Genomic DNA, 144,179 nt, shown 5'->3' with positions numbered 1-144,179 from the left:
CCTCCTTTGCTTCTGCTGAAGCATCATCTTTCTGGACTTTCTTGATAACTATTGAAAACTTTTCTCCCAAAATTTCCTAATCTGTTCCTCAAGTCCCCTTAGTTCCCGTCATCAAAACTACCGTGTCTATTATATATCCCTACGGTTCTTATAAGCACTCAATAAAAATCAGTTGCTTGAATGAAAGTCCAAAAGTTAGAGGCCTTTTGTTTATTTAAATACAACTCTAGATGGAATCATTCTAGAGTATTATTGCTCACGGTAGGGAAATGTGTGTTTTGTCAAGTATTTGCTCATTCTGGTCCTCATTTAACAAATCAACAAGTTTGGATCTTTATTACATGCTTGACGCTGCATGATAGGTACTGGGCACATACACATGAAGGGAAGAAACATGGTCCCAGCCCTCCTGAAGCTCATGCTATGAAGACAAGTTAATTGGAGACAGCTCACTTGGCACATTGCTTCTTGAACATGGATTTACTTAAGACTGGGCAAAGCCTGACTCCTGAAAATTCACTTTTAACATATTCTACAGATGAATTAGTCTCAAACACACAATTAAAGAAGACAGCAACATCATATGCAATGAATTTCAAGCTCAGCATGAAAGAGAAAAGTTTAAAAAAAAGTAGGTGTCTCTTTAAGTTTCTTCTCAGTCTCATGTTCTATTAAGAACTATAACTCTTGAAATTTGGTGACATCTGTATTCATAGAGAAGTGGGGAATCCAAAAGAACTGATATGCTAGGCTCTGCAGTAGCTTTCAAAGTCTTAAGATTTAGGCTCTTTTAGACTTAAATGTTCAGACAACACGCACCTCAATTCCCTAGCTCAGGCTGCCACAGATTTTCCAACAGCCTTTCTCACCCTGCTCTCAGATGGCCGTGATATTTTTTGAGTATGTGCATCCTGGCTGTTTTAATACATAGTATTTCACAAGTTTTAATCATTCCCACTAGAGTGTGGGCAAAGGTGGGGGTGGTGTGAGGGAGGAGATTCTCACCATGCAGAAGTTTGAGAGTTGTTCAAACCAAAATTGTCTACATTTCCTCAGCATTCCCTCACACACAACTCAGAGGAAAAACACATCCCAGGGTGCAGCACATTGTGGGTTCTCAAAAACTTATCGCTGAATGTGATAGTCCAACTTCTGTTACTAATAACACACCACCACAGACTGGGTCGTTATAAGGAAAAAAGGTTTATTTGGGCTCATGGCTATGTGGATGCAAGTGAGAGCAGGAGCCAGAAATATGATAAACAGATAGGATAGGGACCTTGATAGCCACAGTTCTGTGTTTCTTATCCTGGCATACCCAACTTCACGTACAAGGTATCTGAAGAGCCAGATAGCATGTGATCAAGCACATGATCAGTGCATGATGGACATCCTGATTGGACAGAGGACACATGATCACCCAGTGTCTCACTCTGCATTTAGAAACTCTGCATCCTTGAAATCTTCTTTAGCCAATAGCTTTAAAGGTCACCTCCAGCCACACCATATAAGTCCCTAGATAGTAGCACCTCAGTGACAACCCTCTCTCAGGACCCCTCCCTGTGCGAGCTCTGCTTTCTTTCTGTTTCAAAAATAAATTCTGTTACTTTGCTCTCACCCTCCAACTGGCCATGGATCTCATTCTTCTGATTCACCAAGACAAAGAACCAACACTTCACTGAATCTCATAAGGATAAGAGGCTGTGTCTGGTGATGACCTTCTTGCTGGCAGATGCCAAGGTGACACAGAGCAGCAATTCCCAAGAGATAGTCACACGTGTGTACGCCCTCTGGCCTTTCTTCCCTTTTCTTATAAAACCACCAGTATTCAGTCATGGGAGCTCCACCATGTTGAACTTATCTAGTTCTAACCACCTCCTGAGGGCTACCTCTGCACACCATAGTCACATTTAAGTTTCCACCTTTTAGTATCTCTCAATGGGGACTAAATGTCAACATCAATTTCAGAATGGACGAACCATATTCCAGTCATAGCTTTGAGTAAATCAGCATTTTCAAAATTGTATTTAGGAAATACTACAGGCAGAGCCACACCCATCCAGGTTAGTAAATAGAATTGAGAACAATATGTTGTTTCTAAGAAATTTAATCATACTTGCTTTGGTTCAGTTCACTTGATTGTAAATATAACCCAGATGGCCCGAACCCCACAAACCGCCTGAAGTTACTGCTCCCTCCCTCCGTTCTTCTTCCCTCCTCCCTGTCTCCTCCTTCCTTGCCTCCCCCCTCCCTCCTTCCCTTCTTGGTATACATAGGTGAGAACTAAAACACACGTGCAGAAAAGTAAACAGATATATACAGTTCAATGAGTTATCACACAGTCAACATTTTGAAGCCTGCATCTGGGTCAAGATACAGAACACTGACAACACTCCCAGCCCCCTTCTCACCCTTCTTCCCAACTGCAGCCCCTTCCCTTCCTCCCAAGAAACCATGGTCCTAACTTTTATGATCATCCTTTTCTTGAATAGCAAAGTATAGCTAAACCTTTACTTTCAGAACTTTTAATGAATGAATTCATGCAGTGTGTATTCTGTGTCTAGGTTGGTTTGTTTGTTTTAGTGTAATAGGATTGTGAGATACAAGTTGAGTGTAGCTAAAATTTGTTTATTATAATTCATATGTATTTGTATATAGAATATGAACACTTCACTCACTGTAGGCATTCTAAATATATTCTCCTAGTCTTTTATAGTGTCCTTTGATAAACAGAAACTCTTAATTTTAATGCATGCAACTTATCTACCTATCAATCTTTCCCTTTATAGTTTTGCTTTATGTATGCTGTTGAAAAGATCTTTCCTACTTCAAAGTTACAGAGATTTTTCTATATTTTCTTGTAGAAACTATTGTGTTTTGCCTTTCTCATCTATATTTACAATTCACTAGGAATTCATTTTTGTGAACCATGTATGAGGTAGGAGCTGAGATTTATTTTTCCATAGGGACAACCAGTTGACACAACATCACTTATTGAAAAGAGTGTCTTTCCCTAGTTATGCAAAGCCACTATTGTCATAAATTGCCTCTATGTACATAGATCTGTTTTGGGTATTGTGTTCCAGTAACCTATTTAATTATCCTTATGTCAAATACCTTACTGTCTCAATTGCTGTAGCTTCATAAATTTCAATATCCAGTAAAGCAAATCCTCCCACCTTTTTCTGCTCCAGACTCTATTGACTATCCTTGGCCTTTTGGATTTCCATAAAATTTTTAGAATCAGTTTGTTAAAGCCCATAAAAAATGTATTGAGGGCTATGGTTGTGGCTCAGCAGTAGAGCACTTGCCTAGCACGTGTGAGGCCCTGGGTTCAATCCTCAGCACCACATATAAATAAATAAAATAAAGGTATTGTGTCCACCTACAACTAAAAGAAAATATTTTTAAAATGTATTGAGATTTTTATTAGGATTGTATTGAAACTAAAATTAGCAGATAATTTTCAACATTGTCTTAAAATTCAGAAATATTTTTTATTTGTGTATTACAATCGATAATTTATATTGGCCTAATGATAACATTAAATTCAAGTACTCACTTCAATAATTTTGTTTAGATTTCTTTCAGTTTTCTAGTTATATAATTTTATTATCTAAATAGTGGAAGTTTAAATTCTACCTTTGCAATTCTTATGCTTTTAATTTTAATTTTTATCTTGCCCTAATTCATTGATTAGATTTTTTAGTTCAATATCAAATAGAAGTGATGATAGTTGATTTCCATATCCTTGATTTCACAGAAGAAATTTTCAATATTACATGTCCAGAATGTTTGTTGCATTTTCTAGGGGCTTATTTGATTAATAATTTCTCTCCTCATTCCATTTTGTTTAGAGTTTTAATCATAAATGGAAGTTGAATTTTATGAATCTGCTCTGCCACAAAAATCATGATCTCATGGGTTTCGTTTCTTTTTTAATCTGTTAACATGTCTTGTTCATTCAGGCTATTACAACAAAATATCAGAGTCTGGGTGGCTTATAAACAACAGAAATGTATTTTTTTTTTACAGTGCTGGAGGCTGGGAAGTCCAAGATTAAGGTGTGGGCAAATTCAATGTCTATTGAGTGCCCACTCCCCGGTAGATAGCCTTTGCTCACTGAACCTCACATGGTGAGGGCAGGAGCCCTCTGAGGCCTATTTTATTTTGTTTTATTCTGCTCATTCATTCAGTCAGTCATTCATTTTGAGAAACCTGAGATGGTTTTTTTTATTTTTTATTTTTTTTAATGAACTGGAATTTGACAATCGGAAAAGGAGGAATGTGGTGCATATAGCCCTGGAAGGAAACAGAAAATTCTAATTCTTATGGATGTGACAAGGGACACATGGCAGAAAGCACAGATTGCTAGGGAGGCAGCTGTGCAAGAAGAGCATCCCCTTAGGACTGAGGCTTCTTTTATATGGGCGCTAACTACATTCATGGGACACTTAGGTTTCAACATGAATTGGGAGAGGACACAAACATTCAGACCATAGCATGTGGTGAATTACATTCATTGATTTTTAAATGTTAAAGTAACACTGTTTGAACATTATGTTAAACCCTCTTTGGTTGTGATGTTTTATCGCCTTTTAATTTATCACTGGATTCAATCTGCTAACATTTTTCTTTAAGATTTTTGCATCTATGTTCATGAATGAAATTGACCTTAATTTCCTTTCCTGCGACATCCTTTCCAGATTCAAATATGAAAATTGCAGTTACTTTATAAGACAGGTTTGGAATGGGGTATTTTCTTGTTATATCCTCTAGAAGAGTTTGATTAAGATTGATGTTATTTTTTCCTTTAACATTTGGTAGAATTTGTCTGTGAAACCATCTGGAGTTTTGTTCATGTAATATTTTAAATTATTCATTGTTTATTTAATAGTTATAAGAGTACTTTGATATCCTATTTTCTTCTACATACTTATATAATTTTTAATAATTTAAGCATTTTATTTGCTTTGAGATTAATGGCATTATTTTTTTAAAGAGAGAGAGAATTTTTTAATATTTATTTTTTAGTTTTCGGTGGACACAACATCTTTATTTTATTTTTATGTGGTGCTGAGGATTGAACCCAGCACCCCTCGCATGTCAGGCGAGCACATTACCACTTGAGCCACATCCCCAGCCCTAATGGCATTATTTTTAATAACTTCTATAGTCTTTTTAATGTCTGTATATTTAGTGTTTACCTCTTTTTCATTTATATTACTTGTGCTTTCTTTGTTTTCCTTTTCTATCAGTCTCACTGAAGTTTTATAAAATCATATTAAACTTTTCAAAGAACTCCAACTTTTGGCTGTGTTGATCTCCTCCAATCTAGTGTATATTTTATTTCATTAATCTCTATTCTTTTTTTCCCCCTCCTTCCTCCTATTTTACTTTGGATTTAATATGTTGCTCTTTTACCTATTTATTAAGTTGTATTCCTAGATCATTGGTTTTTAGTCTTTTTTCTTTACTATCATATTCATTTCAATCCATAAATACTTAGGATATTTCAGTGAATTAAATTTTTAATCATTAGAAAGTGTCCCTCTTTCTCTTTTGTAATGTCTTAAAGTCTTCTTTAACTGATAATATGACTACACCATTTTTATGAAGTAAACATTTGCATGACATATCTTTGTTTAATTTTTTTTCTTTTTTTCTGTATTTCAATGTTTTATGTATTTAATGTTTTATGTAATGTGTTCTATATTTTAATGTCTTATGGCTCATGTAATACATAAATTGGGTTTTCAAATAGTGCCAAATAATCTTTGGGTTTTAATTAGAGCACTAATATGTTTTTAATTATAGTTACCCATATATTTGGGTTTTGATTTATTATTTTACTACTTGCTTTCTTTTGGTCTATCTTCTTTCTTTTTCTTCTATCGTCTATCTTCCTTCTTTTTCTTCTTTCTCTTGAAAATATTTAATTGTTCATTTATTTTTAATCCTGCAAGCTAGAAGCCAAATACTACTTTATAATTCATTTTTTACTCCAAAAATTGTGTCATGGCTTATCAACTTATAAAATCTAATATTAAGTGGTATTTTAATCTTTTTTATTCTTCTTTTTGTACAATGTAAAGGACTTATAACATTTCAACTCTACCTCCTTCTGATTCACATGCTCTTTGTCATTATATGATTTATTTCCAAATTTATCTTAGTCTTAAATAGTAAATATTATGTATATGCACATTATTCTCTGGTATCATTTCCTTCTGCCTTTTACTATTTCCTTTAGTTCAGATCTATAGGTTATAAATTTTTGAAGTGTACAAAATTCTAAGAGTCACAGTTATTTTCTTTCATTCTTTGGTGTTCTTCCACTACATTTGGTTTCCATTTTTCTTTTTATGTGTCAGTTGTTGGTCTTATTATTTTGCCTTTGAAAGTAATATGTCTTTGTTCTGTGGCTGATTTTAAGATTATATCCTTATTTTTGGTTTTCAACATCATCCTTACCACAATGTGCCTAGATGTGGAATTCTTTTTACTTATCCCACAAGAGGTTTGTAGGGAATCTTAAAACACTGGATTCATTTCTTTCATCAATTTTGAAAATATCCTGGGTTTTTGTTGTTGTTGTTGTTTGATACTGGGGATTGAACCCAGGGGTGCTTTACCATTGAGCTAATGAGCTATGATCCAGCTACCCCACTTTTTATTTTGAGACAGTAACTCACTAAGTTCTGATTTGCTAAGGCTGGCCATCCAACATGCAATTCTTCTGTCTCAGCCACTCAAATTGCTGGAATTAAAATGCAAGCCACCTCAACCAGCTGGAATGAACACTTATTGATGAGCATCTACTGTGCATCAAATATCCATAATACATTCTGTCAACCACTGTCTCTCAAAATATGGCTTCTTTCTCATTTTCTTCCTATCTCTCCTCTGTCTACTAGAATGTGATAGTTAATTTCATTTGTCAACTTGACAGGGCCAGGGGATGCCTAAATAGCTGGTAAACATTATTTCTGAATGTGTTGGTAAGGGTAATTCCGAAGTGATTAATATTTTAAACTGTACACTGAATAAAGATCACTAATGTAGTGTGAGTATAATCTAATCTGCTAAGGACCCTGTTAGAATAGAAAGGCATAGGAAGGGCAAATTTGCTCTCTTCTTGAATTAGGACATCTGCTTTCTCCTGCCTGTGGATACTGGCACTTTTGATTCTCAGACCTTTGAATTTGGGCTGGAAATGCACCACTGGCTTCCTGAACCTCCATCTTGTAGATGGCAGACCAGGAGACTCCTTGATCTCCAAAATCCTGTGAGCCAGTTCCTCACAGTAAGTCTCTTTCTGTATATCTAGATACACCCTACTCTTTATGTTTCTTGGGAGAACTCCAACATAAATGTCATAACCTAATATTCTCTTCTACTCTTTTATTTTTCCTACTTCTGTTTTTCTCATTCAGCTGACTATTTTCTTTCAGTCTTCTAATGTTATTAATAATTCTCATTATTAACAACTAATGAGAGAATTAATAATATTAATTATTATAGTTGTTAAAGCCACTCATTAAATCCTTAATTTTGGTCTTGATATATAGGATATTCATGTAGTTCTTTCTAAAAATCGCTTTCAGTTCTTTGTGGAAAATCTAGACATTGTATTTTATCTTCCCTGAATGTGGTAATCACCATTTACTTAAAGATCTACTACATGATCCAGCTACCCCACTTCTGAGTATATAACCAAAGGAAATTAAATCAGCATACCAAAGAGATACCTGCATGCCCATGTTTATTGCAGCACTATTCAAAGTAGCAAAGATGTGGAACCAGCTTAGGTGGTAGATATATACCTAATGGAATTTTCCAGCCATAACGTATCAAATCCTGTCACTTGCAGCGAAATGGATGGAACTGGAGGGCATTATGTAAGGTGAAATATACCAGACACAGAAAGACTGCATATTCTCTCATAGGTGGAAAATAAAAACAGTCAACCTGGAAGTAGAATAGTGACCACTAGAGCTAGGTAAGGGACTGGGTCTGGGGAATAAAGGAAAGCTGGATTTGATCAGTGCACATTATATGCATATTTGGAAATATCACACTGAACCCCAATAATATATACAATTAATACATATTGATCAAAAAGGATTTTTAAAAGAATGAAATCTTACTTACCAAGGAAATTTCATGAGCACACCCACCAAGTTGACACCCTAATTGATATCAATTGTCATTGTTCCAAGCAAAGAAAAATAATGGCAGCAGCTGAAGGGAGGGGCATAGCCCAGGTAGTGCTTCAGCCCAAAAGAACCAAGAAGTCTACTGGAGTAGGTACAGATCAGCTAGCTAGCCCTGGGGCATTCATTCAATCTGCTATGACGGAGAGAGGCTGTATCCTTTAGCTCTTGTATAACAAACCATCCCAAAAATCTTAGTTAAAATAACAATTATTTATTTTTGACCATAAATTTGGAGGTTATTTAAGCTTTAGCTGATTAAAACTGAGTTCTACTCCTGTGTCTGTAACTCTCCTGAGCAAACAGAAGCCTGATGTGTTTTTTTTTTCCTACAGGGATGTCAAAACCTTCAGGAAAGAACGAGAAATATAGTTGTCCCTCAGTATCCACAGGGGATACTTTTCCAGGATCCTCCACAGATACCAAAACCTGCAAATGCATAAATCCCTATTCAAAGTGGCAGAGTAGTTTCATCCAACCCACACCCATCCTCCCATGTACAAATTACCTCTAGATTATTTATGATACCTAATACAGTGAAATGCTATGTAAATATTTGTTACAACTCTTTTGTTTGTAGAACAATGAAAAGAAAATACAGTAGTACCTATTGAATACAGATGTGGTTGGTTTTTTCTGCATACTTTCAATTCCCAGTTGGTTGAATCCAAGGCTGCCGAACCCGATGGTAGAGATGGACTGAGTGTAGTAAGGCCTCTTGTGCCTGGGCTTGAAACTAGCACACTCCCACTTCTTCTTGACTCTATGGACCAAAACAAGTGATGAGACTGGAAATAACCCAAATGCCCATCAGGAAGTGAATGTGAAAACAGACTATGGCATATTCGTACAATGGCATGCTACTGAACAATAAAAATGAACAAACTATTGATACACACAACATGGAGAATAAAAGGTATTAAAAGAAGTCCTCAACACTTTTTCATAGGAGGGAGCACATGAATTCCATACAAGGCCATTCCCTCAGTTTCTACTACTTCCACCTCCTATTTTAGGGTTTAAACCCTCAGAGGGAGGTTCAGACACCCCACCAGCAGTTAAATTTCTTTCCCTGCTGGGTCACTTCATCAACACTCAGCCCAGACACTTGAAGCTTGCTCATATGGGGTTTGAGAAGCAACATATTCTACATTCTTACAAAATTATTGTTGAAGCCCAGACTCGTTTTAAGTTCCCAAAGCCCTGCAATATTACTTATTTTGATGTTCTTTGCATTGCTGCTATAACAACCTCACAGTCAGGGCTGAGAATGCTGAGGTCTAATATGAGAGAGATACAGGGGGCGGGGGGTGGGGGGGGAACGGGAGGAGATTGCACAGGGAAAATGTCAGTTATTATTTTAAAATATTAACCCACCTCCTTTACTTCTTGGAAGAAAATGTTTCTTTTAGCCAGAAGTTTTTTTTTACAAAAAAAAAAAAACTGTTTTTTGTTAAGGAGGGAAAATAAATCTTCCTTAGGGCTTTCCTTTTATGGACAGTCACCATAAGTGTGCATCCCTGGCTAGCACTCGCTGGGTCCCTTTCTGAAGTTGTCAGCACTTTTCTCAAGCTGCATTTACCTCTCTTCCCCCCAAAGAAATGCCAGGGCTCTGAACACATTTTCAACAAGCAATCTCCTGGTAATGGAAAGAGACAACAATGAGCAGATGTTAAGTGCTTCCCACAGACATCCCTGGGAACCGCAGCATGTCAAGCTTCTTGGGGATCCTGAGCTGAAGCCCCTGGTGGAGGGGATAGTATTTCAAGTACTCATTATTAAAAGCATAGGAATTACTCTAGAACTGAAACAATCCAACACCTGAAACTAATTTTCTTGACACCTTCGTACACTTTAATGACAACTTCATTAATTGAACGTAGTTACATGGGGACAAAAATCATGTTTTTTCTTAATGACCTGCCAGACGATGGAGTTGTTTGATTACTTAACTTCACTCTGAAAAATTTGGGAGGGAGGAAAGAGAAAGAAAGACAAGCTTTGGGTGGCACATCACAACTGAGCTTGACCAAGGGGCTTCTTGGGGTATCAATGGTGAGCCCCTGTGAAAACCATGAGTAGGGTTTGGCAGATTGTGGAAGCAATGTGGTGTCCTTGTTGGGAGCCTTGCTACTCAAAAGTGGACTTCAGGGACCAGCAGCATCCGTATTACCAGAAGCTCATTAGAAATGTGGCATCTCTCCCACTCTCTCCCAGATCTGTTGAATAGTAATCTGCATTTAACAAGATCCTTAGGGAATTCTTAGGCACAGTAAAGTTTGAGAAGAACTAACTGGGAACACAAACTTTGGATGGAGTCCAACAGGCTCAGGTGGGGATCCCAACATCACTTACTGCTAACTGTGAATAGGGCATATTATTTAACCTGTCTTAGCCTCAGCTAAATCATATGGAATTATGAGAATTAGACAAGCATTTAGTACAACTCCAGGTGTGTAATTCATTTTAAATAAGTGGTAAGTAACAGTATTCTTGTTACTTCTCTTGTCCCTCCCATTTTGGAAAGGAAGTTTATTAGAAATAAGACAGAACTGAGTTCAAATCCAAGTTTTACAATGTAATAACTGTGTGATCTTGGTCCTCTCACCTAATCTTTCTGAGCCTTCTTTCACCTGGTGGGTAAAATGGACATAACTTAAATGCCAGTTCATGAAGTCTTAAGATCTAGACCAGTTACACCAGAGAAGTCATAAAGCATCCTGCCATTTCTGTAACCACAGGGCTTGTCCCAACTCCTACCAATACTGCTCTGTTTTTCCCCACATCTCTCCTTGTGTAAAGTTTGAACCCACTAACAGTTTCCACAAGTAATCTGCCTCCTCCAAATTTTTTGCGAGTTGGGTAAAATTTTCCAAAGATTTGGAGAATGGATGACAAAGTGAGATCATTTGCATATGGCACAGCCTGAAACCATCTCCCTGAATTTCTTTCCCTCCCTCTCATTTCCCCTACAACAGCCCCCCATCCCCAAGAACAAGAACACTTCTCCCTTCTTACCCAGAAGAAAGCAGATATAGGGGACAAGCAGCGAACATCAAGCCAGATGTTCGTTCTCACGCAAGTGCTATGGCTATTAGTTATTCTCCCTGGGTCTCCATTTCCTCATCCATAAAATGGAGCCAGAGTCCCTTCACCACAGGATGGCATGAGAATCAATGGAGTTTTGAAAACACTCACCTAGTGGCTGGTGCAAGGCGTGGCTGGTTTCTGAGCTACTGTGTGTCCGCTCCGTTTTCCCTCAGCCACACTCCGCTTTCTGAAGTTGGGACTCCCCTCTGCAAACGACATTTCCCTTTGACAACTGGCTCCTTTTCAGGCTCTGCCTGTCAGGAGTGCCATGGGGACTTGAAGGTTGGAGGGCCGGAGGGAGATGGTGTCTCTGCTCTTTCCTGTTCTATCAGCAGTGCCCCAGTGCCACTGCCTCGCCCTGGCAACAGCAACTGGCTCCAGCGGCACAGATGGTCCTAGTTAGCAGCCAGTCCACACGGTTAGAGCCAGCTTCCTTGTGCCCTCTCGGAAATACAGCACCAGCCACAGCTCCTGCTCTGAAGTCAAAGTCGCAGTTCCCATCTACAGGCACCGAGCTCCGAGCACCAGTGCCATCTGAGCAATCCTCCTCCCTAGAGGGCTGAGCCCCAGCTCCCCAGGCCCCTTCTCCAAATTTCCAAATTTTAGTAGTCCAGATGTCTTACCTCCCTCCACCATCTCTAGGGGATGCAGCTCTTTCCGGCAGCCACTACCTCTGTAATGCCCCAGTATCCCCACGACGCTCTTCAGTTTTCTTTATGCTAAACTCTCTCTGCTCAAAAATAAGGACCTAGTTTCTATTCCCCTGTCAGGATAATCCTCCTATCAAGACCCCCATCTAATACAGAAAGTGTATCAAAGATACTAATTTCTTTCCAGAAAAATAAAATCTACCTTATGAATATCAAGTTTGTTTTTTTTTTTTTTTCACCAATAAGGATATTCAAAAGAACATGCCAATGACTTTGAAAGCAATTTCCGAGGAAAAAATTTCCACACTATTTTGGGCTCTGACAGCATTGTTGGAATAGAACCGTAATCCTGAGCATTTGGAACAAAGAGTCAAAACACGTTTCTAGGGAAAGAAATGCAGAGTTAGAGTTAACTCACGTGGGCAGAGCTGATGCACGATCTAGGGTGAGGCTACCTGTGTAGACACCAGAGGAGACAAGGGCGAGAGAGAGGGTGAAGAGGAATTCAGGTCCGTCAACCTAGCCACTCTGTGACTGAAAATTAATCCTAGAGAAAGTAAGCCAAAAGAGTTTCTTAAAACCTATTAGTGAAGATATTCAGCAAATGTTATATATAGGAGTGAAGAAAAAATGACATCATATAATTATAAACAAAAGACCAAAAGTGCAATCATAATCATTGGACAAAGTAAATTATAACAATTGTGAAGATAATGCAAAAAACTAAAAGGATGTAAAATGTAAAGGAGATGAAGGAAAAGGATACAAGAAAAAAGGTTCAATAATGCTACTTTCTTCTACCACAGGGATGTGCATAGGCAGTCCTGAGAGCCTTGTACCAAGACACCACACCAACCAAAGAGGTCAGGGCAAGATGAGTAGAACAGAGAAGACACCCTCACCACCTGTGGTATAGGGTGGACTGGACCCCTTGATCCAAAAATGATCATCATTGCTTGTATGTTTGACTATAGGTGAGACAATATTGTTACAGACTTGGATCCTCTATTGTATAATAAACAGCAGAGTTTTAAGGTTCTCTCTCCCATAGGATCGGCTCTGAAGGTGGTCTCAGTCGAGGAGAAGGAGGAAGAAAAAAGAATTAATGGGAGAATCTGAGCCAGATAGAGTAAGCATGTGTGAATGATTCAGTATATCTCAAGTAAGGAAGGAAGTGATAGACCATTGAGTTAAACAGCTGGTCGGTGATTAAAAAAAAAAAAAAGCCATTATAATTGGTTAATCAACTTGCCAAGAGATGGTTGGCTGCTGATAGTTAAGAGTTAATCCTGGCCTCTGACCAAAAGGATTTTACCAGCACTTGGTATTTGACCTTCCAGGGACTTTGGCTGGCCAAAGTTATGGAGGACTGACTTCCTTTGAGCCTTAAACACTCCTAGAGTTCCAAAAGCTATGTGGGTTTGGGCTACCACATAAGGCATAGAAGTTATTCCAAATACAGGAGGAGATGAAGTTGGAATACCAAGTCCACAGAGAAATCTGGTTTTCCTGGTGATATATGCTATTAGTGCAGAAAATCCATGAGGGTGGATTTAATGATTGAGATTATCCACTACCCTGTAGATTTGAAGAACCAAGGTTGGAGGGCCCCATAGCAACAGGCTAGTTCTCTTGATCTCTAAGGGATAAGGAGGGTGAAGGCACCCACCTGAGGGTGGAACATGCCAACCGCACTCATTTGTTCAGCCACCATGTGCTGAGCCCCTGTTCTACATGAGCCCCACATGGTACAGGAGTGTCAAAAACTGAGACAATTCCTATAGAGGGTAACTGAAGGTGTGTGCCCCAATCTCCAAAACTCATATGTTGAAACGTAATTCCCAATGTGATGGTATTAGGAAGTGGGACTTTCCTGATGATTAGGTCATAAGGGTGGAGCTTCTACAAGTGGGATTTGCAGCCTTATGCAACAGGTTCCGGAGTGCTGCCTGCCTTCCACCACGTGAGAGGTGAAATGGTGCCATTAATGAACCAGAGAGGGCCCTCACCAGATGGTCTGCCAGCATCTTGATCCCAGCCTCCAGAACTGGGTGTTGTTTATAGGCCAAAAATGGTCTAAGACACTGACTTTTTAATCAAGTTCTCCTGGCTTCAGAAAGACAACAATTAATTTTTTAGGGTGTTTTAGGGAAAAATTTCCTAGAAGAGATGCAGTCCAAGTTGAGTTTTGAAATAAGAAGAGACATTTCCTCAAACTGTGCATTGGAGAAAACAATAGAGAGTTTTGTGTAGCTAGTGTTAATCTAAATTTTTAAAATGTTTCAGAAAGTGTCTCCAAAAAAACACCAATATTTATTTGGGAATAGCACTGCAATGGGAATACATATGCCACAGTAAACTATGGGTTATTCAAAGAGGCCGGGGCAAGGGAAAGGTTTTTCTTTTTTAATATTTTTAATTGTAGCTAGACACACAAAAAAAAGCCTTTATTTTATTCATTTATTTTTATGGGGTCGAACCCACTGCCTCACATGTGATAGGTAAGCACTCTATCACTGAGCCACAACCCCAGTCCCAAGGGAAAGTTTTTTAAAGACAAAGATGAGGAGGACTACAACAGATGTTTTGAAACAATAATCCTCAGTCACAGTGATTAATAAGAGTGGCATCAGTCTGAGGTTGAACCGTTGCTGGAAGACGTCCTTGTGAAAGAACTTTCTGTATTAGGCTTTGGTGGCCTCTGTACAAGCTTCCAGTTCTGACACTCTTTTGTGATAGCTACTATCAGGCAATCTGCATTAAGAACCCTTCCTTCATAACTTCCTGACTTCATTTGCATTGTGTTGTTAAGGATGACACAAACTATTCCATTTTGATTCTGACAGCTTTTACATTTCTTTCACACTGGAATGTTCAAGGTAAGAGAGACATGGCCTGGCCAAGGTCATGAGAGCTCTTAGGTGCAGAACTAAGGGAATGCAAGAAACATTGAGTGGTTTTAAGACCAGCAATGAGATGGTTAAGACTTTCATTTTAGAAAAGGGACGGTACTGTTGGTTGGGGTTGGGGGTATATAGGATAGGTAGGGATGGAGAACTCTTGCAATAGTCAAGGCAGGAGATAATGAGCACCTGATTTATGGCACAGCCATGCGAGGAGGATCAAAGCCTGGCTTTTCCATTTCTCTGTCCTTTCTTCCTTCCCTGGATGCAGAGATGGTGTGTGCCTGGTTCCCAAACTCTAGCAGTCACCCAGAATCAGATGGCTGCCTGTCTGCTCTAGACTACAGCAGGTTGACTGGTCCTCATTCCATGGAGGGTTTGAACAAAAAGACTTGTGAGTCCATGGAAGGGAATTCAAATCCCAGGGTCGTCATGTTATGAAATGAATTGTTCTCCCACCCCCAGATTCGTATGTTGGAGCCCTAACTAACCTCCACTGTGACTGTATTCTGAGAGAGAGAGCCTTTAAGGAGGGAATTAAGGCTAAATAAGGTCTTAAGGGTGGGACCCTAATCTGATAGGACTGATGTCCTTAGAAGAGGAAGAGACCCAGATCTCACTCTCCCTCCTTCTCTTCAAATGCACAGGAGAAAGGCCATGTGAAAACACAGAAGGCAGGAAGCCAGGGAAAAAGGACACTAACCATGATAGCACCTTGATCTTGGACTTCCAGTCCCCAGAACTAAGAAAGTAAATGTTTGCTGTTTAAGTCACCCAGTCTGTGTTGCTTTGTTATAGCAGCCTGACCTGCTATACAGGGCCATACACACTATTTATAGCCAAGTCATCTTGAACAAATCATTTGTGCTGACTAAACCTCAGTTTCCTCATCTTCAAAATGAAAATGGTAAAATGGCAGTGATCCCTACATCCTAGGGCTCTGGTGTGGATCAAATGAGCTGCACAATTAGCTAATGAAGCTTATATGAAAGCTCTTTGGGGCTGAGGATATATCTCAGTGGTAGAATGTTTGCCTAGCATATGCAAGGTTCAACCTTCAGCATGAAAGAAAGAAAGATGAAAATTAAAAATCATGAAAGCTCTTCATAATTGCATATATAAAATAATAAATATTCTTTCCAAGTGCTCAAAAGTGATAAAAGATTAAAATATTTTCAATAATAATGTTAGTTTAATTATTATGCTTAACTATAGTATCTACTTCTTGGATATCTTTTAAATGTATGTAACTAACCAATAATTAAAAGCTAATTGATCACAGATGTCTACTGTCAATTCAAATTCAATGATTATAACCAGTGCCAATAAAGCCATTTGTGGGAAATTCTACGATTTCATTAAAAAGAACACAGAGTTCCAAATATATGAAGAGCCCAAAATACAGCCTTGATAAAAGACTTCTTTGAAATGTTTAACATCTGTGGCACATTCTGAAACAGGAGTCTCAACCCTGGTTTTATTTTACCAACATTTCTGTTAAATGGAATTCTTTATTCATAAGGGTAGATGGGATGAAAATCACATGAAAAAATATATTTGTAATTAATATAGTCATTTCACCTCATGCTGCATCCTAAGGCAAAGATGCTGCAATATGAGAAATAAAAGCTGAACAATCACACACTGTACCCCACCCCACCCCACTGCAGTGTGTCCATGACCCACTGAGAAAAGGCCCGTGTGGCAGCAGTGTACAAGTCCCCCACGGATGAGCTTTCCCAGGCACTGCAGGTGGGACAGGGTGTAATTTGTGACTATTATCTTGATGCTGGTCTCAGCTCCCCTCAGCTGTGTGACCTAGGCCCTGGGGTCATCCCCATATAACAATGGAGTAGAAGTGCCCACCAAAGGTAGTCAGAACATCCTTCGGGGTTCTTCAAGAAAGAGGCTGCCTCTATCTTTTGAGACTGACTTTGGAGTCAGCTAGACCCAGTTTGATTCCTGTTTCCTTGGTCCTCTGGCTGTATGACTGCAGGCACATTACTTGAGCTTTCTCAGTCTTAGATTTACCTCTGTAAAATGAAAATAGTAATAGTCCTGGGGGGATTAGATTAGATAATGCATGCAGTATGCCCTTTGCACAATGTCCAACAGAAGGTAAGCCCTCAATAAATGTCAGCCCTTGACCATGATTATTCCACTCAATAATCTAGCCACATGAAACTGAGGACAATTGAGGAGAATTCCTGGGTTAGTCAGCTTCCCGTTACTGTAACAAATGCCTGAAATAAATCAACTGATAAGGAGGACAGGTTTATTTGGGTTCACAATTTCAGAGATTTCAGTTCCTAACCAATTGGCCCCATTGCTTGGGTCCAGTGGCAAGGTAGCACAACATGGTGGTGAGTATGAGGTGGACAAAACTGTTCACCCAGAGACCAGACCAGTGTTCCACAATCCGTGTCAAGGCACACCCCTAGTGATCACTGGGCCCTGTCTCTTAAAAGTTCTATCACCTTTCAAGAGTGCCACGCTGAAGACAGTCTAGATCCCAACAACAGCAATTCCTCAAATATGACTCTATGGCTTTGGTCAGGTCTCCTCTGCCTGGAATGCTTTGACGATCCTGATGTCTCTGGAGAACCCACTCTTTAAGCCCCAATTAGAATGTCATCTCCTCTGAGAAGTAGATTCCAGAAAATATCAGTGAAATTCTCTGCAGCCCTCACTAATCTCATGAGAGCCCTAGCCATGCGGTAGTTAGTTCTCGCTCCTCCTCCCCACTTACCCCTGCCAGGTGGTAAGTTCCATGAGGGCATGAGCCTTCCTGTTCCCTCACACAAAACCTGAACCAAGAAATGACACGCTGCTGCAGGACTGGTGGCTCTGTTTCTAGAGCAGCACCTCACTTGGGCAGTCCCTGCCACCACTGCCCATCTGGAGTCTCTCTCCAAGTCTCACAAAGCCACAGTCACTGGGTTTTCTACTGCCCAGAAGACCTCAGTCCAGCCAGGAAGCGCCTCTGCTTTCAGGTCTGGACGCTGTGCACGTGACTGCTGTGCAGATCTTCCTGGGGATGTTGTACACTCCCTTGTGACAAGCAGGTTATGAAGCTTCACCTTCTCAAGCTCGTGTTCACTACCTACTCTGCACCAGACACGGTGCCTTTCCAGGGTCCAGCGCGGAGCGCTGAGACTGAGTGACTCAGAGCTGGGGTTCACATCCCTGGGTCTCCTAGTTCTCTGCCCCTCCCTTACATAACAGTTGTGTCTTTCTGGCATTTGAGGGTCCAGAAATGACAGTCTACCTGTCTTCGAAGGCCTTTGAGGGGAAGGTGGAGTTGTTTTATGCTATAGGATTGGTGTTTAGGGAGGAAAGAGGTAGAAAGCTCCCTCCACACACCCGACGGCAGCCGGCCTTCCCACAAGTGAGGGGCTTGACGCTTTCGCTGTTCGCCTGTGTTCTCATCCCTCCTTCCCTGTTCCCATCCTCCTCTCTCTGTCTTCAGGTAAAAAATCAAAGGAAACATGCCTTTGAGCAAATATCAACAGTCACCTACAATAAAGCTGAAAGCCATTCCTAGCGCAGGTCTTAGGGACCTGCTTCAATGAGAGGAGCAGGTTTGTGAAGAACGATGGACTTGCACATACCAGGAGGTATCCTGCTGGTGAAGGGAACCGCTCTGCAGAGGCACTCATCCCTCAGCTTCAGCCTCAGCATAGCTAATGGCCGTGGCAGCACCTGGAGGCAGAGGACACGCCCAGTATAAAGCACCTGGGCAGAGGGATCATCACTCTCCTGGCGGCAGAGGCCCACCATCAGGCCTCTGTTAGTGATCCTGAAAAGGCCACTACACTGGTGAAATATGGACCAGAAGGGACTTGTGACAAGGCAGGTTCTCAGCTGCCCCACCTCAGGGTCCTCCTCAGATGGTCACCTGCAGCCATGTGCTCTGGGAACTTCCACTCTCTTATGGGCTTTAGGTGGGCTGCTGATGCCCAGAATGGAGAACAGGCAGACCTGGGCCCAAATCCTGACTGCCACTGGCTAGCAGTGTGATCTCAGGCAGGTTCTTTTCCTCTCTGGGTCAGTTTTCTCATCTCTAAAATGAGGGTATTCATAGTATCACCTACTTGCTGTTTTTATGAGGATGGCATGAAATTTCATATGTCCAATTGCAGAGCACCGAACATGGCAGTGATAGGTGCCATTAAATAAGATTAAAACCAATGCACAGACACTGCAAAGACCCTCCTGCCTCTGCCCATATGCTGAAGAAGGCCTCGGTCTCCTCCAATAGGAATAAGGCTTTCCCAGATTAGCACTGGATGTCATTGCTTCAGTCTCCAGGTACGTTATATATGCAACTCACTTTGCCACCACCATAATTCAGGAGGTTCTCTGAACTCCACTGTTACCCTGAGGAGTCAACAGACTCCACTGAGGCAGAGAGTACTGCAGAGGATCAACACGCAGCTAAGGCTTCACTGACAGGAGCAGCAGGTCGCCTTGGAAGGCAGCAACACCACAGCCACATAATCCTGTGGAAGAGCCAGGAGTGCTGAGCTTGACCTCACCCTGCAGCCCCCTGCCTTCCAAGATAGGACCCTCAGGACTCACTCACTGCTGACAGAAAACCTAGCAGGTGCTTCCGAATAGGCTCCCTGCTCACAAGATACTCTAGCAAGCCATCTGCCCTTAGAATTATGACAAACCATAGAATTATGACAAAACATATATAACATGAATTTTAGCATCTTAACTGGTTTCAAGTGTACAGTTCAGTAACATTAACTATGTTCACGTTATTGGGCAACCATCACCCATCTCTAGAACATTTCCTTCTTCCCATACTAAAATTCTGTTCCCATCAAACAATAATTCCCCATTACCCCCAACCCCCAGCAAACAACCTCCTATTTTCTTTCTCAATAAATTCGACTATTATAGAAACTTTTAGTGAATGGAATCATGCACTGTATGTCCTTTTGTGACTGCCTTGTTTCACTTAGCATAATGTCCCAAGGTTCATCATGTTATAGTACGTGTCATTCCTTTTTAAAACTAAATAGGGGCTGTGGACATAGCCCAGTTGGTAGAGTGCTTGCCTCGCATGCACAAGGCCCTGGGTTCAGTCCCTAGCACCACCAAAAAAAAAAGACTAAATAGTAGTCCATGGTAGGTACAGAAATTCCACATCCTGTTGACCCATTCATTGATGGACACTTGAGTTGCTTGCACCTCTTGGTATTGAGAATAGTGCTGCAATGGACATGGAGGTACAGATATCTCTTTGCAACCCTGTTTTCAATTCTTTGGGGAGTATATCTAGATGTGGAAATACTGAATTGAATGGGAATTCCATCATTCTGTTTTCTGAAATTACCTTTTCCCCTTAATTTAGATGTAGACCCTTTTGCACTCTGTTCTCCATGCTCATCCCCACCCAGGGATTCCTGGGCACTACCTGTCAATATGTGCAGACTCATCCCCGCTGCTCAGGCCCATTACCTTCAACCTCAAGAACCTCTAAACCTCCATTTTTTTCTTCTCTATACTCTGGGAACTCACCACCTACCTCATACACTGAGCCCCAATTCCAGACTTTCTACAGAAGCCATCAACCGGACTTCTGAGGAGACAGATTGGGAGAGATGTTGCTTAAATGATCTGTTTCTTTTCTCTTTTCTTCTTTTCTCAAGCAGTGCTGGGGATCTAACCCAGGGCCTCACACATGCTAAGCAAGCACTCTAGCACTAAGCTACACTCCCAGTTCAGCCCCACCTAAGTGAGTCACACAAAACAAAGTCCCAGTAAGTGTACCTCTAAAAAAGAAACCATCCTGCTTTTCTCGTTGGGGAGTGATTCACAATAACTTTCCTCAAAAATAGAAAAAACTGAATTTAAAATTCTGTTAATGTGCATTTTTTGTAATATAAATAAATTCATTATGTTTTTCTTTGTTGTGATGATCCTTTCACTTAGATTTTTAAAATTCCTCACCCTTTTACCTATACTAGTATTCCAGGAACCAGAATCTACCTCTGTTCCAGGAGCCATTAGTTAAATGTCATCATGAGCTCACTGTCTAGTGAACTCCACCTGCATTCCACCAAGACCGAGTGGGGCAAACCAAGGAAAGAAACACACTCTGAAGAAGAAACTTCTCACTGTGAAAAAGATAGCCTATTTCTTAACAAACGTCATAAAATAATGACCCAAGGCAAGGAGCACTGTGCAAGGCTTGTGTTTGGGGACTTTGCAGCAAATGCTGACATTGCTTTTAATGCCAGTTGTAAGAATCAAAGCCCAGCAGTATTTCCTCCTGGAACAATTATCTATTTCTTTGGATTTTTTTAGGAGACAATTAAGCAGCAGAAGCAGAAGAGGCTGTCCCCAGGACCCTCAGAGGGTAAGTGATGTGAACAGACTTTGTAAGATGAAAGAAATGCTGTCCCCTCTGGAGTTCATGTCAAAGGGATTTTCTATTAAACAAGACTTTCCATTGGAGAACAGGAAGAAAATGCTAGACCCTATTTAGTGTGTTTAAAATTAGAAATAAATTCAGACTTAGTCATACTGAACTACACTATCAATGATTTATGAATAAATATGCAGGTATTATGGATGGGTGGGTGCATGTGCCAGAACAATTTCAGGGATGGCCATCCATGGTCCCTGCCTTAGACGTGTCCTCAGAAAATATTGCTGCCATTTCTGTAACCTGCTCTTGCTTGAAACTGATTCATAAAAGTCTGAGTGTCAGACTAAGGAACTGGGCCTTTGTGCAGTGGACAGTGAAAGCCTCAGAAGGTTTTAAGTAGGGAAGAGAAAGTATCAAGTCTGGAAGCAAAGTGGGGAAGGGGTTGACAACATAGTAGTTGACATGTGGCCTTGGGAGCCCACTGAATCATTTATGAGCTAAGATATTTATCACTTCTGTGACCTTGGGTAACTTATTTAGCCTCTTTAGGCCTTTGTTTTCTCATCTGTAAAACAGGATAACAAGAATAACCACCTCCTGATATTGTAAAGTTTAAACAGGGTGACACATTCAGAGCACTTCCCACAGAGCTGGGCACATGGCAAGCCATCAACTAGTGTTCGCTATGATTCTATTTTAGGATATAACTCTCTTGGATCTGTGTCTCAGTTTAAGATTCAGACCTTGAGCCCCTACATTCTAGAACCAACTCTTCAAATATAGGTGGAGGCTGCCTAAAAAGCAATCTTTGAAGATGCGTAAATTATTTGGCTCCAAAATCTCTTCCCTCCTTACTCAGTTCCCTGCATAATGGTTTTAAGGGCCTCTGCTAACAAGCCATGGTGTGTTTGGGTGTGTGTAAGCACTCTGGTATACCAAGCTGTCTTTATTCTAGTATTCTAAACTCTAAACTTAGTTCCCCTTCAAAAAGGCTTTTTTTTTTTTGAAACTTCAAAATATTACTTTCTGGTTTAACGTCACAACATTGGGGCTAATCAATATTGGATTTTTAAATCCAAATGAAAAAAAAATGACAGGTGGTGTTATTTTGTTCTTAACCACTCAATTTCTAACTGATTTTAAAATTGCATTCCTCTCCCCCTCAGAAAATTCAAGCCACTGTTTTAAGAAGGAAGTATTTGCAGGTGCTGAATCTGTTCTCACAGCTCTAAAGGAGCCTCTGCCAAAGTACATTCAAGGGCGCCATCTCCTGGCTAATGTTTAAAATTTTTAAAAAGGAACAAATAAGCAGGTGCCTAAATGGTCTTGTGCCTTTAATCAGCCGCTTAACTACTTAACCATGAAAATGAGCTTCCTAGGGCTAATGAGAGTTGCCCAATTTGCAGAAACAGGGTGTTTATTTTTGTAGCACAATTTTCCAGCTGCCTGCATTCTGAATCCTTTACAGTATGTAGCATCTGCTTATACTGCATTGTTGGTGTATGTCGTTTTGCTTAAAGGTCCCCTTTGGACACTGAGGGGCAGAGCCATGAGCTAGGTCTCCCAAGTTGAAAATCAGATTCAGGGACCCAGACATGTTTGTGGGCTCAACCCATTAGGACCCAGCAAACAGATACAAGTTCCTTATGTTTAAATTAGACAAAAAAAAATTATAAGAAGGCAGGTTGAACTTTGATGATACTGCATAAAAGCAAGGAAACGAATGAGAACTGAAGGAAAATAATCCAGGGTCAGCACATCCACAGCTATCTATTATTCTGCTCTTTAAGAAAAACTGCAGGTGCTTCTGCAATAATAAAGTATATGTGTTCCTAGGGGGAGGAAAGAAACACCCTTTCTGTTAAATTGTAAACTAAAAATAATTAAGACTTATGGGGGAATGGGATGGAGGCAGACAATCCCAAACATGCAACTTTGCAACCAGGGCACTAACAAAGGCAATAACAACCTTAATTTAAAAAAAGAAAGATTTCAGCACAGTTTAAAAAGAAGACTCAGTTTCTAATACATAAATAAATTAAAATTCTGCTGGAAAGTAAAACACTGTGCCCTAAAAACGACAAGAAGAGAAAGATAAGGTAATTTGAAGGGCCACAGTGTAAGTCAAGCTAAAGTCTTCCCAGTCGTACAGATAAGAAAACTTCACGGGATCACGGAGAGCTGACAATGGGCTGTCCTCACGTATCCCCTAAAGCCAAAGGTTGAGAAGGGGCTAGTGAGAACATTGGATAGCGCGGCCTTCCTCCTCAGCTCGCTGTACCCAGCCGTGTGCATGCACTCTACCTTCAACATGTTGGCAGGTGGGAGCATCCCAGAGGAACCAGGACCACTTCCACATTTCACAGACATCGTTCCACCATTTATCAACCACAGTTGAGGTCATGTATGTTAAAATCACACACAAACATGCAAGTGTTACAGCAAAACAGACTGAGCGTGGGATGCTTCTCTAGCACACGTCTTGACACTAACCCCGGCAGTCAGAATGGATTCTGTCAGCCTTGCTCCTTCCTCTGGCCGGTCTCCCTATGGCCTCAATGTGGAATTCGCAGATCTGGTCAAGGAGGCCCCATCCTGATATCCAAGGCGTCTACATCATCTATGGAGCTGTGCTATAGTCAGCAGTGAGACAGTACATATTCGATGGTTATTTTCATTACAAATGAGAGAATCCCAATTAAGACTATTAAAGAAAGGACACTGTGTTTGCTAACCTAATAAAAGGTCCAGATGTACATACAGCTGACCTAGATTCAGGGGCATGACTTTAGTCCCTGTGTGTGTCTCTCTCTCACCTTCTCCCTTCTCTACTCTGTGTGCTTCCCTGGGCGGTCCTGACATTCTTTCCCTCTACTCTCCAGATTCAAAACCCTCATAGCTAGCAATCCTGGAGGGAAAAACGACTTCTCTTCTTGGATGATTTTTGCTAAAAACAAAAGCAAAAACAGGTATTGTTTCATTTGACCTGGGTTATACACGTTTCCTGACCTTGAACCATCTACTACCGTCCAAGGAGTCTCTGGAGAGTCCAGGGTGGGCTGACACTTGGATTCGGGGATCAACTTAGTGCCACCCAAACCACATGTACAGAGAGGAAGATGTCTCTTTCTAAAGGGAGTGTAGTTCAGGACCTTCCCATTAGAGAGAGAAACACCCATCACTCATAGTTGTTCAAGCCAGGAACCTCTCAAAAATGAAAATGAGAGTCGTGCATGGTGCTACATGCCTGTAATCCCAGAGGCTCTGGAGGCTGAGGCTAAAGATTGCAAGTTCAAAGCCAGCCTCAGCAACTTAGCCAGGCCCTAAGCAACTTAGCGAGACCCTGTCTTGAAATAAAAAATAAAAAGGGCTGGGGATGCAGCTCTGTGGTTAAGTGCCCCTTGTTTCAATTCCAGGTACAAAACAAAGTGGTATCTGAGAGAGATGATTTATCTTAGACTTAAGCAAAGGAACAGAATAAAAAGTGGTTCAAAAATACTCTCAAATAATATTCACAAATTTGTAAGCATTTGTACTATGGAAGTAAATAAAGATAATTATAGACTGGGTAGCAGAAGTTTAAGAACTCTGACCTAGACTGCCCATGTCTTTTGTTTATCTTGGCAGTATTTTAAGGGTTTTTCTGTTGTTTATTTTTTATTTTTTATTTTCAAATTATACCCCAGCATTTAGAATTGTGAGATTAGTTTCCCTTAAGCTGCAGCCACACAGGGCTCCCTTTCTCACTTGGTGACCACAGTCTGAGCTGAGTAGCAGCTGCCCCTATTGAATCATCCTTTCCTGTTTATAGAAGCCCCCACTGCTCCCTACACTGGAGTCCTCCAGTTCCTGGTTCTGTTACCTACCTGGCCCTGGGGCATTTCAGTTTGCTCTGGCCGCTCAGCCTCTCCAACAGCCGAGCCTCCTGTCTTGCTCTCCAGTGCATTCTTACAGTGTTTTGTCAGGAGCCTCTGTGGGCTGTGTGTGGACTGTTGCGCATAGGAGCCTCCAGAGGAGATAAGTCTGGCATTGGGAACTCTCTGTGGCACCCCTCACAGGGACTGACCGCCTGTTGCATGTGAACTTCCCCCTCAAGCTCTGCCAAAGATCCACACTGCACCTGAGATGGGTGTGACCTGCCAAGATGTCAATCAACCTGCTGAGGGCAAGACTTCACAAAGCAAGACCCCACCCTTGAAACCTTATCCCTGCCTTTGATGTACCCCCTTAAATAAACCACCTGAGCCATCTTTTCTTTGTCTAGTTCTAGAACCTACGTGGACTAGGTCTATCAGGGGCTTCATTTCCTGTAAATATATTTCCGAGTATTTGTGCTTTGTTATTTGCTAGTTATCTGAGATTTTAAGTTTTAGGGTGGCTTGGATTCCCCTGGGCAGAAAGAACCCAGCAAAGAGATGCTGACCATTGTGCCCCCATCCAAGGGTGTTTCAAATAAGTCAGAAAAAAAAGTCCATGGCCAAGGACTAGAACTTAGCTGCCTTAGCTTTACAGTTTGGGAGTTAATTAACAAGGTGATTTATTGAGATCCTTATTGTCACTTACTTCCCCAGCTGTAGACACTTGAAAAGGTAAAAATTCCCTCCCCCACCACTAGAAGAACAGCCAAGCATTTGTGTCTTTGAGATCTAAATGACCTTTGCCTTATGGGAGAAATAACAGGCTTTTGTTTTTTTTTCCAAAGGCCTAGTCACATAGAACCTATGGAGCCAGACTGACCCAGAGCGAAGTGTTCCAAGAGTTGACAATGAGAGAACACATCCAGCCCAGAAAAGAATATCACTCTTTCAGACTTGGACAATAGAAGGGAGATGCTGGATTCAACACTGGTCACAATCTTTCCTCACATTTAGTTCCCCAGGGCGGGCAGGACTCAGAATCTGTCAGAATTTCTTCTTTTTTGAGTAAGAGAATACACCATGAAATACACTTAAGGGAGAAAAAAAAAAAAAGAGCAAAGGGTGTTGGGTAACTTATTGATTTATATGACTGAAAAGTCCAAGAGCAACTGACTTCAGGTATGGTTTGATCAGTGGTCTGAATGATACCATGAAAACTAATTCTGTCCCTCTCTCAACATAGTGTTTTCCTTTCTTGGCTTCATTGTCAAGATCCATGTATCCATGTAATGGCCCCAGCAGCTGTCTCTCTCTCTCTCTCTCTACACACACACACAAACACACACACACAAACTAAAATGAGAGCAAACAAACAATAAAAACATCTCATTCGCTCCTCAGTAGAATATACTGTCAATTATTGAGCCAATCATTTAAGCCACAAGATAACAATATTTTAATTGGCCAATCACATGCTTCTTCCTAAAACTGGGGGAATTGGGATACTATAAATGTTTAAAAGAAGACAGGGTGATAGCAGAAAGCTACTGGAGATGCCAAACAGATGACTAAGGACACTGGGCACCAGACACCAGGGCTTAGGAATCACAATGAACACCTCTGCATTCAAGCTTGTTGTAACATGCCTAGAATCCACTGCTTCTAAACCAATCCTGCTGGACATGCACTAGGAGCACCAAGAGCCACACTCATGTGCAAAGAGCCCTCTTTTGGACATACCCATGAGCCCCCAGGACTCTTGCACAATCACTAGCCAGGAAAGGTTTGCACAAATGCTTGTGTGAACACATGCACACACACAGGCTCACACAATAGTGGGCTGCTTTCTCACTAATCCTGGCAGGTGAAAGGCTAAGCCAGATCTCTCTGTTTGGGAACATAAAGTTTTGAACATCCACATAACCATAGTAGAGTCATTTTTTTTGCCACAGGAACCTCTGCTTTTGATCCACTGTCTCCTCGCTGCCATCTCTGCGTGGCCGCCACTGTGTCCTATCCTACTCTGCTCCACTCTCCTCTTCTTCCCCTCCTCTGCCCAGCTCTCTGCTCAGCGCTCTCCCAGCTCTAGCTCTTCTTTGTCCTGCCAGCATTAAAGTCATGTGCTCTGTGAGCCCTGGCACACACACACACACACACACACACACACACACACACACATATACGGGTCCTGCCCTACACCTAGGAGGAAGGAGAAACCTCCCTTCAAAAGGCTTCTTTGGTCAGTTGGAAAGAACAGCCCTGGGCCAACCTCCACAATGGAGATATTTAAATGATAATAATGACATAGATACATAGCCCTTCCTGGTGGTACTGCAGTCTTCCTCTTAAATCATATCCCCCCCCCTTTAACCTCTGTCCTCTTTTACTGAGAATAAAAATTCCATATTGTTTTCTTCTCAAGAGATTTGAAATTTTAGACTATTTTGACTAAAACTTAAAGCAATGATATTTTCAGATCGCCCTCCCCACAGTGACTCAGACCAAGCCCCAGTGTAATATAACCCCTTGCCCTGTTTAGGATAGAATCATCCTTGGAAGTGCCTTGTGTGTGTCCCCTTCTTTTACTGTGCCCTTGGGTGTGGCCTACCCAGGTGTCAGTCAACCTGCTGACAGTGGACATCATGAAGATAGACTCAGCCCCCTGAAACCTGACCCCTTGCCTCATTTGAATGGCTTCTCCTCAATAAAAGGGGTCAGCTTGTGCGGGCTCTCTCTCTCTCTCTCTCTCTCTCTCTCTCTCTCTCTCTCCCTGTGGACCCTTAAGGTCAGAGGAGAATGTCACAGCAACCCCAAAGAAAAAGGAATTTGTGTCTCTTGTGTGGTTATTTTGCGCAGCCCAGTCAGCCCAGTTTACCTGGAGTGACCCCTGAACCTTTTAGTCGCGAGAACAGAAACCCGGCAATCACCTTTTTCCGTCCTTTCTGTCCTTCAGTAAAATTCTAAGGACTCATGTTACGTTTGACAACAAGGGTGGTGACAAAGCTTCTTTGCTTGGCCAAACTTCAGGCAGGCCTCTGAGCCTTCTCCTGGGTGCTCTGAGCGCTCCCTGTGAATCTGGCTTTGACAATGAGTTCTGCTATATGGGTTTAAGCCAGAGCCCCTCATCCTCAATATCTGAGCACCTCCAAACCTGATCAGGTTCCTCCTCCTCCACCACCCCCAGCTGAAGTCTGATCACCCAGACTCCCCCTGGCCCCTGATACTTCCTGACAGCAATTTTCTATCCACTGACCAGCACCCTATTTCTTGGTTATAAACACCCACTTCCTGGTTTGTGTTTGGAGCTTAGCCCCGGTTCTCCCCACATCGCAGCAAACTGTTACAGTGGTCCCTGTACCTATCATGGCGGTCCTGACTGAAGTCTACCTTACCACAGATCTGTGCTTCAGCTGGAACGATTGAACATTTTTTTTTTCTTTAAAAGGTGGGCATTAAACTGAGGCCTCAACCTTCTGCATATTAATAAATATAAAAATTCATAAACAACTGTCATGTATGTTTTAAATATGTATTCTTAAAACTTGGTACACTTATATATGTATACATGCAATTTGTTCATTCATTCATTCAACAGATATGTATCAAACCCCTGTGTCTGACACCATGTTGAGTCACTAACAGCAAAAAACAGACCCAGCCCTGTCTTGGCAGAGAGGAAAAATCTCACAAATATGACAGCAGAGCTATTTCACCCCATCCCACCTCAGTGGCAATTACTAAGTACTTCCACCCAGTCCTCTGTGGACAGGGTAAGCACTCTCCTTTTTGTCCTGACCCCCTTCAGGCACCACACACCCCCACCCTGCACACACACACCCCACACCCTACACTCTAGAGAGGCTGAGCTGCTGGGTCACAGAAAGGGGGTGTGTCCACAGCACACTGGGTTTTCCATCTGTCCCTGCTTTTATTTTCTCCCCAGGGAGGAACTTGGCCTCTTTTTAACTAATGTCTTGAAGAGGAAGAAAAAAAAAAAGAAAAAAGAAAAACCCTCGCTCTGCAAGTTTGTACTGGAATATTCTGTCTTGTGCTTACAACAGCAACATTTTCTTCTTTGCTTGCAGTTGAATGTGTGCAGTTTTGTTCTGGTTTCACAGTGGGGGATTTCTGTCTAGCAGTTCAGACCAGGCCAGGCAGAGGCCCTCACAGTACAGCAAAGGCAGTCAGAGAGCCCCGGGTAGTGGGTTCACTGAATATTCACCCTCATGAATATTCTGAAATGTGATCACCAAACTCAAGGGAGGCCAGCATGGTGTGTGACACCCCAATAATAGGGGATTTGTTTTTATGAGAAATTAAGTAAAAAGATCTTAGCCTGGCAGCATGGAGACCCCTGAGAGGTCACTGATGGTAGACCAAGGGAGAGATGACACTGGTAAAGACTAGGGAGGGGACAGTGGTGTCCTGGTGGGCTGATGGATCTGTGTTATATTTTGTAAGTAGCAGGACAGCACTTGCTGACGGGTGAGGGAAAGGAGGGACTGGAGACTGGTTCACAGATTCCACCCTGAGCAAGCTGAGCAGGTGGTGGTGGCGCAGTTCACAGAGATAATGAACACAGAGATAGGGAAGAGCACATTTGGGAAGAAAAGGAGAACTGAAAAGCTGTGACTTGAAATAGCCAATTTCTGTATTTGATTTTTATCTTAAAAGGGTTAGAAGTAGCTTTGCAACAGCAGTGTGTGCTCTGGGGAGGACGGGCAAAGGCAGGAAGGCAGACTCTATCCGCCCCCCTGACCCCCCACAATATTTGTTTGGCCTTGGACAATGGTAGTGACCAGTTGGTATAAGAACTGCTTAGTTAATTTTCAGGGTTAAATGGAACCTTGAAAGTGAACAGGATTGCTTGGCGGGGTCCACAGATGTGACTACGGTAGTGAAATTAACACTGCGGGAATATTCATTTGCTGGAGTGAATAACCTGGGAGGATGTGAGCTTGTGGATGGGGCACTAAGGCCCCTGGAGGGGAAAAAGGGAAGTAAGGACCAAGGTGGGGAGAAGAAAATGCTGACAGATCTCTGGCCCATTTCCAAGTTCCAACTGTGAGTCATCCCAATTGTGGGAATAAGGGTAGAGTATGCTGGAAGTGGGAAAGGGAGGGATGAGAAGTAGGGTGAGGGGGGAGAAGGCAGGAAGGGGGGGGAGGGCAGTGTCAGAAACTGAGGACACCCTGTCAAGGAAGGTCTGTGTGCTGCTTCAGGAGCCAGCCGACTCAGTGTGACTTGGAGTGGAAAAGGGAATGTGCACACCACAATGGGCCCCATTCCCTGCCCAGAGCACAGACAACTCACTAGACAGCAGCATAATAAAGCAAAGGCACCTTAGCAGGGACAGGGTTGTTTGTAAGAGGAGTGGAAAAGCTTCGGTGGACTCATCTGAGCACAGGTGGGCAGGAATACCTGGGAAAGACTTTGAGAGCACCTGGAACTTTTTGCGAGCAGATGGGAGTCATTGCTCTTAAGATGCGAGTCAATGTTCATTCAATCACTTTTTTTACTCGGGCTAGCAAAGCCGGGGTGATACAAGGTTGTACAGGTGAGGTTGAAAACTGCCAGCAAATAGCAGGTGTAGCCTTTTAATATAGAAGGCCCTTCTGAGGCAGATTCCACTGTGTTTCAATAAGAACCCTTTCGGGGCTGGGATTGTGGCTCAGCAGTAGAGTACTCACCTAGCACATGTGAGGCCCTGGGTTCGATCCTCAGCACCACATTAAAAAAAAATAATAATAAAATAAAGATATTGTGTCCAACTACAACTAAAACATAAATATTTAAAAAAAAACTGTGTGATTTCACCTTATTGGTATCAACTGATAAATACTTGGCTCCTCCATATCAACTATGCATAAAGCAAATATAGTCTCTGATGCCTGGCAACATGAGGCTAAGTGAATAAAGGAGATGATATTCATTCGTTCAATAAACTTTTAGTCTAATATGTCCTTCGCATTGTGTTGACTCCAAAACAAATTGATATTTACTTCAAAATAAACAAACTACCACCACACATGTAGAAGATACATTTTCCATTGCTACTCTGGGTGGCTAGCAATGCAATTTACTACCCTGAGTCTGACCCTGAGAACAGGAAAGCTGGAGACACAGGGACTGTATGCAGAGCCACTCCACCTTCACCTCTCAAGAGAGAGAGAGAGAGAGAGAGAGAGAGAGAGAGAGAGAGAGAGAGAGACTTTTAATATTTTTATTTTTTTAGTTTTCAGCAGACACAACATCTTTGTTTGTATGTGGTGCTGAGGATCAAACCCGGGCCGCACGCATGCCAGGCGAGTGCGCTACCGCTTGAGCCACATCCCCAGCCCCTACATTTTTCCTTTTATATTAATCTTTTCAACCTCTTGTATAGACTTGACTATGGGGAGAACTAGTGTTTCCCACTAACGTTAAAATACACATACGCTGGTATAGCTCAGTGGTTGGCTCCCCATCACTGCAACACACGGGGACACACACACACACACACACACACACACACATACACAGCAAATGCTGGCTACAGCAAGCAACACACCGTACACGTTCCTGCCTCCATATGCTATGATCTTAAAATCAGAGCTAGACCAGCTGCCCCTCAAGTGGGCAATGACATGATCTGGGTCTAGATATATGCTATTAAAAAAAAAAAAAAGTGCAAAAAGTCTTTGCCCCAAGAGAACTGATAACGTAGCTGGAAAAATGAGAGACCCCTGAAACCACTCCTTTCCCCACAAGGGGCAAGTGCCTCTCAGACACTCCTTAGACTGCCTTCCCAGCCTTCTGTGGGAGGATAGGGCCATGGGAAACGTTTGATGTCACTTTCAGGTCAAGAATTTAATTGTCCGTGAAAGACCCTCCAGAACAACTTCCCTTGAACACAGAGATCAGCACCGTTTGAGTTGTATTTAGCCCCGTCATTCTGCGTTCCTGTGTGTTCACCATGAGCAGACCCCTGCCAACCCCTGGTGGATGCATGGCAAGAATGATAGATAAACCTGCCTTTCTTTGAAGTCATTGAGTGTTGGACATTATTTGCTACCACAGCATAATCTGGGATATTCTGGTGGAAACTCTAAAGGGAAGAAATGACCAAAGCCCCAGGATGCATTAGAGAATAGAGGATCTTGAAAAATAGAGAACAGAAAATATGGAGATCAATGGTGTGTGTGTGTGTGTGTGTGTGTGTGTGTGTGTGTGTTTAAGTTTGTTACAAGAACTACAGGCTGGCAAGTTAGATTATTTCTCTCTACAAAGGTACAGAAGGAATTAGTGAAAGAGAAGAATGGTTTGTGAGCCCTTAGAGGAGCAAGCAGCAATCATATGCTCTCCAGCGACAGTCTTGGCTAACTCATTTCCAGTCATTTTGCAGACATGTTTTATGTCAGGGTCTTGTTTGGTGTACTCAAATTAGGGTGCCTTTCAAGAAGAGTTTTATAAAGAGACTACACTCAAGATGAGCAGAATGTAGGAAAAACACAAGGAGCACTACAGTACCCTGGGTGGCTAGCAATGCAATTTACTACCCTGAGTCTGATCCTGAAAACAGGAAAGCTGGAGACACAGGGACTGTATGCAGAGCCACTCCACCTTCACCTCCTGCCTGAAATGAAGTGACTCTGTAGCAAGGGAGCTGGGAGAATAAATAGCCTAACTCACCATTCTCTATCCTCCCAATCTCTGGTGCCCCCTGGTTAAACTCTCCTGGAAATCCAATGGAGGGCGAAGGAGCCCTTGCTGTGGTCCATCCTGTCAGCCTCTGGGGGCACAGAGCAGGGTGGAAAGGGTGGAGAGCAGCTATGAGAGCTAATAAAAGCGACTGAGGACTCCAGAGCAATGAGCAATTTCAAACATTTCTGGCCACAAGCGAGGTATCTGATAAGGGCTATTAGAAAGTTCTTGAGAAGCCTGGCGCAGTGGCACACTCTGTAATCCCAGTGGCTCAGGAGGCTGAGGCAGGAGGATTGCCAGTTCAAAGCCAACCTCAGGAATGGAGAGTTGCTAAGCAGCTACTCATTGAGACCCTGTCTCTAAATAAAATACAAAATAGGGCTGGGGATGTGGCTCAGGGTTGAGTGCCCCTGAGTTCAATCCCCAGTACCAAAAAAAAAAAAAAAGTTCTTGAGGAAAAGGCAGAGAACACATGGTGGATAAATTTATATCTGGTAGAACAAAGTACAGGTGGGATTTACATATAGAAGAGTACTTTAAAGAAAGTGAAGTACTGGGCTGTGGTTGTGGCTCAGCGGTAGAGTGCTCACCTACCATGCATGAGGCACTAGATTCGATCCTCAGCACCACATAAAAATAAAATAAAGATATTGTGTCCACCTACAACTAAAGAATAAATTTTAAAAGAAAGTGAAGTCCTGACTTAAGGATGTATTGCCACTGGTCTTATTATTGTACAATGACTAATGTGATAAATGAGGAGGCAATATTAGTCACGCCCTATTCTGTGCTCCCACCTTGCACTTGTCCTCCGAGTGCACAATGGAAGGTGTAGTTTTATCTCCTCAGCATGCTCCTTCATTTCACTTCTGGAAAAAGCACTGTCATATTTTCCAAGGACTCATTCCAATCTTTCAGCATTGGATGTGTCAGTTGCCATACTGTGTCTTCCCCTAGTCCTCTATGCTAAAAGGTGGGTGCCCAAACCACTCAAGCCAATTAGAGTCCCAGGAACATTCCAGCTGAAACTAACCAGAAAGATGTTATCTACCTTTGGGTTACCATGTCAGAAAAATGCAAGTCTGGAGCAATGGACAACCATGGTCCAGCTGAGCAGAAGAGGCTATTGACAGTTCAAAGTTTGTGATCCTCCCATGGAGAAGCAGGGATAAAAATATCTAAAAGATAAAGAAAGACAATTCTAATAATATTGTCTGAGTTTCCAGATCACACTCTTCCTGAAGTCAATCACTTCTAAGTTTCTTGGTTATATGAGTCCCTCCATTACTTTTACTATTGCTAGTTTGAGCTGCATTTCTTGTGTTTACAGTGAAGATGCCTTGTTGAGAGCCACAGCCAAAGGGGCCCCAGCAAACTTCCAGCTGCCAGCAAACTTCCAGCTGCCAGCTGATGATTGGCTCACAGCGGCCCCAGCAAACTTCTAGCTGCCAACTGATTGGCTCCTCTGAGGTGATGCTCATTGGGTTGTTTCCCTGCCCTTTCAGACCACGGAGCTGCTCACTGGGGGACTTTTTTTGGCTCCGCCCACGCGACCCAGCCAATCAGCCTCAAGAGCAGGAGGAGTGGGGGAGGTTGAGAGGCTTGTGGGAAGCCGGTGGTGGCAGTTGGGCTCTGAAGGTTTTCCTGAAGAGCTGTGTGGTTTGGCATGTGTGTTCTAAAAATAAAGTTCGTTTCTTTTGACAAGTGGCTCCTGAATTGTGCCCAGCCAGACTGCGGCAATGCCTGATGAATCTACCTGTGTTATAGGTCTTCAGACATTAACCTCATCATGTTTTCAACATTTGTTATCATAATTTTTAATCCAAATAATAAAGACAGCTAGAGCAGCAACTACTGTTGTTGGATGCTCAATAATGTTTATGGGATGAATGAAATGAAAGCTTGTGTCTGTGTAGGTCCCCCCACACAGCCACTGTCCTATGGGCCTCTCCAGGAATTTCAGTTCTTCTTTCCCCCAGTCCTTGGTACAATGTCTGCCACTATTAAAGAAATCACAGAAGAAAAGGAACAGGAAGTTGGTTTCTTCACTTCCTTGATTCTACTTTCTCCTCATTCAAGCTGCCTTTTGGGGCCTTCTACCCAGTCACATGAAGGGAGGAACAGGAGATTTGAGGAAAATGGGAAGGCCTTTCATAGAAAAGATCATAATCCAGCTTCAGTGGTCTTGGGGCAGCAAGTGCCAAATTACTGGCTCTTTCCTTCGTGGAATATGTTTATGGTTTCCCCTTCCCTGGGGGGTCCCCCACTGTACCCGTCTCTGTTGTGAGTGGGATAAGCCCTAGCTGACTGCTCACAAGTTCCCTGAAGGCCCTGGTTTTCTGGTATATTCATTCCTTGCAGCTTCTTTTAAACTGCATGAAGTGCTCTGCGTTGGATTCTTCAGTTACTAATGTCCCATGAAGAACACGGCCTGTTATAGTTTGGATGAGAGGTTTCACCCAATAAGCTCATGTTGGACAATGCAGGAATGTTCAGATATTAAATGATTAGATTGTGAGAGCTGTAACTTAATCGTTGGATCAAGCCATTTGATGTATTAATAATTTGAATGGATTAACTGGGTGGTAACTGTAGGCAGGTAGAGTGTGACTGGATAAAATTAGGTCACTGAGGACATGCCCTAGGGGATTATATCCTTTTCTTGCTTTGTGCTGCCAAGCCATTAGCAGCTTTCCTCCACCACACTTTTCCAATATGATATTCTACCTCTTCTTAGGCCCAGAACAATGGAGTTAGTCAACAATGGACTGAACTTCTGAAGTCATGAGCCCAAAGTAAATTTTCTTCCTCTAAGTTCTGATCTGATGTTTTGGTCACAGCAATGAAAAGCTGACCAACACATGGCCCTTGCCCTGCCCTCAGCACAATCTACCTTATCCTCTTTCTTTGTTCTGAGGTCAGGGTCACCCCACGTCTTCTTTTCCAGACATGAGTCAGAAATCAGTTTTCGTACAAAACCCTGAAACCTCCCCTCCCCTTCCTTGACTCAAATTAGAGAAAGGGCTCTACCCTTTTAATGTCCAGGATTTGGCAAGGAAATCACAAAGACACTCTGTTCAAAGAAAATTTCCACTCCCTAACTCTCTTCCTCCAGCCCCTACCATCTTATAAATGTCCTGAATGGTGGAATAAAGGCTCATAAGCTGGTGGAGCTTCCAGTTAGCAAGACCTTCCTAGATGACCAGTTTGAATTGCACCATTTAATTTGGTGGCCACAGTCACATTTAGCTATTGAGCACTTGAAGTGTGGCTGGTCCAAACTGGAATAGCACTAGAAGAGTAACAGATTCAATGGCTTTCAAAGTCTTGGTACAAATAAAAGAATGTTAAACATCTCATTAATATTATTTATAATGGTTAGGTGTTGAAATAATACTGTTGACATATTGGGTAAATGAAATATCTCATTAATATTGATTTCATCTCTTTCTTTTATTCTTAATATGGCTGCTAGAAAATTTTAAGCCACATATGTTGTTTACATTATATTTCTATTGGGTAGTATTGCTTTAAAATGGCACATGGCTTTAGGGCCTGCCTGAACTCAAACTCCAAAAGAGGAAAAAATCTAATTTGGTGATATTTGTAAATCCCTTAGGCTGCTGCCTGGCACATATTAAACACGAAATAATTAGGATAAGGGAGGTGGAAGAGGGGATAAGATGATGTTGTCATTTTTTTGTAGTAGTAGGTGATATTGCTACTGATATTATTCATCTCTGTTTACCTGTCTGTAAAATAAGAAGAATAATTGCTGCTCTGATGACTTGCAATATGGTTTGAGTGAAATAAAAACTCTTTAAACTGCAAAAATAATCATGGTACTAATAATCACAGCAGCTGCTATAATAACCTGGCATGCCACCCTGTAGCTGGGCCTCATTAGACCAGCTGTTATGGCAGCTTGGCCTGGGGCCCAGCAGCTCTTTCCATTGGATCAAAATCTATGCACTGTTTCCGCCACCAGGTGGCAGTGAAAGCCACACTGTGGATGTTGAAAGGGCCCCTGAAACTCAGTTCTCCCTGCAGAGGAAAATATGTTGGGTCCCTGGGGACACCTGGGTTAAATACCTTTGTATCTCAAGCTTGCTGCTAGGCACCATGAGGAACACAAAAAAGCACAGAAGACATGGTCCAGCTCTTTAGGAGCTGTAATGTGTTAAAAAAAAAAAAAATTATGGAAGGCCATTCTTTTGGACTGAGGTCCTACCCTAGGCCCCAACAGACAAGACCAAACCAAAATGGAGTCATTCATGTAAATGTCCAGTAATTAAACTGAAATTTTAAGTGGGTAGATTCCCAAAACAGATCATATTTTCCCCAAAGCAGGAGATTTCAGTCTGAGTCAGCATAAGGAAGTCCACTCTGCTTTAACCTTTCCTTAAAAGTAACCTGAAGTGCCCTGACATTAACCAGTCAACTTTTTCTTTTTTCTTATGGTTCTGTTTCCTTGTCCCTACCTTACAAAACCCCGCTGTTCTTCCATTATCCAGTGGGAACTCTTGTTCTATTTTATACAATGAAGGCTACCCCAATTCATGAAGCATGAATAAAACCCATTCATATTTATCCCAAAATTTGTTGTAATTTTGTCTTTCAACAAGTATAATAAGGACATTGACCCCCAAACAGTCCGTCCAATAGAGGAGATCCCTGCTAAGACAGAGGAGGAGTAGCAGCTGTGGGCATCCTTGGGAGGCCCACAGGGGAAACTGGAGGAACATCCTGTGGCTTCTGACATGGGACATTTGAGCTGGGTTTTCATGAGGAGTACCTTGGCTTGTTAAAGAAGGGTGGAGGATGTTCCAGGAAGAGGAACAAGCAAGTGCAAAGAGTGCCCAGCACACTTGGGAAAGGGTGGAGGCTTTCAGAACTGAATGGTCAGGGCATGGCTGCTGTAGGCCTTTACTGAGTGTAGGCCTGTGCAGCCAATTTCCAGAAGCAAGCAGGACAGTCCTGTGCAATGAAGAAATATCCTGCCTGAAATGGCAATAAAAGTCTACTGAGAATCTCAATTGTAGATGGGAAAGTGTGAGTTTTTATGTGGAAAAATAAACTAGGCCAATCTGAGAAGGATGTCATGAGCAGACTATGAACTCTGGACTCTCTTGAAGGGGACACAGGGCCACTAAATTCCTTTCCATCTGTTGAGAAACACAGCAGGCATCTTCAGGGCTCTGAAGGGAGACTTGTGCTGCAGATATACTCAGAGCCCAGCTCTACTCCATGGAGTTGCAACAAGATTCTCGGTAGTCCTATCTCTGGCCACAGAATGATGTCCACCTTCCCTTTAAACATCCAGACTATATGTGGACACAAATAAGCACTTCAACATTTGCTAAACTTTTAGTGAAAGTAAGTGAACCCCTGATCCAGGTTGCTCATCTTTATATTGAGTAAAGCTGCCACCCTTGGATTGTGTGAAGCTTTGTTCTAAGCCTGCTTAAGGGTCTTCATTCCAGTAAGAGACCTAAGAACTCACTCTGGCAGATTTGCCTGTTCTCATCAAAAGAGCTGGCATTTATTAAGCAGCCACTTTGAGTTGGGTAGTGTTCAGGGTACTTTACATGCATGATCATATTTCATCTTCATGGCAACTCAGTTTACATATGAGAAAACTGAGACTCAGAGGGGTTAAATAGGTTGCCTAAGGTACCCAAGTGGCAGAGCCAGACTTTGAATGTAAGTTTGTCTTCCTTTAAAGGCTTCTTCCCTTTCCTACACTGTTTGCCACAGTTTGAGTAAGTGTCCCCCAATGGACCATGTGCTAAAGACTTGGTTGTGATTGTGAGGTGGTGGAAAGTTTTGGAGGTGGGGCATGCTGGAAAGAAGTTAGATCACTGGGGTGTGCCTGGCTCCTTTCTGTCCCTTTGCTTCCTGGCCACCATAAGGTGCCATCACATGCTGACACAGGCCCCAAATCAACAGAACCAACTGATCATAGATTGAAACCATGAGTCAAAATCAACCTTTCCTCCATGCAAGTTGCTCATCTCAGGTATTTTGTTTCCATTACAGAAAGCTGACTAATGCACGGGGAAATGGTGGTTTCTTAAAAGAAAGAAATGGAATCCAAGTCAAGTGACTCCCAGAAAATGAAGAAAGATATTCTCCTTCACTCCCTCAGCAGGACATGATCTGCAAGGGCTGTGGTAGTTTCCCTGAGAGAAGGTACTGCGGTCTCCAGCCTACCGTTCTCTGGGTCCTCAATTCAGAAAGACTGGGAGGGTCATGCTATGGAAGCAGGAAAAGGAGCAGAGATTGGACAGGGTGCCATCTTACAGGGGAACCCAAAGTGACCTCTGTTATCTTCTCACTTTGAGTTGGCACCATGGTTACCCAAGTATATATTGACTTAGAGGTCCTTCCATGGGAGAAGAAGAGCCTCTGATTTTGGTAGCAATGTCTCTAGACACACTCCTTTTTCTTAGGGAACAACAAAGGACTATAATTCATAGCCATCAGAGCCACTGTATAAGCCAGATCTGCCAGTGGTTGTTTCTCTTAGCATTTTCCTGTGTGAGAGTCAAATATCATACTATCAGAGCGCTACTATCCTGCATGAAGAAACAAGAGAGACTGGCCTATCCAGTACTGCTGTGGCCTCCCCACATCCCTTGGACTCCAGGCAAAGAATCAAGAGAATAATAGTCTTTCTATCCATCTATTCATCTATCCATCCTATTATCTGGTATGTGTAGACACTGTTCTAGGGAGCAAAATGTGAATAAGAATAGTCCCAATGTTTAGAACATGGGGTTCAGTTGTGGAAAGACTGAAAATATAAACCCAATGTCCTTAGTCCTCACCAACCTATGAATACAAATAAAGGTCCACTAATTCATGTAACTCCTTCAGAACTTTTTAACTTCCTGCAATGCGTCCTTCACATAGTGTTAACAAGGAATGCTTGATGTATGATCACCATCAGTTTTAACCCATTCTTGGCCCTCACCTTTCCCTTGCCCTGGCTTTCCCTTGTCAGTGTCTTCTATTCTCATAGCTGCACACAAGAGTCTCCACACACTCAGAAATGACAGTTCCTTTTCTAAAAGCAATTGTTATTCCAGGCTGCACTTGAACATAAAGGGCTCTATACATGTCTTCTTGCTTTGGTGGACTTGAGGCCCATTCCCATCCCCTTGTCTGGTACCCATGTGAGAGACAAACCTGTGCAATCAAGCATGGTAAGACTGAGTTCCAAGGATTCTCCTCAAACCTCTAGGCCTCAGGCTGCCAGAGTGATACTGGGTTCCAGCTTCTCAAATTTGCTTTGGACTTTTGTCACTTGAGGACCCCAAAGAAGTGCTGCTTGAGCCCAGAGTCTCACAATGTCTGTGATTCATCTCTTCAACAAAACTCATACATTTCAAGGGGCTTGTCCTCCTATTGCTAATCTTTCTCCTTCTCATTACTCCAATCCTACATTTACTGCTTCCCTCAAAAACATCCTCATGCAAAGAGAATCCAAGGGTGCACCCACTCCACTGGTCCTGGTCCAGCCTGGGCTCAGTCAGAACACTCTTGCCTAGATTATTATAATGCGGTTGTAACGAAAGTATCATGGTTGCAAGAACAGAAAAAAGGGACATGCAAATCTGATGCACGTCTGAATTGAGCCTTAAGCAACAAATAGGGAAAGTTAAAGGGAAACAAAGGATGGCATTCAGAACAGAAGGAAGTGTGAGCAAAGGTATAGAAGTGTCTGCTTGGTATTGCTGGAGCGTAAATCGAGGGAGCTAGGGGGAAATTGAAGGAGCCAGATAAAGATAGTTTTATAGACCATGTTGAGACTGTACTTTACCTAAAGGCAATGGGAGGCCTTTGAGGGTTATCTAACAGAGGAGAAAGATGACCAGTTGTGTTCTTTAGGAAGACTGTTCTGGATGAGCATGGTGGCACATGCCAGCAATGCCAGTGACTCAGGAGGCTGAGGCAGGAGGATTGCAAGTTCAAGGCCAGTCTCAGCAACTTAGCAAGAACTTGGGTCAAAATAAAAAATAAAAAGGACTGGGGATGGAGCTCAATGGTATAGAACACCCCTGGGTTCAATTCCCAGAACCTGAACCAAGACTGTTCCAGCAACAGAATGAATTTGAGGAGTGCCAGAGAAGAAGTTGTTGATTTACTAGGGGGTACTGTTGGAGTGAGAGGTTTTGAGGACTGGAGATGAACAGTGGTAGAAGGAGGGTGCAGAGGAGAAGGATTAAAGAGCTTTCATAAGTAGAGGGGAGCAAGAATGACTCTGGCTTGGTCAACCAAATGAATTGAAGCCACTGACTAAGACAAATGACATAGGAGAAGGGAGAATTGAAAGGTGGGAAGTTCTTTGAAGGTGTTTACGATATATTTTTGGGGGATGACAGGCAGAACTGTGGAAGAATGGATCTGAGGCCCAGGGGAAGTGTTCACGCTGAGGATATACACTGGAGACCATCAGAGAGGAACTCATGCTTGTGGGAGAAAAAGAGTGCTGTGGGCAGAACTTTGTAGGACATGTAAAGAGCTGGCACATGACAAAGGTAATGAAGGAGAGGATATATCAGGTTATGACTGCTAGGGAACGCCAGGGGAGAGGAGAGGCTCAGGAATGGCATGGTCAACAGTGCCAAACAGGGCAGAGGTTAGATGAAATAAGGACTTGCTGAAGAGTAGCCGTTGGATGGGACTTGCCAGATCCCAATGTGCTAAAGTGTGGGTGGCAAGGGAATTGAGATAGAGAAAAGACACTATTATTTCAAGATTGAGGTTAAAAGGAGAGAAAAAGGGTTGGGGATGTGGCTCAAGTGGTAGCGCGCTCGCCTGGCATGCGTGCGGCCCGGGTTCGATCCTCAGCACCACATACAAAGATGTTGTGTCCGCCGAAAACTAAAAAATAAATATTAAAAAATTCGTTCTCTCTTTCTCTCTCTCTCTTTAAAAAAATAAATAAAAATAAAAAATTTTAAAAAAAGAAAGGAGAGAAAAAGGCATCAGTGTGAGGAGGAAGGAGTGGAAAGAGCAGCTGTTTCTCAGTGGAGTGCCCTTGGCAAGCTCCTAGGTTGCAAGGAAGGAAGAGGGGACAGAAAGAGATTAGAAGAAATAATTGACAGGTAGATGTTTGGGAGCAGCCAAGGGGAGAAAGGCACCGAGCATAGGTCGGGACCTGACCTTGAGGAAGGAAGGATGCAGCTTCTGAGACCCAGGAATCTATAAGTTGGGGGGCTTCATGCTTGAGGGTCTCTATTATGTAGGAGGAAGGATCTGGACTGATCTTTTTCTTTTCACTCTTCTCCAAAAGTCAATTGTCTTGTGAAACCTTTGGCCTCATACTCAGCAAGCACCAGCACTCTGACGGAAGGTCTGCAAATGCCCAGAAATAATGTTATTCCTGGGGCTTTCTTCAGTTGGCCTCCTTAGGTCCCTGGCAGGCAATACCTGTGGAAGACTGTGTGAGCACCATAAATTTCAAAGCCCGCCTTTCCTGACAGCCTGTCTGGACCTGGGTGAGGTTCTGGCAAAAGCAGGTATATTCTAGAAATGGGAGCTGTGTCTCTTGTAGCCGTCAGAGAAGCATTTCAGGATTGAAGAGCAGAAACCAAAAAAGTTGTTAGGCTTGCCATAAGACTCCCAAAGCACCTGAAACCTACAAAACAGTGGTAGACTGAGGCAAACCCTGGGTAGTTCTGTCCCTGCAAAGGTCAGTCTATGTTCCCCTCTAGTGGCCAGACCCCTCTGCAGAGGGTCACAGTTAGTCAAGGGAAAGCTTCACACGCTGGTACTTTTTCAGAACTAACCTTTCTCATTCACTGTGACCTTGGCTTGAAAATCCTAGTGGGCAAGTCCCCTGGTCAACCCCTTAATCCTCCAAGGTCAGGGAAAGTGTAAGGAATCACCAAGCCCACCTGAGGAAGAACATTGAGAAATGGTGGTCCTCCACCCCATGAGGAAGTAGACTCTCTCCACTGCCTGAATCTGTGTTCCTCCCACCTGTGACAGGCACCACTATGTCCCCAGACTCCACTCCTGCGTCTGCCTGGCCTCTGCTTCTTTATCTCTCATTTCTGAATTCATTGCACCTTCCTCAGTCTCTCAAAGCTCAGCTGTATCACGTGCACAAAGACCGCAGTCTCTGGACCACCAGGACTCCTCTGGATCTCAAGGACTAGCTCTGCTGTGTCTACTCCTATAGCCTGAGTCCAGGCCCAAGCCTTTCCAGGCAGTTACATCTGCCTTACCCTGCTCACAAGACTCCTATCTAGTCTTTCCCTCCTGGAAAAAATCATTTTTGATCTCTCCCCTCCTTAGCTTTCTCAATGACTTCTGCTTGTTTGACACGTTTCTGAGCTCAGACACAGTGGGAAAAAGTGACTGAGATCTTCTTGCTGTGGGTCCAATCACCTGTGTGAGCCACAGTGAGGGCTGCTGTGCTCCTAGTGTCATCACCCCCACCGAATAAGTACCTTGAGGATGGAGAGGGTATTGGAACCACAGTTATTTCCCTAGCACCTGACCAAGAGCCTGGCTCATGTAGAGATAGACAAATGCATGGTTATAACTGCCTACTGGAGTCTTTCAGGTGATCTCTGCCCAACTCCATCCAGGGAGGCTCCATGATAGCCTTGTACTCATTACCACCTGGTATTTTGAAAAGACGAGCCTAGTTGGTTCTAAAGTTTTGATACTGGAGGAATTTAGGAATGGCAATCAGGTTGAGAAAGTCAGTAGGGGGGCTGGTCTTAAAGTTGCATTTTCACAATAAGCACCTTTATTAGAATTACCAGACAACTAGACACAGAATATGCACACCTTCAAATACAACCTACAACTAGAGGGGAACACAGTAGGTAAAGAGGAAGACGTGTTACCACAGAAGAAATTACCGCAGAACACAGAGACAGCAGTCATCAGCCAGCCTTCAGTGTCAGCTCCCTCGGGATCTACCTCAGCTGCAGAGTTGCTGTGACCAAAGTCATGCCCTAACTAGGGGAGTCCTTATCCGGTGTATCTGGTGATCAGTGGGATGGCATATCAAGTGGCCATTTCAGCTCAACACAAGACACTTTAACAGGCAATATTGATGCCTGGGGACTGAGGTTTTCTCAGGTGTACAACAGCGTGGTTTCTTCCTCTGCCCAATCTAGCTCCTATCTGCTACTTTCCACAAATATTGGCTATTAAAAGTAAAAAACATATATATAACTAACATATTAGCATATTGCATTTGGAGAAGAAAAAAATAACAAGGGTGGTGTAATTAAAAGAATAGGCAGGAGATAAATGAAAATATGTGGTTGCAAGACTCCTTTATGTTAAGTGGCATAACATTAATTCAGAGTAGACTATGCCAATGTTTGTTTACCCAATAGACCATGTAAATATTAGCAAACTGAATTTAGTAGTGTATATAAAAGACAACATACCATGACTAAGTTAGGTTTAATTCTAGAAATGTAAGGTTGTTTTAGCATCTACAATGACATAATTAATCACGTGAATATTAATGAGTAATTCATTCACAAATTAAAGGAGGTAAAACAAGTAATCATGTTTTTCTTATTCTACAACTGTCCTTTTGCATTCTGACAAGCTGTGAACTGTTTTAACACGAGGCCATGTTAGAGATAAAAAAAATCTTACAAAAGATGGCAGATACATGCCACATAATGTCATGCTTCTATTTTCTGTATCCATGACAGACATCACTAAATAATCATGCCTTTCATTCTCTTCTGCTGAGCTTTAAATTTTATCTCAACACCGGTATCAACTAAGAACTAATTTGCTATACTACGGATGAAACTTGGTTGTGATATCTGGTTCAGACCAGGAGAATGAGTGCGTAGAATAAAGTTTTATCAGAATTATGAAAGTAAGAGTTTAGAATAATAATCTTACTTTTACAAAGAAATAATAATTACTATTATAAATGACACTATTGTAATAGCAATGACAACACAATAATAAGGAATCAATGCTAGCAATTGCCTATTTCCAGGCTTCTTACAGAAGAAATTGTTTTTTTAACCACAACCTTTTTTTTTCTTTTTTAAATATTTGCAGTTGAAAGCACTGAAACATGAAAAATGGGTGAGAGTAGACAAAATTTTCAGGTAGAGGGACATCATGATCAAGGCAAGAGATAAAATAAAATTTAGGTAGAGCAAGGAGTGCTTTAGGCAAGAGGAGTAAGGACAAAGATGAGAAGCTGCTGTTCAGATCCTAATGAGCTTTAGAAATTGTATTATAGATTTGATCCTGTAGGCAGTGTACAAACAAATCTGTGATTCAGAAACCATATCCTGGCTGCTGAAGAGAGAGGGCTTTGGAGTGGAACCGGACTAGGGGCACAGAGCCCATTTAGGAAGGTAATGTCAAAACCTACGTAGAAGTAAGTCTTTCCACCAGAGCGGTAGCAGCAAAAACAGAAGGAAATTAATATATCCCAGTGTTAAGAGAATGGAAAGTGGTGACTGATATATTTAGCATGAGGAGAGGGATCATTCAAGAATGATTCTCAAGTGCCTAGCTCACCTAAATGGGTGATGGGGTTTTTACAATGGTACAGAGAATTCTGAGGGAGAGAAAGAGGAGTACAGATATGAGAGAATTTCTACTTTGAGTAGCACTGAGCAGTCTTCCAGAGCTGATCTTATCTTAGGGAATGAATGGAGGACCCCGTACTGAAGCACTATGACTTTCAACCTGAGTAGAAAGACAGAAAAACTTTTGCAAACAATTTACCTTCTGGATGTTGGTGAGCAAAGCAACTGGTGGATTCAAAAAACTGCTGTCTGGTGATATATATGAAAGACTAGGAATGATTATCATGTAATGATGGCATCCCTATATTGAGTAATGACAAGTCAAATAGTAGCCAATTTGAAATGAGAAAAAAGCAGTGAGAAACTTACAAGCCTAGTCAGTAGGCCTCATTCCACCACATTTGGGATCCTGAACCCCACTAGTAGTACGGCCATGGTGTATATGAGAAAATATTATCTCAGTACAGCTAGGAAACAGCATGGTCAGGAAAGTAATGAGCTGTAAGGAAGAGACTATTCCTGTGAGCAACCAACCAAGGATGGTGAAGCACAGGGGCCAGCAATGGTGGAAAGAGCTGCAGGGCAAGGGGAGGAGGCAATTACTAGAACTCTGAAAAAATGTATAGCTGCAAAAGACAGGGCACCCTACAGAAGCCCTGGCATTCAGTAGAAAAAATGGGCAACCAGTCTCACGCCAGAACACATAACTGGGAATAAACACCCCAGTTTTCTCTCTTCTCTGGTCTTTCAGCCAGCCAACACAACTGGAAGCCAGAGGGTAAGGGAACCCAAAAGTGTCATCCTCAAACTTTAGCTTGCTGCGGCCAAGTGCAGTGCGAAAAAAGAGAGGAGGGGGGCCTGCAGTTGTAAAGGGAGAACTCTCAGCACAGGAAGGAGGGAGACAGAGAAGGTGAGGTGGGCACCTCCAAAGTGGGGACTGAATCAGAATTAGAAACTCAATTGAAATTACTGGAACATTTTAACAAAGAAAGAAACGGTAGAATTCATTACCAGATTCATTTTGTGAATGTATTGTAATGTAAAAATTTGTTTAAGCTTGGAAAAAAAACCTCTGGCAACTAAGGAAACTTTTGTCCATTCTCTTTTGAAAATGAGATAGGGTGAGAAAAGCTGTACAGAATGCTTACAGCAACAATACCCAAACCCAGGCAAAGAACCTAGGATTTAGCAACTTCTAAGCACATGCACTCTACAATTTCTCATTGCAAGTGAAAGACTTCTCATGAAGATTTTTGGTTCTGAGGAAAAAACTAATTCAAATTGGAAGATTTGGGAGTGGGGGGGCTAGGCTTTCAAATTGGTAGATTTTAAGTGTATATTTGCATAGATGGAATGGTTTCCCCTTCATTTCAAATAACTGCAGGTTTCTGGAGTTTAAAGCGTTTACTAATTATAGGGCACTGGTTGTCCTGTGCCTTTAACGTTTTAGTATTGAGGACTATAAGACTTGGAATGTGAAATATTCTTAAGAGCCAAGTTGTATAACTAGGAAAAAAACTTAGTTTTGGAACACAAATGGGACCCAGATCACATGCAGGAAATCAAGAAAAATTAGTGTTTGCTTGACAAATCTGATAACTACAAATCCTTAGAAGTGGTGAAGAGGGTGTGTTGTCTCAAGGTGAGGCTGACATAAAAAAAAAAAAAATTCATGATGATGAATGATTTGGCCACCTTTAAGGAATCTTTCTGCCTTTGGGTGAAATAAATGGGAATTCTGTCATTGGTGGGGAAGTTTTGAAGGATCCTCATTCTATGCTAGTAGGCAAAAGCTGCTGGTTGCAGACAGCCCCAGTGGATCAGGGAGCTGAATTAAAGTGATACTATCACAAGGAGAAAACTACATTTTAAATATTTTTCACTCAATATATTGACAATTTGTACTTATTAAATATAAAAAGAGAAAATATCTACAGTGAATCCCATTAATTTGTACAAAAATGTGTTACAATAAAAAATAAATATCTCCACCAAAAAATATTTTTTAAATGTGGCAAAATATTTAAAAAGATAAAAACCACAGTGTACAAGTGGAGAATATAAATTAGGTTGCACTAATATAATTCCTTTCATAATTTTGAACATTTTTGGTGATTCTGAAGGAATAGTTACTGCACATTTAATTATGTTCCACACATTTTGTATTCATTGCTATTATTTAATCTTTACAACACCCCCTCCCCAGTAGGTGTTTTATAGATGTGGAAACTGAAGCCCAGAGATTAAATGACTAGCTCATGAGCACATAGTTGTTAAGTGGCACTCCATTCGTAGTAGTCTTGGAGCAAGCTAACACTATCCCCTCCGCAGTTCTGCTTCCCTGTCCTTTTGGAAGTTTTGTTATTTTTTCAAGTTTTAGAAGTGATTGGATACTTTTGCTCTGCTATTACCATGGAATAGAATGTTAGAGATGCAGATATAGCCTATTCATTTACAAAAACAACAGGATGTTTGTAGGGAGATGGCAGTGGAATTTGCTGACAAAGGCTAAAGAATTGCAATTTTGCACATTGCTGTTATATGCTTTTGTCTTATTTGGAAAAACTTATCCCCCAAGATTGGCAAAGACTTTTCTTGAAAAGGTTTGGGTGGTTCTTGAACTCCCCGAGTATGTCAAATCACCCACAAACCTTCTTATAAATATAGATATCTCATCCCCATCCCACTTTTTTCCTCAAAAATACTCTTGGGCAAGGGCTCAGATGATCCTTTGTATACCTCCAGTTTAGGGCAGGAAAAGATGAACCTGAATCAACTGAATCACTAGAAAAAAGAATTTTCAGAATTCAGATCCATTGGCTTCTCTACCCAAAACTTCAGAGCCTGTGTGACAAACCCGTACATTTAACAAGTTACCCTGGTAATTTTAATCAATGGCCAGCTATGGGACCTTAATTTGGGGTTAGATGGAATAAACTCCAGACTGTTTGCATCAATGGCATTTTCAATTGGAACTTTTTTTATTTTTTTTAATTAGTTACATATGACAGTACAATGATCTTGACATATCATACATTTGAATCAAATGGGGTCAATTGGAACTTTTAACAACTTGCAATCGAGTCTTCAAGAACCCCCAAATTCAGCGAAGAATGGGAGCTCTGAGAAACCATCCAATTTAAAAAGAATTAAATAAGAATAATGCTTGCCAAGTCCTTCCTTGCTACTTTTTCTCACTGATATTCTTTCTCTGATAGCAAATCATTTGTTGAGTTACCTGGTAAATGGAAGAAAGAATCTACAGATATCAAGGGCCAGATAAAAGTCAGCTTAGCAAGTTAGCAATGCTCTTTAAGAGTCTCTTTCAATACCAATCTTTACCTGTGTGGTTATTTCCCAAAGGGTAAATTCTTCATATATATGACTTTACAGGACTTCAGTCTCTTGGAAGGATAAATCAGCTTAATCGACTTACTAGAAGATGAATGCCAGAAGTGCTTAGAAGGCTCACTACAACTGGAAAGAGAGCTTTCAACAGGGAGGGAGAAGGTGAGAGCACAGGATCCATCAAGGAACATGTGACAAAAGGCAGAGTACCAATGGGATTGGGTGGGCAGACACGTAACACACAATACTCAAAGGATGAGGTCAGGTTTCTACCATATACCTGGGGGCTTTGTGAAAATATCTTGTAACTGAAACTTTGCACCTATTTTCTCCATTAAGAAAGAAAGAAAGAAAGAAAAAATTTCCTTTCTAATAGAAGGGGCTCCTCCTCCGGAGGGATGGTTGTTATCTTTTTGAGATTCTGATAACATGTTTGCTCAGTGTCAAGGTGGACGTCTGGATACTTTAGGACCCAAGTACTAACATTTCTTTAGGACTCTGCCAATTTGCTCTGTGGTGAACTATAATCTGACAGAACTTGTTAAACTAACAGAGTTATCCTACAACACAGGAGAGGTACTAGGGCACCAACAAGATGCTTTAGAACAGTCCTGGAATTACACAAACGGGTTTGGTGAATGTGAGAGAAAGGTAGGCAGTTCTTTACATGCACTTCAGTACTCTCTTGTCAGAGAAAACCTCCTACTCTGAAACTAGTCTAGGCCCAAGAGATGTACTGTGTACTGGAGAAGGCAAATGATATAGGTGATCAGTGTTCCAGTAGACAATGAAAGCTACAGTGCTGTGGGGTTTGACATGTACAGCTCCTCCCAACCACTTGGGCTCTGCTGAATTAGGTGGATATAGAAAGCTTACCCATAAACCAAGAATCAAGCTGCCCTTTGGTCTGAATAAATGGACTTTGGCTAAATGTATTCATAAAGAAAAACTTCATACCCTGATTATAATCTATTAAGAATTTACCACATGCACATCAGATAGAGCACTAATCTCTAGGATATATAAAGAACTCAAAAATCTTAACACCAAAATAATAATAATAATAATAATAACCCAATCAATAAATGGGCCAAGGAACTGAACAGACACTTCTCAGAAGATGATATACAATCAACAAATATATGAAAAAATGTTCAATATCTCTAGCAATTAGAGAAATGCAAATTAAAACTACTCTAAGATTTCATTTCACTCCAGTCAGAATGCAGCTATTAAGAATAAAAACAATAAATGTTGGTGAAAATGCAGGGGGAAAGGCACACTCATACATTGCTGGTAGGACTGCAAATTGATGTAGCCAAATGGAAAGCAGTATGGAGATTCCTTGGAAAACTGGGAATGGAACCACCATTTGACCCAGCTATCCTACTCCCCAGTCTATACCCAAAGGACTTAAAAACAGCGTATTAAAGGGACACAGACACATCAATGTTTATAGCAGCACAATTCACAACAACAAAACTGCGGAACCAACCTAGATGCCCTCCAGTTGATGAATGGATAAAGAAACTGTGGTATATATACACAATGGGATATTACTCAGCATTAAAAGAGAATAAAATCATGGCATTTGCAGATAAAGGGAGTTAGAGAGTACAATGCTAAGTGAAGTTAGCCAATCCCAAAAACCAAATGCTGAATGTTTTCCAATATAAGGATGCTGATTCATAATGGGGGTTGCAGGGGAGCATGGGAGGATTAAACAAACTCTACATAGAGCAAAGGGGAGGGAGGGTAGGGGAGGTAGAATCGGGGGAGTGAAGACAGTTAAATGAGATGGACATCATTACCCTCAGTACATGTATGAAGACATGAATGGTGTGACTCTACTTTGTGCACAACTAGAGATATGAAAAATTGTGCTCCATATGTATAATGAATTGTAATGCATTCTGCTGTCATAAATAACAAATTAGAATTAAAAAAGGATTTGGAAGAGAACATTTAACATGATTTTAACTTGTGAAACAAAGTGAATTTTTAAATTTGTAAAACAAATATTTAATCAATTCTTATTAAATAAAGTTTGTTAATTGTGGAGTTTCTAACTAGGGGCACTTGCATTATGTGTTTTATTAACATGTCTAGGTGAGAAACACATTATTAGTACTGGCTTTTATATTTATCTTGGCAAAGTCCTTTTTTTTTTTTTTTTTTTGGTACAGGGGCTGTGGATTGATTCCAGGCATGCTTAACCACTGAGCCACATCCCCAGCCCTTTTTAAAAATATCTGAGACAAGAGTCTCACTGAGTTGCTTAGGGCCTGCTAAATTGCCTCAGCCTCCTAAACCACTGGGATTACAGGACTGCGCCACCAAACCTGGCTGGCAAAGTTGTCTTAATTTTGAAGTCTTACATGTGAGCAATAATAATCCAGAGACTGAAAAAAGGACAAACCCATTCCATCAGTCAGGATGAAACAGGTACTTTATAAAGTAGGGCCTGCCCTCTAGGAGAGCTCCCAAATCAAATAGAAGAGGTATTTTCAATCTAATGGGATACATTAGAAAACCTCCTGTTTTCAAATTTTTCATCAAAAAAAAAAAAAAGCTTTTAAAATTATTTTAAGTTCTTCAAGGAAGATTCTATTTTCCAACACTTTTCAACTGCCACGCTGCAGTAGTAGTAAGAGGTTCCCATGGCACGGTGCTCTAGAACACAGCTTTATGAACCTTCAAAAATCCTTTGTCTACACAAGGAGGTGAGTAGCCTCTGGAGAAGCCCATTCTCTCTGTAAACTCAAAGTTAACTGATCTAAAATGAGAATGCCAATGTAGCATTATCATGAGAAAACTAAGCAAGCTGGAAGTCTGTGGTTAGACTGCAGATAGGCCTTAATTCCTAGTCTGCAAGGTCCTTAGAGAAAGGTTGAGTCAGAACCTGGTAAGCACTTACCAAGGCTTACCAAGAACACCAAAAACATAAAGATGACTCAGACAATTTTAAGCACCATGGCAATTTAGTATTCCCTATTCTTGAGCCAAAAATTCTATCTCAGGTTAAAACTCCACAATGAGTGGGCCCTGACCTATAATTGGAGAAAAGCCACATTGTAACAAGCTGGCTATTTTTTCTAGATTCCAAGCCTTCGTCTGTAAAGTAATTTAAAACAAAACCTTTCCTTTATTTAAAAACAGGCCCACTGCAGAAAACATAAAGGATTAATAATCTAAAAACTAATTCCCCTCTATTTCCAACACATAGCACTAACGTTTTATTTTGGAATCACTCCAGCCAGTCCAGTATGTATGCCTGTTTTGCCTCATGTTGGTTTTACCTTCAAAGTCATACTTTCCTGTCTTCCCAAATCCCAGGAATGAACTCTATTTGGAACCTGCTAGTATCTCATGAGGACTGACTCTATAGACCAGTGGTTTTTCAACTTTAGTGTGCATCAGAATCCCCTGGGGAACTTGTTAAAACAGATTGCTGGGCCCTACCCCCAAGTTCTGAATCAGTAGGTGGGGTCCAAAATTAGAATTTTGGAGTTCCCATGACATGCCTATGCAGACTACTGGTCTGAAGATAGCAATTTTAAGACACTGAAAACTGAAAAACAAAGACTTATTTAAACATTAAGGTGGTTTGTACTCACAGAAAAACACTAACATTGTATGTACCAGTGCTTTTCTCATAAACTGATTTCACTTAGAAATGATTATGTAATAGAATAAGTCAGTTCATGAAACACATAAAATCTATTCATATTTAATTTGACTGTGCTTTGGGCTAGGAAAGCATTTTAGTGTTTGAATTTTTGACTCCCCTTCCACAACAGTGAATTCTGAGAATGCAAAGACCTTCAATTGGCTCCCAATTACCACCCCAGCCTCATCCTTCCTTAGTCACTTAAAAGCACTAAAAAGGATTCCCTGTCCCACACACTTCTCAGGCTCTGTACATATTCTTCCTTCTCTCTGGATGCTTCCATATGACAACATTCCAATGGCCAGACTCAAAACACAACTCAATTGTCCTATTGCTTATATGAGCTGTTCTCCGAAATAAACAGTAAATAAACAGTAAATCATTCCTTTGTGTGTGTGTGTGTGTGTGTGTGTATAAATTATCTGTTCATATCAAATAAAAAGAAATTCTAAAGTAAAGGTAGTATATATATATTCTCTGGCCATTGAGAAGCTTACAGTTTGGTGATAAAGATAATTGAAATATAAAACATAATGCCTAAATCATAATAGGTATTCAATGTTTGTTGAAAAGACGAATGCTAAGTTTTACCAAAAAAAAAAAAAAAAAAGAAGTACAACATGTCAAAGAACTTCTCTAAATAGTCCAGAAATATTTGAATTCCTATAGTGATTAGTTCCAGGATTCCCATGGGTTCCAAAATCTTTAGATGCTCAAATTTCTCATACAAAATGGCATAGTATTTGTACCTAATCTTCCCACGTTGGTTGGCATACTGTAAATCATCTGTAAATTACTAATAGTACCTAAGACAATGTAAGTACTATGTAAATACAGTCACAACTCACATTTAGTCAATGACTACATGTATGGCGAATGCATAACAATGCATATCCCATAGTTATACTATATAGTTTAGGCAATAATGACAAAGAAAAGTTCTGTATCTATTCAGTACAGATGAAATTTTTTAAAAAAAGATTTTCAAACTGGTTGGTTAATCTGTGGATGCAGGTATCAAAGACCTACTATAGCTGTACTGAACAATAGTATAGGTTGAAGCCAGACAAATAGTCTTGGCTCTGCTACTAGAAGGGTAATGTGGGCAAATGATTGAAGTCATATGCCTTAGCTATTACACTTATAAAACATGAGTAATAGAGATGCCTTCAACAGAGGGCTGTTGTAAGGTATAAATGAGTTAATACTTACAGAGTTAAATGCTTAGAGTACTCACTATCACAGTAAACACTAAACAAATATCAGCTAGTGTTTTACAATGTAAAAGGTGCAAGGCTTTTACATTGTAAAACCACAAGGGTGGTTCTGCCCTCAAGAAAGTGAGGACCAGGTTAAGAACCTGTGTGGAAAAAAAGCAGATTAGGCATTAAAAGTCAAACAATTAATTACTGATAAAAGAAATATACAATCTTCTTACATGACTATTTTTAAATAAAACTACGCTCAACTATGTTTCCATTCAGAAGTGTTAAAAGTTAAAATAAAAAGAAGGCTATAATACTAGGTTGAGTCATATGAAATTACCCTCACAGGTCAAAGACATATTACCATTTTTATATGGTTCAACCTAGCACTTTTCTAGTTTCATGTTGCTCTGCAAATTTTTGCAAGAGAAAATGAGAATTAGATCTCCCACTCAACAACAAGAAAATAAAGTCCTCCAAAGCATCTTTGGAAGACATCTAATTCAACTTCATGGAGCTTTAACATGAAAAGATTTAGTATTTTGAAGAGAATAAATAGGAATAATTATATAGATTAATGAATTTGAAAAAAAAATAAATAACTCTCTTCCCTTTGTATAAAATTACAAGTCTCAGAGATAGTCTGTGATCACTAGCTAAACACATAACAATTATAGCCTTATTCCTCTGAGTTACGGCCCACAATGAAGACATTAAACTCACACCACTTTCAGTTTTTCTAAGTAAATGCTTTTAGTCATCAACTTGCAAAAGAGCACATCCAACTTAATGTTGCTCAAGTTTTTCTTTAATTAAAAAAAAATCAAAGGAATTATTTGACAATTTTGCACAATGGTACTCAACTGACAAAAAGATGATTTGTTTAGGAATCTTAGGGGTAGCAGAGATGCTAAGACAAATTCATTCTATCACTGGAAAATTGCTTCAAGACAAAAATATTAATTAAAAATATTTCATATATCTTCTATCACATGATGTTAATTTAAACTCATTTATGGATCAAATTTCACAGCATGTGTTCCTTTCTCTTGCAAAGAGAAAGTTTTCCTCAAAGCAGAGCAAATTAATGAGAATGGTTTCAAGTCACGGTTGGGAGTCAGCCTACAAGCACATGCTTAGAAGGCCAATGTACATTCAGCTGTACCTCAGCCTGATATACTCTCCCCTTCTCACCCCCAAAAGGTTCAATCTGTATCACTAATGAGTAATTCCTTATATGGAGTCAGATAAATTACTAATGTACCCAAAACTAACAGGATATCACTCAATATGAAAGAAAGTAGCTGGAGTCTAATGACACCCTGGTGGTCTCCTGGTTCTGTTTTTAGAAAAACAACCTCATTCTAGCTAATACACAAAAATAATACTTTAACAAAAAAGCATTCACTTGGCATATATTATTTACCTAAAATACTGTGTGAGCAACTCAGACTTAAATAATATTGGGATGTAAGAATTAATAAGGACACCTAAAGAAGACAAGGGGCGTAAGAACTGCTTCCTGTAATCCTAACCATATTATCTCATATAATTTTCAGAACATAAAAATACAATAAAAACTATAATGGAAATAGAGGGATTCATTTATTACTTTTTGGTTTACAAACAAAGGCACCCAATAATGCTTCTATTTACTGCTTATAAAAGATTATCTGTATACAATTAAAACAAAAATACAAACCAAAAAATCCTCAATCAGTTCCTGCAGACAAACAAAGAAAGGGGAGAAGTGAGTTTCCCCCCCACTTCCAAGCTTTATTAATACAAATACAAAGAATCTTCATTCTATGCCATCCTTAGGTCAAAGAATAACATATTGCCATGTTTCTCTGCACTGAGCTGTAGGACATATAGTGTTGCCAGATCAAATTTAAATAAACTCTTAATGACATCACAATTTAACACACATGTCCCAATTAAGAGTGAAAAATGGGAAATTATCTAAAATGTTTTAGAATACAGTTTTATCAAATGAACTAAATGAAATGAATCTATTTTATAAACTGTCTTGTTAAATGAGTTTGTGAGAAACATACACACAGAACTAAAAACGTTGTCTATGAAATGATACAGAGAACAGATTTCCAAAATCTTTGAATCTGACTTAAATCCAAAATCTAGTTGGTGAGGATTAACAATCTATACACTCTTTATACTAACTTTAGAATTTTAAGTCTTAGGATGACATACTTAATTTACCCATTACCCTTCTTTTGACACAATTCTAAACACAAAATTAATACAGTGGCCTCAGCACCCTCCCAATTTGTATTTAACTTAAATTATAAGAACAGTAAAACAATTCAGAAGACAAAATACTCCCAAAGCACTTCACAGGCCTGCCCAAGTTGCACCTGATCCTCTTGTTAGACACAAAGAAAATTCATCTGATTCTAGGTATCGCTGGCAGAATTACAAAACTCATACAAATGTTACCATGTTTTCAACATGTTATGGAAATATATTTGGAGAGATGAAGTACTTAATGTAAATATATGGGCCACCTTAAATCCAAGGCATCATTATTTATTCCATTTTCATACTGTCATGGTCTCTCACACCTTATACAAGGTATGGTCCTTGACCAAAGACTTTAGTATCATTCCAAAGAATATATAGCTATTTACATACATATTTCTTTTAAAATAATGTTTAAAAGTTTTACTACAGAAAATCTGGCTTCAACATGGAAGCATTTTTCTTTTTCAAGATTATACACCTGCATGGAAGAAGGTGATTTCTTTTACATTTAGTTTTTCCACAATATCAAAATAAACTTTTTATACATTGCATTTAAATTGACAAAGGAAATTGAGAAGTTACATGTAACTTTGTACTGTGAACTGAACCCTTTAAACATATTCATGATACATTGCTGATGATTTAAATATAATACAACTTGATCAGCTTAATTAGAACAGTGTAATGCTGAACAATCTGTTAAATCAAATATATGTTAAAATAGTAAACTAGTATTGCAATTTAAAGGGAATTATAATGTATCATTAAAATATACATCAATTTTCTTGCTATTACTTGTTTCTATAATGCATTTCTTTCTAAAGCTAAAACCACATGCAGAAAAAATAAATGATATCTTCAAACTCATTCAACAGTTTGCTACTTTATATGGTATGTAAATAAAGTCCTTTATTTAATTTTATACACATTTTGTATTATTTTCTTTAAGGAATTCAGCTTTCAAGGTCAAAATTAATATGTGTTTACTTACACACAAGGACATTTTCTTGATGTTATTACTAGCTGCAAATACATTCTTCCATAATAATGCACTTTCAGATCTCATTTGAAAAGCAGTACAAGCCTTTTAAAAGTCCTATGATATAATGTATAAAGGAAGGAGAGCCCAAGTATGGTGAATCCTTCCCTACACCCACCTCCAATAAAGTCCTAAAAAATCCTCTTGCTTCAATATATAAACACAATCTCACAGGATTGATTTTTAATTGACTGAAATGTGGACAAGAAAAAAGTACTCCTATTCTTTTTGATAGTTTCAATGAATTTGTTTTTGTTGTCCTTTAAAAACACACAGCATATATTGATATGGATTTTCAAACCCATTTAGATCCAGTGGGTTTTTAGAATAATATATAGCCTTCTCATTATAAAGCAACTGATTACTTACAGAAAAATGATATGCACTGGACATTTAATCAGAAAAAGAAAACTGGAACACTTTTTCATGTTTGATATCACTCAATAACTTATAGGATGAAGTGAAAATAGTTTGGTTATAGTCTCAACAAAACTCAAACTCACTTCAATTGATGAAAAAAAAAATTGAACATTAAAGAATCAGACATCTACCAACTTAGCTAGTATTCCTATCCAAATAAATGCTACCCATTGCACTAAATAGTAGAAATTATGTTAAGGCATATTTTAATTAATATGTCCCAAAAATTGCACAGTTATACTGGTCAGGGTTCCTATTTCCTACTCTTGCCCTCACCCTATCCCTTTCTTTCCAGGGATCAAATCGTTTAGTCATGGTTTTGGTGGTTATTATAGATTTGAACTGGCATACCACAGTGTGTTCACTAGGTTTTATGAGCATAAACATTAAATGTTACATAAAATGTACCATATTTTACTTCACACTCCAATCTAAGATGGTTTAATGTTTGACAAAAAATGAGATGACTTTAAGTACATTTTACATTTTGTGCATTTTTAGACCACCATATGCATAGATGTTCTAAAGCTAAATTCTTGGTCTTCAGTATCTCATAGTGCTGGATGCTCGAAAGTATGACAGAAACTTGTAACACAGGCTAACTACAAAGTACCAGATGTTTCTTGCCATTTGTGATCTTGCAATAAAAATGCGCCAGATCAGGATCACAAGGATAGTATTGAAACCATAACGTATGTTCCGTAACCTGAAAAGCAAATGGAGAGATATGCTAGACAATATTTTCTACAATAAAACAGAGCACCCCTGGGCTCAATTTTCAGTACCCATCCCACTACACACACGCACACACAGAGTAGACATCCTCAAGTTAGAAAGTGGAATTCAAACTAAACTGACTATTAATAACCTGCACAGTAATACATCAAAGTACTACCTCAATCAAATAGGAATACAGCAAAGAGTTTTCATAATAGTGTATTTAGAAAATAAACTTATTCAATGAATATTACTGAGCATCCCTGTGTGCCCAGTATTGTCCTAGGCATGAATAATATATCTGTAGGTAAAACAGATACATGCCTTGAACTTCTGGAGCTTCCTAACTGATCTAAAAAGGTTTGTTTATTATATACATTATAGTACAGACAAAATACAAAATACAAAAAAAGCATTTTTAGTTGCTTTCAAGTTTTAAGGCAAGTAAACTTACTCCTTCATTCAAAGCTGAAAATCACAGTCAATGGTCAACTGACAAGATCTTATCCAAGAGTAAAATATGGCATTAACTCTAAAAAGGATGATCTTCCTATTCTCAAATACCAGTCATATTACCTTGCTCATGTTTTAAAACACTGCTGATGGTTTCTAATGGTGTTTGAAAGGAATACAAACCTTTAGGTATGTGTTTATGTTACATAAATTTCATTACTTTCAGCATGTATTACAAGATAGAACTGCAATATGGGAACAACAGTGCAGAGAAAAGAGCTTTGAGTAAAAAGTTAAAGATCAATATTGCAGTTTGCTTTGCTATAAAAACTTTCCTAAGTCGCAAGTTTTCTCATCTACACAACTAGCTGCCCTGCAAAATGCCGCATAGAGTTATGAGGCATCAAAAGTACAGTAATGTCAAAGTCTTGAAAATATTACCAAGATAACAAAAAAGACACTACAAACAAAAGAAATAATCATTAAAATTATCTGTATCTCTGAATGGTGAATTACCAGTGATTTTGATTCTTCTGTTTTTTGAGTTTATTTTTAATCAGCATGTATACTTTTTATAAAGAGACTAAGAAAATTATAACTATTTTACAAAGATAAAATTCTTGAATGATGTATTGCTATATCTCTTCTCTTATAGAGATTATTTGAGTCGGGTTAAAAAAATCTTTAAATATTTAATTTCCAAATATTAATCTTTAAATATTTAATAAAAATATATTTTTATTTTCTGCTAATATCTTTACTTCTTCAATAGCAACATAAGAGAAGACAGTGGTGATTTTAAAAACTAAATTTCACCCCAACTTCATACTAAGGAATATATACATTGAGGAAGACAATAGTTTTCAATAGTTTTATGCCAAATCAACTGCCATTAGTTCCAACCCAAAGGTAAGTACTTTTCCTAAATATAATAGATTTGTAATGTATTTTAGATATACCAACTTACCAAAACAGTTGTGTAATATTTCATAAGGAAGACAAGATGCAATCAAACCTATGTAAAACTTACTTGTTCAAATGTTTTCTAGCTGCAGGAAGGCCAGACATTTCTTCATTCAATACGTATTTCTTAGTTCCCATGCAGTAGTTTTCTATATATTCTGCCCAATGTAATTGCCGTACATCAATATTGAAGGTCTACATTAACAACAACAAAAAGTTAAATATTTTCCTGAGGAATTTTTCTACAACTTGTCAAAATTCACTTTTTCTAAAAGGCAATCCCAAATAACAAGGTAACAAAATATTATAACATAGTATTAATTTTTTCTATTGTCTAAGTATATTTCTTTATATTCCTATTTTATTTCTAGTTCTTCTATATCTGCATCCTCTCTTTTCTTCCTATAGTTCCTTGTGTACCACAAGATTAATTTTCCTAGAGAATACTTTCGACTTTAGGAGGGAAAAAAACAAACCATGTTACAAAAGCTGGCTTAGAACTATAGATAACAGTTACTAGACCATTTGATGAAAAGGATAGATAAATCCAGAAAAATGATCTTTACAGAAATACTATTTCTTAGCAAAATAAGAGAGTTGTCTATTGCTCAGTTCTCCTAGCATTCAGTGGAATAATTTCTTTGGAGTGACAAGGAGATTATTCACTTTACACCATCACTTACCTAAAAATGGGTAAGTTGGGAAGGGGCATTTGAAATGCTACTATAAATTAATTAGTAAAATATGAAAATACAGAAACACTGCACTAAGATGGGAGACTTAACAAAGGAGATGGGAATAAAGCTGGGTATGGGCGTGGGTGTGATATTGTCCCACAGGAAGAAAGAAAGAAAAAATGGAACAGAAGCAAGACAAATGATGAAACATTTAAAACACATCTACCATATATATCTACATATCTAGGCACCAGAACATAAATCAAAAAAGGCCAGATAGATGACTACTGGATAACTTCTCACCAAAACCAATGGAAGTCAAAGACTGTGAGATGTTTTCCAAGTATAAAAAAAAAGGTATTGCTAACATAAAATCCTACACCCGTGGAAATATCCTTGAAAAACAAAGTGAAATAAAGATGTTTCCTGAAGAATAAAAACTGTAACAATATGACATGAGTAGAATACCCACAGTGAAGTAACTACACTAAAGAGGATTATTCAGGGCAGAAGAATTCCAGATTGAGTCTACAAAGTCTGGAGATGGAAGAAATGAAGATCAATAAAAGGATCTTCATTTCAATTAATTTCATTTAATTAATTTCAATTATGCTGGTAAATCATATAAATAGTTACTGCATAGACTGTGCTACAGTTTGAATATGTCCCTCTAAAAGCACATGGTAGAAATTTAATCCCCAATGCAATAGTGTTGGCAGGTGGGGCTTAGTACAAGGTGATTAAATTATGAAGGTCTTACCCTCACAAACAGATTAATACTGATGATAAAAGGACTTGAGGCAGAAAATTTAAATGCTTGCCCTCTCTTTTTCCTTCCATCATTGATGAAGTAGGTCTTCACCAGATACTAAGCCCCTTGATCTCAAGAATTCCCAGCCTTTAGAACTATTAACAAACTTCTGTTTATGATAAATTACCCTCCTCTGGTATTCTTCTAGAGCAGCACAGACAGACTGTACAAACATAACCTGTGAGGCTTAACATAAAATTAAGTTATGCAATAACAATAGCAGAAAGGCATTGGTTATTATCAGAGAAAATGTAAATTTTATAGTAGCTCTTGCTAAATAAGAAAAGATATTATAATCTCTAGAGTAACCTCCTAAAACAATTGAAAAAGAATGTATTCTATGAAACTTAGATGGGAAAACATGAAATAGTAGAAAAAAATATCACCTAAAAAAAGCAAAAAGGAAAAAAAGAACTTAGAACGAGTAGGACACATAAAATGTACTGAAATATTTAAATAGAAAATTATCAGGAATTATGTTTTGGACTAAGTTCTCCAAAAAAGTGTCAAAAAGAGACTGGAGGGCTGGGGTTGTGGCTCAGTAGTAGAACACTTGTCTAGCATGTGTGAGGCCCTGGGTTCAATGCTTAGCATAAATAAAAAAGAATAAAGGTCCACTGACAACTAAAAAATATAGATATATAAAAATATGAGGCTGGGGAAAAAAAACAAAAAACTCTAACTATAAGCTACTTATTAAAAAAAAACTTTTAAAAGAGAAGGATACAAACTGGTTGAACATGAAAGAATAAAGAAAGACATGCCATACATTTCTACCAGTAATATATGAGGATGTCCATTTGCCTAGGGCCTCTTCAGACTATGCTGTCAAAGTCTGTATTTTTTGTAAATCTGCTAAGTAATAAATAAAAATTTAGTCTAGTTTTAATTTAATTTCCTCTATTGAGTGTAACATTATCTTTTCAAATGGTTAACACTCATCTTCTGTAATTGTTTTCTCTAGCCCATTTTCAACATGATTATTGGCTCCCCCCACCACTATTTCTACATAAGCATTTTTTATGTAGTAGAAAATGCATACTAAAATCATAGATACCACTATACACTAAAGTAGTATGGGATTGACAGGAGTTATACATTAGCATTTAGAATAGCCTTATCTACTAAATTGAATATACAAATGCCTTATGACCCACCACATATTACCCAGCGTATATACACACTTTACACAAATGTGTGCTTATGTTCATAACCCAAAACTGAAAATAAATGTCTATCAAAAGAAGCATGAAAAAAAATACTGGATGACAGATACCATTTGTGTAAAGTCAAAAAATGGGTAAAACTAACATTTAGTATTATGATTCAAGACAATTAGTACCTTTTGGAAAAGAGAGGAGGTAATAATTGTGTTACGCTAGAACCTAATCAGGTACTTCTCAGTGGCCCTAGCTTGTTAATGCTGCCAAGCTAGTTAGTGTCGATAGATACTAGGCTAGTGCAAAATTTATTTGCAAAGGCAAATAATTCTTATTAGACACTGCAGGTGCAATCCATACCTCAAAAAATTCCAAAATAAATTCTCAAGAAATATGAATTTACAGGAAAACATATAACAATAAAAAACAAAGAAACATGATGCCATGAGTGAGACTCAGCTCAAACAACAGTAGCAGAATAGACACTATCCATCCTGTAGGTTTTAATTATCAGGTAGAAAATTTTTAAAAAATTATTTTTAACATGTTCCAAGAAAAAAAAATACATAGGCTATTTAAGAAATATCTGTGAGATTAAAAAGTATGATGAACTTGTTAAAAATGGAAATCTAAGAACTGAAACCCAAAATTCAAGTAGATGGTTTGAGCTCAGCTGAGACTGCCATAGAATTTAAATAAATAATTTAGATTTCAGCCCAGAAAAAAAATGTGAAATACACTTAAAGATCTGAAGGCAGAATGACCTAACATATAATAGGAACTATGGAAAAAGATAAGAGAATGGTGGTATTTGAATGCATATTTCAAGAAATTGCTGCTATGTGTTTTACCAACATTGCTAAAAGATACCATCTTCAGATTCAGGAAGCCCAACCAAAGCAACCAGACACATTCATAGAGAAACTGCAGAACATCAAATATAAAAGGAAAAGCTGAACATGAGACAGAAATGACAGCTCTCTTATGAAGGAAGAGCAAATTCCTGACTTTTCAATAGCAACAATATTGACAGAATATAAAGAGTAAGTTACCTTTAATGTGCGCCAAGGTCATGTTATAAAACCTAATAGTGAGCTAAGAGTTCAATACTAACAATCCCCTAACTAAACTATATTCTAGTATTCTAGATATATTTCAGGCAGAAAGAAAATATTTGAGAAAAACATTGATAAACATAGTTAAAGCGAAAACTAAATGAACTAAACGTTTTCTAATTGTGGAGCTTACCTAGAGAACTAAAGTAATATACAAACGTATACATGGTTTGCAGGTGCTAACCACAATAAAAGCATTTTAAGTTTGTAAATGTTGTGGAAAATATCTATTTCTCAGGTTGCTTAACAGTTTTCTTGTTATGCTACTTACTTATAAAACAGAAAACACTTGCCTTTTTATCTTCTGGGTTTAGCTGATTCATTAACATATTGACATTGTCAGTATTCCACACCCAAGAATTACTTGTGAAATATTCGAGGAACACCATAGCTTTGTGAAGACGAGTTATTGTTTTCATCATCCTGTATTACAAGAAAAATTGACAGATTCATATACTGCCTAGATTAGGAAAAATCCCATTACCACCCAAGGTACCAGTTTCCCCAATATATTAACATTAAAGTATAATTTTAATATGTAATTCAACAAGTGTATCAAACCAGCAGGGAAAAAGAACATTTCTGCATCTTGGGAATACATTTTGCAAATCCAAAAAGAAAAAAATTTTCTTTGGAAGTAGCAACAAATAAATTTAGCATTGCTTAAATAGAATTCTGCTGATACACATAATTATTTCTTAATGGCTGTGCAGTACACCTTTAAGGTCAAATTTTCTATATAAAATATTAAAGCAAATAAATGGATCCAATCAATTTCCTCTTGCTTTTTTTTCTTAAACTACACTTTTCAGATGCATTTCCTAAGATTCCCTATGAATTTATAATATACTGTTATGATTCCAACTCTTTAGCATCACTGAGGCAAAGTATGCAGAAATATTCACACAAAAACTTCCACTTTAATACTGACTGGGCTCCAATCTTGATCAGCTGAATGTGCTGTGAAATCAATGACTCATGCTGAAACTTTCTGAAATAGATGAATATATCATCTCCCCATGACCCCACCAATGTCCCTTTGCATAAAAATAAGGGAGTATAAACCTTTTTGTTTCTTTAAAAAGGACAAAGGTCTTAATCATTGTATCTGTTATTTATTATTGCTCACTGTTAGTCATTGATATCATAACACTAATCTGAGCAGTAACAACTATAAAACAATAATTACCCATGTTAAGTAACAAAAAGGAAGAAAGAACTTTTTGAAATAAAATAACACCAAAAAAATCCCAACTTCTGAAGACAGAAAATAAATTGAGAAATAATTTATTGAAAAATACTTTGAAAGAAGTCCATTTATGTTCCCAGAATAAGGATTAGCATTATATGTAGTTCAGAAAGTTCCCAAATTACAGCTTTAGAAACTGGGGATATGGAAGAAAACTGGAATATCAGAAATGGGGAAGAAAATCAAAACAGTATCTAAGTAATTTTGGTAACATATTCAATACATTTAGAAAGAAACCTTGAATCCAGAATACTGGAAAATGAGGCAATATGGACCATGTAAAGAGAAACTATTTCATCCAATAACGTAATTATAAAATAACACATCTGTTAAAAACCAAAATAATAAAACATCAAAAGCTGTATTTGGACAGAAATAGTTCACATAGATAGAAAATATTTGGGGTGGAGACAAAAGACATACTGCTTTTAGAACAGGTTAGGCAATTAAAAAAAATATATATATATATAACTAAATCAATACTATCACAGCCAGTATGGTAAACTTGAATCTACACACACACACACACACACACACACACAGAGAGTTAACATATTTTTCCAACATATATTTTATTAAAAAGTTTTTCTTCCTTACTTCTTTTTCAGTGATAATTCTCACCTATTCTTATCTTCAGATTCATTCAAATGAATAAAGTGCCCTAAAAAAATCAATCCAGGATTCAACTACTCCAACAATAATTGTAGGGAAAAAAAGGTGGGGGAGATATGAAAGGTCATATATAAGTGAAAATTTATAAAATATTTATCAGGCAATAAAATTGGATTGAATATTGGATTGAATATTATGGGGGATTAAAAAAAAACTGAACTAAACCCCTTAAAACTCTACACTATTACTCTTTGATTAAACAAATAACAGAGCAAATAAAATGTTTGTGATGAGAGTGATGAACATTCTGAATATTTATTCTTTATTATAGCAATCTTCAAAATATAGTCAATCACAGTCCTGTAAAGTAGTGTAAAATCTTAATGATATCTAATCTAGCACTTGTCAACCTTGGCTATAATAATGAGTCAGATAATTCTCTGCTTGTGGCAGGTCACTGTTCTGTGTTCTGTAAAATGCTTGGCAGCATCCATGGCTCTACCACTAGATACCAGCAGCACCCCCCCCCCATTGTGATAACTAAAAATAGCTCTAAATATTGTCAAATGTCCCTAGTTGAGAATCACACAGATGAAAAAAATCAGATTCAGAGAAGTTATGCTACATAGAGTTAAGCTAAATAACCAAAAGCCAAGAAGCCATTTGTTCTAGATGCTGTTTTTAACACTAACGAAATGTTAAAATTTCAAGAGCTAAAATAAATAATTTGTACTGCTTCTATATACAATAATGTCATGCATCTTGGTCCCCACATTATAAGAATCCATGATGCATATCTGAGTTAGACTATAATTACGTCAAGATAAATAGCAAGTCAGATTTTCATCTGGCTGACACTTAAGTTAATGCAAATCAGTAAAATGGATACCATGAATGACATGAGTTTAATGTAGAATCAGGCAAGGTGTAAAGCTCAGTACCTTGGCTAAGTAAATATATGAAGAAATTAAATAATATAAATTTTAAGACTTTAGTACTTAACTTTTATAAAACTGCCTACATAAAAAAACTTTTATGTCCTTTGTTACTTTTAGACTACATTGACTTTTTAGACTACACATTCCCAGAAGTCAATGATCATTCCTGCTTTAATACTTAGCCTCACATTATTATCTCCCATCGTACCTGCTCGTCTATAATATCACCCAGACTATATTCCCCTCAAGAGGGAAGGTAATTTATAACCAATAGAATGAAGTAGAAGTGACACTGTGTGACTTCTGGGGCTAGGTCAGAAAAGGTGGTAAGTTTTCTGCCTTGCTTACTGGAATACTCACCCTTGAAGCCTTCAGTCACCATGTATGCTGTCCAACTCCCCCCGAGGCTGCCATGCTGCGAGGAAGCTCAAACTAGTCCATGTGTAGAAACCACATGGAGAGACTCTCAAACTACATGAAGAGAGAAAGATGCCTGGCCACCCCAGGTGCTCTGCACCCTTCCTCCCCTTTACCACTTTCTCCACAGTATACCTGTGTTAGTCCTTATCTGAATGCAATCGTTTGAAAGATCCTGAGCTAGAACCTGGCCAAGTCTTTAATTCCTGATCCACAGAAATTATGACAAATAACTTGTTTTAAGACACTAAGTTTGCTGTGATGCATGATACAGCACAGAAGACAGTAACTTAGTACTATTGGGAGTGTGGGGGAAGGGTGCTATTCTAAAAATCTAAATCATGCAATATTGGCTTTATAATCAGGTGGTAGACAAAATTGGTAAGGCCCTTGAGAAGAGTTACTGAAATCTGAAAGGATCAGGAAAGAATATTAGCAGAAGATTTTAAAGAGCTCTGAGGAGACTCTTAGTAAGGGCGTAAAATGAGGAGACTCTTAGTAAGGGCGTAAAATGAGGTAAATGGGTTCAGGACTGTAGTTTGGTGATAGAGTGCTTGCTTCACATGTACAAGGCCCTGGTTTCAATCCCTAGCACCAAAAACAAACTGAAGCTAAAAGAACAACAACAACAACAATAAAAAAAAAAAAAAAACCCACAAAATTGTCATCTGTAATAATATGGAAGATAACAGAAACTATACCTAATAAAAATCAATCCGGTCAAGACTTCCTGAAAGAGGACAAAGATGATCTTTACAAATGAACTGTCTGAGGGCTGGGGTTGTGGCTTAGTGGTAGAGTGCTCGCCTAGCATGTGCAAGGCACTGGGTTCGATCCTTAGCACCACAAATAAATAAATAAATAAATAAAGACAAGAAAATATACTTAAAAAAAAAAAAAAAAAAAAAACAACTATGAACTGTTTGAGGACTGAGGATACAGCTCAGTTGATAGAGAGCTTGCCTCGCATCACAAGGCCCTGGGTTCAATCCCCAGCACCACAAACAAACAAACAAACAAAAACTATTTGAATGATATTTGGAGAAATGTAAAATACCAGTCAGGAATTCTTTAAGAAATGGTTTTTGAGCATAGATCACATCCAAGCTAAGAATGTAAGATTCTTTAATACTTTCAAACAACCTAAGATAGCTCAAAGAATCTTTCAGACAAAAGAACTCTAGATCTTAAAGACATGTAGTGCAGAAACTCTGTTGTTTGAAATGCAGGATGTAAGATCTAAAGGTGTTGTCCCATAGCAACTTCCTAAGAGACCCAGATTGAAAAGGGTTTGTCTCAAAGTGATCTCAAAATATAGTTTTGGTCTAATGGAATGAACTGCTTTAAAACAGATACACTGAAAACCCACACAATCTTTAAAACAATCACATCAGAATACAAAATGAAGACATCTCTGTATCAAGGATCAGTAAACAAGGGCCTACACACCAAATCCTGACTATTACCTGTGTAAATAACATTCATTTATATAGGTTCATTCATTTATATATTGTCTATAGCTGCTTTTATTCCTTCTATTTATTTATTTTTTATTTTTGGTACCAGGGATTGAATCCAGAGGAACTTAAGCACTTGAGAAACATCCCCAGCCCCCCTCTTTTTTTTTTTTTTAAATAGGGTCTCACTAAATTATTTAAAGCCTCGCTTAGTTGCTGAGGCTGGCTTTGAATTTGCACTCCTCCTGCCCCAGCTTCCCAAGCCACTGGGATTACAGGCATGTGCCACAGAGCCTGGCTGCTTTCACTCTTTAACAGCAGAGTTGAGTAGTATCAACATAAACCACATAGCCTACAAAGCCTAAAATAATTATTGTGTGGCCCTTTTTAGAAAAGTTTGATCACTTTGAGACAAACTCTTCTCAATCTTGCATGTTGTTATGGTTTGGGTGTGAGATGTCCCCCAAAAGCTCATGTGAGAGATGATGCAAAAGGTTCAGAGGAGAAATAATTGGGTTGTAAGAGTCTTAACCCCATCCGTGATTTAATACCCTGAGAGGAATTAAGTGAGTGTAACTAAAATGGTAAGGTGTGCCTGGAGGAAGTGGTTCATTGGGGGTACATATTTGAATCTGGTGATTGGAGTCTCTCTCGGCTTTTTGATCACGATGTGAGCTGCTTCCCTCCACCACATTCGCCCGCCATGATGTCCCGCCTCACCTCAAGCCCTGAGGAATGAAGCTGGCCTTCTATGGACTAAGACCTCTCAAACTGTGAGCCCTTAAATAAATTTTTCCTCCTCTGTAATTGTGCTGGTCAGGTCTTTTAGCCAGAGCAGAGAAAAAAGCTGACAAAAACAGGTATCCTAGGAAGTTGCTATGTGTCTATCTAACACTTTAGATCTTAATTACTTCCCTCCTAAATCCTGCCTTTCAAACAGCAGTTTCTGTGACACATCTGTGTCACCCCTGCCCAGGATGCTTAACTTTTTAATAGGCAAGAAGAAGGGTAAGTAGGCTATTCATTTTCACACATAGATCATTTTTGTAGCAAAAGGATGACTCAAGAGGGCAGAGTCAAGAGCCTCCAGGAAGTCCCAGAGTAGAAGTGAACCCTAATTAAGAAACTATCAACAAATTCCTGACTGGAATTCAGAACTGGCTGTGTACTTCCTATTTTCTCTTTGTGAAGAATACTATCTGAAATCACTATCCAATGCTGCTTCTTCATATGTTGGGTGTGGGTATATGAGTAGCTAGTAACTTACTTGAGTACACAGGTTTTCAGATTAACATCTGAAATACACTTGAGGAACCATATTTACAATATCACTCCTGAAGAGCCTGATCTGCAACTGTTATCAGATTTAAATGACAAAATCTTGGCTTCAAGCTGATGCCACAGGGATCCTGGGGGAAAGTAGCAACTTTATTTTCCATGTGGAAGAAATAAAAATTGTTTTGGCCAAAAGGCTGACTATAGCAACCTGCCCTTTTCAAAAATGACTTCAATCTTTATCTCATTTGTTCATTTACAGCATGATCTTAACCATTCTCTATATCCCTTTACCTTAAATCTAGGAAGATCTAACTCTCTTGTGACTGAAAGAATGAGGCAAAAGTGATAATGCATGACTTCCTTAGGTAGAACAGAAAAGGCAATGTAGCTTCCACCTTTCTAACTGAAATACCACCTCCTCAAAGCCTTTAGCTATCATATATGAATTTAATTCCCCAAAGGCTACCATCAGGCCTTGCAAAGAGCCTACGTGGAGAGATTCTGATACCATAGGAAGGGACCCCTGGTCCCTAGGTGCTCCACTGTTCGCCATTACACTTAGCTTTTTCAGCTCCATCTGATCACAACCACATGAAAGTCCCAACACCAAAGAGCTCATTTCCTGCCCAAATTCCCAATTCTGAGAGAAATAATAAGTTGAAAAAAAAGTAAATGTCTAAAAAGTCTCTCAATTTCAGATGATTTCTTATACAGCAACATCTACTTTGAATCATTTAGTAAACTTGAGCTATTCATTCTTCAAGTTTACTAAGCCCTATTTCTCTGTGAGGCACTGTTTAACCTGTTTTACTTTTTTTTAAAACTACTTGTGATTTTCCTGACATAATCTATAATGACTTAATTAATATAAAGAAAACATGTACTGCCATCATTAATTTTTGCCTGCTTATTTAGCCATGAAAATATGCTGTCAATGGTAAATACTCCACTTTGCAGATCACTGTAGAAAAACTTGAAAATATTTTCTTTAAAGTTGTTCGACACTTCTCACATATGTCCATAAGTATGAACGTCATGGACAAGTGAATCCACAGAAAATCCCTACAATTAACTCAGATCCTGATACAGTTTACACTATAACTAGCAGATACCTCACTTTTATTTCTTGAGCAGCTGATGGAAGTTCTGGAATCAGCATCTTCTTTATACATAATTATTCTCTAAACAAAGTTTCCACTGTAATGCCAATGTAGTTAAAATAAGTAAATATTTTTGTGGTACATTTCACTGTAATTGTGTGGTAATGACAGCAGAACTGAATGTAGGGTTTCAGTAAAATTTAAAAAAACAAGAAAACAGGAGAGAAGAAAGAAAGAATATTACAACTATGAGGAAAAAAAATTTTCCATTTGCTATTAACTTTTTAAAAAACTACATATCATTCCCAACCTGGAAAATTAGTCAAAAACTGTAATTACCATATTATAAGCTGAATGGACAGCTGAGATATTTCAAGTAATTAGATTTTTAAAATCATCTTACATTTTTTGTATAAAACTGTACCATCCATTTAAAGTAAAACATTTTACCCTTAATCTCCTGTGAAAATTCACCCCTAGGTTTTTAAGGGGGAGAGGAAAGGGCTCAATTTCAGCTTATAATAACAATGACAACCCTGATGTAGGACATTTCCTATTGTTATGGGATTCTGGAGGATCAATGGCCCAATAAAATGAGATCGATAGTTAGTGTCCCCAAATGTCTCCCATTTCTAAAAAATGTCCTAGCATCTTGATTGTGATTGTGATTAATCAGGTTAGTAATTCTAAAGGTAAAGCTCATGCTAGCGACTTTTTGTCTCTCCAGCAAGCTTCCACCACCTTACCAATACATAGTGTATTTACTGCTATTCTTCTTACCACGGTTTCTGACCTGTCAACCTGAGTGCAAGATCGAGCAATAATGCAGGTACTGTATGTCTGACACCCTTCCAATAATGAAGCAATAGGTTGTTGGAATAGAACTTAACATTGGGGTGCCTGTATACTTGGTTTAAAGGATTCATCTTGAAGGAATGGTTTAGATAATATCCTGTAGGAAAAATAAGCGTCAAAGCATTTTGAATATTATTTGTTATTCAGAAAAGTACCTAAAGTTAGACCTAGAATTCAACACATAACAATAATTTATCATCCAAATAAGTTAGAGTGACTTACAAAACTACCTTTGTTTTTCTGACAAAGCCTTAAATTCAAGAGTCTTCTCATTCACAAAAGGCCATTAAGCCTTATCATAAGCTTAAACAGATACAGAGTTAATATGCATTTTAGTGTAAAGCATGGGTTGTTTAACAGTCAGAGGAACAGATAAGACAGAGCTAGTCACCATTACCTTGGGCTTCTTCCAGTCATCCTGAGGTAGATATCATACAGGAATGCTGGGGCCTTATGGCTTACAGCAATCCAGTAATGATATAAAAGGTGATTGGAGGTTAGATTTACATTGGGCCGTCTGAAGGCCTGTTCGAGAGGATTCCTCTTGAAAGTGGAAATTACATGGTATTCTGAGGAAGAAAAGTTGTGTAACAGCTTTGATAATAACCATGTAATGAAGTTTTGAAAAAAAAATGTTTTTACAATGCAATATTTTACCAAAGATGTCAGAGTTCGTTCATTTAAAAAACAAATTTTTCTACTCTCTATAGTAGCTAAGAGAATATGGGTATTAGACTTCCAAACTTGAGCGATTTAAAAACTGCCACTATTTACAAATTTTAATTAGATAAATGAATTTTTGCTAAAATTCACTCTTAAGATCTTTTTAATGTTTTACCTATGTCAGTTTATAATGTCACTTTCTATATTTCACCTCTCACGATAGCTTCTTTCTTTCTGTTCCTCTTTCCAGATTCTTTTACTGTACTTACTTAAAAAAAAAGGAAAATCATCATCCTTTGCTTATGAATAATTAAGGTGTTCAAATTTACATACATCAAACAAGTTTAAAACGGCCCAAAAATAACCTCTACTGCAATTTTTTTAGGTTACTCAATGTCAACACAATCAACTTGGTATCATCTATGTTAAAGACTTTAATGAAAATGTATATTGAGATATTCACTAAAAAAAAAGAAAAAAGCCAATGTGATTTTTCACTAAATTTTATAACACAATGGAAGACTATTAAAAAATCCTTATGTAAAGTGTTTCAATATTCTCCAAAGAAGAGTACTTAAAAATCATCCTTGATTTTTTTTTCTTATATTTCTTTTTTTCTTTCTTATATACACTAACAGTCAATGTTTAAACTTAAATAAAAATGGCAGAGAAAAGCCCTAGGACAAATGCCATGAAAGATATACTTTAAAAATCAAAATTGCTTTGCAGGGGTAACAAAAATTAATCAATGGTAAAATAAGACCCATTACTAAATCAATGCTATAAGTATGTTTTACTTTAAATTTGAAACCATCAACCTACAATTTTAAAATGATTCCATTTCAATAGGCTTTATATATTATTCCTATTTTAGAACTAGTAACATATCATACACACTATTTGCTGTGGATCTGGGAATTTAAATACATTAATAAATGTTAGTAGAAAATATTCTGGCAAAATGTATCCTAATTCCTACTACATCTTTCATTTATTACTCTGGGGCCATTTAATACACTAGCTCTTATAAGCAGGAGTGATACTGCCTATGGATCTGCAACATCAAGACTATGGGTACTCAGGAGAGTGAAAAAAAAAGCACTATTCCCATACCACAGGTTATCTATAAAGGTTGCTGCAGATGGCAACAGAAAAACAGCAAGGGTCAGACAAGGGTAGGGTGGATGGGAATATACAGCAGGATATTTTTACATTTTGAAACACTATTGAGGATGGACCACAAGGCAGTACTGGTAGGTATTACTTCTAAAATGGCAATTAAAATAAGAACAAATTGGTAACTCAATGTCCTTAATGCCTCATGGGTATCCTAACAATAAAAACTCAGTGAACATTTTAAGTTAAGATATATTCTAACATTCAAAAACACAGATAAAATCATACCAACTTCACCCCAGTGGAAAGGATTAGTGCTGCCTGTTGTGCAATTATACACCATGATGTTTCTTGGCCTGCCAAGACAAAGATGAAAGTAATGAAACATAAAAAGAAGCTAAACAACCTATTTAAATCTTACATGATATTAAAATAGAAATCTATAAGGACAATAAATGAAAAATTATTCTTAAGGATTTTCTTAATGTCTGATGACCAACACTACTTTTATCTTTCCTTTCCACCCAGAATTATAACTTTCTTTTCTTTTTACATTTTTCTTCCTTATATTAATGGGAGTATGTTTTCAAAAGCGAAAAAAAAAAAAAAAAACAGTAACAATCTCGGCTCTTCTATCTCCTAATTTTCAGAGACTCAAGTTAGGGAAAAAATGTTAAACTTAAGCATTTCCTATAAATTGTTATCTTTTAAAAGAATGCTCACAGATTGAATAAAGCTGCTCTACTGTACCGTGTTTAATATATGAAAACACTCTCAAATTCCAACTCTTTATACGTTGTAAATTTATATAAAGTTTTCATTTGGGTTAAAAAAAAAAATATCAACCTTGCGAAGGACCTCTTTTCTTTTTAAAATCCCTAACAAATTTATATATTCTGTAGGTATACAGAAGAATTAACATTGATTTTTCATTACTACTGATGAGTCCACTTGTTATTGCTAGGGATATATCCACCCTTACAGTTGACTGTAACATTGCCTATATATTGCTATGGCAATATCAGGACTAAGGGATTAATTAACTTTAGTCAGTAGCTCTGTTTTCCCTTCTAAGTTACTATATATTTAATAAGCAACATTGTCACCTCATATACCTATTAACTCCGGAATACCAGGCTGCCGCAAGACTTGTGTTGACAACTACATCTACAGGAACAAGATCTGCAAGGGCATTGTTGGAGGCACGCATTGTTCGGAGAATTCCTTTCCCTGCCTTTGTTGAAATTAAAAACAAAACCTTAAGATATATAAGCTGAAGTGTATATATATTTTAAAAAATACACTCACAGAAAAATACACAGAATATTAAATAAATCAAAAAGTTTACTTACCGCAATAAAAAGTCCACTTGGTCCATTAAAGTTATCAATCCATCCCTATTGCCAAAAATTAAAGGAAAAAAAAGGAAAGGAGTGCTTAGAAATATTATGAAACTAGAGATGTGTTATTTGAAATCTACAACTCCAAATGTATACAGGTCATTTTCTTTCAAAAATTAAAAAATCTATATTACAGTCGAGAATATTGATCCCAGTTCCAAATAGAAGTAGTCTTCTTCTGGATTGGAAAAGATTAAATAAAAATATTTTTAAGGGGTCACATACTGTTCCATTAATTCTCTGCAAAGGAAATTTTTTATAGAGTGTATATTGTCGATTATTTTTATTAAAGTAAGCCTAGTTAAGCCTGATTATATGCTATTTACTAATGCAGCATCCTGATTAAAGGAAAATGGCAAGTACTCCCCAAATTTACTGAACAAAACAGAGTAAGAGATTAACAAAGTAATAAAAGACATGCTATTACTTGCTACTAGCACAAATCTAGGTTCTTCCCAATTTACCTACTGCTTAATATATCTGCTTTTTCTTATTCCAGGGATTTTCAAATATCAAAATACCTTGTTTTTTTTAACAGCAAGTTCTCATAGAAATTTCTTGTATCTTTCTTAACTTTGTGATCTATATAGGAAGTGAGTTCTACTACATCTTGGAAGGCCTGTCTTTTTTTAGTAATAAAAAACAAATGAAATTATGATCTCCTTTAATCAAGATAATACCATAGCTTTTGATTTAATTTTCAACTAGGATTCTTAAAATGTTGCTCTACATTTCTATGTATATCTATATTCATGTTAGAAATCAAAGTACCGTCTCTTCCTAGGAAAAGGAAACAGTTTTGCCAAAGTAAGCCATGTTCAGTAAATAATACCTATTCTTAAAATCAAACTTCTTTTACACAAATATGACTTAAAATTCTCAATTCTAATTATTTATAAAAGATTTCTAACAACTTACTGGAAAAGGTTCTTTCCAACTGGCACCAACAATTGATGGCCTTACAATCGCCACATTTAGCTTTGCTCCTTCTTGTTGTACAACATACTCTGCCAATGCTTTTGTGTATATGTAAGTATTAGGCCTGTCTCCTATCAGTTTTGGTGTGATATCATTTACTAGTCCATCATCCATCCACCTGGTGAAAAAAAAAAAATGCATACAAAAATATTTCCAGGTATTTTAATTTTGAATAAAAAAAAATCACTTAACTCAACTTTGTACATTCAAAAGACAAAGGAAAAAGTTTTGGTTTCATTAAAATTCATGTATAGACCACAATCCTTATATGCAATTTCTATATCCAAAAGGGTCTGAAAACCAAGAGTTCTTTCAAAAATCACATAATAGATAGCAAAAGCTAATCTGAAGTCATTTATGGTTTTTTAAAAATATTATTTAATTTAAATAGCTACATAATTCATATGTATTCAACCAGAGGTGTCTGCTACCTGACACCAAACTGAGGTAATTCCATATCACACAGCACATAAATTATACTTCTTTTCTAAAGTCCAAATAAACTCCAACTTTTCAGATTTTACGAATTTTCAATCTGTATAAGACCACCTAACAGATTTGTGATTCACTTACAATAAAAAAGGTCTAGTAATCTAAATATTCAAAGTGAAGCACTGAAACTGTATATCCTCATAAAACTAACACATGCTAGGATAATCAATAAATGAAAATATGTTGAAGCATGTTATAAAAATTCAGTTAGCAACATACTGTGAAGTCATAAAATTCACCAATTCTCTCAGTTCTCTTACAGAAATGGTCTACTCTAATCATCTGTAAAAGAAGAGCGATAGACTAGGTAATGTCTATAATCATTCCTGGTCAAAATTTCTGATTTTTATAAGTTATATACCAATTTTTGGATACCTCTTCCACATTTGTCTATGCTATCTATATAAGTAGATTCAGTATAATGTCACATTGTAATGACACCAATACAAACTGATGAGGAAGCATAAGATGGAGAAGATAATATTCTTTTATATACAAGTACTTTTATATATAAAAGAAAAATCACAAAATTAAATTCAAGGGAAATTGGTATCCAATGTAAGAAAAAGTCCACAATGGAGGTGAGTTTTAAAACTGGAAAGGAGGGATTGAGAATATAGCTCAGTTGGTAAAGTGATTGTCTCCTACGCACAAGGTCCTGGATTCAATCCCCAGCACCACCAAAGGTGGTGCATGCCTGTAATCCCAGTGGTTAGGAAGGCTGAGACAGAAGGATCCCAAGTTCAAAGCCAGCCTCAGCAATTTAATGAGGACTTATGCAACTAAGTGAGATCTCAAAATAAAAAAATAAAATAAAACTAAAAGGACTGGGGGCTAGGGTTGTGACTCGGTGGTTGAGTGCTTGCCTTACATGTGTGAGGCACTGGGTTCAATCCTCAGCACCTCATAAAAATAAATAAATAAAATAAAGGTATAGTGTCCATCTACAAATATATATAAAACTAAATTAAAGGGCTGGGAATGTGGCTCAGTGAAAAAGTGCTGCTGGGTTTAATTCCTAGTTCTAAAAAAAAAAAAAAAAAAAACCTGGAATGAATAGATGACAGATCGCAAAAAATAAAGAATTAAGTTACAAGCTCTTTCTCAGTTTCTTGATGTTTGCTCATGACAATGCTAATAAGTGAAAAAATAATCCACATTCAGCTTCTAATTACTGACCTGTGAGGAAAATGAAGTATATATCTGGAATCAACTGAGAAAGTAAGTCATAAAATAAAAGTCAGTAAATTACCTAATGGATATCATAGCAACCTCTCATATTTACTAACTTCTTTTAATAGATTATAATCTATCTGTTCCTTATAATGACTAGCAAAAAAAAAAAAAAAAAAAAAAAAACTTTTTAAAAAAAGGGACCTGTATGCTTATTTTGGGGAAAGCAGGGAATAGTAATTAATGTGTCAAAAGTCAATAGAATGTTTGGGAAGAAAGGGGACTAAGGTGAAACAGAGAACATAAGAGAAAAAAAAGCCCATAGAGACATTAAATGAAGATTGATGTACATGTGAAGATATGACAGATGCTGGAATGTTTCCATTATTGTAGCCTATAAAAGAAAAAGTGATCCACTTTCCGTTTTTTTTTTTTTTTTTCTTTTTCTCTGAACCTGTTTGTTTCACTTGACAAGAAAGCACAGGCTGAAGGAATGAGAACTGGGCCATGGTAGATGCATACTTTATTTAATTCTCATTTATCAAATGCTCACAAATATCATTCAAGTCTAAACTGCTGATGGGATCCTAATCCTCGGAAAGATAACCAGTGACACTTGGAATATGAATTAAAGGACTATGACTCCTCTCATTCCCTAATAATTAAAGACCTCTCTATTGATACACTCCATTGTGGTGGGGGTTAATAATCCTTGAATAAACTAGACCCTAGCTACTAAGCAGGCAATCATTAGTCTCCACAGGGACTTTTTGGTTGCCAGAATTGATTAATTGGAAAACTGAACCCCTAGTGTCCTAGTTTGTTCAGGTCTTTCTCTAATCATTTACACTTAGTAAAAAGTGAAATTCATACACTAACTTCACAGCAACACCCAGACATAAATCTATACAATAAAAAGAGCACAGTAGACATGCAATAATTTATTAAGAAAGAGATCAATGTATGCATGTATGTGGGGTGGGGAAAGGGAAAAATAGACAAACTCAGATATAAAGCTTTGAGATAAAAGCAATGTATACAATTTCAAACAAACATACTCTAAAGAATCAATCAGCTTCTTGGGATCTACAGGAGGTGGATAGACTACTTCATCAATATGCTTTCGATTACAGTAGGCATATGCTGTTGACACATGCATGAACACTTCCAGGTTCTTCATTTGTTGTGCAAGGAGAATAAGCTGTCGTGTAGCAATTACATTTAACTGCACAGCATCTCTGTAAAAGAAATTGACAATGAAAAACTGGAAACCTATGTTACTTATTTTACCTGTTTAAAAACATCTTTTTTCTCATTAGAAAGGCAGAGAGAGACAGAAACAGGTTCCTGATTCTTTTCAATTTACCCTTCTGCTCTGATTTTGTGTTTTACTTCAGTATTAAGTACATTCACTGTAGCAGCTATGTTTAAAAAGAAATTTTCTGACTATAAGATAAATAAGTAAATAAAACAAATAGGATTTAATAAATTAAAGTACAAATTTTAAAAACTGTAATTACCTAGAAATAAAATCAGATAATTTCAGTCTTGAGCTTTTATGTATACGTTTTGAAATCATTCTAGACTTCTTTTGAATTCTGATTTCTAAAAGTATAATCTTTCACATTTGGATGTTTCAAAAGGAGAAGAAATTAGGATGATAAAGTAATTATAAAATGCTACTATAGCATTATCAGTAACTAAAACAGCCAAATAAAACTTAGAAATATTAAATTATATAATCAAATAAGAATACATTTATTTCTCTCTCTGTAGAAATAATATGAGTTTTTTAAGGCCACTTACAAAATATAAAGAGTATTAAAATAAAACTGTTAAAACAGGCATATAAGAACCAAAATGACTTACATTTTACCTTCCTGGAATTTATTTATTTTTTCCTCTGTATATAAAGTATGTTCACACCAATTTATGTACTTTTTTTTTTTGCATTACAATTCTTAATACACATATACCACAATTTTTTATATCTGTTTATATATAAAGTATGTTGACGTGAAGCAAATAATTCCACAAAAGCAAAGTACATATGTAGAAAAGCAATAAATGAAGCATCATCTACTCATAACAAAAATCTAGAGGGTCCAAAATAGTCATAATGAATGGAATGGTTTGACAAAGTAGGTATTTTTATCACAATGAAAGAATAGTCATTAAAATAATTATGTAAAAGCCATAAACATGGAAAACCTGTATGAATAATACAAAAATGCATACATTGAGACATGAAGCAGGATTAAAAACAAAGCTATGAACTTGAGTTCAATTTCTGACTTGGCCTACCTATCAGCTAAGATACAACTAAAGAAGTCAGGCTCAGTTTTCTCACCTACAAATGACAATAATGAAATCTATCTTTTAGACTATATAGAATGAAATCAAACACAGCTTATGAACACTTAGTATTGTTCTTAACACAGTCCCCAAACAGGCAATCAATGGATATTAGCATAGTAAAATGGTGGTTAAGTTTTGTTTTCTATTCAACTTTGTTTAGTTTTTTTTTATCATCGATGAAGAGACAACATAATGATTATGTAAATAATATAATGTATGTGAAAATCGCTGAGAATAGACTTTTAAGTGTTTTTATTAAAATTAGCTCCAAAATATATATACATATTTCAAAATACGTTGTACACAATAAATATGCACAATTTTGTCAATTAAAATAATAATAATAAAAGGAGGAAAGGTTGAAATATCCAATACCAGGGAACTGGCAGGTTACCACACTGTTGGTAACATTATAAATTGATACAACTGATCTGAAAGAAATTAGGAAGAAGTGCCAGGAACTGTAGAAATGAAATATTTATTAATCTAGTCTACCTATTTTTCAGTGGAAAAACATTTTAACCTTAATTTTTCACACAAAAAGAAATTTAAATTTTGTTTTTATATAAGGTACTACATAAACTGTCACATATTAACACAACAGAATATCATGTCATCAAATCACCATAACCATAAAGAAGATTTTAAAAAATGGAAGATTTTTCTGTATTAAAAAGTAAAATTAGAAAATCTAAATTTTAATTGTATGAAATAATATATATTCAGACATAGATCAAAGGAAACTTAAAAAAAATGAAAATAGTTTTCAGTACTTTCCAAAATGCTTGTACTTCAGTATTTATACAAAAAAACGGTCAGGAGACATCATAGACTCTAATTCCATGTGACTATAAAGCAGTGATTGCATACCTATCTTGTTTGCAGAACAAGGAAGATGAGGAAGGTACTGTTTGGGGAGAGGTATACAGAACATATTTCATTACAAGTTCCTGAGGACAGGACAAGTTCTGGGTCACCAGGAACAAGGAATAGCTCATGAAGGGAAAGAACAAAAACAAAAATTCTTGTGTGTCTCATTTTCTTTTAACTTACCTGAGATCCTACCAAAAACCCTGTAAGAAAGAATTTTTTAATGAAATTGGGGTGGAGCCTTATATAATCACAGGTGTATTTTTTTTTCTTCCTCATTTCAAAGGGGGGGGAGGAATCTGTTCAAATTGAAACCCAGCAAAAAAGACATTTCAGAGAGAGGACACTATTCACAGGACTAATAGAGAATGTGCTATTTTCTTGTGCATTTGCAAAACAATGGGAGTAAGGAAAGTAATGTTTTAGGAAAATACACAAGGGATATTCTATTACAGGTTCCTGAGGACAGTGACAGAGTTTCTGGGTCACTGAAAAAAAGAAACAACTTAAGAGGTACATTACTGTGCCTTGACTCCCCCCACTCCATTTGAAGAACACAAATTTAAAGCCATTCTGGGCCCACATAAGTTAACTCTTGGTATCTCTGCCAACCTAGTTAACCTCATTGTATTTTACCTCAATCCAATTTCTATTCCCTTGAACTTCAGGCTGAGACCATGGCATGTTAGACCAGAAAGCATTTGGTACTAAACAAAAATATTTTTCTCATCATATTTTGGTTATACGGAACCATAAATGCATCTTGAGATAGACTTTTGGAAGAGAGGTGGAAAACAAGCAGATCTTTTTAACTATAGTCCTTCATTAATGCAGACATAAAAAATCACTTAAAAGAAAAAAAGGAAAAGGATAAAGAAAAAGTTTAAGTTGAACTGCCAACAGATTTTCTTATTCATCTGTCTTCTACAGGCATCCTGGGTTCTTCACGCTATTTGAGAATACTTCTAAAGACCAGGGCTCTCGGTCTTGGCAGAACATAACACCTGAGAGTTTATTAAAAATGACTCCTGTACCTCATACTCACACACTTTTAAGGTCTGAAATGAGGCCTCAGAAACTACATTTTAAATAAGTTGCCTAGCCTATTTTGACACTTTTTTCATCCACTCTTCTCACCTGGGGACAATAGTGCTTATGTGAGATCTTAAAATGGCTAAAAAAGAGCAGGGAGGATAGGAAGAGCAGCAGAATAGACAATATGATTGATGTATGTACATTTTCCATGTATGTATTATATGTCAAAATACATTCTGCTGTCATGTATGACTAAAAAAAATAAAAATAAATATATTTAAAAAATAATAAAATAAAATGGCTTAAAAAAACACTTTAATACAGACACAAATGTTTAGGAACTGAAGAATCCATCTTAGGGTAGAGGACCTAGGTATCTGTAATTTTAAAGATGTTTCAAAGCGGATTCTGAAAGTAATGATTCTAAAAGTATATAGTACAAGATATGACAGATAGTAAATTATGCCTAATGATCTTGCTAAAAATAAGGGTTCTAGGGTGCTATTTCTTAACTAAAGAGTCAGAATTGGATAAGTGCACTCCAGAAATCTGCATTTTAAACACGTTTTCCAGTAATTGTTAAGATTCATAATACAATCTAAAGTTTGAGAATCAATGTCCTTAGATCCAGCAGTTTTCTTGATCTTTTCTATCATCACATCCACTTCCATTTCTTTCAGAAAATCTATTTCCAGATTCACCTACAATTACTCCAGTTTTGCAATCTTGTATTATGAATTTCCCCCTAACTACATGTTGTGTCCATCCATCTCTCCTGTTAGAAGTATGTTTTGTCCTTATCCTGGTTTTCAGTTTCTTGGCACTTCTCTATTCTCCACTCTATTGGATCTCTCCCACCAAGGAATATCAGACCCTATGACCAACTACTTTAGTAATTCTATTATCCTCAATATCATTTCTTCCCTCAACTTTCATATTTCTTTATAATTCCTAATACTGCTGTCAATTTTTCCCCATTCTTTTCAGATATGAATATTTAGGATCACATCTGAAAAGAAATAAGCTCTACCTCCTTTCAACTTTCCTGGCACTTAATGTACACTCTTTACTATCTCCTTATTTTCCATATTATGTTATGGTTATTTAAGCATATTCTCTCTCTTCTATTAGACTATATGGACTTTGTGAATAGGATCTGTGTATACCTTTTCCTGCCTTTCTCCCCAAGATACTGATATGTTGTAATAAAACCTGGATTCCCCAACCCCCTTGGCAGTAAAAACATTGTTATTTTGAACTGGTTGGTTAACTTAATGAAGTTACGAAAAGTGCTTGTTTTGTAAGTAGCTATTATAGCCCTATCTCCAATACTTTAAAAATGTCTGGCCCATATTTAATATTGTCCTGTCACATTTAGATATTAACATTCACTGAAATTGCTTCAGAGAAACAATGACTTCAATGTAATGACTAGGGCTTGATCAGCAAACATCCATGCCTTGACAAGAAACAGAAAAATAATGCATTTAACTTTATGAAGAATAGAACAAAATCTTCTCAGAAATACTTTCTCAGTTTTATTGGGAAAGAAACAGAGGCTCAAGGAAGTTAATAACTTGCCCAAATTTATCAGTTAATAAACAACAAAGTCAAGATTAGAACTAAGGTATGTAATTCTAAAGCTCTTGCTCTCTTCATATAATATAATGCTTCCCCAACTTTCCCAAGTGCAAAATAGACTTGTCTCTGACATTACAAATATAAAAATTAGATGGAATAAAATAATAAATTTGAAAACTATAAAGCACTACAGCAAAAGTGTAAGTAACTATTACAGTGCCCGCAAATGGAATATAGATAAAACATGCCATAAACTTTTGGCAGTGAATGCTCATATTATGTAATGCTTATAAGGTTTATACTTCTATATTCCATAGATAATATGGGATGTAATGTCAAAATCCTTTGTAATTAAAAACTTAATTTAAAAACATTTTAAAGAGAAAGACTTCAAATAGTTTTGAAACCTAAAAAGAAAGCCACACAAGTTTAACTCTATACAATTAGATTAGATTATAAAAACTACACAATTAGATTAGATTATAAAAACTGTACTTTGGTATACACCATCAAAAAAATGCTCTGAATTAAGAATCATATTTGAAATGGATAGACTTTTTAGATATTCTGAAGTAATGAACACTTAGAATGTTTTTCTTTTCTTGAAACAGGCATCCTAAAGTCCAATGTATCTTGCCCTTAACAATGTTATCAAAGCATTGTTTTTAAAATGATAATAAGGTGTGACAAATTTGAGCATTCTATCTTATTCTGCAAAACTCAAGTGTAATTTAATTTCCAGAAATAAGCTAATGAAGGAATTACAGGAAGCAGAGAGCTAATACTCTTACTCAAGGTAAACTTTTTTCTTTCTCCTACTCCATTTCTTGACTTCCCCAACTCTTATTTAAATTTATGGCAACTTCTTCTAATAAAATACAGCAGTTAGCCTATGTTTTGAAACTGATAACAAGGAGGGTGTTCTTTTGACATTCTATAAGACACTGAAAGCCACATTTGACATATGGCAAACAGTTTCAAATGACTTTTGAAAACAACTTGGCAAAGTAGAATTAAAATTAAATCTTTTAAATATACTTAAAATCAAATATTACACAAATACCTGTACTTACCTTAAATTTTCATTAAACCTTACTGTAGCTGCACAGTGGAATATAATATTGGTAGAATCTATGATGACCTCTTTATCTTCTTCACTAAGAGCCAGTTTAGGTTGGGTGAGTTCGCTGTTGATTGCTATAATTTTCTCTCTAAAATCTGGATTTTCATCTCTCAATCTGTCAAAGAGCTATCAAAGGGGAAAAGTATTTATTTTGGGGTAGTATTTTTCCACTTTCTAAAATACATTATAAACCCTTTTCCCCACAAAGGGAACTATTTTAAACAAAATTAAACTATTTTAAAAATAAATTGTACAATATTAAATTTGCTATTTCTACAGAAAACACCCTATGGGCCCACATTATTATCTCCATTTTAAAGATATGAAACAAGCAGTTTGCCAAGGACACAGAGCTGATAGTTTGCAGAGTTGAATATGAACTGTTTGTGCTTTGGCTAATTATATTACTCCTCAGAACAGACTTAAGCAAAATAGATATCAAGACAATGTTTAAAAATGATTAATTTTTTAAAATTCAGGCCTTAATTTATCACTTTATTTTATTTTCTTTCAGTAGAGTAAAACAATATGATTCACATTCTACCTTAAAAATCTGAGAACAAATTGTTTAATAGGAAAATGAAGTAAACATGTTAAAAGGGAAAACATTTTGGGAAGCAAATGTGTACTAGAAACTGGACAAATTTGGGAAGTTTTATACACACACACACACACACACACACACACACATTACATCACACACGCACATATACTTATCATCACATACATATGTGATTCAAACTGAAAATTCAATTCTTTTAGTATAACCAAAGAAATAAATTTTGCTAGATAACCTATCAGGCCAAAAGATAATCATAGTATAAGTAAGGGCACATTCAATTATGAGTCAAGATTAATTTTTTAATCCTAGGTTTGATAGAGTGACAATGATGCTACCCTGCAGATCACTGCTCTATCATATTCTGACTTGCCATCGCATTTACAGTCAATGCTTCGGGATTAAGCAAGATTCCTACGCTGGGAAGAAAGTCTATAATGTATGTGTTCACTTTCACCTTCAGAAACAATTTTAGATTTAACAGTCTTCCCCTTCACTACTCCCAGTTCCTCAAATATGAATGTATTCTTATAATTTAAAAAAAAATTTATTTAGAATTTCATATAGGCCAGGCACCCTCTGTGAACTGAGAAAACAAGAAAATAAGACGACTCCCTCAAGATTTTTTAGAGTCTAACAGTGAAAACTAGACAAGTAAATGAACAATTAAAATATTCTTTTATAAGTAATAAAATAGAAGTAATATACTGTTATGAAACTGAATAGGAGAAATTATTAACCCAGTTTTGAGACCACATACAACTTTCAGGGGACACTTAAGCTAAGACCAGAATGATAAACGGAATGCCAAAATGTGTGCTGGGTAGGAGAGGGAGGAGTGAAAGAAAGGGAAGGTCCTGAGAGTATAAAGTAGAAGAACAGTGTTCCAGAACAGGATGAACAAACTGACACATTTTAGAGATATTTAGGAGATAATACCAACTGAATTTGGCTAATGACTAGATTTGAGGGATAAAGAAGGTAAACTCCTAGAGAAGTCTGGTAGTCTTTTAAACCCCTCAAAGACTCCTTTTTCTCATAGGCTTCAAGGAAGCAATGGATTCCCAAAAAGGTTCAGCAAAGAACTGAAAAGAGCAAAAATGGCTAAGGAATACCAATTATTCTAACTTAAATAATTTAAAAGTATAAGAATAATTTCTAGGAAGGAATCCTATATCCCAGAGTTTTAAAAAAGTAAAAAAGCAACATAATGAGAAGTACCTACTGCATAGTGTCAAAAAAATGATAATGGGATAGGACAATTAGTTTCAATCCAAGGAAACATCGCAAAAGTATATGAGGTTCATTCAAAGTGAAAAGTCTGGTAGCTATGGAGGGGTTTACTGCAGTTTGGTATTTTTTTGTTTCTCTCTTTTTTTTAACAGACTTATAAAATTTTAGATATTCAGGTGAATATTATTCTTATTCCAAAATAAATGCATTTTAAAATAGCAACTGCATTTTGTAATGCCTATAGTCAGGTTTCTTACCAAAACTGAGCTTTGAGTTCAGTTTTCACTTCAAGCTCGTTATTAATGTCAAATAATCTTCTTCACTGAGAGATTGCTATCCTACAGGAAATTAATAATTTTTTTTTCTTTTACTAATTCTTTTCAGGATACCATGGACATATACTAAGCTAGTGATACATCACATTTTTTCTCCCCTCCAAATGATCATTCTCCACACTTACCTTGCCACTAAGGACTTCTTCCACTCGCTCTTGGGGTGTCTGTCCAGCTTTCTGCCTCACCAAAACGTATACTGAATTGACCTTAGGACAAGACCTTAGCAACTTTTCCAGAAGCACCTTTCCTAGGAAACCTGTAGCTCCCGTGAGGAGGACATTCTTGCCTTCATAATATTCTGGGATTGAAACCATTTTGACCCTAAGAAAAACATAACAAGGAAGCATTAGTTCAATAATTTATGTTCATTCTTAGTAAAAAAAAAAAAAAAAAAAAAAATTCTTGGTATTCATATTAAAAAAACCAAGCAAAAATCAAAACCGAACATTTAAAAGAGAAGTTTGTAACCTTTGGTTAACTGTACTAGATGATCTCAAAAAATTCTTTCCAGTAATTAGAACCCAAATCTTTATATATCCTCTGTCAAATTTTAAATACAACTGAATGGTGTTTCTCTGTTCTCCAGAGGAATGTGTAACGCCAAAGGTCAGCAATAAGACTCAATTGCCCCACTTATAAAACACCACTGGGTGTCACATTTACCTATGACCAGTTCAAAGAAGTAGAGGTAACACCAAGTCTTTTCTCCTACTCATCTCTCAGTAACAGGATAGCCAAAAAAAGCATTTAAATTTCCCTTCTTAAAAAAGGACTAGTAAGAAAAACATTGTCTACCTTATCCTCTCTACCCAAATTCTACCCAAAAGTAGAAAAAAGATACACTAAGATAACAAATAAACAAAAGAACCATGATGAATAAAGACAAAAACAAAGTGAAGGATTCATGCAGTATGTTAGTACACAAAGCTAAAGCATATTGAAAACAATGTTCATGTTCTGTACTGTTTAGAAACACACACATATAGGATAAAATATTAACAGATGTATGAGGAATACAAAACAACCAAAGAAGCAGCTTTGATTATATTTATGTCTTATTTAAACTAGAGAGTGGATATATGTGCTCTACATCCACATTTTTCATAATTAAAAAGAGTTCAGGGGCTGGGGATGTGGCTCAAGCGGTAGCGCGCTCGCCTGGCATGCGTGCGGCCCGGGTTCGATCCTCAGCACCACATACAAACAAAGATGTTGTGTCTGCCAATAAATAAATATTAAAATTAAAAAAAAAAGAGTTCAGAGCAATTTGAAAACAAGAAATAATTCCATTAACAAGCAAAAATGGAGGGAGTAGTATTTCTAGAAAAAAACAGATGAGACTGAATTGATTGAGATGCCTAACAGAACAAACAGCAACCTAAGCCAAGAGGTTTAAGAAGGGACTAAGGAGGCAAGAATTATCTTTACCAATCCCCTAAATAGAGCCTAGGAGAAAATGCCAAACTCGGGATCAAGAAGCAAAGTAATTAAGGCAAACCAAGATAATTAAAAGATACTCAAAGAACAGAAGAATCACTCATGACAGTCTTATACAGTACAGAAATTTTGGGTCCAGGCTTAGTATCCAAATGTGTCTGAGCATCTAGATGGGTGCTGGGAACAAAAGAGAAATAGGACTAAGTCTAAGGCTGCTCCAAACATCCACAAATGGAAGGGGGGGGGCAGGAGGTCAGAAGAAACAAAAATCATCAAAAGAAAAAAGTCTGTATAGGACTTGACCTCTAGAATAAATGTTAGGGCCTCAGTCTACCTTTTGCTGCTGACCCTTAAAGCAATCTCACACAGAGTTCTCAATCAGTAAACCTATCTGGGGAAAAATTATTTTGGGAAACAGATCTTTAAAAACCCAGGAAGCTGGACTGGGGCTGTAACTCAGAGGCAGAGCGCATGTGCGAGACACTGAGTTTGATCCTCAGCACTATATACAAATAAAATAAAGGTATTCAAAACAACAACAACAAAACAAAACAAACAAACAAAAAACAGGAAGGCAATATTAGCAACCAAAACCAACTATTGCAGTCCTTCATCAAGAATACCAAAGATAACTAGATATTTTAAAAACACGTACAAAAGAACGACCAAAATGAAAAACAACAGAACCAACTAAACTACAAAGGAAACTAAAATAATGAAAAATTTAAAGAGAATTTAAATTCTTATAAATATCCTCTAGCCCATTTATAAGAATATTGCAAAACTAATTTTCTATGAAAAAGGAACAAAGAATATGAAAACAATGGAAATCAGCAATTTAGACAGAGGCAGAAAAATCCAAAAAATAAATTATTAGAATTAAACCAGTGAATTTAACAAGGTCACCAGATACAAAGTTTGTCTGGGAAAAATGTATTTTTAGACATATACACACACACTCATATGCATACACACACTTATTTATATACACATGTACCAACAGATAATGAAGTTTAAAAAAAAATTCCAAACTATGCCACTTATCATCAAAAATACAATATTCTAGGAAATAGTAAGTGTTGACAAAGATACAGAGAAATTAGAACCTTCGTATGTTGCTAGTAGGAATGTAAAATGGTTTAGCTGCTGTGGAGAAGTTTGGTATTTCCTTAAAAAGTTAAAACATAAAATTTTATGACCTATCAATTCTACTCCTAAATACATACTCCGAAGAATCTAAAACAAGTACTCAAACAAGTTGACACAAATTTATAGCAGTACCATCATTCCTAATAGCCAAATAGCACAAACAGCATGCACGTCAATAACAAATGAATAGTGTCTCTCTCTCTCTCTCTCTCTCTCTCACACACACACACACACACACACACACATATCCATTATTCAGCTTTAAAAAATAATTAAGTACTAATTCATACAACATGGATGAGCCTCAAAAATGTATCAAAAGTGTAGAAGTCAGATACAAATGGTCACATATTAAATGACTTGTTTATATGAAATACTCAGAATGGATAAATCCATAGAGACAGAATGCAGATTGGTGGCAGCCAGGGGTTGGGAGCAGAGAGTACAGTAAAGAATGGAAAGATGCTGTTAAGGAGTTTTATTTTACAACAATGGAAAAAATAAGAGAGCTCATGTATAATGGCATAATTTAGTGTGAACATACTTTATATACAGTTACAAAAAATTTTGCTGTAAATGGACAATTATGAATGTAATGCACTCCACTATTATCATGTATGTAAGAAATAAATTTAAAAAAAGGGAAAAAAATGAAATGTTTTCAAACTAATGGAGTGATGGATGCATAACACTGTGACTGTATTACAAGACACTGATTTTTCCCTTTAATGGTGTTATGGCTTTAATATGCCCCCTTCAAAATTCTTGGCAATGTCATAGCATTGACAGGTGGGCCCTTTAAGAAATGATTAGGCCATGAGAGCTCCAGAGTAACTGAAACTCAAATCACTGCTAGAAGAACCATGGACAAGTATATTACTTAGGAAGAATGGTATTAACTATTAGAATTGAATAGTCCCTTATTAAATGATCTAGTAATTCCACTTTTAATTACATACCCACACAGCTAAGTAGATAGATACACCAGTAGACTGATAAACAAATACAGTTATAGCAGCACTCTTTTTATTGACCAAAAACAATAACAACAACAACAACAACAAAACAACCCTAAAGCAACCCACATTTGTCAACAGTTCAATATATAAACTGTGGTACATTCGTATGATGGAATATTTTAGAGCAACAAAAATGAAGGAACAATTGTTACATACAACATGGATGGATCTCACAAAAAGAACACCAGATCAATAAGGCCAGGTATAAAGAGTGTATTACATAATGCTATTTACATAAAGTTCAAAAATAGATAAAACTCATCTATGGTTAAAAGTCAGAATGATGACTATCTAGCAGGGAAGAAAAGGAAGTAACCTGAAGAAAATGTGAAGGCTTCTGGGATATTGGTAATGTTCTATTTCTTGATCTGGAAGGCTCACTTTAAAATGTTCAACAAATTATCCATTTAGGATGTATGGACTTTCTTAACGTATGTTGTATTTCAATTAAAAGTCTACTTAAAAAAATTAAAAGAGGGCCACCATATGTCCTGGTCTGCCTAAAACAAGATATATAAATATATATATATATATATATATATATATATATATATATACATACTATCCCAGCTTAATTTTATGTAGAGCTCCCTTTTTCAAAACTGTCACTGTCTGCATAATAAATTATATGGTTATCCTAGTTGCTGCTTATAAGCTGCTTCAGGTCTGAGACTATTTCTAGATTTCAATGACTGAAAGCCTAATTGGAACTATAAAGTATAATAACCTTATGTGAGAAATATAAAGAATAATTCTGCATCAATATATCCAAACAATCTGATAGGTATTAATGATAGCTACATACTAAATAAATATTAGTGTCCTGAGAACAGAATCAGTTATATCTAATTTTCTAAGCTTTAAGTTGGACACAGTGGCACACTGTGCTGTAGTCCCAGCTACTCAGGAAGCTGAGGCTGGAGGATCACAAATTCATGCCCAGCCTGGAAACACAGTGTGACACAACATATGGGAAGTGGGGTATAGGGATAGAAGAAATGAGAATCAATTCCATGGAACAACCAGGTAGAATAAGATCAAAGTATTACATAAGGCTCACTAATGATGAGAAAAATATACAATATAGGGAAGAAAGGGAAAAACAAGTATTAAACACAAACTATACCTTTCATCCCTTCAGAACTATTTTCAACAAATCTCCAATAACTTTTCTTACATAAGGTCATTGAGCACATCTGTAGGACACAAACTTAAAAAACAGTATCTTCCAACTAAAAAGCACATTTATAGAAAGCATAAAAGTGAGATAAGTCATCACTAACTCACAAACAAGGACTGAATGCAAAGTACCTAGCAAAGAAGTTCAAAGAAAGTGTAGGGGCTGGAATAGATGATCCTAAAGGTTGTACCCATTTCTAAAGTTGTAGGATTCACTACAGAAGGAAAACTAGCCTTCTTCATGAGGTCTTCTGGCTTTTACTAAATGCATATAAGAATTTGCTCCACAGACATTTTTAATATGAAATAAAGTGAATTCTAGTTGAAGATTCCTTAAAGAATGCCAATCAGAATTAACTGGTTCAGGTGGACTCTTGAACAGCTAAAATTTGTAGGCAACTAAACTTTACCACGATTTCCCTGAGGACCATTTCCAAAGGCAGATAACTAGAGTAAGAAAACATAAAGAGGTCCACTGTCAAACTTAGAACTGGACTCACAAGACCACTCAGGTGGACTTAATTATAATTACCATCAATTTGAATAAAAAGATATCAATCTCAGGTTAAGAAATATGCACATATCAAAGATCAGTGTATTTACTTCCAATCCTAACCCATTGTACAACCTTACATTGAATGAATCATTTATTGGAAATGATGTGAGTGAACTATACCATTAACATACAATGAACATGTCTGTATCTTTCCACATGTTAGAATTTATTGAATAAATCAATTTCATCAGCTTTAATTCAAGGCGTATGCATACTTTCATTTTATTGCAAGTTATTTTATTCTATTCCAATCTCAATTACTAACATCTATAACATTCAAGTTACACACCACACTTCACACTATGATATATATAGGTTATACAAAGGAGGAGAAAGGACGACTCCAAGAGTAAAGGAAGAAAGCAGATACAATGCAAGAGTCACTGCAGTCATCTTGAAGTAGGCCATGTGCCATCAGCAGGAGAAATAGTGCTGAGCTGAAACCCAGGAGCAGGAAGGGAATCTTTGTTGTGGTGATCTTCCTGGGCATGGCTCACAACAAGTGATTGGGTAGAGGGGTCAGTGTGCTATCGTGACACAGTTCAAGGTACCTCTGCTTTTAAAGGTCTTAAGTGAGAAGATTACATCTGGTGTGATTCATAATTTAATGTGCCTGGTGTTTCTGTTGATTTGATATGCCCAAGTGTCCATGTTCTTCTAATTTGATTTGATATGCCCAAGTGTCCATGTTCTTCTAATTTAATTTGATATGCCCAAGTGTCCACATTCTTCTAATGTAATTTGATAAATTTGCAGGTACTAATTTTTTCTTTGAATGAATAAATTATTCTTCAGTTTGTGCCTTATGGTTGTGCTGGGCAAATGTTGGTAGTTTACTTGTACAAACAAGTGTAGAGTCATTTTACCTTGACACTACACTCAAAATGGAGCAATTCATGGCAAACCGATATTTAATACAATGGAGTAACACAGGACTAGGCACAGCCTGAAAACTGTTACTCCATATAACATGGAATAACCTGGAACAGGGCAGAGACAGCTCTACAGGAACATTAGAAACAACCCCCAGGGCAAAGGAGGTGACAAGGTAAAAGACAAGAAGTTCTATAGCCTTGCTTAAGAGTAACATTTCTACAAAAACCTGTATCAATGTAATCCCATGGGAATCACTAAATTTTGAGATATTGGGAACTAAATATTATTTCAGCACTGAGTGAAAATCAGGATTTGCTTATAAATGACTAATGTTAAGTAAGGTAGGTCCTTAATTCAAGCAAAGGCTTTCTGATAAAACCAAGTGCCAAGCTGCAGTAAGCCCTGGGGTTCTTAGTCTAGCAAGCCAGAGTTGGAAACCAGGCTTATCCATTTATACCTTGGGGATGAGCTTATTTACCGGTTTCATTTTATAGTTTCTTCATCTCTAAAATATAGATAATAGAACCATTCACTTGCCCTCTACCTCATAGCATTTATGTGCCAATTAAGTGTAGCAAACTAAATACTACACACACAATTACATTTCCTTATTAATTTTCCCTTTATGTACATGGCAGAAATTCTCAGTATGGTCCTTCAACATAAATCTGATCTCTAACATTTCAGAATAGTCTTAAAAATTTTAATGATCTTATTATTCTAGAAAGGATAATTTATGAGTTTAAATTTTCAGTCTAGGAAAAAAAAAAAACCTACTGAAGTATGATCAAAAGTTATTCCCTCTCTGAACCAGACACAGTAATCTCTTTGCCTTGACTATTCTTAAACTTGTAGATGATGATACAGAACAACTAGAGATATTGTAACACTACTAATACTGGAAAAGGGTGCAATCACTTTGGAAAACCAACTATATTCACCAAAAATATATGTATACTCTGTGCAACCTTGTAATTTCTTCTCAGGAGTACACTCAACCAAAATGCAAATAAACAAGGATACTAACAGTCATGAACAATAGGTTCAAAGAAGTAACATCATAAAAGTGAAAAAAAAAATTCCTCAAATATCCATCAACAGCAAAATGTATAAATGATATTCCATAAGTTCTACACAGAATTCTCAAATATTAGCCAAAGAAACCAGATGCAAAAACAAATCTTGTGTGACTCCAATTATATAAAGTTCAAATAGATGCAAAACTAATCTAGGAGTCAGAAGTCAAGATAATGGTTATCTTGAGGAGAAGGAAAGGGGCACAAAGTGGGTTCTCTGGGGATCTAATATTTTCTATTCCTTGACCTGGATATGATTACCTGATTGAGTCAGCTTTATAATATTCAATGATTAAGCTGTACGTGAGAACTTCTCTGCACTAGGATTCAAAGAAGTTTATTTTAAGATGATTTTTTTTCCTACATAATAAAAAGGTATTGTGTTTTGAATGCCCTTTCCTAGGTATTCCCTCTTCATTTATATAAATACTACAAGAAGCAATTTCCAAAGTTAAGAATCACAGGTGAGTCCAAGGCAGGCTATTTGATAACCACACATAGAGAAACACCAGCCCATTTTCAGAGTAAAATGTAGGAAACACATCCCAATAAAATGGAAGATTCAAAACATTCTTTGCCGCCTGCAAACATAACACCTGTTCAGTTTGGGAAACTTTCACCTGAAAGCTGGTCCCCATCCAGGAAATGTGCTAAGGAGAAAAACCAGGCAGAGTTTTTAACAAGGCCTGATTTTATAAGCAATTTGGAATCTATCAGATAGATGAACATCTCAGACATTCACCTGCCCAAAGACTGCAGCTTATTCTGTTATCCTAACATGAATCACCCAGAGAAATTTCTCTGTTGAGATTTCGATATGAAGTATATCCCCCATCGCAAAGATTCGTGTGTTGAAGTCCCCAACACAGCATGATTCAGATATGGGGCTTTGGGGAAGTGATTAGATCATGAGGGTTCAACCTCATCAGTGGATTAATCCTCTGAATGGACTACTGAGAAGGTGGTAGAAATTTTTGGAGGTGGGACCTAGTTGAAGGAAGACAGTCATTAGGAGCACACCTGTATTCTTCTTGCCCCTTACCCCTCCCTGACTGTCATAGCTGAACAGTTTTCCTCTGCTATAGCTTTTGTCATGATGGTCTGCCTCACTTCAGGCCCAAAACAATGGAGTCAGCTTTGATAGACTAAAACCTCTGAAACGATGAGCCAAAATTAATCTTTCCTGCTCTGAGTTCTTTTTCTCACATATTTGCCAGAGCAACAAGAGTAAATAAAATAGAAAACTGGTCCCAAGTGTGGATGTTGCTGTGACTACCCTGACCATGTGGTTCAGAAGCCTTTGGAACTGGTTTGTGGGTGAAGTTTGGAAATGCAGAAGACTATAGAAGACTTAAAATGGTTTAAGTAGAACTTAATGGATGATTTTGGTGTGATCTTAGAAGATCACAACACTGATAGTAATATGGATAGTAAGATTGTGTGCTCATGAGGTTTCAAATGAGATGAAGATGCTATTGGTAATTGAATTAGGGACCACTCATTACATTATGGCAAATAATTTGTCTACATTTTGTCCATGCCCTAAGACTGCGTGTGATGCTAAATTTAAAGATGTTGAACTGGGCTAGGGTTGTGGCTCAGTGGTAGAATGCTTGCCTAGCACCTGTGAGGCACAGGGTTCACTCTCCAGCAACACATAAAAAAAATTAAACAAACAAAATAAAGGAATTGTGTCCATCTACAACTAAAAATATAAAAATAAAAATATAGGTGTTTAATTAATCTGGTGGAGGAAATTTCAAGGTAGCATAGCATTTGGGTGATAGCATGGATATTGTTAGCAGTTTTTAGCCAGGCTTACCATGAGAATCAAAGCAAGATCAAAAAATTCTGAAAAGTTTGCAGTTTATCCAGGACAGCACATGCAAAATTGGGGCCAAAGAAGCTGTGGTTGTTGAAGAGATTAGCACCACTAAAAAGAAACCAAGAACTTTGTACCAAAGCAATGGGAAAGATGCTTTGAGGGCATCTCAGGAATCAGCAAAACCACATCAATTACAGGTTCCACAGTGTAAAAATGTAAACTCATTTGCTTTGAGGGTAGCCTGTTTGCACAGGACCACCCATGAAGTTGTTTACACAGCAGTTTGTTTGTTAGTTTGTTTTTCTCCTCAGGTATTCTGGCACTCTAAGACTTCTGCAAACACAGTCCAAGCAAGCCTGGGTAATTCTTCTGCTGGCATGTCCATGTGGTCCTTGGTCCATGTGTTGCCGGTTTTGAAGGCATGAAGGATGCCAAGAATTACAGGGTTATGGATAAAGGCTTCTATCAAGATTTCAAATAAAGGTTTGTAAGGCCAGACAATGTGTGTCAGGATCAGAATCCCTGGAGGTACTCCTCGAGAGGGCAATAAAGAAAACTGTGAGAGTGAAGCCAAAACAGCAATGGAGAGCCCAAGAAGTTAGAAATGCCAGAAATATGAAATGTCTGCTGAGGAAAGCTGCAAGCAATGAGCAGAGCCAGTACAAGAAAAAGGACATGTGGGCTGCAACCAGCAAGACCACAGGGGTGAGGCTGCTCTAGTCCTTTGGAGCCCACACCTTGCCACCACATGCCCCAGATGTCAGCAGACATAGAGTTACAGAATTTAAATTTGTCCTGCTGGGTTTATGTCTTGCTATGCCCCCATTCCTCCCTTTAGGGATAGGAATGTTTGTTTATTCTATGCCATTGTATGCTGGAAGCATGTAACTTGTTTTTGATTTTTCACAGGAGCTCACAGCTAAAAGTTGCCCCAAAAGTCTCACAGGAGACTTTGGATATTGACAGAATGCATTTTGCATTAGGAGATAGACATGAGTGTCTGGGGGCCAGGGGCAGAAAAAGCCTCTATTCCAGTTCTTCGAAACACAAAATCCCACACCTACAAATAATTTACCAGTCCAATTTAGTACCAAGTTCATGAGAAACACCTACCCTACATCTCCTTAGAAATGGTACTTTGTATACTCTCCTTAGGAGGTCTTTTAGACTGTGCAAGCCCCTATAATAGTAACTCCCAAGCATTAATGTGCAGACAAGTGACCTGAAGATCTAGTTTAAAAGACCCGAAGATCTTCTTATTCCACAGGTCTGGGGTGGGTCTGAGATCCTCCACTTCTCAAAGCACTAAGTGATGTTGGAAACTTGCTTAATTAAGTTTATTCACTTCCAGTGCTAGCACACCACTGAAGCCCAGTGTTCCTGAACACCAGGGCAATTTAATGATCTGTTTTACATAAGAAAAATGAAAACAGACAAAATAAATACTATTCCCTATACTCCACATGTACACACACATCCCTTTCTATTATATACCCATGGTCTCTGACCCCAAACATGATGTTTTAAAATGCTATAATTGGCCCATAAAGTAAACAGTCACATTGAAGACAAAGGGTCAATTTTTATAACAAAGAGCATCTGTAATTTAATAAGACCAGCAATTAATTAGGCAAGCAGAAAACAAAAATAGAAAGTAAACATTAAAAAAAACAAAGGGTTATTGAAATATTGATAATAAAAGTATATAAAGTGGAGACTTGATCTTTATGGGCAGTGGCAATTAAGCAATATCTACAAAATTTTAAATGCCCAATACCTTTGACCCTGAAATGCTTTTTTTTAATAGTACATGTTTATTTATTTATTTATACTATTTTTTAATACACAACAACAATGGAATGCATTACAATCCTTATTACACATGTAGAGCACAATTTTCGTATCTCTGTACATAAAGTATGTTCACGCCAATGTATGCCATTATACATGTACTTTTTTGCATTTCAATTTTTAATACACATATTTACCACAATTTTTCATCTCTGTTTGTATATAAGGTATGTTGTCACCCAATTCAAGTCTTCATACATGTACTTTGTATAATGATGATCATCACATTCCACCATCCTTGCTATCCCCTTTCCCCTCCCTTTCCCTCCCACCCTTCTTCCCTATCTAGAATTAATCTAATCCTCCCATGTTCTCCCTCCCTACCCCACTATGAGTTACACCCCCCTTATATGAGAGAAAACACTCGGCATTGGTTTTTTGGGATTGGCTGACTTCACTTAGCATTATCTTCTCCAACACCATCCATTTACCTGCAAATGCCATGATTTTGTTCTTTTTTTAATGCTGTGTAATATTCCATTGTGTATAAATGCCACTTTTTTTTATCCATTCATCCACTGAAGGCAGCGGCAATAAGCAACAACTACAAAATTTTAAATGCCCATTACCTTTGACCCTGAAATGCTATTTCTAAAGATTTATTTTGCAGCTATTCTTGTGTACGTAAAATGATGTATTCATTGCAGCAATGACAGCAAAAGATTAAAAACCTAAATGTCCACCAATAGAGAAACAGGTAAACAAACTGGCATATTCTTAAAATGGTATACTCTATATTAAAAGAGTGAACTGGAATAACAAATATTGATACAAAATAGCATTCAAGATAAAATTTTATAAACCAAGATGCAATGCACTGAATGATACACACCTTTCATGAAAAACCAGGTAACTGCAAAATAGAGATGAGAGGAATTTACTTTTCACTATATATCCTTTCATACATTATTATGTCCATGTATTATCTGTTTTTAAAAATCAGCATTTTTGTAAAATAAAAAAAAAACAGATATCAGAAAGTACCAAAAACAATTTTTGAAAGTACAAATATCCTCCTCAAATTAGCCACTCTCCACCATCTTTGGTCTTAAAACAATTACAAATTCAGGTTTATTTTTTATTTCGAAAAAAATTCAACAAATCTTTTTTTTTTTTTTTTTGGTTCTGGAGATTTGAACCCAGGGGTGTTTTATCACTGAGCTACACTCCCAGTCCTTTTTATTTATTTATTTTTAAATTATTTTCATATATAAGACAGGCACAGTGGCTCACACTTAATCCCAGCGGCTTGGGAGACTGAGGAAAGGGGATCATGAGTTCAAAGCCAGTCCCAGCAATGGTGTAATGCCGAGCAACTCAGTGAGATCCTGACTCTAAATAAAATACAAAATAAGGTTGGGGATGTGGCTCAGTGATTGAGTACCCCTGAGTTCAATCCCGGGTACCAGCTCAAAATAAATTTTTTAATTGATTTTAATTCTGAAATACATGACATCAGAATGCATTACAATTCTTATTACACATATAGAGCACAATTTTTCATATCTGTTTGTATATAAAGTATGTTAACAGCAACTCATGTCTTCATACATGTACTTTGGATAATGATGTGCATCACATTCCATCATCCTTGCTAACCCCCTGCCCCCTCTCTTCCTTTCCACCCCTCTGCCCTATCTAGAGTTTGTCTATTCCTCCCATGCTCCCCCTCCCTACCCCACTACAAGTCAGTCAACTTATATCAGAGAAAACATTCGTCACTTGTCTTTTTGGGATTGGCTAACTTCACTTAGCATTATCTTCTCCAACTCCATAATTTTATTCTGAAAATGCCATAATTTTATTCTCTTTTATAGCTGAGCAATATTCCATTGTGTATATATGCCACATTTTTTTTATCCATTCATCTACTGAAGGACATCTAGTTTGGTTCCATAGTTTACCTATTGTGAATTGTGCTAATATAAACATTGATGTGGCTGTGTGCCTGTAGTATGCTGTTTTCAAGTCCTGTGGGTATAGACCGGGGAGAGGGATAGCTGGGTCAAATAAGTGTTCCATTCCCAGTTTTCCAAGGAATCTCCATACTGCTTTCCATATTGGCTGCATCAATTTGCAGTCCCACCAGCAATGTATGATGTACCTTTTTAAATTTTTTATAACTATTTTTAGTTGTTGATGGACCTTTATTTTATTCATTTATTTATATGTTGTGCCAAGAATTGAACCCAGAGCCTCCCACATGCTAAGCAAGTGCTCTCTACCACTGAACCACAACCCCACTCCCTTTTTTGTTTTTTATTTTGAGCTCTAAGATAGGGTCTTACTAAGTTGCTTAGGGTCTTGCTAAATTGCTAAGATTGCCCTTGAATTTGCAGTCCTCCTGTCTCAGCCTCCTGAGTCCCCGGGATTTCAGACATGTGCCCCCATACCTGGCTCAAATATTCTGTTTTTTAGTGAAAATAAGACAATTATCTTTCATCTACCAATTATCATTACTATATTTGCTCCATTTCTTTATTAGATCAAAAAATATTTTAGATTAAAAATCAGATAACTACTTATCTATGAAACTATGGATGAATAGATTAAATTTCCTGAATGGGATGTGAAAAAAATATCCCCCTTCAGGATAATGTTGATCTCAAAATGAGATATAACTCTCCTTTATTTCCTGAGAGACTCACCTCCTCCCCAATGTCTCCATGTTCATAAGGGAGTAAAGTACACAAAAGAACCAAAAATATTACCATAGTCATTACCAGAGTCCTAAGTTAGAGGCCCAACTCTGGCAGTCATCGTGAATCAGATCCAACCACTGACCCCAAGAGCCAAATGGAAAAGTAATGGTGAAAAACAAGAAAGGAACTTTAATCAGTTCAGCCATATTGGGAAGACAAAGGCACCAGAGTTTCCAACCCTGTCTTCAGAAGTACTCACATGAACTCCCAAATTATACAGACAAGGGGAACCAACAATATGCATATATCAAGAAGTCTTGGTTAAACTGTGGTCTGATTGATCATTACCTTGTGATTGGTTAGGCCTAGCCTTGTTGGCAATGCTAAGAAAGTTGCTTCGCCTGGGGGGATAGTTCCAACTCATGACAAGATGTTTATCAATCAGACCTGTTGCTCCTGTTGAATTCAAGGTGACTGACTCAGAGTAAAGGAGACCCATGCAAAATGAAGGCAGAGACCCCTAGTTTTCTACATTTGCAGCTACAAGTGTTTTTAGCAAAATCAGCCTCTAAATCCCTGTTATATAGTAAAGTCTACACTGACTCTATAGCAACTTTATGCATTATTTATTGCACATACTCAGTAACCAACAAAATATCTTTTTTTTTACCCGCTAAAAATTATTCTTGGAGAACTAAACACTGAATATGAAAGTCTCAAAATGAATAGATAACCATTCAATCCAACTTTCTATAAATTTCCACCATCTACAGCTATATCTGAAAGTAGCATCCATTTAGTTTTCTGTTAAAACTGAATCTTCTGTACCTTTAGCATGAACACAAGTTGAAAGTCAAAGTCTACCAGTGGAGTATACAAATGGACAAAGAATAAAATATTTCGTTCATTCTTTATTTTTAAAAACTCCAATTAGGTGCAATTCCTGCGTTTAAAAAAAGCTACATACATTGCTGTTTTGTGGTTAATTCAATTCTGTTTATCTCATTCTCTTCTTCTTCGCAGCTGGAAAACCATTTGGCAGGAATACTGCAGAAAATTCAAATGCAAATAGAAATATTAAACTAAATTATCTTTTAATACTGCCTTAGATTTATGACATATGTAAAAGAAAAAAATCAGATATTTAAAATGGAAAATTAAAATGTGAAAAAAAAATAAGAGAATTAACTGTAAAACATTATAAACCAGGAGTTGGCAAAAGTTTCTGTAAAGGGCCAAGTAGTACATATTTTCAGTTTTGTGGGCCATTACTCAGTAGCAACTTCTTGACTCTGCTACTATAGCACAAAAGCAGCTGCTATTGGTTTGAAAATGGTTTGTCCCCACCAAAGCTCATGCTGGAGTTTAATCCTCATTGTGAGTTATTAAGAGGGTGGAAACCTAATAAAGTGATAAGGATTAGAGCATCAGGGTAGAACTCCCATGACTGAATACTGGAGGCTTTGCAAGGAAAGAGAGGATATAGATACGGACACACACACACTACCTCATTGCCATGTGATGCCCTGCACTGCCTTAAGACTTAAGGAGGCCATCACCAGAAGCAGCCCCTTGAATCTCCAGATCTATAAGCTAAATAAACTATTACATCTTCTTCTTCTTCTTCTTCTTCTTCTTCTTTAATAAAGTGACCCAGCCTCAGGTATGTCATTGTGGTAAATAAAAATGGACTAATATTTATTAGTTTATCATTGTAGCCACAGACAATAAGTAAATGCACATGGCCATGTTCCAATAAAATGGAAAAAAAGTTTGCCAATTCCTTTATTTTATATATATATATATTTTAGTTGTAGACAGACACAGTACGTTTGTTTAATTTATTTATTTTTAATGTGGTGCTGAGGATTAAACCCAGTGCCTCGCATATGCCTGGCAAGCGCTCTACCATTGAGCCACAACCCCAGCCCTTGCCAATTCCTTTTTTTTTTTTTCTAAGATGTTGATGGATCTTTATTTCATTCATTTATTTAAATGTGGTGCTGAGAATCGAACCCAGGGCCTCACACATGCCAGGCAAGCACTCTACCACTGAACCACAACTCCAACCCCGCCAATTCCTTTTTTAAACAGTATTCCACAAACTTTCAGAAAAAAATAAAATATAAATTAGAAAACATCAATGGAAAAGCAGTATGGTCTAAAAATACAATGTGTAAGATTTCACTACTTTGATCTATAAAGAGGGTCTCACAAGTAAGGACACAATCAAACAAGGAGAATAGCATGTGAGAACATTGGCAAAGACTGGAGCTGCAGGGAACAAAGATGGCCAGTAAAGAATGCCAAAGAGGCAAGGAAGAATTTCCCTACTGGTTTAGTTTCCCTATAAGATTAGAGGCAGCACAGCCCTGCTGACATCTTGATTTCCTACCTATGGCCTTCAGAACCTTGAGACAATAAATTTCTGTTGTCTTAAGGAGCCAAGTTTATGAAAATGTATGGCAGCCCTAGGAAAACTAAGAGGAGGACAAATATCACAGTAACTACAATAAAGTATAGTCCAAAAGGCCTTCAAAAAGATGGTGCATTTGCTTACATGTCATAATACATTATGGATCCAATCCAATACACATGAAGAAAGCTACAATTACAAAAATATACTCGATTCAACACTTATGGACGGAATGGCTTTTTCAAGAAGGGTATAGGAAAGATAGAAAAGTTTCACATGCCAAAGAAAAAAGATCAAAAGAAGGCAAATGTTCAGATTGCAGAACAAATCACTGAAATCTACAGACCTGCACCCATTGTATCTTTCTGTTCCTTGTCAAATTTCGGTATATGGTAGCAGTTTCAGGAATATTAGTATTCTAATTATTACTATATAATAAAAATCATTCTAAAACTGTCCTACAACAACACAGTCATTTAAGTCTCTAACAATTTTTGCCGATCAGGGATTTGGAAAAAGGAGCTAGGGTTGTGGCTCAGTGGCAGAGCGCTTGCCTAGCATGTGTGAGGCACTGGTTTTGATTCTCAGCACCGCATATAAATAAATAAAGGTCCACTGACAACTAAAAAAAATTAAAAAAAAAAAAAAAAAGAATTTGGAAAGGGGTCCACTAACACTCCAGCCTCTTCACATTTCCCAATGAGGCAGTTTGGGTTTCCTAATAAAGAATTATAATTTCAGGCTAGTCAGACTGCATACAAAACTGCTAATGGCTTAAAGACCCTAGTGAGCTAGATAGAAATCTCTAACCTTTTCCGGCCTAGCCCAGGAAGTCACAGTATAACTTCCATCACATGCTGTTGACTATACAGATGGTGCAGAAACAGCTCAAATTCAAGGAAATGTAAATAAAGCCCATCAGGACATGCAAGCACCCTAATAGTTTTAAACACTAGAATTATACCCACAAATTGTAGTCCTGGCTGAGACTAGTTTAGTCATGTTTTTTGTTTGTTTGTTTTGGTTTGGTTTTTTTGCAGTTCAGTGTGTAAAAAATAGAAATGTAGAGGATAGAACTCTAATACCTTTGAATTCTGGAACCAGTATTCACACTCAATGTAGGACTGCTATCACTGTCATCTACCTTTAAAACAGCACATTTGGGGTTGGGGATGTAGCTTAGTGGTAAAGCCCTTGCCTAATATGTACTGAGGCCCTGGGTCAGATCCCCAGTGTTGGGGGCAGGGGCGGACCGTGGGTAGGTTGGACACCACGCAGCTTTTGCCAGTGACTCCTATGCCACAATGCAATACCCCATAGTCACCATAGTCATATGCTCTCCCACAATGCAATTTAATGCTGGCACCCCCAAAACCAAAAGATTGTGAACTCGATGCAAAAGGGACTTATAACCCTCATGGCTCCATGAAGAAGACAGGAGACTGTCAGCAGTACCTCTCCTGCATTCTTCCAGAGGTCTGGAGAATAATCAGCAGTCTCAGGGACCTTTCCTCAGTAGCCAGATATGTCAAGGACAAAATTGCAAAAATTTAGTTTAACAATCTATTTTTAATTTTTTTTTTAGTTGTAGTTAAACACAATACCTTATTTTATTTATTTATTTTTATTTGGTACTGAGGATCGAACCCTGTGCCTCGCATGTGCTAGGTGAACGCTCTACCACTGAGCCACAACCCTAGTCCCTAGTTTAACAATCTTAGTTGGTTTTATTTTCTATTCTACAATGAAACAACACTTTATTCTATAAAACAGAATGAGCTAAGCAGATGTTGAACAGAAAAAAAGCTAAAGAAAGCAGAAATAAACAAAAACAGAAAATAAGATTGATCATTTTGAAGTTATTTTCCTTGTTAAGTGACAACAGGTAAACAGACTACTAATTACTGATTGGTTAACATCAGGTACTTCAGGTTACCTTTTTTTCTATTACAAATTAAGGCAGAGGGAACTTTACTATCATACCAATTGAAACTAGCCTATTTGGAAAATTTGCTGCTACTGCTCTATTTCTGATTTCTCAGAAAGTCAGACAAATAGCTTAGTTTCAGTTTGGTGATGTGAAAGTTTTACATGAGTGATTCCATTTTGATTTTTAGCCTGGTATGTTAGGGCCTAGTATAGGACTTCAGTTCAAACTATGGCTTCTTTTATTTATATGTAACAGATAATACTAGGATACAACAAAGAGTTATTCCTCAACATACATATATGTATGTGTGTGTGTGTGTGTTTATGTATGTGTGTATGTATGTATGTGTGTGTGTGTGTGTGTATATATATGTGTATATATATATATATATATATATATATATATATATATATATATATATGTTGTAGATGGACACATACCTTTATATGGACACATACCTTTATTTGTTTCATTTTTATGTGGTGCCAGGGATGAAACCCAGTGCCTCACGCATGCTAAGCAAGTGCTCTACCACTGAGCTACAACCCCAGCCCCCCTTCAACATATATTTTTAGCCAATCAAAACTTTTAAAAATATGGTTCATGGACCTCCTACTTTCAAATACTGTGTCTACCAAATAATCTCATTTATTGAATAATAATTTCACTTTCCCACGTTTGATTAACTGTGAACTTTAATCATTAGTTACCACTTGAAGGTGATATGCTTCTATCCAAAAGCAAGAAAATTCATTTTAGTTATACTATGAAGAAGCCTCTAGGTAAGTATGTACTTGAAGATTTTCTATAACTCCCATCTGAAAGCATAGTGAGAACAAATGGTCTAGATGGCCTAGTCAGTATTTTTCTACTATATCTTGGTTACTCTAGAATCTTTTTCTTTAATGACAAATAAAATTATATATATCATATACAATATGATGTTTTGAAACATATATACATTATGAATGGAATCTTTAGTGTTTTAAGACTCAACATAAATGAAAACTTCAACTGAAAATAAGTTATATATGCAACAAATAAAATCCAAAGTATAAACTCAAAGTATATAAACTTTTTATTTTAGTCAAGCTACTACTAAGAATAGTGAGTCCTTTTTCAAAAATTAAGGCTTATCGGGCATTTTTCCACAAACAAAAGAACAGCTCTAACATCTTTGTTAACATTTCTTTTTTCAATAAAAGATGCTAGTGTCCAACTCTGTTGTAAGCATCCATTGAAGTAAATATAATGGCTACTCTGTTTGCCTACAAAGGCCTTGATATAGCAATATTTAACTCTGTGTCCTATTTTTCCCAATGTGTAAGGTATTTTTTTTGGAAGTAAGAAATTGCAATAGGTTTATTAGTGCTTAGGTCATTAAACAACTTTTTATATACAGATGTTGCTACTTAATCATGGCATTTTCACAAGATCTAAAATGCTTCTAGGATTTTATTTTATGCTGAAAATTTCTAGACATTGAAGAAAATCAACACAAGAGTGATGTAAAAATCAAACACAAAGACTTCTTAAAAAGTCAAATTCTACTACCGAGAGGAAATGTCAATTCTATGGCATTAAAATTACCTGTTGACCAGAAAACTTAAAACTTGTCAGTAATATTGTTTCTTGGTTCTAAGCTCAAGGCCTGTACCATTAGGAAATTTCCCTACTGTAAAGCCTGTTAAAAGAAAGGCTCTGTTCTTCTTTATACATAGTTTGCAATATGAAACAATAAATAGAAATATCAAAATTTAAAAAATGTAAATAGTTCTAGCAATTAGTTATTGAGACTGTGGGCAGGAGGAAGTATCTGATTTCATTGTTTGGAAAAACATGTATTTAACTGCATTCTAGGAGGAAGATAATCATTAAACAGGTATTTGCCGTAAGTCACATATGATTCTTTTTTAGTAAACTATTATCCTTTATTCACTCTTTACCTTAATAAAAATGTTTTCACAAAGACAAGTTTTTATCCTAGCATTTTCAGTCTCAAAGAAATAAAACACATGATACACTAATATTTTTAAAATAGGGCTTTTCAAATTTGGCCACCACAGAAGAAACTGAAATATTCTGTTTGGCTTAAAAATTCATAAAAGTTGTGCTGTGTCTATAATATACCTGAGGATTAATATAAAAATATTTCAAATTACTGAGTAAAACTGACGTTACAGAAAAATGTACCATGTTTACTCTGAATGCTACATGCAGACTACAAAAAAGGTTTACCCCAAAACTGATTCTAGTAATTTACTAATTATGTATCATGTGCATCTAATTAAAATAAATCAAATACTATTTATGGATATTAATGCTTTTTAAAATAAGGTGGTAGAAATGGGTATTTTGCTGATTACAGAAGCAGTTGAGACACAGACTGAGGGTTTAAGGGGACAGTTCAGTGGTAGAGGGCTTGCCTAGCATGTGCCAGGCCCTGGGTTCTATCCCCAGCATAACAACAAAAACAAAAAAGATTCAGTCTGATTATAACAAATGACTTGCAACCCTTACAAGCAGAAAAGTTGCTCTGAAGCCACTTCCTCATATGTATATTATATTTTCTTTCTATTTCTCACATGCCATTTTCTTACTCTATCTTAGAATCTGTTTTCAAGGCTGAACATGAAAGAAGGTTTCAATCCTCCAAGGCAGTATCTGTGGTAAATGGGGCCAGGAAATCCTATACTTTATACCCAACCAGATTAGCAAAGTACATTAGCATATCAAAAACTACAAAATGTCCCCATGAAAGAGACCTAGGAACTCTAAACTCTGCCCTTCACAAATGTCCCAGTACAGAAGAGGAAACGATACTCATGTATTAGGATCACCATATCTAGGCCTTCTAAGGTAATGACTTTCTAAAAAATGGGCCAGACTTCTCAATAGAAATTATGATATTCCTTTGATCCATAAGGCTATTTATAAATAAAATATCAAGACAGTTATCAAGAATTGCAAAAATTAACATATTAGAATGTACCAAAGACTTCAATTTGTTCTCAACTATAAGTCTAGTTACTACAACTAAGAAAGACTAGTATGTCTACCACATATTCACACTCAAAGCTGTAATTCTATGATTTAAGAGATAATGCTATCAGTTAAGTTGTCCTTGCTTGATCATGGTTTCATATTATCATTATTCTTGCTTTTTATTGAGATTTTGCTGATTACTCTTTTTTTAACCTTTATTTATTTTTATGTGGTGCTGAGGATTGAACCCAGTCCCTCACATGTGCTAAGCAAGTGCTTTACCATTGAGCCACAATCCCAGCCCCTATTCTTGCTTTTTTAATTAAAAATTACCATAAGTTTCACTCCATCATTACCAAGTTAGTTTTAGCTGTTTTATTAAATCTCTATAAAGAATAAACTATACAATTCCATCAGTAAGTTTCTCACTGGTCTAAACTTTTTTGTGATTCAATTAGGAACTATCCATATCCCTAACTGGTGAAAATGTCTCCCCAAACTACCTGTACCTGGATAACTGCTATTATCCCACTAAAAAAGTGGAAATTGCTCAACTAAAAGATGACCCAGCTAAAGGGCCGGGATTAAAAAAGCTTGAAAGTCACTGTTTTAAGGGTCCTCACTCTGGCTATGATCACTAATGAGGGGGCAAGGCCTTCTCCTTGGCAACACCAACCAAATGTGGTAGAACTGAGGAGTATAAGAAGTGTTTGAACTTGGATGTCAATGATCTCTCCAGTCTCTAGTTTTGAGTGAGAAGGAAGTGCTACAAGGATATCTTAATAAATCCCCATTAACAAGCACTCTTCAGAAAATCTTTTCTTAGTTTAGCTTTAAAATATTGCCACTTTCATAGACATAGATTGCAACTAAATGTTAGGGATCAGCTCAGAAAAGTATAAAAACCATGAGGGAAGTGTGTAATGACTTTCTGGATTTTTCAGTGTTTTTAGCTGTGGAACTGAATTAAGATTTATCCTAATAAACCCCTGTATCCATTATACTAAAGATAGGGTGAAAATATATATTGCAAAGTATAAACAGACAATAAGAATTCAGAATTCTTAAGTCAATTATCAAACTTACAGTGCTAAAAACCCTGTGTTAAAGACATTTCTTTCTCTGGATACTGAGATCCAGAATGAAAAGATAATGAAAATAAATAAGCACAAAAGACATAGCAACAATCTGTTAGAATAATGAATAACGACATCGTTAAGATTACTATAACCAAGTGACCCTGGGCAAGTCAATTCACCTCTCTGATCACTCCTTGAATACACTGAAGAGGCAGCCAGATCAATGATTGTTAAATCATCTTCTGGCCCTCACAGTCTACATTTTACTACTATGATTAGAATAAGTTATTTGCTAGTTAGACATTAGTTATTTAGGGAATAATTATTTCTTAAGATTTTTTTTCAAGATGGACACAAGGGCTAGGGCTATAGCTCAGTTGGTAGAGTGCTTACACCTTGCATGCAGAAAGCCCTGGGTTTGATCCCCAACACCAAAAAAAAAAGATGGACACAATTCCTTCCTTCCTTTCTTCCTCCCTCCCTCCGAGGATTGAACCCAGTAACTCTCTCTCTCACACACACACACACACACACAAAAGATGAACACAATTTCTTTCTTCCTTCCTTCCTAGTGCTGAGGATTGAACAGTACCTCACAAGTGCGAGGAAAGCGATCCACTGCTGAGCTATAACCTGAGCCCCATATTTAGGGAATTATTAACTCCAACAAGTCACAAAGGTTATCACTTTAAAACACTGCACCTAATATTTACCATCCTCAAACACTTATACAAATGTTCTATTACCAACTACTTCATCTGGTTCCTATCTCTTAAGGATTCTCCTCATGCTAATAAATATGATTATATTTTAAATACAGTGAAGCTTTTTAAATCATGTATTTTCAAGAGATTTAAGACTTTCTTTCAAACTAAGTGGCTGATGAATGTTTATGGTTTCAGGGCTGGATGGAGAATCAATCCTTTATAAATCAAAACCTGTGCATTACTTCTAGGAGTTATTTCAACATAGATGTGAACTTCAAAGTTTTTTAACAAAACTTTCCCTCCAAATGATCTTAAATGCTTAAAGGTGAAATACTATCAGTTAAGTTGTCCTAACTTGATCATAGTTTTCAATTATCATTATTCTTGCTTTTTATTGAGCTTTTTTTTAATTACTTTTTTAAAAACTTTTATTTATTTATTTTTATGTGGTGCTGAGGATTGAACCCAGTTATCTCTGGGAGCAGGGAAGCGGGGGTGGTGATGTACTTATTGCCCCCACATGCTGGAGATTAAATCCAGTGGTACTCTACTATTGAAGTACATTCCCAGTTCTTTTCAACTTTATCTTGAGACAGAATCTTGATAAATTGCCCTGGTAGACCTGGAACTTGTAAGCCTCCTACCTCAGCCTCCTGAGTAACTGGGATTACAAGTATCCATCACCACACCCAGTCATTGTTCACTTTTGTATCATGTATTCTACTTATTGTTAATTTAGGATGGATAGGTGTCATGATATAAAGTACCATACACCTACTCCAAAATCTTTTGTAAAATCATTCCTTCTTATTTATTAAACCAGCTTGTTTTCCTACAAGAATCCAATTCAGAATTAGTCTAATTTTTAAAAATTACACAATTGTATGATAAACTTCATGATTTTATCACTCCTATTAAAAAATAATCATTTGTAAAAGGTGAGCATAACACATGATAATTTAGTTGAATTTTAACAGTATGTTCTCTACCCTTATATTAAAGAATGAATTATTAAACCAGGATCTACAGATCCCGAAGGATACTTGAATGGGCTTTGGGAGTTTTAGTAAGTCCTTAAAATTACAAGAAAATTAAGTGTGTATGTACATTTTTCTAAAGAGATAGGACAGGGCCTTGAGAGAATGTTCAGAGAGGATTTTAAACTTTAAGAATTGCTTAATATACTTTAATATTTTTCAGGGCGTGGTGGCACATGCCTGTAATCTCAGCGGGTAGGGAAGGTGAGGCAGGAGGATCTCAAGTTCAAAGCCAACCTCAGCAACTTAGTGAGGCCCTGAGCAATTCAGTGAGACTCTTTTTCCAAATAAAAAATAAAAAGGGCTGAGGATGTGGCTCAGAGGTTTAAGTGCCCTTGCGTTCAATCCTCACTACCAAAAAAACAAAATTTACTCTCAATCAGAACACCTCATAATTATCATGGTATGAATTCCCTAAACACAAGGATAGCTCATGAAATTCCAACATTTCTAAGAATTCCACGGAATGTAAAAATGATCTATAGTAGATATTTCAAAATAATCTTAAAATTGTCAAATGGTTAATATGCACACAAAGAGACATCATTTTCTCAAAGGGGCTTATATATGAATGTTGATATGCACACTCACAAACATTCTAGCCAGAGAGGATTCATAGCACTTGCTCTACAACAGTGCTAAACATCAAAAGCGGGATTGGGATTATGGCTTAGTGGTAGAGTGCTTTCCTAGCATGTGTGAGCACTGGGTTTGATTCTTAGCACCACATACAAATAAATAAATAAAATAAAAAATTTCATCAACAACTAATAAAAATATTTTTAAAAACAGTAAAAGCAGTACAGTTTTCATAAAAGGTACGAAATCTAAAACATCCATGTTTTTAATTAGAAAGAGGGCACAATGCTTGTTCAACCACAGTTGGCTTAAAAGTTCCCCACCCGTCTTCCATTTAACGGATGAGGAAACTAAAGACCAAAGAGGGGAAGTGACTTGCCTAGAGTATACAGCAAGTTGCTAACCAAGACTGAAACTTAAATCTGCTGATTCACTGTCTAATATAAAATATCTACATCACAACACTTTTTCTACAGCACACTATTAAAGAGAATGAGTCATTTTGTCATGTAATTTTACTACATACTTCAATTTTATATTATACCATATTTTAAAAGAATGTAATAGGGGGCTGGGGATGTGGCTCAAGCAGTAGTGCGCTTGTCTGGCACACGTGCGGCCGGGGTTTGATCCTCAGCACCACATACAAACAAAGATGTTGTGTCCGCCGAAAAACTAAAAAATAAATATTAAAAAAAAATTCTCTCTCTCTCTCTCTTTGGAAAAAAATAAATAAATAAAAGAATGTGATAGGATAAATAAAGGGAGACTGGGTAGAAAATGAACAAATTGGTAAGATGGTTAAGAATGCAAACTACAGACATCTACCATACTTCCTCAATTTTGAGACTCATTTGACTTTAAGACCATTTAATAAACATTTTCATATAAAGACAAAAGTAAAATACATCTTCATTTTGAAAAATATCAGAATGTGAAAACATACATCTCTAAAGCAAGTAAATGTAAATAATGTATCCTATAAGACACATCAATAGCACTCTCATTTGAGACAATACTACAAGGCACAAACACTTGGAGCAAGAAGTCCCATTTTCTCTAGGGTAACAGTTATTAAATACCTATGATTATGTGGCTCTCTGCCCCAATTATAGTTACTAACATAAATAAGTCCTTCTTGTTATTTGTCTCACGCTAGAGTTTTGGAGACAAAGCAAAGTTTGAATCCCAGATCTGCTACTTAGCTCTCCAACCTCTGGAGAATTACCAACTTCTCTGAACTTCCTTCTCCTCATCTGTGAAATAGGACACACACATGAAAGAACTGAGAATTATATGTTATTTATTTAAGGAATATAATACAGCGCCTAAATAAAATAGAAATCACATTTAGTTTTCTCCTATAATCCCCATGGGCCAAATAAAATTAAACACTAAACTGATTTATAAGACTCCTCCCTCTTCATTTAATCAATCTGTACTGATTCTAAGACAAATCCTACTAGTTGCTTGGGAATAATTCCTTGGTTAAAAAAAAAAAGCTTTTTAGAAATTTTATCTTCTTCCTTCAAATTGGGAAAACAATGATGAATTTTTAACTGTTTAAGTCAATCAGTTAAATGTAAATTCAGTACTTTCATACTGCCTTACTGAACTGAAACTCTAGGCCCAAGACAAACCCACCAAGAGAGAAACTACAGAATCAATGTGTGAGACCAAGGAAGGATATGAATACCAAAAGAAACAGTTAAGATGGTTCAATTCTATGAGTGGTTTGTTTTCTTTTAACCTTAAATTCATATATTTACCTCTAAGAAACAAATGTTTAGGAAGTCAAGACCATACCTCTAGGAGTACTTTGGTAACCCGATCTCTAAAATTAAGTAAATGCCTTCTTCTAGTAGGTAGAGTTTCAATTCCCACCAGCAATAATTCAGTTATTTCCAAGATGGGAACAGCCTACCAAAGTGGCTTATATGGAGTAGGTACTGAAATAAGACCTTCTTTTCTCTCACTCCAAGTTCAGACCTACATACTACATATTCCCTATTAGCTCATTTCTATTGAATGGTTTTTATGCCCCCCCATTATCATTTTTTTAAATTTGGAACTACACCAAAGTATAAGCATTTTTAAACCATTCAAGATCTTTTTAGCAAAAGATTAAAGTAATACAAGGGGACCTACCATCATCTTTCCTATGGATTTGATCAGAACTATGATCATGCCAAATATTTAAATTTGGCACTAAGCATGATTACCTGCCCATATTTTAATACCTTCATCCTGACTAAATTTACTTTTCTTTTTTTCCTTATTTAACTCAGTAGTTTCTTATCTTTGCTCCTCCAAGTCTTTCAGTTAGATATTTTGTTGCTGAACACTTCTTTCTTTCTTGGGTTTCTATCAATAGCATATTCCTTGGTATCTACAAAAATCTCTCCAAGTAATCTTTTAATTTCTTCACTGGATCTTTTTCTATAACAATCTCTTTAAAAAAATGGCTCAAGCCAAACCCTTGAATTTTCTTGTCCACTAGGAATCTTGTGCACGTAGTATAGTGCCTGGCATCAATGCTCAATTAACATTGCCATTTATTAGCTGTGTGACCTTAGGCAAGTTAAATCTCTCTGAACCTCAGGCTCCCCCACCTATAATTTTTAGATAATCCAAGTATGATACTTAGAAAGCTCAAAACCAAGCAGTTTTTACTATCAATATAATCTACTATAAAACTCAAAAATGTTTCTAAGTATATGTGATTGACTATCAAACTTACCTCTCAATAATCCAACTTATTTTCACTACATTCGCTTATCAAAAAAAAATTGGGGGCACTTTCCTTTATTGCCAATCTTTAATCCATCAACTGTTCAAATTATCTCCTAGACACCACACAGAACCATCATTTATCAACTAAGCTGCAACAAGAGGCTTGATTCCCACACCCTTAAATGTTCATTCAAAATATTCAATTATCCTTAAAAAACATTTTTGATTTGTGATTCTTTTCCATAGTTGCTCATACTATGTCCAAACTGAACTGCCATTATTGGGTCTTCTATTAACTCATATCCTAACTAATACTTCAAGTGATGACTAAAAACTCACATTTTTCAGAAACCTTCCCTGATTAACTCCACACCACTAGGATTACTTCTCTGCTCCAAATGGCCTCAACACTTAAGTATTGTGTTACACTAAGGGTAAAATGTGATCATAAATAATAGTGTTACCAAAAAATAACTTCCACAAAAATTATTTCTGCATCCCAAAGAATGATCCATTAGTTACAATGCTTCCCTGATCTGGTAAACAAAAAAAACCCCATACAACAACTGCTCTCTTTGGATTTTGTCCTTGACACTGTAACTCTTTCATGATCCTTTGTCCCATCCTCAAACAAAAATTATTCCTTTCATTTAAATCCACTGGATAGGGCTGGGGTTGGGGCTCAGTGGTAGAGTGCTTGCCTAGCATGTGAGAGGCACTGGGTTTGATTATCAGCACCACATATGAATAAGTAAATGAAATAAAAGATCCATCAACAACTAATAAAAATATATTAAATAAATACATAAATAAATCCACTGGATATGTATGTGGTAGTGGGCCACCTTTGTTCACACTACCTCTTCTCTGGCCCCAACCTCTGTCCTCACACCACAAATAAACACCCCCAAAATTTCAAACAGAAAGGCAGTAATAGTGATATACATAAATTATGTCTTTCTTTTCTTAAGAGAATTTTGAACTTACTTAGCTATAAAACTTTTCAAGCTGAAACTTCCCAGAAAGCATAACACATCTTCAAATTTCACTACATTTTCAAAAACGATGATCCTGTAAAAATAACCGGGCTGTACTTACACATTAATTACTGTATTACTGTAAGAGGTCTTGCATCACTTTAATGCTGTATTACACATGCCCAAAAATACAACTGAGAAACTCCCCTCTAGGGCAGATATTCCCAGAGTATTTTCTGATGTTGCCTTTAAACTAACACATTTGACTTTTTTTTTTTAATGTAAAGAATTAAGTATCTCCTTACAGCTGTCCATTCAAAAGCAAACAATATTTGTGCCCATTACTTTGGAGAAGATAAGTTTGTACGCTGCTGAAGTAAAACAATTAGTTGGACTGTCAATGAGAGTGGAAAGTAGGGTGCGGAGGCAGAAAGAAGGATTATCAACCTCAAAAGTGAGTTAACACGTCGGTATTCGGTCTCTAGTGTACAGTGAATGAATCTGTGGACCTGGCTCCTTCCGTCTTTCCAGACTGTTCTTGCTCAACTATTCATAAAAGATTCACAGCCTTCAGCTACCTCACATAATTCTACCTCTCTTGCTCTCGGTGTACTTTCAAACAGGCCAAATAACGCCTCGTCAAACATTCTCCATTCACATCTCACCTAAAGCCTCCCCGCTCAGTCACCTTCCGGCTTCAAAGATGCATTGCTTACTCGAGATCCACGTGTCCCCATTTGTCCAGAGACCTCAACCTTCAAAACCCAAACCTTTCGTTCCCAGCTGATTTCCCCTAACCCCTGTCGCTGCCTTCTTCCAAGAGGCCAACAACGCTTCCCAGTCCCACGCTTTCTCCCCGACACCCTTTCCTGAGCATCACCCGCTTCCCATCACTTTCTTCCTCTCCAGACCCCAAATCCTTCAATCACAGGCCTCCTTTTGCCGCCACGCTCTCTCGAGCACTCGAGCCCGCTTCCCCGTTAACTACCCGCCCCACCTTCGCCATCTCTACGCGGCCTCCCACCCCAGGCGGCGCCCCCGGCTCCGCGGCTGCCAACCAGGCCCTTTCCTACATCCCCCTGGCGGTCCCGGCCCCTGGGAGGGCGGCGGCCGGGCCACACTGCAGAGACCATCCGGGCTGACGCGGGCGCCCCGGCTCCAGGCGGACGCGGGTGGGGGCGGGGGCGGGACAGGCCAGCAGCCCCACCTCGACCCAGCTAGCGTCCGGGCTCCCACAGCCGCGGTCCGGGCCAGGCGGGGAGGAGCCAGCAGCCCGGCCCTCCCGCGGTGCCCCTGCTTCTCACCTAGACGCAGACACTCGGGCCTCGCTCTCCCCCCAGCAATCCCGCGATGGCTGCGCCGCCGCTGCCGCCGCGCTCTCCTCACTCGCGTTTCCACCGCCCCCGACCGGCTGCTGAAGAGCGGACAGACAGCGGCACGCCCATTGGCTGCGGCCCGCACTCGCGTCACGAGCCCCGACCGCACCTCGGGATGTGACTGGATGGCGCGGCGCCCCTTTTCCACGTCTGCTCTCGATTGGCTCTCGCGCACACCCTTACTGCACTCCCTCCTCCCCCGGCTCAGCCCTCCACCCCCCGCCAGGTTTCCATCCGGGCGGGAGGGGGCCGGGAGCAAACGCCAGTGGGACGCGAACGGCCAATCGGGGCGCTGCGAGAGGACCCGGAGGTGGGCACCGCGGCGGCCGGCCGGCGGGGAGAAGTTCAGCCAATGGGCGCGCGCCCTACATCCCAGGCTCGGCAGCGCCCCCTGGCAGCTAGCGTCTGTGCGGGTAGCACCCAGGGCCACGCCCGGCTGCTGGTGGCGCGGGAGGGGTGCCCACGCGAAAAGCGAAGAGCACGCGGGGAAGCCGGCGCGGAAGGCTGTGGGCAGCCATTGTAGCGTGCTCTAGCTCTGCTTACACGGAGTCTGCCGTGCTTTTTGGTGGGTGCTGAGGGTGAGGGAATATTTTGGACAACTATCATCTGGGTTTGGGTTCGTGACAGCGAAACCTTCGCTCTGTGGACCCCTGAATCTGCATGGTGCCCAGTTAAGGAGAGCGTCGCCCAGCCCCACCGTACTGTTGGTCAAATCATTCTACCTACTACTTTCTCCAAGATCATGCCGTACAGAATTTAGGCTTGATGAGAAAAGTTGGAATAAAGGTTATCTCTGAGGAGTAGGGACTTGTTTGGTGGAAAAGGGCAAGAAGGAATCTAGTAGGTGTTGGAAAAGTTCTTTTAAAAAAAAAAAAAAACCTGGGTAGTAGTTACTGGGGTGTGTGCATGTGTAGAGATTAATCGACCTGTACACTTAAGGTTAGTGCACTCTACGCACTATGTTGAGATATAATTCACTTCTTAAAATAATGAAGGGATCATCAGAATTACTCCGTAGTAAACAATCCCCACTAGGAGTTAGCTATCAATTAAAAGCCACAAACCAAAAAAAAAAAAAAAAAAGAAAGAAAGAAAAACATTTGTGAGAAGTAAAATGAGTTAAAGCTCCTGGCACAGTGAATAGCACACATCGGTTAAAACTTTAAGGATGGGCCAGATGTCGGATTTTTTTTTTTTTTTTTTTTTTTTTTTTTTAGGGCTTCAGAGCTTGTTTCAGTGCCTGGCGCTGTTAGTAACACAAAGACACTCAAAAGTACTGCACCCAGTTGAAAACTACAAAAGTTTACTAAGCTGCCTTCTCTCTGTGACCTACCTAAACTCTAAGCCCAGGAACAAAGTTGAAAAACTGGAAACCATGGTTTCTACATCCAAAGACTCACAGTCTAACACCATTTCTGGAAGGAATCACAGAACACAAATCTAACACAGTTGCTTACCTTCAGGGAGTATGCATTCTATCTGCTATGTTAGGCAAGACGAGAGAGAGGGCCTAGAACCCACTGAGTCCAGTACCCAAATTCTGAAATAGCCAGGGTCAGGTGAAACATTTCCTAAAGTGAATCTTTCCCCAAAACAAACAAAAACTCAGGGCCATTCCAGGCAGGGTGGCATGCACCTGTATCCACAGTTACCCAGGAGACTGGCCTAAGGAGTTGGAGGCCAGCCTGGGCAACATAGCAAGACCTCATCTCAAAAAAAAAAAACAAAAACTAGGCTAAATTCTTAACTCTAAAAGGACAATCAGAATAAAATATAGATAACAGTATTTAATTCTTTAGTCATTAATTTGTTCAATTCAGATAAATGTCTTCATTTAAAGTACTCGATTCTAAAGTAGGCATGCAAAGCTGGATATGTCAGGTTTTTTTCCACAGAGCATTGAATGTTTTGAGTGAATTCCAATATAATTCAGGGTGAGAGACTACGTAGAGAATCTAACCCAGCTTAGGGAATTTAGAAGCATATTCTTAGAAGACATGGAGTTATGTTAACCACTGCTAAGGTTTATCAACATATGCAATTAGACACTATTGCCAGAAAATACTTCATAAATTATTTGTTAATGAAAACAACTTAATCTTTAAGAACTATCTGGGGGCTGAGGATGTGGCTCAAGCGGTGACGTGCTCACCTGACATGCGCAGGGTGCTGGGTTCGATCCACAGCACCACATAAAAATAAAAAATAAAGATGTTGTGTCCACCGAAAACTAAAAAATGTTTTAAAATTCTTTCTCTCTCTCTCTCTCTCTCTCTCTCTCTCTCTCTCTCTCTAAAAAAAAAAAAAAACAAGAAATATCTGTATATAAGTGCAAAAATTAATACTTAGTTCTGAGGAAAACATGGAGTTACTTAAGTAGTTGCTTAATGACTACATTCTGACTTTTAAAAATAGCTTTAGAATTGAAAATATATAGGCATCTTATTTGATTCAAGTCAGTGTGCATGTAGTAGGTACCTCCAGCAGAGATTCCAAAGATAGGCAGATAGCTTTCTAGAGGAAGACGAAAGAAAGGATCACTCTCCAAGATTGTATAAAGCCATGAGTAGAATATGTTATTTGGCCTTAATCCCTGTAGTGCACTATTATTCTTAAATAAATTTTAAAAATCCATATAGCTACAAAAAATGAGCAATTAATAGTCTTTACAAAGGCAATGAAGGATTTGGCCCCAAAGTTTTCCCTAGAAAATGTAGTAACACTGCTGTAGTGTGAATTTGGATTGTCCCACTAAGGATATATTTTAAAGACTTGGTCCTCATCCTAGCTGTTTTGGAAAGTGGTGTGACCTTTAAGTGGTGGGCCCTAGTGGGAGTGGTTATATTGGGGACCACATGCCCTCCCTCCAAGTGGATTGTGAAACATCAATCTCTTCCTCTCTGTTTGCTTCTCAGTCATGGGAAGTAAGTGGCTTGCTCCACCATATTCTTCTTGCCAAGGTATGTTGTCATACTACAGGGCCAAAAGGAATGGGTTCACCTGACCATGAACTGAAACCTCCAAAACTGTGAGCCAAAGTAAATCTTTTCTCCTTTTAAGGTGATTATCTCAAGTATTTGTTACAGTAAATAGAAAGCTGATTAACCCAAACACCAAAAAATGTAATCATTCATCCCATGGTTTTCCCTATCTTTCTTCAACAAGAGCTTGGAAAATTAGGCTGCTGAATATTAGATTCAACTGCATTATAATTTTATTGAAATATAGAACAGCTGTACTTGCTTTTAATCCAGGTTATAGAAACTGTACTGCAAATGTTTTTCTTATGGCAAGTATCATTTTCTAACTTACGATATATTTTTCTGTCAGTGTTATATTAAACATAGTTCTGGTGAGTTAATTGTATTCACCACAAAAACCTTTTGCAAGTACTCATCTATTCATCTGGATTTTTGGGGAGAGAAAATTGAGGTTCAATGAGACAAGTCACATGACAAAGTCACACAGCTATCAGGTAACAGAAGTGGGATTGAAATGTAAGTCTCTTTAATAGCAAACACCAGAATTTTTCTACTGTACTCCATTGCCACCTCCAAAACCAAATCAAGTCATTATGTCTTGTCCTAATATATATTTGTATTCCCCTCAGTGAGTAGCACAGAATCTTATCTATGTCACTCATGAAATTCACCAAATTAACAATTATTTTCATCATGCTTTATCTTTACAGATTCCATGACAATTTAAAAGTAACTATTGCACATTAAAAATGTTTTTGTTTGTTTGTTTGTTTGTTTTAACAAAACTGAAGGGAATGCAGCTCTCTTTGTAGATTCAGGGGAGATCTCATCACACAATGTATCAGAGATGTTCATTCTGATAGCAGTTTCAGGCAACTTTGCTCCAGTGAGCTAAATTCCAGTTAAGGCAGTTATTCTCTGCAACTCATGTGGTGATTTCTACCTTGACCCGCACCCAATTATGACATTTGTAATTGGTCTGCTTTATAGGCTGGTAGAAAAACCACTAACAAAAATACCCCATCAAGTTTCTAACATTTTTATTAGCACATCAATTGCCAGTCTGAGCAAGTATGCACAGGTCCCTGTGGCTGCATTTCCACATCTCTGAAGGAAGAGTGAAACCCAGTATCTGTCTTGGGTGTTTCAGAGATCTGTGGAATGTGTTTGGGTTTTCATGTGGAAGTAAGTGATCTGACATCCTACAGGCTTAATCTAATTGGAGCAGCAGTGGAGCAGTAGGATCTGACATCCTACAGGCTTAATCTAAGTGGAGCATTTCCTGACTCCTTTATAGTATTCTTTGTCTGACCATTTACTTTCTTATTCTCACCTGTTTTTTTTTTTTTTTTCTAGATCTTGTTTGTTGATATAGGTGTCCTGGAGTTACCTAGCTCACTGATCTTGAGAGGAAAAGAGTCACAGCATTTGTATCTTTTCTTTAGATATCATCTGTCAATTTACCAGTCATTATTGTGAAAATCAGAAACTATCTTGCTGCCCAATTTCTTTTCACATTTCATCAGATGCTCATTGTTTTTTGTTTTGTTTTGTTTTGTTTTTTCCCACTTTTTTCGGTGGCATTGTCATCATTTGGATCTCATTTGGGGATAGTGGTAATTGAATATAGAACCCTGAGACCTGAGAATTCTTTTCTTTTTATTTCTTAAGGATTTACTCCCTTTGTATATGAGTCAGAACAGAGCTGCTGCACATACCCCAAAATGAGAATCACTAGTTTGCCATGTTTATTCTGTTATAACATGTCCAAGGTGTAAGTCACAGACTCCAATGCACCTATTTCCTGTTCTTGGAGTGGTGCTTCTAGAGAACAGTGCCTGAAGTCTCTAAAGTCAGCACCAGCATACCCTGGAACTTCTAGGGTGAGGCCTCCTCCCAGACATATTTGCTAACAAAGACTCGGAGCTGAGAGAACCTCAAGCAGCCAACCACACCAACCACACCTACCACACCTACCACACCTATGTGTTTAAAAAAAAAAAAAAAGTTAGTGTCTACAAAGGTATAACTCTTTGAGGAAATAAAATACATTTTATTTTATTGCTGATCTCTTATTATCCAGGATAGAGAACAATGTGCAGATTATAGTTTCTCCATAAGAAAGCCATTTAATTCCTCCACTTGTAGATTTTTTTTTTCTACTGAAATAGGCAATAGTTGGCTTGAGAAGAATAGAGCGTAGTATTAAGGATCCTGATTCTAGAACTGAACTCCTGAGTTTAGAATCTCAGTACTACCATTAACCACTTATGTGACCTTGGGCAAATGGAAATGGCAATAATTCTACCTGCTTTATAGGGTGCTATGAAGCTGGATATTTTAAAGCACTAAGAGTAATCTCTGGCACATGTTATCTAAAGAATTGTTATATTGTGTGTGGGAGGTGTTACTGGAGATTTAACCCAGGGGTACTCTACCACTTGAGCCACATCCCCAGCCCTTTTTATTTTTTATTTTGAGATAGGGTTGCTGAGGGTCTCACTAAGTTGCCCAGGCTAGCCTTGAACTTTTGAACCTCCTGCTTCAGCCTCCTAAATAGCTGAGATTACAGGCAGGCGCCATCACACCTGGTGCATTTATTAAATCTCAAGGAAAAAAAAAAGTGAAATGCTTTCCAGAACCAATAATGTCAGTCTTTTATTTTTGTAACACACCAGACACTTTATACATATTATTTTAAACCTCAGAATAATGTAGGTATTAATACCTCCATTTTGCTAATGAGGACATGAAAGATAGGGGAATTTGGTTAAATTGCCTATGATCACATAATTGAGGCGTAGAGTTGGAAATTCTAACCCAATTGTCTAATTTCAAACATTTGCCTTTCTGCTGTTCCCCATTGCCTTCTAAAGTGTCTTATCTATCCATCCATTGTTCTCATGACTCTAAATGCTCTTCTACATTTATTTATAGCCACACTATTTTAGAACTGCTCTTAAGAATTTCTTTGCCCATGCCCTCTCCTTTCACAAATAAGCAGATTGACAGTATAAGAAGTTAAGCAATTCTCCCAAGGCTACCTAATTACTTAATAACTATTAAGTAGCCATTGCAGACCAGCCAACCATTTGCTGGTAAGGAAAGGAATAAACATTTATATTACTTATCACAGTGTCTTTCACATAGTTCAATCAACATTAGCTCTTTTTATCACTTATTCACCTAGCTATTCATTCAACAAGTATTTATTAGGCATTTCTTACAAATCAGAAACCTGATATTATAAAAATTAGCAACATATGATTTCCCTTGAAGCTTATACTAACTGTTCAATATGAGAGCCACTAGCCACCTGTGACTTCTGAACACTTGAAATGAGGCTGAGGCTGATTCAGAATTAGGTGTACTATAAGTGTGTGTGTGTGTGTGTGTGTGTGTGTGTGTGTGTGTGTGTGTGTATAACAAATGATTTACTAAAAATAAATAAATAAGGTAGAAATACCTCATTAATAAAAATCATATTAGTTTCATGTTGAAATTATAGTATTTGGGAAAATGTTGGTTTAAGTAAAATATGTTATCAAAGAGATTTTCATCCATTTCTTTTTTTAACCACCACCCTCAAGATGTGGTCTTGCTAAGTTCCTCAGGCTAGCCTTGGACTTGCAATCCTCCCTGCCTCAGCCTCCTGAATAGCTGGGACCACAAGCACATACTACCACATCTGACTTCTTTTTTGCTTTTTAAAATGTTGCTATTATGGCCAGGGTTGTGGCTCAGTGGTAAAGTGCTTGTCTAGCATGTGTGAGGCACTGGGTTCAATCCCTGGCACCACTTAAAAATAAAAACAAATAAAATAAAGGTATTGTGTCCATCTACAACTAAAACATATTTTTAAAAATTTTAAAATGTGGCTACTAGATAGGTTTAAATTTTATGTGGCTTTTATTATGTTTCTATTGGACAACATTGGTCAATGGTAAAAGAGGAGAAATGATGAAATGTGCTACAAGTAGTCAGTAGAAAGCTCTGTGGGCGCATAGAGGAGGAGCTATATAGGGGATTCTAGGAAGGCTTCAGAAATTGTAATATTTGACTTGAATATCAATGAATGAATAAGAATGTTATCAGATGAGTATTTCCTAGGCAGAAGTTGAGCATGCAGAATGTTCCATAAACATGAAGAGTAAACAACTAGTTAAAATGTAATAGATAGCTTAGTTTTTCTTCAAGATCAAGGTAAAGACAAATGTACTTGATGAGAGTATTAACAGATGAAGTTAGAAAAAATAAATTGAAATAAGGTTATAATAAGTCATGTAAGCTATATAATATTGATATTTTTATAAGGAGAACTTGTTTTATTACCACTTTTGAAAGATAACTTTAGCAGCCATCTGAACTGAATGAAGGAAAAAGACTTGGAGTAGAAAGATGGGTAACAAGAATAGGTTTAGATGGTCATAATTTTGAGCAGTGGTAGTGACAGTGAAGAGGAACATAGAGCCACAAAAGACACCTCAGAAGTAGAACTAGTGAGAGCTGGTAAGGGAAGCAAAGTAGAGAGGGGGAATTAAGAGAGACACCAAGTGACAATTTTCTTCTATTCATTCAACAAATATTTTCTGAAGGCCTTCTTATGTACGGGGCAGCAGGGTATTAGTGCTTAATGGAGTCCTGGTGACAATGTCTTAATGTTGTGTGATTAACTATAAAACATTTACTAAGGCAATCCTAAGGAACTTAGTGAGACCCTGTCTCAAAACAAAAAATAAGAAAAAAAAAAGACTAAGAATGAAGGTCAGTGGTAAAGTGCCCCTGGATTCAGTGCTCAGCACAAAAATTAATTTACTAGGGATCAGAAAAGAAAAACAAATGACCAAAACCATACTTAATTATCAATCATTAATGAAACCTTTCTTACTTCTATATCATATTCTTGAGGACTATGAAGGGTCAAAAGCCTTATACTATTGGGGGTGGGGGAGGATCTTCATCTAATTGATAGCCAGTTAAAGCAAGAATCTAGTCCTGAGGGGAGAAGTCAACTCATAGACCAATAGATATAAAGACTGATAATACAATAAGTTTAGGGAAGGATGTGAAGAAACAGGAACTCCTTTAAAAACTGCTTGTAAACTAGTACATTACATTTTGAAGAGCAATTTTGAAATATGTAATAAAATTATGCCTTGCATGGTATTCAACTATTGAACTTTGGTATCTACAAATCTCGCAAACGAGGTCCAGCGTCCCATCACATGTGTGGGAAGGGAACTGTGACTGCTTCTAACTACCTAATTGCAGTTTTGAAAGTTTCAGTTCATGATTGATTGGCCTATCAATTTGGGCCTGTGGTAAAGCAATACATAATGGTGGGAAGCATGTGGCAAAGGAAGCTGCTCACTTCAAGGCAGTGGGGAATCAAAGGAGAGGGGAAGAGGAGGGCCAGAATAACATATTCCCTTTATGGACACACTCCCAATGACCTTACTTCCTTTCACTAAGCTGTAGTGGTAAAGCTTCCACCACCTCCCAATAGCACCATGGGTTAGGGACCAATCCTTTAGCTCACAGGCTTTTGAGGAACATTAAGATCCAAACTATAGCACCAGCACCTTCATTCAGTTTTTATATTAGAGATCATACGAATGCTGACAACTCTCAAATTTAAAAATCCAGACTTTCCTCTCTCTAGCAACATAGCAACATGAGGATATTGAAAATATGGAAAAATAAAGAAGTTAATAGATAATTTATAATAAAATATATGAATCAAGAGATTAACAATATTTGAATATTTTATTGAAAGTTAACAGGCTAAAATGAAACACTTACATCTTGAGGTACCAGAAATATTTCTTCCTTTCCTGCCATTCCCTTGAGGTGCCATTCTGCTCCCTCACTGATAATTGAGAGTGAGCTTCCCATAGAGCCAAGTTACTGGTATTAGTCTAAGAGAAAGCTGTGTGGGACTGGTTGGGCATGGAATGGTTGAGAAGAGTGGAGCAGATGGTGACTTTTACTGCTAAGGAACATCTGGCCAGAGGCTGAACCACAAGGCATGAAATTCATGAAATAAAGAAACTAAAACAAAGTTAAAGGGAACAAGGAGAGGCTTATATCAGGAAGTAGAAACCTAAACATTAGGACGGGGTGAAGGGGTTTACCCTTTCCATTTCTTTAAAGTCGAAAGTGTATATTTACTGTAGTAATCACATATATATATATATATATATATATATATATATATATATATATGTAGTATATATGTATATAAGTATATATAAGTATATATGTGTGTGTGTGTGTATATATATATATATATATATATATATATATATGTAATAAGGTTTGAAGAATGAAGAGGAAACAAATGATCAGCAACCTTAGTTTTTGTTCTGATTTACACGTCAAGATGCCCTGCATGCCTTATAGTTTATTCACTAACTCATTGGAGCTGACAGTAGAGGTTCATGTGAGCTTTAAGTGGTGAAGTTTCCAGTTACAGTAGTTATTAAAAATTATTGACATCCAGATTAGAGTTGTGTTGCCCAGAGGAACTTGAAGTTCAAAGCAAAGTCTTAGAAATTTTAAAAATAAAGTGAGAAAAGAAGAACCAATACTTGAAATAAAAATGAAAAGGCAAATTTTTCATCTCTGAAAGACAAAGTGGCAATTCAGGTTACACAGGCCTTCAAATATACAATGATAAGGGAAAGCACAAGAAATGTACACAGAGATTAAAGAAAATTAGTCATTCACAATGGAGAGTAGTTCTTTTCTTTCAACATGTTAAAAACCCGGTCAAGGTGGGATTCTAGAGTCATTGTTCATTATGCTTTAATTTTTCAATAATATACCACAGCTTTTACTTAATAAAAACATTAGCAGGAAGGGAATGTCATTTTTAAAAATTTATTTGCTGTACTAGGTGTTGAACCCAGAGGCTTTCTAACTCTGAGCTACCTCCCTAGCCCTTTGTTTATTTTCTAAATTTTGAGTCAAGGTCTTACTGAGTTGTCCAGACTGGCCTTGAACTTATGATTCTCCTGCCTCAGTTTCCCAAGTCACTAGGATTACAGGTATAGGCCACTACACTCAGAAGAAGTCATTTTTTTAAAAAAAATTACAGAAACTAGTATTCATATTCTTCAAGAAAGTAAAAAGAAATGCCAAGATATTAGAAATAGGCTTAATTGTATTTAACAAGTATGATATTGCTGAGGGTGTCTGGAAGACCTGGCTGCTGGGAGGAGCAATAGGTTAGAACAACAGGGAATAAAAACATAAGGGAGTAGGGAGGTAGGGAAGAGTTGGAAGTCCCAGCAGATTATAGAATCTCATTCTGAGTCTTGGTGGTCTAGAAAGTTGACTTTGGACCCAAGAATGAGCAGGTTCTCAAACCTGCTCATTCTTGGGTCCAAAACAAAAGACTCCAAGATTAAAGTTGTTTTTTCTTAGTTGTAGATGGACACAATACCATTATTTTGTTTATTTATTTTTATGTGGTGCTGAGGATCAAACCCAGTGCGTCACACGTGTGAGGCAAGCGCTCTACTGCTAAGCCACAACCCCAGACCCAAGGCTAAATATTTTTAGGTTGGTACAATTGTCCTGAATGCCAGTTGATTGATTTTACAATTAAGAAATGTATCTTTCCAGGAATGGGATGTTTATGTGCCCTCTTCAAAGCTTTCCTCTTCCGAGGACCATACTCCCTTATAGACTGAATTCCGAAGGTCACTGGGTAAGCTGGGAATTTCTGCCAAAGGAGGGGGCGGTAGGCTGGAGGCATTTTTTAGTTTATGGTGAGACCTGGGGAAATATTTCTAACCTATAGAAGAAAACTTTTCTTAATGCAGAATACTCTGTCAAAATTTATTTTTCTGAACCTACTTAACAATGTTTTTATTTATTTTGGAATCATTTTAGATTGACCAAAACGTTGCAAAGGTAGACCAGAGAGTGCCTATGTATCTTTCACCCAACTTCCCTCATGTTTACATCTTACACAATGACTGCAGTTGACATTGGTGCAATGCAATTGACTATGGGCTTTATTTAAATTTCATTAGTTTTTCCACTGATATCCTTTTCCTGTTTAAGGGTCCAGTTCACAATCCTACAATATATTTAGCCATCATGTTTCCTTAATCTCCTCTAATCTTTAAAAATTTCTCAGTCTTCTTGTTTTTTGTGACTTTGACAGTTTGGGGAGTATTAATCAGATATTTTGTAGAATGTTCTTCAGTTGGGATTTTTCTGCTGTTTTCCTCATGAGTATACTGGAGTTATGAATTTGGGGGGAAATTACAACAAAGGTAAAGTGCTTTTTTTCATCACTTCCTGTTGGGACACATGCTATCAGCATGACTTTTAACCTTACCCACTTGGTTAGGGTGGTGTCTGCCAGTTTTCTCTACTGTAAAGTTACTGGGTTGTTGTTTTCCCCCCTCATATTCTATTCTTTGGAAGTGAGTCACTAAGTCCAGCCCACACTAAAGGGGAGAGGAGTTAAGATCTATCTTCTAGAGCAACAATTTCCTGCAAATACTGTTTTTAATTTTTCTATAAGAAAATTTTGTTCCTTTTCCTACTTGTATATATATTTATTCGATTATTCACTCATCCATTAATCAGCATTTCATATCATATAAATTATTTAGCTTAAAATGGAATATTGTCATTATTTATTTTGTCACTCAAGTTGCTCCAGATTTGACCATGGAGAACTTTTTCAGGTTGACTCCTGTGTCTTTAGAAATGTATTTAGAAGCAAATATTTGGGCGTTGGGTGTGCTCTTTGCTACTGGGGTGTCATTGCTTCTAGGCCTGCTTATTGAACAGAGCTAGCAAACGTGTGTATGTGTGTATACTTGGGCGTATACTAACTCATGTACACACACATCTATTTATCTGCACATATATTGAAATAATCATGAATTCATATGGATATCGCCAACTCTTTTTTTTTTTTTTGACCACGTATTGAACCCAGGTGTGCTTAACCACTGAGCCACATCCCCAGCCCTTTTTTGTATTTTATTTAGAGATAGGGCCTTGCTGAGTTGCTTAGGGTCTCCCTAAAGTGCTTTGAACCTGTAATCTTCCTGCCTCAGCTTCCTGAGCTGCTGAGGTGTGGATCCCTGCATTCAGTGATATCTTCAACTCTTAATATAGCACAACAGGATTAATCTCCTCGTGATGAATTTGTGACTTTTTTCTCTGATAGAAACCTAGCTCCTATTATCTACTATTTGTTCTAACTTAGTATACATGTATTTTCAGAATTGCTAATCCATACCGACTATAGTTTTTTCACATTGTTATTGTTTGTGGTAAAAAGTATGAAAGGAACATTAATCAGTGTGAGTACAGTATTTTTGGATAGTTCTTTTTGTCTTTAGCTTTACATATTCAGTCAAAACATGATTTTCAAAAGTTAGATCAGCTCCTCTTTTTACCCTGTTCCCTTCAACAAGGTTATATCATACATTTGTAATACATCAAATTCATTTGTCACTATTTGCATTTCATCCTGGGAATTCCTAGGCATCCTCACTGATTTTTCTACTTATGATTTATAATTCTGAATTTTGACAAATGTCAAAGTCATATGTCCTCAGCTATAGTATCATGCAGAATATTTTTGTCATCCTAGAAATTCTCCCATGCAGTCCTTTTGTAGTCTGAACTTACTTTTAAAATACTAGTTTCCTCTATTAATTAATTCAGTTACTTAAGTTATATAGCTGACCTTGGGGCTAGCAGACATTTGCTGGCTTCTCATAGGAGCTGAGTTTATACATGGGTTCAGAGGGCAGCATTCTTTTTAATTTCTAAAATTTTAGAGAGCTTCTCATTGCTAGTCACTGAAACTGCCATGTATTACCTAATAGCTCACCTATAAAACTTTAATGACCAAAAACTTTCTTCTGAAAAACTCATTTTAGATTAAACTGTGGTAAGTTCCATTTCTGTTGTTGAAAAATCTCAGAGTAAGATATGAAAAATCTCTTTGTAAAAAATATTTGTTAATCTGTTATTTATTTTCAGTTGATGAGGATTTTATGATTGTGTAATGAGTAACTCCCAGAGCACACTTTAAAGGTGCTGCTTGTTAAAGCACATCAGAACCTGCCTTCAAATGTCAGAAATAGCTCTCTGTTTAGATATTTATCTGGAGTAACTCTATGACCTTTTCTTGTCTTTCACAAACCCTTATAGACTCTTCTGAGAACCTGGTGAAAGCTATGAGCCTCTCCCCCTAAAAAATACAAAAACATACATTCATTCAATATGCTATATATACCTGGAAACATCTCATGAACCCTCTTCCCCACCTGATGGTGGGCACAATGTTGTACCTTTTAGGAGCCCATGGATTCCAAGTTAAGGCTCATGATCCAGACACAAGTTGGATGAATACATCAAAGGATTTGTTGATAATTAATGCATGATGCATGTGTTTTAATGTCATGAGTTAAATGTGCATAAGTACATTGTAATAATTTAGCAGCTTGATTAGGCTATAGTGCCAGTTTGGTCAAAACAGGAGTCTAGATGTTCTTTCTGTAAAGGTATTTCTTAAAATGTGATTAAGTCAGTAGATTCTGAGTAAAGCAGGTTACAGTCCATAATGTGTGTGGGCTTCATCCAATCAGTTGAAGACCCTACGAGCAAACAGACTGAGATTTATTAAAGAAGTAATTCCTTTTAAGACTGTAACAAAGAAAGCGTGTGAAAGTTTCCAACTGCTGCCCTGCAGAAATCAGACTCAAAATTACACCACTCTTATGTGAATTTCCAATCTGCCTGTCGACCCTACAGATTTCAGACTTGCCAGCCCCCACAATTATGTGAGCCAGTTTTTTAAAACAAATAAACAAAAACACACAGAGAGACTCACAATGTATTGGCTCTGTTTCTTTAGAGAGCCCTAAGTAATGTATACATCAAACTATAACACATACACTGTGAATTCCCATATAAATATCTAGTTCCCATCTCAGTATAAAATGTGGTAAAAACTCTCAGTGTTTATCTTAGTCTGCTATAAGACAGTTCCAAAAAGCTGAAAAGTCCAAGATCAAGACAGGGGCAGATTTGGTACCTGGTGAGGGTTCCTCTCTATTTCCAAGATAGCATCTTGTTGCTATGTTCTTGTATGGTAAGAGTTGGAAAAAAGGAGAAAAGTCTCTCCAGAACTTTTATAAAGCACTGATCCCATCCACACATGAGGGTACAACCTTTACAACCTAATTATCTCATAAAGGACCCACTTCTTAGTACTGTTGCATTAGGGAGTAAGTTTCAACATGAATTTTGGAGAGGACATAAACATTCAAATCATAGCTAGGTATTGTCTCTGTTTCGATCCAGTTGTGGTTCCTCTTGTCTTTGCATTGTCCAAGTTCAGCAGATTTTCTTTCTTTGTTTCACACTATTCTTATTCTATCATTCTATACTTAGATGTTCTATTTCTGCCGTCACAAATAACCATAAAATTAGTGACTTAAAACAATACAAATTTATTATTTTGTAGTTCTGGAGGTTAAATCTAAAATGGGAGTCAGTTTATCTGTTTCTTCTAGAGCTGCTAGGGGAGAATCCTACTAGATGCCTGTTACAACCCCTTGCCTTCTGACAAGTTGTAATGCGCAAAAATGTTTCCAGACATTTCCTGTGAGGCAGAATTGCTCTGTTGAAATTACTGTTGTAGACCAATTTAACAATACAGTTCTCCTTTAACAGTGGCTTATTAGGGAAGTGATACAGTTCTGGCAAGTTGGAAGGGGAAATTTGAGGGTGGAAGGAAGATTGTTCTGAGGAAGATTTTCCTATCTGAAAAAAGTGAAAGCTTAAAAAAGACATTGTCTTTCTAGTTTCTTCCTTTCCCTTGCTGCTAGGGATGCTAATGCGTATGGATTTGATTTCTTTTCATGGTAAGGATTGCTTTATTGGTGGCAGTTAGTACAAGTCAATAATATTGACCTTCAAAGAAGAGCTCAGTTATTTATCAGATTACTGGTTCCTAGAGAGCTGAGTGAAACTGAACCAAGTGATTACTGGGATAACTGAAGTCAATCCTGCTTCTTCAGAAATGAAGCCATATTCAGCTAACATATGGCCATGCTGTTCCACCAACTATAAGGACCATGGTGGTGCTATACAGGAAGGCAACAGCTATCCCGCACTTTAGATGCACTGGAATTCCATTATCCTTTGAAATAGCTTTTGTTTCCCTGGTTTATTTTCAAAATACCTGCATTAAGCAGGGCTCAGCATCCTCTGGGCAATCTGATGAAGAACCAGCAGATTATGCAGTATCTTGACTCAGCTACTCCAGTCTTGATTCTTAAAGCTGAGGTGTAGAACAGTAGAAAGATGAGAAGAACCTAAGACGCTGTCGACAAAGGCAAAATGCTGAATCAGCCTTGGAACTGACTACCTCTAGATACTAGATATGTGAGAAAGGCTTTATTGTGTGAAACACTGTTACGGACTCTGTTATTTGCAGCCCAAAGCACCCTAACTAACAGGAATAAAACATGGTATTAAAACATATTAAACATTTCCCCACTGTGCAACATACCACATGGTGCAAGTTTAGAGAGGAATGAGGTGTTTAAAATAAACATATGTAACTATTTAAAATACTATCCATACTCAGCACCAAGCAACAGAAGAAAAATGTTCATGAATGCTTTCCACCTAAGGATAATTTAATAATAGTAATTCACTAAAGCAAGTATTCAAATACCAGCTAAAACAATAACAGAAAATGGAAAGGGAGATTGCCAAGTTAAGAAACCAATTCAAGGACCAAAGTAACAAATCTACTGTCACCTAGTAAATTAGTATACAGCAGCAAGAGACAAAATACACACAACTAAAATGAGATTTCCAACATAGAAAACAGCCTGGTTAATCATTACAATGGCAGAAGAAAAGAAGACCAAAGTTAAGGCAATAAGAAGTTAGTCATTGTAGGGGACAAACATTATACAACATAAGACTAATTATTGTCCCTGAAATAACAAGCCTAACAAATGGAGCAGGAAAATAAGGTATTATAAGGAACTGAAGGGATACATTTGTTAGCTTACTTATTTCTGCCTGTGGATGCTGCCAAGAAAGCATTGTTAAAGTCTCTCTTTCACTACTGTCATGTCTAAATCAGAGTTCCCTAAAGAGGCCAAACAGCTGCAGAAGCTATTCATTGGAGGGCTGAGTTTTCAAACAACTGATGAGGGTCTGAGCAATGAGGAACACTCATGGACTGTATGATAATGAGAGACCCAAACACCAAGTGCTCCAGGGGCTTTAGGTTTGTCACTTATACCACTGTGGAGGAAGTGGATGCACCTGTGAGGCAAGACCATCCAAGGTGGATGGAAGAGTTGTGGAACCAAAAAGAGCTGTCTCAAGGGAAGATTCTCAAAGACCAGGAGCCCACTTAACTGAAAAAGATCCTTATTGGTAGCATTAAAGAAGACACTGAAGAACATCACCTAGGAGATTATTTTGAACAATACGGGGAAAGTGGGGTTATTGAATTCATGACTGACCAAAGCAGTGGAAAGAAGAGGGACTTTGCTTTTGTAACTTTTGACCAACAGGACTCTGTGGATAAGATTGTCATTCAGAAATACCATACTATTAAGGGGCACAACTGTGAAGTGAGGAAAGCCTTGTCAAAGCAAGAAATGAGTAATGCTTCATCTAGCCAAAGAGGTTGAAGTGGTTCTGGAAACTTTGGTAGTGGTCATGGAGGTGGTTATGGTGGAAATGACAATTTTGGTTATGGAGAAAACTTAAGTGCTTATGGTGGCTTTGGTGGCAGCCATGGTGGTGGTAAATATGGTGGCAGCATGGATGGCTATAATGGATTTGGTAATGATGAAAGCAATTTTGGAGGTGGTGGAAGCTACATTGATTTTGGCAATTATAATAGTCATCAAATTTTGGAGCCATGAAGGGTGGAAACTTTGGAGGTAGAAGCTCTGGACCTCATGATGGTGGAGACCAATACTTTGTCAAACCACAAAACCAAGGTGGCTATGGTGGTTCCAGCAGCAGCAGTAGCTATGGCAGTGGCAGAAGGTTTTAATATTGCCAGGAAACAAAGCTTAGCAGAAGAGGTGAGCCAAAGAAGTGTCAGGGAAACCACAGGTTGCAACAGATTTGTGATCTCAGTCAAGCACAGTGGTGCCAGGGCCTAGCTGCTACAGAAAACACATGGTTTAGACAATACTCATGTGTCCAGGCGGAAAAAAAAAAAAAAAAACCTCAAGGAATGTATTTGTGACTAATTATATGACAAGTTATTTTAGTTTCTGTTCTGTGGAAAGGGTAAATAAAGCATTCCAGCAAAGATCTTTAATGTACAGTTTTTTTTTTATACCCATGCTGTTGATTGCTAAATGTACTAGTCTAATCATGACACTGAATAGAGATGTCTTTAAAAAAACAAAAACAAAAAACAAAAAAAGGAAACTGAATCTGGCAATTAAAGGGTCAATTTTGTTCCAAGAAAAAAAAAGTGATTGAACTGAAATGAGACATGTCAAAATAAGTTGAATTTTGAGGATTAAAAAATATTTTTCAGGCATCCACACAGAACAAGATTATCTATAAAGGGAAAATTTTAATTATCCTCTAATTTCTCCTCAACAATAGCCAAAACCAGCAGACAAAAGAGTAATATCTAGATGGTTAAAAAAGTGACTTTAAAAAAGTACAGAATACTTCATAGCCAAGTTGTTCACATAAAAAGGTGTTATATTTATATTCCTAAACATTTAAGAACTCAATAACCACAATAGACAGAAGTCCTAAAACAAAACCACTTTCAATAAAACCCATAGATTCATGAGGTTTAAATGTGGACTAAATAAGGCTTAAAAGTGATGGAAAACAATGAATATATTTAAATATAGAATTAAACAGCTATGAGGCTGGGGATACAGCTCAGTTGGTAGAGTACTTGCCTCATTTACACAAGGCCTTGGGTTCAATCCCCAGCACCACCAAAAAAAAAAAAAAAAAAAGGATTAAACAGTCATGATGTAGACAGCATGGTTTGAAATCATATTCACCAAACATTTTTCATAATTATTTGTAGGTAGTAGGATTTTGAATGCTTTTCCAAGCATATACAATATTGCCATAGCTATAGGCAGGATAATTATTATAACAACAAAATTGTGATATAGCTTAAATAATTATTTATAGGGAATACATTTTATCTGGGACAAAATTTGGCTTGATATTTGTCTCCTAAATATTTAGTACTTTGTTCACAAGACTTTGTGTGTAATTCTTTGGTGTTCTTTATAGCCCAGAAGGATAGAATTACTCATTAAAACAGAGTCTGTTTTTTTTTTTAAGATCTAAGTTACATTATTAAAGATCTTTCCAAATTTTTCAAAAAGATACAAGATAAAGGATACTTTCCAATTAATTCTATGAGGCCAGAATTATCCTGATACCAAACCAGACAAAGACATCACAAGGAAAAAGCAAAACCTACAGATCAATATTCCTCATAAACATAGTCACAAAAATTCTCAACAAAATATAACTGTATATTTTTGCCTACTTAAACCAAATTCTGCAGCATATACAAAGAATTATGCACCATGAACAAGTGGGATTTATTCTAAGAATGCAAGGTTGGTTTAACATACAAAATTCAATCAGTATAATAATATTGACAGGATAAATTTAAATAAAAACTGTAATCATCATAATATCTCTGAAAAAAACATTCAACAAACTAGGAATGAGAGGAAACTTCCCCAATCTGATAAGGAGCATCTACAAAAAAAAACCATAGTTAACATCATACTTAATGTTGAAAGACTTGAACTTTTTGCCTAAGATCAGAAACAAGGCAAGGATGTTTGCTTCTGCCACTTCTATTCAACATTATCCTGGAGAGTACAGTAATTAGATATGGAACAGATATAAAAGACATCCAGGATAAAAAGGAAGAAGTAAACTACTTCTACTTGCAAATGACATAATTTTATGTGTACAAATCCTAAGAAATTAATTAAAAACCATTAAAACTAAGAAGTGAATTAATTTTCCAAGGTTTCAGGATATTAGATAAGTATATAAATATCAGTTGCATGGCTACAAGGGACCCAAAGTAATGAAAGCAATCTTGAAAAGATCAAAGTTGGAGGGAAAACTTACCTACTTTCTTTGCTCCCTCCCTCCCTTCCTCCCTTTCTTCCTTTTTCCCTTTTATCCTTCCTTTCTTGTCTCTTTTTAGACAGTGTCTATGTGCTCAGGCTGGCTTTGAATTCTTGGGCTCAAATGATCCTACTGCCTCAGTCTCCCAAGTAGCTAGGGTTGAAGATGCCCACCACTATACCTGTCTAGAAGCACATTTCTTTATTTCAAACCTTACTGCAAAGCTCAGCAGTCAGTCTAGTTTGGTACTAGCATAGGACAGAAATATGGATTAATAAAATTGAGTTGGGAGTCCAGAAATAAATCCTTATGTTTACAGTCTTTGGTTTTTGACAAGGGTGCCAAAATAATTCAATGTGAAAAAGAATGGTGCTGAGACAACTAGATATCTATAAGTGAGAGTGAATGTGGACACCCTACCTCACACTGCACACAAAAATGAACTCAAAAATGGGTCAAAGACCTAAATGGAGTAGCTAAAATTAAAACTCTCAGAATAAACGTAGGTGTGAGTTGTTGTTACCTTTGATCAGGCAATGGTTACTTAGACATGCCACAAAAAGCACAAGGAACCAAAGAACAAATAGATTGGACTTTATTAAAATTAAAAATGTTTGTGCTGAATGTCAAGAAAGTGAAACAATAAACTACAAAATGGGAGAAAATATTTGTAAATAATATAAGGTAAGAGATTTGTATTCAGAATATATGAAGGACACTTTCAAATAAACAATAAAAAGACAATCCAAGTCAAAGTCTGGGCAAAGGATTTGTATAGAATTTCTCAAGAGACATTATGCAAATGACCAATCAATGCATGAAAAGATGCTCAGCATCATTAGTCATTATAAAACACAGACACAAAGATATATGAAACACAATGAAATACAACTTCATACCTACTAGAATAATTGAAATAAAAATGACAGACAAGTGTTGCTAAGGTAGAATAGAATCATCATGCATTTATTTTGGGAATGTAAACTGTGTGGCTTCCCTGGAAAACAGTTTAGCAATTTCTTGAGGTGTTAAATATAGGATTTCCATGTGACCCAGTGATTCCACTCCTAGGTATTCATCTACTATAGTTTGGATGTTGAATATCCCTCAAAGACCCATGTGTTAAAGGCAGTTCTTAAAGTATAGTGATGGTATGACAGCCTCTGAGTGGGTTGCTGAAGTCCTTTCAAGAAGTCCTCAAAATCCTCCCTTTTCCAACTGTATGCCTGAGATCTGACATTCTTCAGACATTTTAACCAAAGAAGCATATCACAATCAATTGACTGCGGACGCAGATGAGAAACCAAAGACAAAGAGCTTTGTAAAAGTGATATTCTTCACTATTTTATATTGGAAAATATAGCTATTCTTTATAAGAAATGTTATTTTTTTTGCTAATGTGTGATTATTGTTGCTAATTTTAAATGATTAAAGGAAATTATCCTTTTATGTTTTGAAGCATCTTAGTTATCACTTCTAGTACAGAAAATATTTATACATATGACCTCCATAAACAAAAGCTCATTGGGGTCCTTAAGAGTAAAATAAGGTCCTGAAACCAAAATGTTTGAGAACTTTCTAAGAGTCTGGATGTTGAAGATCCTCCAAAGGCTCATGTATTAAAAGATTGATTCTCGAGGTGGCACAATTGGGAGATGGTGGAATTTTTAAGAGGACAAGCCTATCGGGAGGTCTTAGGTCATAGGGAGTATATGTCCTTGAAGGGGATTGTAGAATCCTGGCCCCTTTCTCTTTCTCTTTTGTTTCCTGGCATGAGGAGAGCAGTTTGCTTTACCCCATGCTCCCTGCTCTTGCCTTATGGTAACCCCATAGGGGGCCCAAGGCAATGGGTCTGCCTGACCATGGACTAAAACCATGAACCAAAACAAACCTTTTCTATTTGTAAATTAATCATCTCTCATTTTTTTAATAGTGATGGAAAGCTAGCACAATTACCCAAAGAATTGGACACATGTCCACACAAAAAATTTATACATGATGTTTATAACAGCATTGTTCATAACAGTCAAAAAATGGGAACAACTCAAATATTGACAAGTTGATCAATACCTTGTGATACATTGATGCCATAGAATGTTATTTAGCCAAAAACAGAAATAAAGTACTGATGAATGCTACAACATGCTCAAAAACATGCCAAGTGGAAGCAACCCAGCACAAAAAGCAATGTAATTATGATTCCATTTGAATGAAATGTCCAGAATAGGCAAATTCATAGTGACAGAAAATAAATAGTTGCAGGAGTTGGGGTGAGGGGAAAATGGAGAGTTCTGGAAAATATTCTGCAATCATATAATGTGATAATTGAACAAGTTTATGAATATACTAACAACCACTGCATTGCTTTCCTTAAAAAGTTGAATTTTATAGCATGTGACTTATATCTCAATAAAAAAAAAAAGAATGAAGGTCTGTGTTGAAGACCCTATATTGCCTTATTTGAGCTGCTCTTCCAGGCCACACCTGGCTAAAGCATTAACTGAGAAAAGAAATAGCTGAAATATGATGATCCTGTCCCATCACATGTGGAAAATGCTCCAAAAGAAAGCTGATGGAAAAGACAACCAGTAGAACCAAATACGCTCCCCAAGAAGCAATGTGGTCTTTTATTTATTTATTTAAATTTTATTTTTGAAGGTGCTGGGACTGGAACCGAGGGCCTCACACATGCTAAGCAAGTGATCTACCACTGAGCTACATCTCCAGACCTTTTTAAATTTTATTTTGCAATAGGGTTTTGCTAAATTGTCAAGACTTTCTTGAACTTGCAATCCTCCTACCTCACCCTTTCAAATTGTTGGGATTAGAGGTGTGTGTGCATAACAGCACCTGGCGATTTGGTCTTTTTTGTGTGAGAGATTTAATAATTTCTGTAGGAGTTATGCAAAGAAAAACAAAACTGTGCCCTTTCTTCAGCAATCTGCATCTGCTTTTTTGTTGTTGTTGTAAGAAACAGAATTGTTCAAGTGCCAGGCGCAGTGGCACAGGCCTGTGATCCCAGTTTGGGAGGCTGAGAAGGAGAATCACAAGTTCAAAGCCAGCCTCAGCAAAAGTGAGGCACTAAGCAACTCAGTGAGAACCTGTCTCTAAATAAAATATAAAATAGGGCTGGGGATGTGGCTCAGTGGTCAAGTGCCCCTAAGTTTAATCCCCAGTACCAAAAAATTGTTCAAGTAACAACTATGGAATAACTGGAATAAGAATACTCAAAAGGAAAAAAAAAAAAAAAAAGAATACTCAGAAGGAACCAAAAGAAAGGAATCTCAATCATTTGGGAAGGTCTATGGGAAGTTAGGAAAGGAGAAAAACCCATGTTCCTTGGCAGTGGTTAGCTCTTGGTTTAGCTCCCCAGCATTCCTCTTTTCCTCCTTCTTAACAGCAGCTCTAGGGTCTATAGCAGCAGAAATTCAATTACCATCTCCCTAGAATGAAAGTGCCAACTACTCTGCTTATCTGCCACTCTGTATGTTTGCTCACTGTCACCAACCGACTTCCTCAGTTTTTATCTTTTCTCTAGTTCAGTTTCTGTATATTCTGACTTTTGGCGGGGTGGGGGGTTGGGGGTGGTACTGGGGATTGAACTCAGGGACACTTGACCACTAAGCCACATCCCCAGCCCTATTTTGTATTTTATTTAGAGACAGGGTCTCACTGAGTTGCTTAGTGCCTCACTTTTGCTGAGACTGGCTTTGAACTCATGATTCTCCTGTCTCAGCCTCCCAAACTGCTGGGATTACAGGCATATGCTGACTTTTGATTGTTCTCTTTAACATACTCATGAGTCCTTAGAGAAGGAAAATCTTTCCTCTATACTCTTAGGTTCTGTGGCTGGGTCTGAGAATTAAACTGAGATAAAACAATCAATTGGAGAAACTATACACATTTTATTTAATACTTTTACACATGCAGAGGAATTTTCATAGGAAGATTCAAAGGACCAGTTAGGATCCAGAGCTTATATACTTTTTTTTTTTTTTTTTTTTTTTTAAGAATAAAACCTTGTAGTAACAAGATGGCTGCGAAAGGAGTGCAGCACCCCGTGTACTGCGTCACTGAGCAGGAAAAAGACAAGGTAGAATGGATAAAAGCTAGCTTGTTAGGAATTTCCAGCAAAATTGGGGTGCTCCGAAACCTAGAGGAAGGATTTCCATTGCATAAGGACCTGCTACTGGAGCTCAAATGCGAGAGATTTGTCCGCACGGAGGGTCACGCTGCGTATGCAGCAAATCGCCCCGCGGCCAGAGTCTGCGGCGCTTGCTGGGAAACGACGGTAAGATAACAATGCAAAGATACAGCGCTACGGATTCTGCAGGCTCCCGCCAGCTGTGCAAATACTGTACTCAGAGCTGAATTCTGGGCTTGAGACAGGGAAGGAAGCCATCCAATTCGGTTCTCCACATCGGTCAGACCACAGAGGAAGCCAGCGGCCACCATCTTGGAGAGCTGACGTCATCATCTCTGTTTTTTTTTTTTTGACTGATAACAGCTCTTTCAGCTATAGATCAGCGGGGAAAACTTAAGGGCCCCTCCCAGCTCTCCTGTGAGCGCAATAGCCAGACCGAGGGCGGCAAGGGAGCCGGCGGGAGCCGCGGCTGCGGCGAGGGAGCCGGAGGCAGCCGCGGCTGCGGCAAGGGAGCCGGAGGCAGCCGCGGCTGCGGCGAGGGAGCCGGTGGGAGCCGGGGCAGCGGCACGGGAGCCGATGGGAGCCGCGGCGGCGCTGGCGCAGGAGCCGGCGGGAACCGCGCGGCGCGGGACTCCCAGCTACCGCTCCCACCAGTGCTGACAACTGAGGTCTCTTGCACCGACTCGCCTCGGCGTGGGACTCACGGCTACCGCTCCCACCAGTGCTGACAACTGAGGTCTCTTGCATCAGATACGGGGGCGTGGCTACCAGAAGGTAAGCAAATTTGCTGGGGGTTCTCAGCCCCAAGCTCTACAAACTTAGGGCCTGAGGGAGGCAAACAAGGAGAGTGTGCCCAGGCACTAATGAAACAGCTGCTCCACGCGTGTGCAAGGTAGGCGGAACTGTGACCACCGACAAAACAGGCCCAGTGGACTGCCAGACACATCGCTCCGGTTGGGGGAGGGGCAGAGCCGCTGGGCGCCTGCAAGTTACGCAGACCTGCGAATCACCAGCAGATCAGGCCCAGCAACCACGGAGCAGCAGAGCCACCCCTGGGCCTGCAAGCTAGGTCCGCTTGCCACCCACCGGCAGGTCAGGCCCAACAAACTGCGGAGGGGCACAGCTGCCCCACGAGCCTGCTAGGTAGGCAGAACCCTGACCACCGACAGAACAGGCCCAGCGGCCGGCCAGACACATCGCCCCGCCCCGGTTGGGGGAGGGGCAGAGCCGCCGGGCGCCTGCAAGTTAGGCAGACCTGCGAATCACCAGCTGATCAGACCCAGCAACCGCGGAGCGGCAGAGCCACCCCCGGGCCTTCAAGGTAGGGGCACTTGCCACCCACCGGCAGGTCAGGCCCAACAAACTGTGGAGGGGCACAGCTGCCCCACGAGCCTGCTAGGTAGGCAGAACCCTGACCACCGACAGAACAGGCCCAGAGGCCGGCCAGACACATCGCCCCGCCCCGGTTGGGGGAGGGGCAGAGCCGCCGGGCGCCTGCAAGTTAGGCAGACCTGCGAATCACCAGCAGATCAGGCCCAGCAACCGCGGAGCGGCAGAGCCACCCCTGGGCCTGCAAGATAGGTGCACTTGCCACCCACCGGCAGGTCAGGCCCAACAAACTGCGGAAGGGCACAGCTGCCCCACGAGCCTGCTAGGTAGGCAGAACCCTGACCACCGACAGAACAGGCCCAGAGGCCGGCCAGACACATCACCCCGCCCCGGTTGGGGGAGGGGCAGAGCCACCAGGCGCCTGCAAGGTAGGCAAACCTGCGTCTCACCAGCATATCAGGACCAGCAACCCGCGGAGCGGCAGAGCCACCCCCGGGCCTGCAAGGTAGATGCACTTGCCACCCACCGGCAGGTTAGGCCCAGCAACTCTCGGAGGGACACAGCTGCTCCACGCGCGTGCAAGGTAGGCGGAACCGTGACCACCGACAAAACAGGCCCAGTGGACCGCCAGACACATCGCTCCGGTTGGGGAAGGGGCAGAGCCGCCAGGCGCCTGCAAGGTAGGCGGACCTGCGACCCACCAGCAGAACAGGCACAGCAATCCACAGAGCGGCAGAGCCACCCCCCGAGCCTACAAGGTAGGCAGACCTGTGATCCACCGGCAGGTCAGGCCCAAAAACCTGCGGAGGGGCACAGCTGCCCCACATGCCTGCTAGGTAGGCTGAACCGTGACCACCAACAGAACAGGCCCAGCGGCCGGCCAGACACATCGCCCCGCCCCGGTTGGGGGAGGGGCAGAGCTGCCGGGCGCCTGCAAGTTAGGCAGACCTGCGACTCACCAGCAGATCAGGCCCAGTGACCCGCGGAGCAGCAGAGTCACCCCCGCGCCTGCAAGGTAGATGCACTTGCCACCCACCGGCAGGTCAGGCCCAGCAACTCTCGGAGGGACACAGCTGCTCCACGCACGTGCAAGTTAGGCGGAACCGTGACCACTGACAAAACAGGCCCAGTGGCCCGCCAGATACATCGCCCCAGTTGGGGGAGGGGCAGAGCCGCCACCAGCGCCTTTTAGGTAGACAGACCTGCAACCGACAGACAGAACAGGCCTAGTGGCCAGCAGAGGGGCAAAGCCGCTGCTCACGCCTGCAAGGTAGGCGGACCTGTGACCACCGAAAGAACAGGCCCATCGAAAGTACAGGCACAGCGGCCTCCCGGCGTGGTAGGCACATTGCCTCAATTGGAGGAGGGGCAGAACCACCGCCAAAGCCTGCGAGGGAGACTTTGCAGCTATACAAGAGCAATATAAATATATAGGGGGAAAAATCAATAACACAACAGTTTCACCAAGCAGAAAGAAACGCGATCAATATGAAAAGACAAGGAAAGAAAGGACCACAAGCAATGCAGGTCAACTCAACTTTAGAAGAGGTAATATCTGCAGCAGATGGAATGTCAGATAAAGAATTCAGGATATACATGCTTCAGATGATCTGGAGTCTCAAGGAAGACATTAGACAGCAAAATCAGACAATGAAAGACCACTTCGACCACTTTGACAATCAATTACATAAACAAATCCAAGAAGCTAAAGATCAATTATACAGGGAGATAGAGGTTATAAAAAACAAACAAACAGAAATCCTGGAAATGCAGGAAAAAATAAACCAACTTAAAAACTCAATTGAGAATACTACCAGCAGAGTAGAACACTTAGAAGATAGAACATCAGACAATGAAGACAAAGTATTTCAACTGGAGAAGAACATAGACAGCTCAGCAAAGCTGTTAAGAAACCATGAGCAGAACATTCAAGAAATATGGGATAACATAAAGAGACCAAACTTAAGAGTCGTTGGGATACAGGAAGGTACTGAGGTCCAAACCAAAGGAATGGGCAATCTATTCAACGAAATAATACGAGAAAACTTCCCAGACTTGAAGAATGAGACAGAATCCCAAATCCTAGAAGCCTACAGGACGCCGAATGTGCAAAATCATAAGAGATCCACACCTAGACACATTATAATGAAGATGCCCAACATACAGAATAAGGAGAGAATTTTAAAAGCTACAAGAGAAAGGAAGCAGATTACATTTAGGGGTAAACCAATCAGGATAACAGCTGATCTTTCAACACAGACTCTGAAAGCTAGAAGATCCTGGAATAACATATTTCAAACACTGAAAGAAAATGGGTTCCAACCAAGAATTGTGTATCCCGCGAAATTAAGCTTCAGGATGGAAGATGAAATTAAAACCTTCCATGATAAACAAAAGTTAAAAGAATTTGCAGCTAGAAAACCATCTCTTCAAAACATCCTCGGCAAAATATTACAGGAAGAGGAAATGGAAAATATCAATGAAAACCAACAGCGGGAGGTAGTACAGTAAAGGGGGGGGGAATAATCAAAGAGGAAAACAAACCATGTTTAGTAACATAAATAAACAAATAAGGCTGGAAGAACAACCCATATCTCAATAATAACCCTAAATGTTAATGGCTTAAACTCACCAATTAAGAGACACAGGCTAGTAGAATGGATCACAAAACAAGACCCAACAATATGCTGCCTTCAGGAGACGCATTTGATAGGAAAAGATACATATAGACTGAAGGTGAAAGGTTGGGAAAAATCATATCACTCATATGGACTTCGGAAACAAGCAGGAGTGTCCATACTCATATCAAATAAAATAGATTTCAAGCCAAAGTTAATCAAAAGGGATGAAGAGGGACACTACATACTTCTCAAGGGAACCATACACCAACAAGACATAACAATCATAAATATATATGCCCCAAACAATGGTGCAGCTATGTTCATCAAACAAACTCTTCTCAAGTTCAAGAGTCTAATAGACCACCATACAATAATCATGGGAGACTTCAACACACCTCTCTCACCACTGGACAGATCTTCCAAACAAAAGTTGAATAAGGAAACTATAGAGCTCAATAACACAATTAATAACCTAGACTTAACTGACATATATAGAATATACCACCCAACATCAAGCAGTTACACTTTTTTCTCAGCAGCACATGGATCCTTCTCAAAAATAGATCATATATTATGTCACAGGGCAACTCTTAGACAATATAAAGGAGTAGAGATAATACCATGCATCTTATCTGACCATAATGGAATGAAATTGAAAATTAATGATAAAAGAAGTAAGGAAAAATCATGCATCACTTGGAGAATGAACAATAGGTTACTGAATGATCAATGGGTTATAGAAGACATCAAGGAGGAAATTAAAAAATTCTTAGAGATAAATGAAAACACAGACACAACATATCGGAATCTATGGGACACATTGAAAGCAGTTCTAAGAGGAAAATTTATTGCTTGGAGTTCATTCCTTAAAAAAAGAAAAAACCAACAAATAAATGATCTAATACTTCAACTCAAAATCCTAGAAAAAGAAGAGCAAAACAACAGCAAAAGAAGTAGAAGACAAGAAATAATTAAAATCAGAGCTGAAATTAATGAAATCGAAACGAAAGAAACAATTGAAAAAATTGACAAAACTAAAAGTTGGTTCTTTGAAAAAATAAATAAAATCGACAGACCCTTAGCCACGCTAACGAAGAGAAGAAGAGAGAGAACTCAAATTACCAGCATATGGGATGAAAAAGGCAATATCACAACAGACACTTCAGAAATACAGAAGATTATCAGAAACTATTTTGAATCCTTATACTCCAATAAAATAGAAGATAGTGAAGGCATCGATAAATTTCTTAAGTCATATGATTTGCCCAGATTGAGTCAGGAGGATATTGACAACCTAAACAGACCAATATCAATTGAGGAAATAGAAGATACCATCAAAAGACTACCAACTAAGAAAAGCCCAGGACCGGATGGGTATACAGCAGAGTTTTACAAAACCTTTAAAGAGGAACTAATACCAATACTTTTCAAGCTATTTCAGGAAATAGAAAAAGAGGGAGAACTTCCAAATTCTTTCTACGAGGCCAACATCACCCTGATTCCTAAACCAG

The 144,179-nt window shown here is 38.0% G+C and overlaps 1 protein-coding gene and 2 pseudogenes across 1 annotated transcript; 1 reads left to right on the top strand and 2 right to left on the bottom strand.

Moving 5' to 3' along the window:
• Nucleotides 1-55,135: 55,135 nt before the first annotated feature.
• On the bottom strand, nucleotides 55,136-115,439 carry Far1 (fatty acyl-CoA reductase 1). The gene is made up of 12 exons (XM_076846917.1): nucleotides 115,349-115,439; nucleotides 86,117-86,312; nucleotides 83,815-83,990; nucleotides 77,956-78,135; nucleotides 75,173-75,350; nucleotides 74,207-74,251; nucleotides 73,970-74,088; nucleotides 73,143-73,210; nucleotides 71,473-71,644; nucleotides 63,463-63,592; nucleotides 59,474-59,601; nucleotides 55,136-57,979 (listed from the first exon to the last, which is right to left on the bottom strand). The coding sequence occupies exons 2-12, from the start codon at nucleotides 86,303-86,305 to the stop codon at nucleotides 57,817-57,819; spliced, it is 1,548 nt and encodes a 515-aa protein (XP_076703032.1). The 5' UTR covers nucleotides 86,306-86,312; nucleotides 115,349-115,439; the 3' UTR covers nucleotides 55,136-57,816.
• Nucleotides 115,440-130,451: 15,012 nt separating this feature from the next.
• LOC143389481 (cytochrome c oxidase subunit 7A2, mitochondrial pseudogene) lies at nucleotides 130,452-131,540 on the bottom strand (annotated as a pseudogene).
• Nucleotides 131,539-132,481, top strand: LOC143391514 (heterogeneous nuclear ribonucleoprotein A1-like 3 pseudogene; annotated as a pseudogene).
• The last annotated feature ends 11,698 nt before the right edge of the window (nucleotides 132,482-144,179 follow it).

This window comes from Callospermophilus lateralis, chromosome 2, assembly GCF_048772815.1.
Source record: "Callospermophilus lateralis isolate mCalLat2 chromosome 2, mCalLat2.hap1, whole genome shotgun sequence".
Taxonomy (NCBI): domain Eukaryota; kingdom Metazoa; phylum Chordata; class Mammalia; order Rodentia; family Sciuridae; genus Callospermophilus; species Callospermophilus lateralis.
The sequence above is the reverse complement of the archived record's forward strand: the minus strand, read 5'-3'. Positions and strand labels throughout refer to the sequence as shown.

Bases quoted from the DNA above. Each gene is read 5' to 3' on its own strand.
- Far1 (XM_076846917.1), bottom strand. From the start codon at position 86,305: ATGGTTTCAATCCCAGAATATTATGAAGGCAAGAATGTCCTCCTCACG. The intron at 78,136-83,814 runs GTAAGTACAGGT...TTTCTTTTACAG, and splicing joins AGGTTTAATGAAAATTTAAG to AGATGCTGTGCAGTTAAATG. The intron at 57,980-59,473 runs GTAAGTTTTACA...TTTGCTTTTCAG, and splicing joins GCTAGAAAACATTTGAACAA to GTTACGGAACATACGTTATG.